Raw genomic sequence first — 144,179 nt, 5'->3', positions numbered from 1 at the left:
AAGCAGCCTAGAAATAGATTAAAATCTCCTCATTTTGATACAGGGCATGTACCTCCAAATAAATCCTACAGGTAACATCATATTTGATGGTAAAGCATTGGATGCTTTCTCTCAAAGATGGGGACAAAAATGTTCTGCATCACTTCTATTCAGCATTGTACTAGAAGTCCTAAACTGTGCAATAAGGCAAGAAAAGAAATCAGTGACAAAAGGTTAGAAAGAATGAAGCAAACTGCCATCATTAACAGATGCTGCTGCTGCTGCTAAGTCGCTTCAGTCATGTCCGACTCTGTGCAACCCCATAGACGGCAGCCCACCAGGATCTCCCATCCCTGGGATTCTCCAGGCAAGAACACTGGAGTAGGGTGCCATTGCCTTCTCCACATTAACAGATGACATCATTATAAATGAAGAAAACGTTATGGAAGACATGAAAGAAAAAAAAAAACAGAACAAGTAAGTGGATCTAGCAAGATCTCAAGGTGAATGATCAATATATAAAAGTTAATTGCAATTCTAGAAAACAGAAACAATTAAAAGTGAAAGTTATATGATATTACATTTTAAATAAGTTTTTAACATCTAACATCAAACAGTATATCCAGTGAAAGATGCACAACACCTCCACACTAAGAGCTACAAAATAATGCTGAGAGATATTTTTTAAAACCCGAATAGATGGAAAGATATATAATGTTCACGGGTTAACTCATGGAAAGCTCAATATTTTTAAGATGCACATTATCCCAAATTGATACATAAATTTAATACAATCCATATCAAAATTCAGGAGAAGGCAATGGCAAGCCACTCCAGTACTCTTGCCTAGAAAATCCCACGGATGGAGGAGCCTGGTAGGCTGCAGTCCATGGGGTCGCTAAGGGTCGGACACGACTGAGCGACTTCACTTTCACTTTTCACTTTCACACATTGGAGAAGGAAATGGCAACCCACTCCAGTGTTCTTGCCTGGAGAATCTCAGGGACAGGGGACCCTGGTGGGCTTCTGTCTATGGGGTCACATAGAGTCGGACACGACTGAAGTGACACAGCAGCAGCAGCAGCATATCAAAATTCCAGTAGAATTTTTTTAAGAAATTGAAAAATTTTGTTGATGTTTAGTAGAAACCAATGCAATACTGTAAAGCAATTATTCTTCAATTAAAAATAAATAAAAAGAAAAACTGATGCTAAAATGTAAATTGAAATTGAAAAGATCTAGAATTACCAAGAAATAATGAAAAAAGACCAAAGCTGCAAATACTACACTATCTGATTTCAAGACTTATGATAAAGCTGCAATGATCAAGAGTGTGATGTGATAATAGTGTAAGAATAAAGCTACAGATCAGTGAAACAGAATAGACAGCACAGTCGTCTGATTTTTCAATAGATTCACCAAGTTAATGAAATGGGAAAAGTCTTTTTAACAAATGGTGCCAGAATATCTGGATATCTTTATTTTTAGAAAAGAGTCTCAATTTTTATCTCACACTCAGATAGTAAAGAATCTGCCTGCAATGCAGAAGACCCAGGTTCAAGCCCTGGGTTGGGAAGATCCCCTGGAGAAGGGAATGGCTAACCACTCCAGTATTCTCACCTGGAAAACCCCATAGGCAGAGGAACCTGGCAAGCTACAATCCATGAGGTCGCAAAGAGTCCTACATGACTGTTTCACACACAAAAATTAACTCAGGGACTTCCCTGGTGGCGCAGGGGTTAAGAATCCAGCTGCCAGTGCAGGGGACACGGGTTCAGTCCCTGACTGGGGAAGATTCCACATCATGGAACAACTAAGCCTGTTTACCACAACTGTTGAGCCCACACTGTGGAGCCTGCAAGTCGCCACCACTGAGCCCAGTGCTGCAAATACTGAAGCCTGTGCCTAGAGCCCAACAAGAGAAGCCACCACAATGAGAAACCTGCTCACCACAGTGAAGAGTAGCCCCCGCTCGCCACAACTAGAGAAAGTCCGCACACAGCCATGAAGACCCAGCACAGCCAAAAGTTAATTCAAAAGGCATCATCAGTCAGTTCAGTCGCTCAGTTGTGTCCAACTCTTTGCGACCCCATGAATCACAGCACGCCAGGCCTCCCTGTCCATCACCAACTCCCAGAGTTCACTCAAACTCATGTCCCTCGAGTCGGTGATGCCGTCCAGCCATCTCATCCTCTGTCGTCCCCTTCTCCTCCTGTTCCCAATCCCTCCCAGCATCAGGGTCTTTTCCAGTGAGTCAACTCTTCCCATGAGGTGGCCAAAGTATTGAAGTTTCAGCCTCAGCATCAGTCCTTCCAAAAGGCATCACAGACCTAAACATAAAAGCAAGAACCATAAAATTTCTGGAAGATAAAATTTATTCGCAACTTTATAGGGTAGGCAAAGATATTTTAAGCAAGATACAAAAAGCTAACCACAGAAGAAGAAAAGATTATGTATTGGACTTCATCAAAATTTAAAATTTCTGCTCATGAAAACACCAGTAGAATAAAGACAGAGATCAGGAGAAAGATATTTGCAATGCATATATCTGACAAAAAGCTTGTAGCCAAAATATGAAAAGAGCTCTTACAAGTCAATAACTTAAAAAAAAAAAAAGCTAATAAAAGGTAAAAAACTGTAACAGACTCTTTACCAAGATATAGGAATGGGAAAACACAAACACACAAGAAGATGCTCAACATTGTTGATCGTCAGAGAAGTGCAAATTAAAACCATAATGAGATACTGCTAAATAAACATTCAGTTCAGTTCAGTTCAGTCACTCAGTCGTGTCCGACTCTTTGCGACCCCATGAATCACAGCACGCCAGGCCTCCCTGTCCAACACCAACTCCCGGAGTTCACTCAAACTCATGTTCATCGAGCCAGTGATGCCATCCAGCCATCTCATTCTCTGTCGTCCCCGTCTCCTCCTGCCCCCAATCCCTCCCAGCATCAGAGTCTTTTCCAGTGAGTCAGCTCATCGCATGAGGTGGCCAAAGTATTGGAGTTTCAATTTTAGCATCAGTCCTTCCAATGAACACCCAGGACTGATCTCCTTTTAAATGGACTGGTTGGATCTCCTTGCAGTCCAAGGGACTCTCAAGAGTCTTCTCCAGCACCACACTTCAAAAGCATCAATTCTTCGGCGATCAGTTTTCTTCACAGTCCAACTCTCACATCCATACTGACCACGGGAAAAACCATAACCTTGACTAGATGGACCCTGGTAGGCAAAGTAATGTCTCTGCTTTTTAATATGCTATCTAGGTTGGTCATAACTTTCCTTCCAAGGAGTAAGCGTCATTAGAATAACTAAAATGAAAGGGACTAATAATACCAAATACTGGCAAGCATATAGAACCCTTTAACTCTCATTCCATTGATAGGGGAATAAAATGAACAACCACTTTGGAGGACTCTTCAGTGGTTTCCTATAAAGTTACACTGACTCTCTGACATAGAAAGTTCACTTCTAGATATTTACCCAAAAAGAAATCAAAATACATTCACACAATAGAAGACTAATTGGCAATAAAAATGAACCACTGATAGAGAAAATGCATACAGTGTGATTCCATGTGCTTAAAGTTCCAAGATAGGCAAAACTAAGCAGCTGATGGGGTCACAGAGGCAGGAGCGATGGAAGGCAGTGTGCAATGACAAGTGTTCTCTATCTTGCTTGGGGGTGACAATTTCATGGATACATACAATTCTAAAAACTCATCAAACTCAATTAAAAGGTGTTCATTTTATTGTGTGTTAATTACATCTTAATTTACACAAGAAAGAAAAAAATAACATAGGAAAACCACATTTTTTTGTTTCATTCCAAAAGATGATAGTAATTTCCTGCCCACCTAAATCCCTGATATGGAACCCACTTTCTCTCATTCCTGCTCCCAAAGCTAACTAAACCAAGAATTGTCACCCAACCAAGGTCAGACATGCCTGGAACAGCCTGATTGCATACACTCTTAGATTATTTGTAATTATTTAATTTCTGTCTCTCTCATGAGATTGTGCAACATTTCCTGGAACATAACAGACCTTCAGTTAATACATGTCAAAGAGAAGATGGATAAATGGATGGATGATAGAACATACTCAACGATTATCTGGTCCAAGCCTTTCCATGAGTACAGAAAGGAGAGAGATCTAGGGAAACTGAGCAATTTTATCAAGGTCACATAGCCAATGGCAGAGCTCATACTGGGACATGACAGAGGAGACGTGTTCTCTGCTGCTGCTCCATATTGTGGTGTTTACATGTGATGCCTGGAAACATGGCCACCATCTTGTAGGTATGAAGAAAGAAAAACCAATATGCTGAGAAAGAAAGAAGGCAAAGATATGGGGGGAAGCTCTGGTTTTTGCTGATATCACAGAGCTACTGAACCTGGAGCTTCTCTTCTTTAGGATTTCTTATTGCATTAGATAATAAGTATATCTTTCTATTATTTAAGTCAGATGAATGTGAGCGATCACTTACTTGCAGGCAAAATACCCAAAATTTACACAACAGCATGAGCAAACACAAGACATTCAAGAAATTGACAAGGCAATGTGACTGGAGTACAGAGAGCAGAGAGGGTGGGAAGACACTGCTGGGCATGAAGACGAGGCCACATCACCCATCCCAAGTGCCTGGGGAGGCAGTGAAGGAACACTGGTGTTCCATTGTGGACAGCCAGGAAGAAGAAAACTTTGACCATGGAATGAAATTTTGCATGTAGACTGATACGTTGAAGACTCTATTCTTGGTACAAGTTCAACCCTCTCTGGCTATGGCCAGGGTACGGACAGCAATTGGTGCTTAACCATCTAACCAGTCAGGAAATTCACTAACAGTATAAGCTCTACCTCCCAGACCTCCCTTTCCCTCATGCAGTGATGCCAAGAGGCAAGCCAGGTGAGGGTTTATGGGTTACATGCAGGTCCCAACTACACAAGCCAGAGAAAACACACAGAGCTGCCAAGATCCAGAAGGTCAGAAGCTTACAAACTCAGATTCTCCTCTAATACCCCAATAATTCTTACCTATATATGATCATAGGATCTCAGGCAGTGTCTTTTGCATAGATGCCTTCCAAATTCCATTTCAGATCCTTCTTCTCTTCTAAATGAAAAGATACCAAACAAAACATCTCTCCCTTTGCCTCATGCCTAGACTTCCTAGTATCTTGCTGTCCAAGACGGGTTCTTTTTTGCTGAATCAATCAATATATATATATATACTTATTTCAAAAGACATTCTATTTCTACTAATAAAACACACCATATAAAATATTCCCCATTCCTTGAATGCCTATATAAAATATAACCACATGAGTATAGATTTTTATACACAGAATCTCAAAGCAGATACATCTCCCACACAGATCACTTAACTTTTTCTCACTTATCTAAATACATTCAGCTGCATTCTGGGTCAGAACTATCCCCCTCCAAGACAATATTCAAATTGTTCCACAGAATTATTGCTATATGTGCCAGGGGGTTTATAAGAAGGAAGTCAGGCATGTAATTGTGAACAAGACACATCTCTAAGACAAAAGGGAGCAGACAAATAATTAGCTAACACAAGCGTCATCACAAGAGACTTTGTCAGAAGACCAAAAAAAGGAATGTTTGGAAGACCAAAAAAAGGAATGTTTTTTATCAGCCTAGGATGGTGTGAGACTATTGTTGAACTTCAGGCATAGGAAGAGGTCAAAGTCATTTCAAGGTCTTTCCAGTTTTTGGAGTATATTGTACATTACCAGGAAGAAAGCACTGTGGAAGCTATATGTCTGACACTAGAATTCCATTTACCAAAACACCACAGGGAAGTATATTGTTGGTTAAAATGGTGAGGGGACCAAGAAAACATACCTAAAAATGATCTAGGATGCATCATGTAAATAAAATTTTGCCTTATCTGAAAGTCATGCTCAGCAAACATGACAGAAACAGAAAAGGGCAATGTTGGATACAACTTTGAATAATAAACATCATTATTCACTGAGTGCCTGCTCTGGACCACAATGCTTTGATTCCTTACTACAGACCTGAAGTGAAGAAGGTTATTAATGTTCCCTCAGTTTGCAGATGAGGAGGTTAAGGTCAGAGTGGTTAAGTTACTTGCCCAAAACCACTGATCTAGTATGTCTGAACCCAAGTCTGCATGCGTGCCTGCTAAGTCACTTCAGTCATGTCCAACTGTTTGCAACCATATGGACTGTAGCTCACCAGGCACCCTTGTCTATGGGCTTCTTCAGGCAGGAATACTGGAGTGGGTTGACATGTCCTCCTCCAAGGGATCTTCCTGACCCACAGATTGAACATGCATCTCTTATGTCTCCTGCATTGGCATGCAGGTTCTTTACCATACCACTAGCACCACCTGGAAAGCCCCAACCCAAGTCTACCTGACTCCAAACTAGTCTACCACTAGTCCATGCCACCTTAAAGATTTTGAAGTTAGGAGACATTTTTCTGATGACTCCCAAAGAACTTTGGTCTATGGATCACTGCAAGAGGTAAGGTCGAAGGTCCTATGGACCCTGTGCTTCATCCTCTGACAAATAACACTGTAAAACTGAACCCTCTCCCTGTAGCCATTCAGGTATGACCCAAATCAAATCCCATATAATTATACAGTGGAGTGGCAAACAGATTCAAGGGGTTAAATCTGATAGAGTACCTGAAAAAACATGGATGGAGGTTCATTACATTGTACAGGAAGCTGTGATCAAAACAATCCCCAGAAAAAAGCAACACATAAAAGCAAAATGGTTCTCTGAGGAGGCCTTACAAATAGCTGAGAAAAGAAGAGAAGTGAAAGGCAAAGTAGAAAAGGAAAAATACATCCATCTGAATGCAGAATTCCAAAGAACAGCAAGGAGAGATAAGAAAGACTTCTTAAGTGAACAATGCAAAGAAATAGAGGAAAACAATAGAAGGGAAAGACTAGAGATCTCTTCAAGAAAATTAGAGATGCCAAGGGAACATTTAAAGCAAGAACGGACACAATAAAGAACAGAAATGGTAGAAGCAGAAGATATTAAGAAGAGGTGGCAACAATACACAGAAGAACTGTATAAAAAATGTGTTAATGACCCAGATACCCATGATGGTGTGATCACTCACCTAGAGCCAGACATCCTGGAGTGTGAAGTCAAGTGGGCCTTAAGAAGCATTACTATGAACAAAGCCAGCTGAACTATTTCAAATCCTAAAAGATGATGCTGTGAAAGTGCTGCACTCAATATACCAGCAAATTTGGAAAACTCAGCAGTGGCCACAGGACTGGAAAAGGTTAGTTTTCATTCCAATCCCAAAGCCAAAGACTGTTCAAACTACCAGACTCATTTCACATGACAGCAAGGCAATGGTCAAAATTCTCCAAGCTAGGCTTCAACGGTACATAAGCTGAGAACTTCCAGATGTACAAACTGAATTTAGAAAAGGCAGAGGAACCAAAGATCAAATTGCCAAAATCCATTGGTTCACAGAAAAAGCCAGAGAATTCCAGAAAAACATCTGAGTGACTGAACAGCAACAACCCGCAGTCACAGCTCACATGACCAAAAGTCTTCCTTAACTCAACAGACAGGGATTCTAGTGGAGTTCTGCCACTGACTGGCCCCTCACATCTAAGTTTCCTCACCTATTAAATAGAATAGCATCTTCTTTGACCCTGCCTCACGGGCCCAGTGAGAGTTAAGGAATTAAGAGTGAACAGGCTCTAGACAGGGAAGAAAATCTTATTCCTTGTGAAGGAATTTTCACTTTGCATGGAGATCCAGAATGGAAGAGCAGAAGGAGTCCTAAGACTGAAGTCAGATGACCAGAAAAATAGCTCTTGATTCAGCCATTACTACCCATGGGTTCTTGGACAAGTCACTGCCCTATTTTGACTCTCAATGTCCTCATTCAGAAGATGATGTCATCATCACAGTAGATCAAGAATTCTTCAAATATGGCCTACTGCCCAGAAGTAGACCACATGCATTCTCCTAAGGGGTCTCAAACTTGAGCAAGAAATAAAGGTGCTTTCACTAATTTCATGAGTAGATAGCCCATTTCAAAGAGTTCTTTTTATGCACAGCTAATTGTTACTTACCAGTAACCTACTAAGTAGGTTACTGTAATGTGTTACCAATTAAAATTAACGTGTTTCTAGTCTACTCGGACTTAAATATTTGGCAACATTCAACACTCCTACTGTGTATGAACATGTGCAGATGGTTGGAGGGCCCACAGTTTTCAGGAAGAATACACTGATATCAACATCATTAGCACTATCTTTAGTTAATCGTGGCTTTCAATTACTGTTATGACTGCTTATAAATTAATGTTAATTAAGCTCCATAATTACCAGTTTAGATTATCATGGGTCATTTGATTAACCTTCCCACACATGGTGATGCACACTTGGATCCACAGTGTTTGAGGCTTAGGATTTTCAGTAGTTGGACTTGAAGGCACATAAGAATTGGATGGCTGGTCAAACCAAATATTTGTCGAGCATCTATTATGTAACAAATTCTATTCTAGGCACTAGAATCCTTCTGTGAATGACACAAAGTCCTACCTTCTAAAACTGTATGTGCCATGGGAGGTTTCTAAATAATAAACAAAACAAGTATGTAAGGCAATGCCAGGGATCAAGCAAGTATGATGAAAAAGACAGGAGGACTTCCCTGGTGGTCCAGTGTGAAGACTTCGCCTTCCAATGCAGGGGGTGGAAGTTCAATCTCCGATCAGGAAGCTAAACTTCCACATGCCTCACGGTCAAAATACCAAAACATAAAACAGAAGCAATATTGTAATAAATTCAGTGATGTGGACCATCTAAAAATGGTCCACATCAAAAACAAAAAAAGACAGGGTAATGTGGTAAACAGGGAACAAAAGGCTACCTCAGCCAAGACCAAGGGTCTTCAAAGTCCTCTCTAAGGGAACAACATGTAAGTTAAAAAGTGAATAAGGAGAAGCAGGCTCACAAGATCTAAGCGAACTGCAGTCAACTCCAACAGAACAGCAAGTAAAAAAGCTCTGAGGCAGGAACGAGCCTGCAGTATATCATGGTTTGGATTGTCATTCAACAAATGGGTTCCTCTCCTCCTCCCACTGTGGACAGAATACACTACCCTGCCCCCTGATGTTGAGATTGGCCATATGACTTGGCTTTGGCCAATGGAGTATAAGCAAAGGTGACACAAGCAAAAGCTTAGAGTGGGCTTGTGTGATAGGCCTGCCTCCTTGGGCTTCTGCCTTGCCCCCAAGAAGAGCATGTCCTGTGTTGTTGCTGGTCCTTCATCCAGGGCTCCATAATGATCACACATGGAGCAGAACTGAGATCAAACTACTGTGAAGACCCAAACCCAGCTGGATTTTCAGCTTGGAGCTGAATCTCCTAGCCAAAACTCAGACTGAATCAGCTGCTTCACTCAACTTGGAGTCCTAAAAAGTGAAAATAAATGTTTATCATTTTATGCTGAGTTTGGGAGCAGTTTATTACACAGCAATAGCTGACTGATGCAGCATGTTTGCTGCTACTGCTGCTAAGTTGCTTCAGTTGTGTCCAACTCTGTGTGACCCCACAGACAGCAGCCCACCAGGCTCCCCCGTCTCTGGGATTCTCCAGGCAAGAACACTGGAGTGGGTTGCCATTTCCTTCTCCAATGTGTGAAAGTGAAAAGTGAAAGTAAAGTCGCTCAGTCCTGTCTGACTCGTAGCGACCCCATGGACTGCAGCCCACCAGGCTCCTCTGTCCATGGGATTTTCCAGGCAAGAGTACTGGAGTGGGGTGCCATTGCCTTCTCCCATGCAGCATGTTTAGACAGAGAGAAAATCAGTCTGACTACAGGGAGCAAAGAAGTCACCTTCCATATTCATGTACCAATATGGATGAGATAGGAAGGAGCCTGATAAGGTAGAGCTTTACAAGAAAAGCTTTTAGCTTTGGATTTTAAGTGTATTCGTAAGTTATTTGGGAGTTTTAAGCGTAAGAGTAATAGTAATCTGCTGTTTTATGTAGGACGGACTGCAGAGGTACAAAAGTGGAAAATGGATTACCAGTTAGATAGCTATCACGATATTCCAAGCAAGAAATGATGGTAGAGTAGGGATGTGGCTATGAAAATGCTGAGAAGTAACCTAAGTCAAGATACAATATGGACATACAAGAGATGGTAATCCTCTTGGAAAATGAAGTCCTTCATACTGCAAAGTCCACCACATTAGAGGAAGCACCAGCGTTTTAGGTCAAAGCCCCAGCAAATAATAAAAGCACTCCTTTGCTGACTCTTTGTCATCCAGCCTCTTGCTTCTCAAAGCATGTTTCATGGAGCAGCAGCAGCAGCAGCATCTCTGAGGAACTGTTAGAAATGCAGAGTCTCAAGTCTTACCCCAATCTACTGAATTAAAACTCAGATGTTAGCAAGATCCCCGCAAGTTTCATATGCACGGTAAATTTGGAAAAGCATGACTCCGGCATATACGTCCCCTGGGAACTTGTAGGAAGGGGTGACTGACAGAGCAGAGATGATGTACTCCCCGATTTCCTGGCCAAATACCCAATCCAATCTCCATGAGCACTAAATAGGAGAATTCTAGGAGTCAAGAGACCTTTGTACAAGACTTGGAATGTTCCTTGGCTGACATAACCTTGGTGGGTTTGGGGCAGCTTAGCTGTATACTCTCTGAAGCACACACTACCCACAGAAATCATTCTCTTAGAAACCCCAATCTCTGGAAACTTCTTAGGGATATTAACAGAGACGAAGAGAAAGACCCTGAAAACCTTGGTGGCCTGACAAGGAGGAAACCACGTTGCTTCTGCCACTTTTATCCTAATCAGTTCAGTTCAGTTCAGTCGCTCAGTCGTGTCCGACTCTTTGTGACCCCATGAATCACAGCACGCCAGACCTCCCTGTCCATCACCAGCTCCCAGAGTTCACTCAAACTCACGTCCATCAAGTCAGTGATGCCATCCAGCCATCTCATTCTCTGTCGTCCCCTTCTCCTCCCACCCCCAATCCCTCCCAGCATCAGAGTCTTTTCCAGTGAGTCAACTGGTCGCATGAGGTGGCCAAAGTATTGGAGTTTCAGCTTTAGCATCAGTCCTTCCAATGAACACCCAGGACTGATCTCCTTTAGAATGGACTGGTTGGATCTCCTTGCAGTCCATAGGGTATATTAGATAAATCCTGACTATGTTCGTGGACCTCAGAGACCTGGGTGCAGGGTCATCAGTTCAATCACAAAGAGAAGGTGACATTATCTGTGAACAAGAAGAATGGAACAGAGCCCTTCTGCCAGGAAATACAATGGGACACATTCTTGAGTTGTGACAGGAAAAAAAGCCTACCAGTGGCAGCACAAGGCCAGGTTCCAGCAGGGAAAAGTAAAAGGTCTCTACCCAAAATGCTGGCACTGAGAACCAGATGTGAATCGAAGCAGAAGGGAAAGCACCATCAGGGGCATGAAGGCTTCAGGGATATGTGCACACAGAGAACATCAGAAACCCAGCAAGCATGAGAAGGGCTTAAAAATGGATTTTGATCTTGAAGTCAAAATGAAAGTGAAAGAAAGTGAACGTTGCTCAGTCGTGTTCAACTCTTTGCAACAGTCTATATAGTCCATGGAATTCTCCAGCCCAGAATACTGGAGTGGGTAGCCTTTCCCTTCTTCAGGGGATCGTCCCAACCCAGGGATCAAACCCAGGTCTTCCTCACTGCAAGGGGATTCTTTACCAGCTGAGCCACCAGGGAATGGGTACTGGAATGGGTAGCCTATCCCTTCTCAAGCGGATCTTCCCGACCCAGGGATTGAACCAGGGTCTCCTGCATTACAGGCGGATTCTTTACCAACTGAGCTATCAGGGAATCAGAAATGAGAAGAGTGGAAAAAAGAAAGGAAAAGAAAGTAAAATCTCAGGACCAGTCAGAAATATTAGGCCTAACGTGGCAAAGAAGGAACTGAAGAAGCAGGTCGAAGCTATTTCAAACAAGTTAAAAACACGCAGAAAGAGGGAAGGAAACACCAGAGGGAAATCAAAAAGAAAACACCAGGGGAAAAAAAAAAACCAGATTCAAGTTCCTTTTCTCAGGCAAAGAGGTGCTAGAAAAGATCGTTTCTGACATCCCTACCCCAGAAAAGTGACTTAAACCTGCAGAAGTCAAATGCTGTGGGAAAGCAAAGTAGGTTGATGCTGAGACCCGGGGCACCAGCAGCAGCAGGAATCTGAGAATGGGTTCTCCATCAGGAACAAGGAAGGAAGGCGTTCTAAATCTAAGGAATTCCATGGCCAAGGTCAGCCACGGAAGTGGCTGTGCCCTGAAAGACATCACAAAACTAATATAGCTTCAGGACCCTGCTATTCTAGAAAATGACAGAAAGGAGAGGAGTAGCCATGCTACTTCCAGACTGAGTGACCTTGGACGAGTTACCTAACTTCTGAAGAATGGAGGGTAATAATAGTGTGGATTCTCTAGGGTGATTGCAACGATTGAATGGATTAGAAAAGTATCTGGCGTATTCAGCACCCAGTAAGTGCTAGTTCTTCTTCCCTCACTGCACATAAATCCCATGAAGACAGGGATTATTGTCTGTGGAGAGCTGTAACCTTAGGCACCTAGAACAGGATATGGCAAATAGTACTTGCTCAATAAATATTTGTTAGCTGAGTGAATATTTCTCTCTGAATCTTTGCCCGAGTATACAGGTGAAGTATATTAGGCAATATTTTTTTATTCTTTTCCATTATGATTTATCATGGGATATTAAATACAGTTCCCTGTGTTATATAGTAGAACCTGATGTTTATCCATTCTGCCTATAATAGTTTGCATCTGTTCATCTGAAATTCTCCATCTCTCTCCCACCTCACCTCTCCCTCGGCAACCACAAATCTGTTCTCTTTGTGAGTGTGTTTCATAGGTAAGTTCATTTGTGTCACATTTTAGATTTCACCTGGAAGTGATATCATATACTTGTCTTTCTTTTCACTTAGTGTGATAATCTCCAGGTCCACCAGTGTTGCTGCAGATGGAATTATTTCACTCTTTTGAACAGCTGAGTAATATTCCCTGGTATATATGTGCCTCATCTTCATCACCCATGCATCTGTCCATGGACACTTAGGTTATTTCCATGTCTTGGCTATTGTGAATAGTGCTGCTGTGAACATAGGGGTGCGTGTGTCTTTTTGAATTATAGCTTTGTCCAGATACATGCCCAGGAGTGGAATTTCCAGAATCACATGGCACAGAGTTAGTGTGTATCTTGTTGTATACCTTTGAGTGGATCTTTTAAAAACTTCCCTTCCAGACCACTTGAGTTTTCCGGACCATCCCCCAATGGCCTTTCCAATTCCACCCCCACTATACATCAGTCACTCCCCTGGGGAGCCCTGCAGACAGTGAGGGGAGGTCACATCCTCTCTCTGTGCCCTGGGAATAGCTGGGAAAGATGTCCATGAACAGGTCTGTCAGTTACCCAGCTGAATCCCACCCAAATCGCACTGCACATCAGCCGAGCAAGGAGTCCCCTGTCACTCTCACAGCTCAGGGTGTCTGAGAAGACACTGTCAGGAGGATGACAGAAAGCAGAGAGGGCTTTCACTCTGCTGCAACTTCCACTCTCGCTACCTCAACAGAAAATGTAAATACTGGCAGACAAGAGCTGGGTTCTTACAGCACAAATCTAAGAGGCAGCATTCATTGATGGGGAGCCTCTGACTCCCAAATAAACAACCTGAAGACTGCGGTAAGTGTCCTGCCCATCCCCAAATACAGCCTGGAGGACAGAGTGGTATTGCCACTGCATGAGGGCACTCTTGCCTGAGGGCTGCCCTCTGTAGGTACCACTGGGCAATGTCAGCAGACCCTGGAAGGTGCTGCCAAGCCCCCACCATCTTCTTGGTGCTTTCTCCGGACCCCTGTGAGCGCCCACCCTACCTCTTCATAGGCAATGCACCCTCTAGAATATTCCACAATGACAGCAGTGCCGTCCAATACAGGAGCCAGTGCAGTATGACTCCTGAGCCCTTGAAACGTGATTACTGCCACAGAAGAGCTGCATTTTCAGTTTTTATTTAATTTTCAATAATTCACATTGAAATAGCCATGGTGGTTTATGGCAACTGTATTGAACAGCATGGCTCTCTGGTGATAAAAGGGCCCTCTTGCACCTCTGCCCTCAATCCTCACACCTCAATGAGCTGATGCTCCAATTAAAACCAGACTTTCAAGGAATACACTGATTTAAGCAAGCCTGGCTCCACTTCCTGGGGTTAAAGACCAGGGCACCACCACCTCCAAGGAATAAAGAAAGGCACGCCATCCCTGGCATGTCCACGGCTCTGACCTAGTCTACAGAGCTCCTCCCCACACATCACCTCCCCAGGAACTCACAAACCCCTGGGAAACGGGTACTATTTCCCCCACTTCACAAATCAGGGACATGGTCCAAGTTCATGTAGTTAGTCCTGGCCAAGTTGGGACTTGAATCCAGGTCCAAATCTGGAGCCCTCCTCTGAATTTTACCAGAGAAGAATGAAGGGAAAAAGAAACAGCCTCTTTAAAAAAACATCACATTTTCTTAAAAGAGTACAAGCTGCAAAGTGACCCAGATTTTGATTTCACGGCAGCTCAAACCATTCTCTCCCAGGACCTTATGTCTGAGCTGAAATGCTCCTGATTAAACCCATCAGTGATTCCCCATCATCTTCACCCCTTGGGCCTAGCAAACCCAGGCCCCCTGACAGCACCTCAGTGCCTTTCTTTCCCATTCATCCATTCAGACTGTTTGCACTGAGCATTTCCGTGCACCAGCGCTCTGCCAGGCACCAGCATTCCAGCCCAGATGTCTTCTGCCTGCTCCTCAACCTGCCCCCACCCACCAAGGCTCAGAGCATCCTCTCTTGGGATGCTTTCCCAGAAAACACACACACATGGACACACACGTGCACTCGTGGACACACCCCTCCAACCCACAGTAGAAACATTTGCTGTGATCTTACAATCCTTTATATGACATTTTATCTGCTTTTAGTTTGTATAAACACCTCCTTCTGCCACTCAACTGAATATTACTAGGATGCAGTAGCTGAACACTGCAATTTAGCCAACTCATGAAGCTTATACCTAGTGGGGAAGAACAACATCAAATTCACATATAAATACAAAAACAATTCCTGAGGGTTTCAATTCAGAGTGCCGCATGGTGCCTACGTAATAGTAGATCTTAGTAAATATCTGAGATTTTGCCCACTCTGAATTTTTACAAATAGAATACTGAGCATTCCACAGAAATAACGCCAATGATAATGTGAAGTATTGCTGATGTTTATTGTATATGACGGACCAACTGCTTGCTAATTTCTCTGCAGAAAGTATGCTTCTTAATCTTTACAATCTTTAAGTTCCTTAACCTTTACAATATGGGGTGGATACTACCACTGTCCCCCTATTTCATGTGGAGAAATTGAGGCACAGAGAAGTTAAAGAATTTGTTGTGTCATATACCTTTGGACCATTATCGTGGATTTGCAGGTTGCCAGCAACAATTTATCTCAACTAATGGTCGTAATTATTGCTTTTGATAAGTCAATTGCCCCACCTCAGCCAATGGGAGCCTTTTCAGTTTGCCTCTTGGCCACTTTTTGCACTAACCCAGACGCATCTGAAATTAGATAACCCAGAGCCATCTTGATGTTCCCCTGTCCCAAATTTCATAATTAGCTACATCCAGGGGGCTCTGCTCCCTTTCAGCGTTAAGAAACAAAACAGCAAGCTGGAGGACGGAGACTGAAACCAAATGCTCAGACTCAAGAGCCCAGGGAAATAATAAACATGAGAGTAAGAAAACAAAAATTAACAGGAGCGAGAACGCCATGCACGACTAAGGGAGCAGAAGAAGCCTGAAAATGATTGATTTCTGCTTTATAAATTTTAGATTATTTCCCTTGTTACAGTGAAAAAGTACTTTGCAACTTAAAAGATAAAAACAGTAAATAATGCCACATTGTAAACAACGGTCAACAGAGCACAGGCCTGAGAAACCCTATGGACCAAGTAGATTTCTGTTCTCTCTGGATGGGGAGAAAAGCCAAGATGGTTCTAGAACTTCTAGAGACCATCCCAAACCACAGTGAAAGGGGCTCAGCTTCAACTCTGGGCTGAGTGCCCAGCTTCCTTCCTGACTGAGGGCATCTTGGAATCCTTGTCTGCGCCATCCCTGTGTGTTAGTAAGCAGTCCTCCTCAGCCAGTGGGCAGCTGGGGCTCCAGGGGCAACATCAGGGTGCCCTGTGGGAGAAGCTCTGATCTCCTCCTGGCCCTCTCACCTGCTAACCATGAGGGCAGAGAGAGTGCATGAGGAGAACATTCTATCACATCACATCACCCATTTTATTTTCATCTATTTCACACTTATTTATCAAGCTTCAAACCTCCACCACCTCCCCGAGCCCTCAGCGGATGACCTCACTTCTTACTTCACTGAGCAACTAGAGAAAATGACCTCATCTTTACACCTTTAAGTCTGCCAGCCTCATGGCCCTGTATGCATTATCCTCTGTTTTCAAAGTCTGTGACTCCCTGTATCCCCTGCCTTCCCTCCGATTGCCAAGGATCTGCTCGCCTGCTCCTAAGATCAGCTCCTGACTCACGTCTGGAATTACAACCCCTCTCCCCTGTTCAAGGGCCTCCCTCTTAATATTAGCCATCCCCCTCTCCTGTATCATCCTTTTTTATTTACTGAAGTATAGTTACTGGCAACCCACTCCAGTGTTCTTGCCTGGAGAATCTCAGGGACGGGGAAGCCTGGTGGGCTTCCGTCTATGGGGTCACACAGAGTCGGACACGACTGAAGTGACTTAGCAGCAGCAGCAGCAGCAGTTACTTATGTTGGAGAAGGAAATGGCAACCCACTCCAGTATTCTTGCCTGGAGAATCCCAGGGACAGAGGAGCCTGGTGGGCTGCCATCTAAGGGGTCGCACAGCGTCGGACACGACTGAAGCAACTTAGCAGCAGCAGCAGTTACTTATGGGCTTCCCTGGTAGCTCAGACTGTAAAGAATCCACCTGCAATGCAGGAGACCTGGGTTCTGTCCCTGGTTGAGAGGATCCCCTGGAGGAGGGCATGGCAACCCACTCCAGTATTCTTGCCCTGGATAATCCCCATGGACAAAGGAGCCTGGCAGGCTACAGTTCATGGGGTCACAAAGAGTTGGACACAACTGAGTGACTAAGCACAGCATAGTTACATATAATATTGAGATAGTTTCAGGTATACAGCATAATGATTCAGTTGGGGGGGTGCAGCTTATATTGCATTACAGATTATTACAAGATATTGAGTATAATTCACTGTGCTATACAGTATATCCTTGCTGCTTACCTATTTTATAAAGAGTATTGTATCTGTTAATCTCATTCTCCTAATTTATCCCTCTCCCTTCCCCTTCTCCTTTACTAACCATAAGTTTACTTTCTATGTCTGTGAGTCTGCTTCCATTTTATATATAGATTCATTTGTATAATATTTTAGATTCCACATATAAGTGATATATAGTATGTTTCTTTGTCTCCCTTATTTCATTAAGCATAATATTCTCTTGGTCTATTCATGTTGCTGCAAATGGCAATATCTCGTTCCATTTTATGACTGAGTAAATCCTGGGTGTTCATTGGAAGGACTGATGCTAAAGCTGAAACTCCAATACTTTGGCCACCTCATGCGACGAGTTGACTCACTGGAAAAGACTCTGATGCTGGGAAGGGTTGGGGACGGGAGGAGAAGGGGACGACCGAGAATGAGATGGCTGGACGGCATCACTGACTCTGTGGACATGAGTTTGAGTGAACTCCGGGAGTTGGTGACGGACAGGGAGGCCTGGCGTGCTGTGATTCATGGGGTCACGGAGAGTTGGACACGACTGAGCAACTGAACTGAACTGAGTGTTCCATTGTATAAATACATCACATCTTCCCCATTCATCTGCTGTTGGACATTTAGGCTCCTTCCACGTCTTGGCTATTGTAAATAGTGCTGCTGTGAACACTGGGGTGCATGTACCTTTTTTAATTAGTTTTTTCCAGATATATACCTAGAAGTGGATTTGCTGGATCATATAGTAGCCAGCAGATTTGGAAAACTCAGCAGTGGCCACAGGACTGGAAGAGGTCAGTCTTCATTCCAATCCCAAAGAAAGGCAATGCCAAAGAATGCTCAAACTACCGCACAATTGCACTCATCTCACACGCTAGTAAAGTCATGCTCAAAATTCTCCAAGCCAGGCTTCAGCAGTATATAAACCGTGAACTCCCAGATGTTCAAGCAGGTTTTAGAAAAGGCAGAGGCACCAGAGATCAAATTGCCAACATCCGCTGGATCATGGAGAAAGCAAGAGAGTTTCAGAAAAACATCTATTTCTGCTTTATTGACTATGCCAAAGCCTTTGACTGTGTGGATCACAATAAACTGTGGAACATTCTGAAAGAGATGGGAATCCCAGACCACCTGACCTGCCTCTTGAGAAACCTGTATGCAGGTCAGGAAGCAACAGTTAGAACTGGACATGGAACAACAGACTGGTTCCAAATAGGAAAAGGTGTACGTCAAGGTTGTATATTGTCACCTTGCTTATTTAACTTATATGCAGAGTACATCATGAGGAACGCTGGGCTGGAAGAAGCACAAGCTGGAATCAAGATTGCCGGGAGAAATATCAATAACCTCAGATATGCAGATGACACTACCCTTATGGCAGAAAGTGAAGAGGAACTCAAAAGCCTCTTGATGAAAGTGAAAGAGGAGAGTGAAAAGGTTGGCTTGAAGCTCAACATTCAGAAAACAAAGATCATGGCATCTAGTCCCATCACTTCATGGGAAATAGATGGAAAAACAGTGGAAACAGTGTCAGACTTTGTTTTTGGGGGCTCCAAAATCACTGCAGATGCTGATTGCAGCCATGAAATTAAAAGACGCTTGCTCCTTGGAAGGAAAGTTATGACCAACCTTGATAGTATATCAAAAAGCAGAGACATTACTTTGCCAACCAAGGTCCGTCTAGTCAAGGCAATGGTTTTTCCCGTGGTCATGTATGGATGTGAGAGTTGGACTGTGAAGAAGGCTGACCGCCGAAGAATCGATGCTTTTGAACTGTGGTGCTGGAGAAGACTCTTGAGAGTCCCTTATACTGCAAGGAGATCCAACCAGTCCATTCTGGAGGAGATCAATCCTGGATGTTCATTGGAGGGACTGATGCTAAAGCTGAAACTGCAATACTTTGGCCACCTCATGCGACGAGTTGACTCACTGGAAAAGGCTCTGATGCTGGGAAAGGTTGGGGGCGGGAGGAGAAGGGGACGACGGAGAATGAGATGGCTGGATGGCATCACTGACTCTGTGGACATGAGTTTGAGTGAACTCCGGGAGTTGGTGATGGACAGGGAGGCCTGGCGTGCTGTGATTCATGGGGTCGCGGAGAGTCGGACACGACTGAGCGACTGAACTGACTGACTGACTGACTGATAGTAGCTCTATTTTTAGCTTTTTTAAGGAAACTCCATTCTGTTTTCCATAGTGGCTGCACCAACATACATTCTCAGCAAGAGTATATGAGGGTTCCTTTTTCTTCAAACCCTCTCCAGCATTTGCAGACTTTTTGATGAAGGCCATACTGACCAATGTGAGGAGATACCTCACTGTCGTTCTGACTTGCATTTTTCCAAAAGCTGGCGATGTCGAGTATCTTTTCATGTGCTTGTTGGCTTAAGTCTTCTTTTGAGAAATGTCTGTCTACGTCTCCTTTCCATTATTTATCGGGTTCTTTCCTCAATATATTCGTGTAGTTTGGATATTAATCCCTTGTCACTCACATCATTGGAATATTTTTCTCCCATTCCATAGGCTGTCTTTTCATTTTGTTTATGGTTCCTTGGCTCTGCAAAAGTTTATAAGCTTGATTAGGTCCTATTTGTCTGTTTTTGTTTGATGTCTTTTGCCTTAAGAGATTTATGGTAAGAAAATATTGCTATGATTTATAATATGTCATAGAATGCTTCACCTATGTTCTCTTCTAGGAATCTTATGGTGTCAGGTCTTGTATTTAGGTCTTTAAGTCATTTTGAGTTTATTTTTACATAGGTGTGGGGGGATGTTCTAATCTCATGATTTACATGTGGCTGTCCAGCTTTCTCAAGCCTTTTTCCATTGTATAGTCTGGCCTCCTTCATTATAGACTAACTTATCATGGGTATATGGGCTTATTTCTGGGCTCTATATCCTTCCCACTGATCTATATGTCTGTTTTTGTGCCCATCCCACACTGTTTTGATTACTGAAACTTGTAGCATAGGCAAAAATATGAAGGGTTATATCTCCAGCTTTGTTCTTTTTCCTCAGGTTGCCCTGGCAATTCTGGGTGTTATGTGGTTCCACATAAATTTTAGATTATTTGTTTTGAAAAGTGAATGTGTTAGTAGCTCAGTCGTGTCCAGCTGTTTGTGACAGTCCCCATGGACTGTAGCCCACCAGGCTCCTCTGTCCACGGAATTCTCCAGGCAAGAATACTGGAGTGGATTGCCATCTCCTTCTCCAGAAGATCTTCTAAACTCAGGGATAGAAATCGGGTCTCCTGCATTGCAGGCAGATTCTTTACCATCTGAGCCACCCAGGGAAGCCCTTATTTGTTCTAGTTCTATGAAAAATGTCATGGATATTTTTATATGGATTGCATTAAATCTGTAGATTGCTTTGGGTGGTATAGCCATTTTAACAACATTGAATTCTCCGAATTCAAGGGCACAGGAGAGCTTTATGTTGCTTTGAATCATCTTCAGTTCCTCTTATCAATGTTTTATAATTTTCAGCATATAGTTTTTTTCTTTCTGATATTTTAGCATTAATGTTAAGAAACACAACAGATTTCTGTAAATTCATCTTATATCCTGCTATCAAGTTGAATTCATTTAGTAATTCCAATAAGTTTTTGCATAGAGGCTTTAGAGATCTCTATAGAATATCATGTCATCTGCAAATAGTGACAGCTTTACCTCTTTGCTTCTAATTTGGATACATTTTTTTTTTCTTCTCTGATTGCTAAGACTTAATATACTATGTTGAAAATAGGGAGAGCGGAAATCCTTGCCATGTTCCTGAATTTAGTGGGAAGGCTTTCAGATTTTCAACAAGTATGAGGTTTTTTATAAATGGCTTTCATTATTTGAGATATGTTCCCTCTATACCCACTTTGGTGAGAGTTTTTATCATGAATGAATGTTTAGTTTTGTCAAATGCTTTTTCTACATATTTTGAGATGATCATGTGGTTTTTTACTTTCCTTTTGTAATATGGTGTACCTCACTGATTTGCTTATGTTGAACCATCCTTGTGAACGGTGAATTCCCCAATGAAGCTGTCTAGTCTCAGATTCTTGTTTGCAGGGAGCTTTACTACAGATTCTATTTCATTTCTAGTGATAAGTCAGTTCCAATTACCTGTTTCTTCTTGACTCAGTCTTAGCAGGCTGTGTGTTTCTAGAAACTTGTCCATTTCACCTGGGTTATCCAATTTATTGGTGTGTAACTGTTCACAGGATTTCCTTCTGATTTTTGCATTTCTGTGGTATTGGTTGTCATTTCTCCTCTTTCATCTCTTATTTTGTTTGAGTTCTCTCTCTTTTCTTCTTGGTAAGCCTGGCTAGAGGTTTGTAGATTTTATCTCCTGCATTAATAGTTGTCTCCACTACATTATTCCCACTCACTTTCAAATATGTTAAATCTGCTGTCTCAAAGGTCTTCCATGGTAGCTCAGACATTTGGGAAGATCCCCTGGAGAAGGGAATGGCTACCCACTCCAGTATTCTTGCCTGGAGAATTCCAAGGACAGTGGAGCCTGGCAGGTTACAGTCCATTGGGTCGCAAAGAGCCAGAAACAACTGGGCAACTAACACTTTCACTTTTTTCCTTTCCTGTCTTAACACAAAACATAACAGAAACCTCCCTAGACCCCAAGCCACTTTCCAGCAGCTGCTCCTTTTCACTGTTCCTCTTTATAACAAAACCTCTGAAAACTCACCTACACTTGCTGACTCTGCTTCTTTGCCTTCATTTTACTCTTAAACTTAACATCCTTTTTTAAAAAGTTTTGCTACAGCCACTCTCCATTGAAATTGCTATATTCAAGGCTAGGAAAAGATGCTCATCTTGCCAAACCAACTGGATCATTTGGGGTCCTCATCTCCTTCAATCTTTGGCAGCATCTGACCCAATCTTCCACCATCTTCTTCATAAACATTTGGCATGTATTACAAAGTCTGCTGAGTCTTCCTCTTAAATTCCAGGTTGATTCTTTTCATTTCCCTTTGCTGGCTTCTTCTCCTCCAGATTTTACACATTGAGGGACCCATGGATCAATCTTTGGACTTCCTCTCTGTCTACACTCACCCCTCAACACTCAGTTTGAGTTTGTACCAGAATTATCTGGAGGGCTTTATAAAACTCACATCACTGGACTCCACACCCAAAATTTCTGATTCAGTCAGTCTAGGGAGGAGCTTGAAAATCTGGATTTCTAACAAGTCACCACGTGCTATAACCACTGCTGTTCGTCCATGGACGACACTCTGAAAGCCACTGCCCCACATGATTTTATCATTCCTTTGGCCTCAGATGCCACATTCATGCTGATGGCTCTCAGAAATGCTCCCAGAGATATGCCTCCAGCCCCCTTCTCCCCTCACTCTTGACTTGTAGGATCCAATGTGTCACTTCTCCTTGTGGACAGCAGATAGGCTCCCCAAACACAACATGACCTAATATGACTGGATGACAGCAGCACCCCCACTAGTCTTCCCAGCAGCAATAAGGAGGAGGCAGCCTTGACTCCACTAGATCCCTCCAGCCTCATGTTCAATTTATCACAGATTCATAAGTCCTGTTGTCTCTACCTGCAAAGTATAACCCAAACCTGAACGCTTCTGATTACCTCTTGCATGGTGCAATCAAAGCAATCATCTTCCCCAGACCCCTGCATATCGCCTCCTGTCTGATCTCTCTATACAGCCTTGACCCTGTGCATTTTATCCTCCACGGAGCAGCCAGTCATATTTCAAAAATGTAAATCATGCATCATCACCCCACTCAAAATTCTCCTACTGTTTGTTCTTTACCCATGGAAAATAAAGTCCAAGTCTAAATCTTCAAGGCAAAATATTGAGCTGGCTAAAGGTTCATTCGGGTTTTTCTTTTTGGCCAGTCCAACATGATCTGGCCTTTGCTTACCTCCCTGATCATAACTCCTACTATTCCCATTCTCACCCTCTTCACCTGAGTCACCCTGGCCTTCTGGATTTTCCTCAAAGGCATCAAGCTTGGAGCCTCTGTGCCTGCAGTTCCATCCGCTTCACATGCTTCCCCCCTAGGTTATGATATGGCTTCTTCTATTCCTTCAGGCAGGTCTTGACTCTAATATCATCTCCTTCTTGAGGCTTTTTCTAAGCACCTGTACTCTGTTATTGTCCTTTATCCCAATAGTACTTATCACTAACTGAGCCTTGCTGTGTATTTATCTACTGATTGACACCATTAGAATGCAAAGTCCATGAGGGTAAAGACTGTCCCCTTCCTCGCTATATTCTCAGCACCTAGAATCATAACTAGCAAATAGAAGACACTAAAAACTGTGCTGGATAAATAAATAAATGGTCCTCATCTCTGTTCAAAATTACCTTGTAATTTCTTTGTTAGTGAACTTATTATCCGATCCTACACAAGCTCCATGAGGGCAGGGAATTTGCTTTATTCACTGCTGTAGCTCTAGCAGCTGGACAGCAATAGGCGTGTGGCAGACATTCAACAAATATTTACAGGAGAATCTACACCCCTCCCTAGTAGAGTCTCCCCTTAGCCTGGGCTCCTTTATCTCTTCTCATCTTCTATTCTCCCTTCCTCCAAGTCTACTTCCCATCTCCACCTGTTCCTGCCCTTTCTGGCCTTTTTTCCCAACCTAGTTCTTTCTAGGTGTGGTTCAGCTTGAGTTCAGAGCACACTCTCAATTTGCAGTCATCCTGGAGAAATTCCCAAGGCACATGTAGGTTAATATCTACTTCTCGTGAACCTCAATCTAATGAACCTCAATCAACGCCAATTTACGGTCACTCCCAGGAGGCAAATCCATGAAGCTAAGTACCTATGGAGAGCACTAAGCTGCAGTTGGCAGTCCCAGGGGCAGTCGAAACAGTACAATGTCCTTCTTTCAGAGCAGCAGGCATAGATCAAAGCTAATGGAAAGACGAGGAAACAGAAATGGCAAGGAGAAAGAGGAAAGAGGAGCTAACATCACTTGGATACACAGTTGTTTTTTGTTTTCACATGATTTCATCTAATGATGGCCTGGCGAGCTACAGTCCATGGGGTTGCAGACAGTCAGATATGAATCAGCAACTGAGCATGACACATTCCTCTCCTTACAGAGGAACTGAGACCTGGAAAGTTTTAGGAACTTCTTGATGTTTGTCCAGGGAGTAAGTAACAAAACTAGGACTTAAATCTAGTAGAATATAAGTTTGGCAAGGGTAGGGGCTAGTCTTCATATTCCGCACTGTGTTCCTAGCACTGGCATTTCAGTTAAAGTCTTATTGAAAAAACGAATGAATGAACCCCGGTTTAAACAATAACAAAGCCCGTACTTTCCCTACTGTAACTTCCTAAGCCTGGCATTCAGAGATTTTCACAGCCAAGCCCTAACCTCCCTTTCTAGACTTCTCCCCCATGTACTCTCACTTGAACTGATTATTCAAGCCAAATTCTCTTCTCACTGTCCCTTGATGAGGGCCCTCTCGGTCCCTACGCTCATACCATTCCTCCTGAACGATCTGCCTCTCCCCTTGTCAGCCTCACCCATCCCTACTCATTCTCCCACTCCTATTGCAAGTCCTTCCAAGTCCTGCCAGCCCAGAATCATCTCTCAGTCTCAGCCCTGCAACAGCACCCACCACCTGGGAGCCATTCAGGAACAGCAGTGATGTCCCATATAGCTCATCATCTTTTCACACATATGTGTATTGCCTCCCTAACCAGAAACCAGACTCTTCTGGAGCTGGCCCAGACAGCAAAACTATAGGAGTATCTCAAGCTTTTAATGCAGAATAGAAGTCATAGCAAAGGAGGCAACTAAGGCCTACCAGCCTGTGGGCTCCTCCAAGGAGGAGCCATACCTTATCAACACACGCATTCAACCCAGCCTGAGCAGAGAGCCCCAGACATGCCTGACTGCTCAGAAGCCAGGCTGAGTCCCTCCTGCCCCAAAGGCAGTCCCAGTGTGGTTGAGAAATCAGCCTTAGAAACAGATCATTGAAACATAAGGTTACAAGTGCTGAGAGGAAGGTCTAAGAAGTCAACCCCTCTAAGCTGCACTATTATTTTAGTAAAAGCTTTAGGGATAAGCAAAGGTAAGCAATATCACCTTCAGTGACTACATGTGTACACTGACTGTAAGATATATTAACACCATGTTAAAGGCAAAAGGTGACTCTCAAAGCAGAGAAAATGTGGCCATACTGACCACAAAAAGCTGATGAGGACTGAAGGTAGAACTTAACACAGGAGGAACCCAAGTATCCTTTTCTGCACACTCCATAGGAACCAAGAAGGAACAGGCAGGAGGAAAGAGGGAACTGTAGGTAGGTCTCAGGTGGAAGGAAGGGAGCCCGATGTACATGAGATCACCTAACCTGTCCCCCATCACATTCTTCCTCCACCAGTGACAGGGGAGGGACTTGAAAATGATGGCTGCTGAGAAAGAGATGCAAAAAGGCAGTGCAAAAACTGAACAAACCCGTTGGGAAACCAAGGCAAATCCTCGCAAGGATGGCTCCCAGTGGAGATTCACTGTGAGATTCTTCTCTGGAAAAGGAGCTTTGGAGAACACATCAGTGAGTCTCAAATGAGAGAAGCGCCTTAGTTAAAAAGAGTCTGCTAGGGCAGCCAGGGATAAAACCTAAGTGTGCGCACACACACATGCACAACTTACCACACATACACACACACACCTACTCCCATTACAAACACTAACGTCTGCCATTGATTCAACACTTACTAATGCTGAGCACGTACTTCGCATTTTTCTTGCATGGTTTTTATTTTGATCCTGACAGTAATTCTGTGAAGTGGTTATTATTCTTATTTGACAGGCAGGAAAACTGACACACACACAGATAAATTAATTAACCCACCCCGCTTATAAACAGTGGGTCTGGAATTCAAACCCAGGTCTTCATCACCACTTACACACAGTCCCAGGCCAACGTCACACTCCTGAAGCCACAGGCATGCATTCATACATATAACTTCACACATACCATAGCTCTTATGCACACCCTCATGGTGACCTCACTTCTGACCTAGTTCAGGTGCAGTTCTGTAGTTCTGGAAGCTTCTTTCAACTATGAATTACAGAAGTTCCAGCTTTCTCTTCCTCGTTTATCCAGCTACAACCAGTAGTTGGTTAAACTGAACAGAATGATTTCCCAGTGTGGTCTCAATTCACTCAGCAGAACCTAACCAGGTCACTTCTGAAGGCTTGCAGCTTGCCCAGGTGTGAAAGTTCTCACAAAGCAAGGAGGTACAGACCTCCTTGGGAATCTGCAGAACTGCATATCTCAAGGTGAAGGGCAAAGTTAAAGGTTGTGGGTGTGAAATCCCACTGCTGGGGCTCCAGCCTGCAGATACCAGAGAACCCAGGCCTGGACACACCAGCGAACTCACCTCTGGTCTTCAGATGTCAGGAGATTATAGTGGATTTAGAAACACAGAGAAAAATGGTGATCATAGGAAGCCTTCAAAGATGACGTATCTTCCCCTGATTTTAAACAAAACTATTCAAGACTGGGGCTTCCCTGGTAATCCAGTGGTTAAGAATCCGCCTGTCAATGAGGGGGACATGGGTTTGACCCCTGGTCTGGGAAGATCCCACATGCCACAGAGCAACTAAGCCCATGCACCATAACTACTGAAGCCCACACTCTAGAGCCTGTGTTCCAGAAAAGCCAGCACAATACGAAGCCCGAGTACTGCAATGAGAGTAGCTCCCACTTGCCACAACTAGAGAAAGCCTGCCTGCAGCAACAAAGACTCAGTGCAGATAAAATAAATAACTTTAAAAAAAAAAACACCCTTTAACATGGAAATTTACAATACAATGTGTAAAACAGATAGCCAATGGGAATTTGCTGTATGACTCGGGGAACTCAAACAGGGACTCTGTGACAGGTTGAAGGGTGGGACGGGGAGGGAGGTTTGGGAAGAGGGGACCTGGGTATACCTATGGCTGATTCTTGTTGATGTACGATGGAAAACCACAAAATTCTGTAAAGCAACTATCCTTCAATTCAATAATTTAAAAAATAAATCTTACCAAAAAAAAAAAACTAAGCTAGAGCCAACTCTGATTGCTCAGGAGACTTAACCGCTCCTTCAAACACCCACTCAGAAGTCAGGGAGTCCCTCCTTGAATATAAAGTACATTCCTCCTGCAGCCAGGCACTGGCCCTGGCCTCTGTGGGTACAGAGACAGCTGACCGCCACTACCCTCACCATGCACCTTCAGGAACCCGATGGAAGGCGTGCTGCCCTTGGACCGCTGCTCCGCAGGCTGAATGATCCAAAGTCTCAGGGCTTTGCCACAAGGTGTGTACTTTCTGTTCAAAGCAGCAATCACACTCCATTCCCCAGGCACAAATGAGAACTGCTTGCTTCGCTTTCTTACTAATGCTGTGGGAGGGAATACACTGTGGCCAAGTGGGTCAAGCAGAAGGTCTGAGGTCAAAGAGGTTTGGGTCCAGGTACTGATTCGGCCCCATAACCTTTCTGGGCCTTGGTTTTTGCACCTGAAAAATTAGGGTTGCTATGAAAATGAATCCAATAGAGTGAATTCTATTTGTAAGGACTGCACACATCTTTGGGAATATGATGGGAACAACAGACCATTTCCCCAAAAAAATATATAGACACATATGGTTTATGTGCAATTTCAGGGGGTCCACAGACTCCCTAAAGCTTATTCAGGGACTCCAAGTTGAGATCACTGAGATATGACAGGTACCTCCTAATGAACACGATAATAAGGCAGTACTATTAATAATATTTTATTTGCTTTATCTTCCAACTACACTCTCACTTGCTGAAGGATAGGAATCAGGCAAGGACCTGCCTATAATTCACAGTTCTTACATGGAGCCTTGCAGTTAGCAAGCCACTAGGCCCTTCAGTGAGTTGGTCCTATGGGGAGGCTATGCCTAAGGTCCTGTGAGATTCAGAGAAGTCGGTATCCTCCTTGGAAATCCATTTTCTGATGTTTGAGAGCTGCTGCCAGCACAGCGTAGCTCAAGCCAGAGATGGAACAGCTGCTTTCCTTTTCCCTTGGCCCGGACAACCTCAGTCATTCCATCTACCAAGCATCTGGAGTGCACTCAAGTTCCTCCCTGCTGGCTTACCTTCCCCACCAGCACAACATCCACATACATACAGCCCAAATGTGAGGGTATATAGATGCTTCATGGTGGGAATTTGGACCTATGAGATTTGGGAGTCAACAGATAAATTCTTCTACCTTCCCCCTTTAACGCATGGACTATTAGAAGAGGTGGTGGCAATATGTGACCTCTATGAACACACCCAGAGAGATGGAGCAATCAGCTTGCCAGGAACCTATGGCCTGCTTGGTGATGCTGTCTTATATTTGCTCTTCTTTCTCCTCTGCTTCAACTTCTTAGACTCAGGGCCCTCAGTAAAGCATTAGTGCAGAAAGCAACGGTTTCATATGTACTGTGTGCCCACTGTACACCTGGCACTGTGTATCACCCCAGCTAACAATCATGAGCATTTATTGAGCATTTAGTACCAACCAGACACTGGTTTAAATGTTTCAAACCACCAAGTCCTTCTAGCAAACCCATGAAAGACATACTGTTATTATCTCCATTTTACAGATAAAGAAATTAAGGTATATATAAGTCAAGTATCTTGTCCAAGGTTACATAGGCACCACATAGTGGAAATGAAACACTCAAAACATTCCTGGACCACAGTGCTATTTCCTTTTTCAAATGAGAAAGAGAGACTCAGAGAGGTCAAGTCACTTGACAAAAGCCACAGTTACTAAATGGCAGAACAGCAACTTGAAATTCTAGAGTGTACAGCCTACTACACCACCTCCAAGGATGCTTTCAGCTCTGAGATGTTAACCTGTTAAGTCTCCGATGAAAGACATATTCTTCTGGAGCTAACTCTCATTCCCAAAGCCGAAGTCCTCTTTACTCAGTGCTCTAGTTTTCCCACTTGCTTAGTCCCAAGGTGTCAAACTCCATCCACTATCTCTCTGAACATTCCTAAAACCACTCAACCTGTGATTCTAGACTATTAACACGCTTACAAATATTTCCTGCCCATCGCTGGAAGGAAACTGGGCTCCCATCTCTCTTCATTTAAAGCTTGGCAATACAACTTGCTTTGGCTAATGATGCCCGAGCAGAAATGACACCTGTCACTTCAGACCAGTAACATTAAGAGCCAGCGGATGCTTCACCTCCTTTTCCCTTTGCTATACCAATGGCCAGGCTACAACCAGAGATTGCACTAGATCTCAGAGAGCAAAAATCAGGAAGCAGAGAGGGAACCAATTCATGACTGACACATAGCATGAGCTAGAAATAAACTCTTGATCTTGCAAATGAGTAAGATTTGAAAGTTGTTAACTGCAATAACACCTACCCTTCTTGTCAATACATGAAATGAGGTGTTGCTGTAACAACACAACAATAAGAAATCAACTAAAAGTATGTGGCACTGGCTTCTGGCAGTAGGCAGAAAGAATCTGTACTATTGGAGGCTGGGAAAATGTTTATTCCTATTGCACAGTGATAAATATTTGGTAAAGCTATCATCTGAAAAATATTGGAAGAGAAAAATGTACCTGGTGAGCTTGAAAAACAGAAAGTTAGTATATGTTTCGATTACTATTGGCAGCATTTGACAAGGACTTTATGCAAAAGCAGTGTGTTATGCATTGAACTGAGTTCTTCAAAATTCATATGTTGAAGTCTTAACACTCAGTATGTGGTGTCACTCAAAATGTGACCATATTTGGAAACAGTGTCTTTACTAAGGTAACAAGTTAATATGAGGTCTTCAGGGTGGGCCCAAATCCAATGACTAGTGCCCTTATAAAAGGGGGAAATTTACAACCCAGCAATCCCACTGCGGGGCATACACCCTGAGGAAACCAGAATTGAAAGAGACACATGTACCGCAATGTTCACTGCAGCACTGTTTACAACAGCTAGGACATGGAAGCAACCTAGAGCTCCATCAGTAGATGAATGGGTAAGGAAGTTGTGGTACATATACACACTGGAATATTATTCAGCCATAAAAAGGAAGGCATTTGAGTCAGTTCTAATGAGGTGGATGAACCTGGAGCCTATTATACAGAGTGAAATAAGACAGAAAGAGAAAGACAAATACTGTATACTAACTCATATATATGGAATTTAGAAAGATGGTACCAATAATCCTACAAGCAGGGTAGCAAAGGAGACACAGATGTAAAGAACAGACTTTTGGACTCAGTGGGAGAAGGCGAGGGTGGAATGATTTGAGACAATAGAATTGAAACATGTACATTACCATAGGTAAAATAGATGACCAGTGCAAGTTTGATGCATGAAGCAGGGCACTCAAAGCGGGTGCCTAGGGACAACCCAGAGGGATGGGGTAGGGAGGGAGGTGGAGTTCAGGATGGTGGGGACATGTGTATACCTGTGGCCAATTCATGCTGATGTATGGCAAAAAACCATCACAATATTGTAAAGTAATTATTCTCCAATTAAAATAAATTAATTTTTTAAAAATGAATAAAATTTTTAAAAGGGGTAAATGAATCGCCAGTCCAGGTTCAATGATGATACAGGTTGCTCAGGGCTGGTGTACTGGGATGACCCAGAGGGATGGGATGGGGAGGGAGGCGGGAGGGGGGTTCAAGATGGGGAACACATGTACACCCGGGGTGGATTCATGTCAATGTATGGCAAAACCAATAAAATAATGTAAAGTAATTAGCCTCCAATTAAAATAAGTAAATTAAAAACAAAAAAAGGGGGGGACGGTAATTTAGACACAGAAATGTAGATAGAGCAGAAATAATGTGATGAGAAGAAACAGAGCAAAGACAACCATCTACAAGCCAAAAAGAGAGACTTAGAACAGATCACTCCCTCACTATCTTCAGGAGGAACACAGCCTGCCAACAACTTGATTTTGAACTTGCAACCTCCAGAATCCTGAGACATTACATTTCTGTTGTTGAAGCCACTCAGTCTGTGGTACTTTGTTACAGCAACACTGACTAACTAATACAGAATGATAGAGAAAAGAAAAGGCCACCTTGTAGATGAAAATGAAAGAGAACAGAGTCTAGAAATTCCAGGACTTGTATCATTGAAAGAGACAATTTTTACTCATCTCTAGAGAATAAAAAAGGTGAAACTGATAAATACTTTGAGCAGCCAATCAAAACTCAGCCTTGAGGCAAGGATCACAGCAAGAATTTGGACATTCACCCCTTGATAAACCATCCAAGCAAATTAAAGCAGTTCCAGTGAATCCCTTCAGCTGGACAAAATGGCTAAGGGTTTGGCTCTTTCCCCATGAAAACCGGGTAAGTTCAAGGTTAAGAAGATTACTTTTGAATGTGGCTCTTTGTACATAAAACTGACTGGAATTAAATGAATAAGAAAAGTAACTAAGTTTTATTCTTCTTTCATAGTTGAAGAGCCATACTATCTTTAAATGAGACCATGACCATTTAGGAAACAAAACAACAGGTGGGTCCCCAGCCTTCTATGGGAAGAAAGTGGAATGAGGGAATCTTTTGGCTGCCAAATAGGATAACGGAAGAAGAGTCTCCCAAGATAGTGAAACCAAGAGTCATGGAACCTACTGTTTTCCACTGTGGCTGCACCAATTTACATTCCAACCAACAGGGTAAGAGGGTTCCTTTTTCTTCACACCCCCTTCAGCATTTACTCTTCATAGATTTCTTGATGATGGCCATTCTGACTGGTATGAGGTAATGTCTCATTGTAGTTTTGCTTTGCATTTCTTTAATAATTAGTGATGTTGAGCATCTTCTTGGCCACCTAAATGTCTTCTTTGGAGAAATGTCTGTTTAGTTCCTCCGTCCATGTTTCTATTGGGTTGTTTGTTTAGCTAGTGGGAACCTGCTGTATAACACAGGGAGCTCGGCTCAGTGCTCTGTGATGACCTAGAGACGTGAGAGGGAGGTCCAAGAGGGAAGGGATATATGTACACATACAGATGATTCACTGTGTTATACAGCAGAAACTAACACAACATTGTAAAGCAATTATACTCCAATTTAAAAAAAGAGAGAGCCATGGAAAACAGCAGACAGGATCCACTTCCGGGAGCCACAGAACGTGCCCAATCCCTAAGGCAAGACATGTCTCCCACTAATCCCAAAACTGCTATAATAGTGTATCTATCATTCCCCCGGCCCCAACCCTGAAAAAGTATTGATTTAAGTTATTCCAGCCCTATTCTAACATTACATATTGGGCATATGTGAAGCAGAAATTTTAGTGTATGGTATCTGAAGCAAGATAGGACAAATAAATCACTGATGTGAAGTCTACCAGAGAATCCTGGGGTTTGAGAGGACCATCATGACTGGATGGACTTTCTGTATGATCTCCCAAGAGGGAGGCAGGGGAAGGGTGTGCTCTGTGAGTTGAAAGGAGATTGACCCACATATTTGTCATGAGAAGGAAAGATTATAATAAACTATATTGTCATTCACAAATATTTGCTGCCTTTCCCTTCGCTTTGTCATGGAACTTGCTTTGAGCAGAAATGACACACTTCTCGGAAAAGCTTTAAAGGTTAGCTTCATGCTTTGCCATGTTCTTTTTTCCCTCTGTCACAACAACCAGCAATGTTCTACATAAAGAATGCTCTGTCAGCTTGTTCCAGAAGCCCCAGATGTCCCACAAAAGGTCAGAGAGAGAAACCAGCCCTCGTTATGAGACACAGTAAGATCCAGCCTAGATTGAGTAACACAATCATAAATGTCCTCCTGCTTAAAAAGTCCAAGCCAACATTCTTTCCACCTCATGAACAGTTGGCTCCTCACTCCTCTCATTTCTTGGGGACTAAGTTCTAAGCTATTGAGTTCTAAAATCTGGAAACCTGGGCAAGCAAGAGATGACAAAAACATTGGGCAAAGAAACCTAGTTTGAAGACTAATAATACATTTGTTAAAGAAATGGGAGTCCAAGGACTTCCCTGGTAGTCCAGTAGCTGAGACTCTGCACTCCCAACTCCTGAGTAGGGAACTAAATCCCACATGCCACAGCTAAGACCCGGCCCAGACCAAAAAGGAGAGAGAGAGATGGAGTTCAGAGATAATCTTCTAGATATGTTTGCAGGTTTGACACCACAACACAACAAATAAGACCAGGTAATTGATTCCATGGACCACCATGTTTCAGGAAGTCTTTTATTCTTGGGGAAGGAAGATCAGGTCACAAAAGAGTATCAAGAAGAAGACTTTAGAATATGCATGAAGCAACAACCCCCCCAAAAAAAAAGTAACTGTAAACAGGACTCTCTCCAGCTATTTACCAAGAAGGGCAGTTATTTTCCCCTGGACCAAAGATTCTTAACCCGAACAGTCAATTAGAGTCACTCCTAGAGCTTTTACAAGATGACCAAAGTCTAACATCAAAAAAAACATGGTCTATTAGAGAAGGGTTCCAAATAGGAAAAGGAGTATGTTAAGGCTGTATATTGGCACCATGCTTATTTAACTTATATGCAGAGTACATCATGAGAAACGCTGGGCTGGATGAAGCACAAGCTGGAATCAAGATTGCCGGGAGAAATATCAGTAACCTCAGATATGCAGATGACACCACCCTTATGGCAGAAAGCAAAAAAGAACTAAAGAACCTCTTGGTGAAAGTGAAAGAGTTGGCTTAAAGCTCAACATTCAGAAAACAAAGATCATGGCAACCAGTCCAATCACTTCATGCAAATAGATGGAGAAACAGTGGAAACAGTGGGAGACTTTATTTGGGGGGGTCCAAATTCACTGCAGATGGTGACTGTCCCCATGAAATTAAAAGACATTTACTTCTTGAAAGAAAAGTTATGACCAAACTAGATAGCATATTAAAAAGCAGAGACATTACTTTGCCAACAAAGGTCTGTCTAGTCAAAGGTATGGTTTTTCCAGTAGTCATGTATGCATGTGAGAGTTGGACTATAAAGAAAGCTGAGCACCAAAGAATTGATGCTTTTGAACTGTAGTATTGGAGAAGACTCTTGACAGTCCCTTGGACTGCAAGAGGATCCAACCAGTCCATCCTAAAGGAAATCAATTCTGAATATTCATTGAAAGGACTGATGTTGAAGCTGAAACTCCAATACTTTGGCCACCTGTTGCAAAGAGCTGACTCATTTGAAAAGACCCTGATTCTGGGAAAGATTGAAGGCAGAAGGAGAAGGGGACGACAGAGGATGAGATGGTTGGATGGCATCACCGACTCCATGAACATGAGTTTGAGTAAACTCTGGAAGTTGGTGATGGACAGGGAGGCCTAGCATGCTGCAGTCCATGGGGTCACAAAGAGTCAGACATGACTGAGTGACTGAACTGAACTAGAAAAGGTTCTTGCCTTGAGAACCCCATGAACAATATAAAAAGGCAAAAAGATATGACACCGAAGATGAGCCCCACCATCTAGTAGGTTAGTAGGTTTGCAATATGCTATAGGAAGGGCAGAGAAATTACTACAGAAAGAATGAAGAGGCTGGGCCAAAGTAGAAAAAATTCTCAGCTGTGAATGTGTCTGGTGGTGAAAGTAAAGTTTGATGTCATAAAGAACAATATTGCATAGGAACTTGAAACATTAGGTCCATGCTGCTGCTGCTGCTGCTAAGTCACTTCAGTCGTGTCCGACTCTGTGTGACCCCATAGACAGAAGCCCACCAGGCTCCCCCTTCCCTGGGATTCTCCAGGCAAGAACACTGGAGTGGGTTGCCATTTCCTTCTCCATGAATCAAGGTAAATTAGATGTGTTCAAGCAGAAGATGCCTAGAGTGAACATCGACATTTTAGGAATCAGTGAACTAAAATGGACCAGAAAAGGTGAATTTAATTCAGATGACCATTATATCTACTACTTGGGCAAGAATCCCTTCAGTTTAGTTCAGTTCAGTTGCTCAGTCATGTCCGACTCTTTGCGACCCCATGAATCACAGCACGCCAGGCCTCCCTGTCCATCACCAACTCCCGGAGTTCACTCAAACTCATGTCCATTGAGTCAGTGATGTCATCCAGCCATCTCATTCTCTGTCATCCTCTTCTCCTCCTGCCCCCAATCCCTCCCAGCATCAGAGTCTTTTCCAGTGAGTCAACTCTTTGCATGAGATGGCCAAAGTACTGGAGTTTCAGCTTTAGCATCAGTCCTTCCAATGAACACCCAGGACTGATCTCCTTTAGAATGGACTGGTTAGATCTCCTTGCAGCCCAAGGGACTCTCAAGAGACTTCTCCAACTCCAGAATAGTTCAAAATGCAGTACCTGGATGCAATCTCAAAAATGACAGAATGACTTCAGTTCATTTCCAAGGCAAACCATTCAATATCACAGTAATTAATCCGAGTCTATGCCCCAACCAGTAATGCTGAAGAAGCTGAAGTTGAATGGTTCTATGAAGACCTACAAAACCTTCTAGAATTAACACCCAAAAAAGCTGTCCTTTCCATCAAAGAGGACTGGAATGCAAAAGTAGGAAATCAAGAAATACCTGGAGTGACAGGCAAGTTTGGCCTTGGAGTACAAAATGAAGCAGGGCAAAGGCTAACAGCGTTTTGCCAAGAGAACGCACTGGTCATAGCAGACACCCTATTCCAACAACACAAGAGACAACTCTACACATAGACATCATCAGATGGTCAACAGTGAAATCAGATTGATTATATTCTTTGCAGCCGAAAATGGAGAAGCTCTATGCTGCTGCTGCTGCTGCTAAGTCACTTCAGTTGTGTCCAACTCTGGGAGACCCCATAGATGGCAGCCCACCAGACTCTGCCATCCCTGGGATTCTCCAGGCAAGAACACTGGAGTGGGTTGCCATTGCCTTCTCTGGGAGAAGCTCTATACAGTCAGCAAAAATAAGACCAGGAGCTGACTGTGGCTCAGATCATGAACTCCTTATTATAAAATTCAGGCTTTAATGGAAGAAAGTAGGGAAAACCACGAGACATTCATGTATGACCTAAATCAAATCCCTGATGATTATACAGTAGAAGTGAGAAATAGATTCAAGGGATTAGATCTGATAGACAGAGTGTCTAAGGAACTATGGACGGAGGTTCACAACATTGTACAGGAGGCAGCGACCCAAACCATCCCCATGGAAAAGAAATGCAACAAGGAAAATGCTTGTCTGAGGAGGCCTTACAAATAACTGAGAAAAGAAGAAAAGAGAAAGGTAAAGGAGAAAAGGAAAGATATACCCAACTGAATGCAGAGTTTCAGAGAATAGCAAGGAAAGATAAGAAAGCCTTCATCAGTGAACAATGCAAAGAAACAGAATGGGAAAGACTAGAGCTCTCTTCAAGAAAATTGGTGATACCGAGATACCAAGGGGACATTTCATGCAAAGATGGACACATTAAAGGACAGAAACAGCAAGAATCTAAAAAAAGTAGATGTTAAGAAGAGGTGGCAAGACTACACAGAAGAACTTTACAAAAAAGATCTTAATGACCCAATTACCATGATGGTGTGGTCACTCACCTACAGCCAGACATCCTGGAGTGTAAAGTCAAGTGGGCCTTAAGAAGTGTTACCACAAACAAGTGGGTGTGATGTAATTCCACTTGAGTTATTTCAAATCCTAAAAGATGATGCTGTGAAAGTGCTGCACTCAATGTCAGCAAATTCGGAAAACTCAGCAGTGGCCACAGGACTGGAAAAGGTCAGTTTTCATTCCAACCCCAAAGGAAGGCAATGCCAAAGAATGTTCAACCTATCGCACAATTGTACTCATTTCACATGCTAGCAAGATAATGCTCAAAATCCTTCAAGCTAGACTTCAACAACATGTTAACAGAAAACTTCCAGATGTACAAGCTGGATTTAGAAAAGGCAGGGGAAACAGAGATCAAATTGCCAACATCCACTGGATTACAGCAAAAGCAAGAGAATTCCAGAAAAACATCTACTTCTGCTTCATTGACCACGCTAAAGCCTTTGTGTGGATCATAACAAACTGTAGAAAACTCTTAAAGAGATGGGAATACCAGACCATCTTACCTGTCTCCTGAGAAAGCTGTATGGAGGACAAGAAGTAGCAGTTAGAACCAGACATGGAACAGCGAACTGGCTCAAAATTAGGAAAGGAGTTTGTCAAGGTTGTATAGTGTCACCCTGTTTATTTAACTTATATGTAGAGTACATCATGCAAAATGCTGGAATGGATGAATCACAAGCTGAAATCAAGATTGCTGGGAGAAATATCAACAACCTCAGATATGCTACTCTGATCACAGAAAGTGTAAAGAAACTAAAAAGTCTCTTGATGAGGGTGAAAGCTGGCTTAAAACTCAACATTCAGAAAACTAAGATCATGGCATCTGGTCCCATCACTTTATGGCAGATAGATGGAAAAAAGTGGAAACAGTGACAGATTTTTCTTGGACTCCAAAATCACTGCAGATGGTGACTGCAGCCACAAAATTAAGACACTTACCCCTTGGAAGAAAATCTATGACAAGCAGAGACATCACTTTGTCAACAAAGGTCCATATGGTCAAAGCTATGGTTTTTCCAATAGTCATGTATGGATGTGACACTTGGACCATAAAGATGGCTGAGCACCAAAGAACTGATGCTCTCAAATTGTGGTGCTGGCGAAGACTCTTGAGAGACCCATGGACAGCAAGATCAAACCAATCAATCCTAAAGGAAATCAACCCTGAATATTAACTGGAAAGACTGATGCTGAAGCTAAAGCTTCAATACTTCGGCCACCTGATGCAAAGAGCAAGTTCACTGGGAAAGATTGAGGGCAGGAGGAGAAGGAGACGACAGAAGATGAGATGTTGGATGGCATCACTGTCTCAGTGGACATGAGTTTGAGCGAACTCCAGGAGATGGTGAAGGACAGGGAAGCCTGGCGTGCTGCAGTCCATGGGGTTGCAAGATGTCAGACATGCCTTAGCAACTGAACCACAAGAACAAAGTCTAATGTAGGCCTCACGTTCAATGAAATAAATCATAATCTCTTAAAGGTAGGTCCTCATCATCTGAATTTTTTTAAAGTTCCCCAAGCAATTCTAATATGAAATCCAGGCTGGGAACACTGCACCAGACAGGAAGTTCCTTGTCAGCAGGGGTCACAACTACCTTTTTCAAAGCTCTATCTCCAGCACCTAGTACTATGCCTGGCACTTTGCTGATGCTCAGTAAAAAATGAAAGAACTTTATTAAATAAAACAAAAGAACACTGAGTAGGTGAACAGGCCCTGTGATTCCATGTTGGTTTCTCCATAAATGTTATCCATACCGTTCCATCTTTTCAAATTTTGAAACTTTTTCTCTAGAACTGCTCGGTCCAATACAGTAACCAGTAGCCACATGTGGCTACTTAAATTTAAATTTTAAATGCTTACCTCTGGGGCAGATTATGTCAATGTATGGCAAAACCAATACAATACTGTAAAGTAATTCACCTCTAATTAAAATTAAATATATATATATATAATTTTAAAAATTAAATAAAAATAAAATTGAAGTATACCTAAAAAAATAAAATAAATATTGCAGAAGCAAAAAAAAGTAAATGAAATTTTAAATCTCTCAGTTACACTAGCCACAATCCAAATGATATGAGTAGCCACATGTGGCTTGTGGCTATCCTATTGGACAGCATCAATACAGAGCATCTGCCTCACTACAGAAAGTTCTATTGGACAGTGATGTCTGGAACAACCAATCCATCTTTAAGAGACGCAAGTGACCTTGGTGGTTTAATCCAACACTTTCCCTTTATAGATAGTAATGAAATTTAATGGTAATGAACATAAGGACATAAACACAGATCCAAAAATCCAACTACATAAGCTCAACAAGGGAAAAGTCAAAGCTTAGCTGTAGAAAGTGAAACAACAAACAAACCTCTGTGGGGTCTTGGTCCATAATAATTTACGATGAATTAATTCTGTAATGGGGCTGCAGCCATAGAAACTTGATATAAACTTGAATATAAATTTGAACCAGAAGGGGATGCTCTGCTGTGTCCTGGCCAGACCAGATTGAAAGCACCAAGTTTAATTCAAGACATCAAACATCATTAGGAGCACAGACAACTAGACAGGTAGTTGAATGAGAGAAAATGATGGGGAATTCAAAATGATGCCCATCAAGAACTGCTGAAGTAACCAGAAATGTTAACCCCAGAGAAAGGAAGGGAGGGAGACCTTGAAAGCTGTCTGCAAATATCCAGGAGGCTATCTCCTGAGAAAGGGATTCAGACTTTTTCTCTGCGGTCATAGTGCTTCGTTAAATCATTTCTTTAAAGTTAACCTTAAAAATGTATTCCAATATACGTTAGTGCAAACAGATACTGTTTGATTCCACTTATATGAAACACCTCAGTTCAGTTCAGTTCAGTTCAGTCGCTCAGTCGTGTCCGACTCTCCGCGACCCCATGAATCACAGCACGCCAGGCCTCCCTGTCCATCACCAACTCCCGGAGTTCACTCAAACTCATGTCCACAGAGTCGGTGATGCCATCCAGCCATCTCATTCTCCGTCGTCCCCTTCTCCTCCCGCCCCCAACCTTTCCCAGCATCAGAGTCTTTTCCAGTGAGTCAACTCGTCGCATGAGGTGGCCAAAGTATTGCAGTTTCAGCTTTAGCATCAGTCCCTCCAATGAACATCCAGGACTGATCTCCTCCAGAATGGACTGGTTGGATCTCCTTGCAGTACAAGGGACTCTCAAGAGTCTTCTCCAACACCACAGTTCAAAAGCATCGATTCTTCGGCGGTCAGCCTTCTTCACAGTCCAACTCTCACATCCATACATGACCACGGGAAAAACCATTGCCTTGACTAGACGGACCTTGGTTGGCAAAGTAATGTCTCTGCTTTTTAATATACTATCAAGGTAATAGTCAAATTCAGAGAGTCACAAAGTACATCAGCAGATGCCAGGGTTGGTACAGGGAGTGGTAGGGGGAATGGGGAGTGAGTATTTGATGGGGACAAAGTTTCAGTTTAGGAAGGTGAAAAATTCAGGAGACAGATAATGATGATTAGAGTTGTAAAACAATACGGATGTACTTAGTGGCACTGAAATGTACAGTTAAAAATGGTTAAAATAGTATGTTTTATATTATGCGACTTTTACCACAATTAGAAAACATTTTTAAAAATCATTTCTTTATTCATCACCTGAACAACTCTTCCTTAAGTACCAACTCTAAGTGCCAAGTAGTATGCTAGATGATTGATTTAGGATGGAAAACAAAAGAAGAGGAGTCACGGAATTACCTTATGATCTACTGGAGGACAAAAACATATACAGGAAACTATATATATACATACATACTTTCAACTTATGAGATCATGCTGAAAGACTAAACACCAGGAAGTGGTGACTGATAAAATGGGGGACCCTCAAAGCTAAGATGGTCAGGGAAGGCCTCCTTGAGGAAGGGACATTTAACCATAAGAGCCAGGAAAAAAAAAAAGTGCGGCTATAAGGAGGTCTTCCAGGCAGAAGCCAAGCAGGAATGACAGCACCGGTCAGGAAATATCTTGGGGTAGTCAAGGAACCAAGAGGTAGCCAATGTCACTACTGTGATTTAGATAGGATCAATGGAAGGGCGTTGTATTAAACTAAACCTGTCTTCCTTTAAATTATTTCTAACAGAGTACTCCAAAAATAATACAAGTTGCCTCACAATGTAATGCTATTTCCATCACTAGGCAACCAACCACAGGACTGAACTAATGGATTATTGGGTAATCATGGATTCCCTTAATGAATCTTCTCTACAGTGAGATATGTATTTCAAGAATTTAAGAACCACGGGCAAGGAAGCCTGCACAAAGACGTACCACGAAGTATTATCTGTCAGAAATCTGAGTCAAGCCAAGTTTCCATCAACAGGCAAATTAATGAATACACTATGGGGTTATGTACAAGTTCGAACTAATGAACTAGATCTATATGTCCTCAAGAGAATAATGGTGAGTAACGTAAGTTTCGGAAAGATCCATGCTGTGCGATGCCATTTAGATAATGTCTTAAACCACACAAAGCAACAACTACTAATATCTACAAATGTTTACTATATGCCCAATAATATCCTAAAACATTACATGAGTCAAGTCAATCCACAGGACAATAAAGCATCTATAGATGCTTTATTATCCCCATATTACACGTGGGCAAAATGAGGCACAGAGAAGTTAAAGAACTTCCCCCAAGGTGACACAGCTAGTAAGAGTCAGATCTGGCCACTTTCCTGGTGGTCTTGGCTAAGACCCCATACTCCCAATGCAGGGGCACCGGGTTCAATCCCTGGTCAGGGAACTAGATTCCACATGCCGCAACTAAATGTTTAGAGGCTACAACTAAAGATTCCACATGCCACAATGAAGATTGGAGATCTTGTGCAGCACAGCCAAATAATTTCTTTTTTTAAATCAGATCTGGGATTTAAGTCTAGGCCATCTGGCTCCAAAGACTGTACATTTAGCCCCTACACATATGCCCTCTGTGTTATATATTTTGTAGACTGACACATACAAAGGCATAAATGTGGTAATATACAAGTGTGCACTCACAGACACACACTGATACATATGCAAATGGACATATTCATCAACCATGTTAGTGATGGCCTTTAGGAAGTTGAGAAGAGGAAGGGAACAGGGAGCGGAATACAGGAACTTCAACTTAGTCTGTAATGTTTGTAACATTCTAAGCAACATGGCAAAATATTAACATTTGCTGATTCTAGGAAACAGCTCGGAGATGGGCTTCCGTCTATGGGGTTGCACAGAGTCGGACACAACTGAAGTGACTTAGCAGCAGTAGTAGCAGCAGGAAACAGCTACCATATTCTTGCTTTGTGCTTAACCATAGTTTTCTTTTCTTTCACAAAATAATTCCTTTTTAAACTAATATTCTACGACTTTAAAGACCTGAGGCCCAGAGGAGTTAAGGGATAGACCCAGGAGTCAACAGTGAAAGAGTCAAGCTAGACCCTGGGTCTCCAGGCTCAAGGTCCCATGCGTGCTCCGCGACCACATGTAGACAGATGGTGTGTGTGCCTTTATTTTCTCACAGGCTGTAAGCATGAGGGCTGAGCCAGATTAGTGTACCAGAACATCTTGGCTCACTTCATACACTGGCTTCACCCATGAAAAATTGTATTTAAATAAAATATTTGCATATTGAATCATATTTTCTCCACTGATTTACATCCTAATTTTGGAGATCTGTTCCCACAGAAAAGAATTTGGACCCAATACGTTAAAATAAACCCCAAGTAAGAATCACAGCATTCATCAAAGGGCACAGCAATCAAGGCACAGCTAATTCCCCCAAAATGCTTTCTCTAGAAAGCCCTGGCCAAAAGGCCACAGAGTAAAGTGTAGCTTCATGGTTAATTCTAATATTCTTGCATGTTCTCTTCAGGCAGCCAAACAGATTACCAGGTAGTCATCTCCAGATATTCCGTAGAACCTTCCAAGTGAAGGAATTATTAAAAACTCTATTAAATGAAATTCATTAATTTACAAAATAACCATCTGTCCTGGGTGATTTAAAATAACTGCTGAAAGATATGTTGGCAAATTATTCTTCTGTGTCTCTTCTAAGAAGCAAGATCTCAATCATATTGCATTTATTTTGTCTTTCCCACCATCATGAGGTAGGGAAAAACAGCCACATGTCTGGGGCTAAGATACAAACTCTGCACGTGTAGACTACTGAATTCAAATCCTATGTCACTACAGCTAATGTCAGTTACTGGAACTCTCTAGGTCTGTTTCCTCATCTCTATAATGGTCATGAAAACAGTACATATATAGGAATGTCAGTGGAAGGACTAAAAGGCAAATAAATTTTAGGAACTGAGGTAATCCTTCCTTTAAAAAATTCAGGTCAGACAATACTCGTCCATCCTTATTAAGAATTAAGTAAGTAGATAACTGCAAATACATACTCCTTGAGAGAAAATGAAATAGAAATACTTTCCTGACTATAAATACATGAATTGTTTAAAGTTATCTAAACTTACTTTCTACTTATTTGCTTATTATCTGTTTATCCTCAAGAGTCAGACTTTTTCTGATTTGCTCACTGCTGTATTCCTCGTGTTTGAAAGAATGCCTAATACACAGTTCCTGCTGTTGCTGCTGCTTCTGTTTAGTTGTTAAGTCACGTCTGACTCTTGCAACCCTGTGGACTGTAGCTCACTAGGATCCTCTGTCCATGGGATTTCCCAGGCAAGAATACTGGAGTGGGTCGCCATTTGTTTCTCCAAGGGATCTTCCCAACCCAAGGAACAAACCTGTGTCTCCTGCTTAGCAGGCAGGTTCTTTACCACTGAGACACCAGGGAAGCCCATCTAATACCTAGCAGATACCCGCTAAATATTTAACTAACTTAAAAAGTATATTTCCTGAATAAATACTCAATAGTAATACTAACATTTCCATTTCTTTTTTTGGCTTACAATAAATTGGTTTTATCTAAATTAACCTTTTAAAATATCTTGTATCGTAGACACTACCATCATTCCTCAAAATGTCCAAAAAAAAAGCAAATTCCAAAAGGTAACTGGCCCAAGATCAACTTGTTATCACAGAATTGGCTTTTATACTTAATAGTTTCTAAAAGATTTCTTATCTTTTTGCATTCTCTGCTATCTCTCTCCATCTCCTTCCTTAAGGTACAATTTAATACGAAAAGGAACGTGAGTGAGAAAATAGATTTTAGTGCAGATGTTAGAAATATGTAGATTTAGGAAATAAATACAGAATTTATTTGCTCTATGATATCCATTAAATCACAGAGCCATTGAATGATTTTCCAGAATATGCCAGTGCAGGTGTTAATTTGCCCCAGAGAGGAATTTGAAAACCCACCCCACTCCCACAGCTTACTAGAGGGGTTTTTGTTTGGTTTTTATTTTTATTTTTTTGCAAGAGCAAAAATACCTGTATTTGGGAGATGCTAGTATGTGGATTGAATCACTCCACTAACTGATGAAATGCAAAGTTATACTAAATCATTCCACTCAAAGTGAAGTTCACTTGCAAATGTTCCCAGAGGTAATTAGCAACTAGGCGCATCCAATCAACAGAAAAAACAATTTAGTGGGTGCAGGAAATTTAGAAGATCAGCATTAAACCAGCCCTTTGGGTAACTTCATTACTCAAATTTTCTAAGTATTAGGAGCTATGGCTCAAACTTCAAGCACATCTTATAAAAATAATTACACACAGGTAGTGCTTCTACGAAAATCCCATGGGTGGAGGAGCCTGGTAGGCTGCAGTCCATGGGGTCGCTACGAGTCGGACACGACTGGGCAACTTCACTTTCCCTTTTCACTTTCATGCATTGGAGAAGGAAATGGCAACCCACTCCAGTGTTTTTGTCTGGAGAATCCCAGGGACGGGGGAGCCTGGTAGGCTGTCATCTATGGGGTTGCACAGAGTTGGACACAACTGAAGCGACACAGCAGCAGCAGCAGCAGTGCTTCTACGAAACTGAAAACACATAGCTACTTCCTAACCATCTTTTGAGGTCTGGCTCAGGTACCACGTCCCCCAGGGAGCCTTCCCCAAGTGAGGCAGTAAGAGAAAATTTCTCTCTTCAACACACTTTATCCACACCCCACTGCAAGCCTGTTCTCTTCTCCTCTGCATTAGAGTGTCTGATGACATGCTGTGTTTGCCTTCTAGAGAGCACGCTCATTGCAGCCAGGATCAGCTTATTCCTCTCTGTCTTCCTCAACATCTAGCTCAAAGCACAGACTGCAAACAGGTCCTAAAAGCCTCAGTCTTTTCCTCAGAGTATCTCTTATCAGCCTTTGTTCTTTTTTGTCACATAAAATAAGATACCACTTTTTCTTTAGAAATTCTTCTAAAAGTAGAACTCCTACAAGGCAGCACTTTCCTGACAGCAAAAAAAAAAAAAACTAACACATTAAAGAATCTGCACTCATGCACATTCTAATTCACTTTTTTTTTTATTCTAATTCACTTTTATAAATGAAACACCAATACACAGACACATCCCCCAACTACTCAACACTAAGATGCTGTCAGTCAGGGAGAAGTACAATCTCAAACTCAACCAAAGCTTCTCTCAGTCCTACTCAAAGCAAAGCAAAGGTATTCTAGAATGATTTTTGAAGCTCGGATGCTGGTTTTCAGGATGTTTTTCAGCCTAGAGAAGATCAGTGACAGTCTTACATATAGCCATTCATTCTCCCTGCCCCTAGCCCCAATCCTTATCTATTAAAATATGATTTGTTTCCGGTAAAAAGACGATAAAAATCTTATTCAAGTCTTTGCATTCCACAAGGACAGCAGTGACAAAAATAACCTTAAAAAGCTGAGTAGTTACAAAACAAATCCTATGAGGCTTTGGAGCTGGTATGGATAGGAGTGCTTCCAGTTACCGAAACTTTCTACTTAAATTTATCAACATTATTATTAAGAGGCTAGCATTGACATGAAGGTTTTCATTCCCTCAATACACATCAATTCAGAGTTGGACTTAGGATAGTGAAATAGAAGAAATAAAAATGAAGGAAAGAAGAATGAATTTTTTTTTTTTACTTTATATATTTCTCTTTTCTCTTTTTTTATTTTATTGAAGTATGATTGATTTACAACATTATTTTGGTTTCTGGTATACAGTAGAGTGACCCAGTTACACATATATATATTCTTTTTCACATTCTTTTCCACGGTTTATTACAGGATATTGAATATTGTTCCCTATGCTATATAGTAGCACCTGATTGTTTATCCATTCTATATATAAGAGCTTGTGTTTTTCACTTCCGCAAGACAACCTGTCTCAGTCGGTGGGGAAACCCACTTCCTGGGAAGAGGATTGGCTGGCAGAGGGGAACAGAACAAACTGCAGTCCCAGAACAACCAGGGTGGTGCCCCCAGCTCCAGCCGCCATGTTTCCACGCCTCTGTGGCTCTGGCTTAATTCCCACTTGGGCAGCATCAGCTACACTTTATATTCTTCAAAGTACTTTCTCATATATTATTATTTAATTTATATAATCAATCCCATTTTCAGATGAGGAAACTGAAGCTAGAAGATATTAAAAGACATATCCACTGATCCCCCTAAGTACTGACTCTAGGTACATCCATTTACGAATGATAATACTTCCTTTATGCGTCAGTGAGGTAAAATAAATTTATACATAGAAAGTGCTGAGACCTAATCTATCCCCTACACAATCCTCTGCTTTACTCACTATCCCAATTTACCCCTGCAGGTTAAAATTTGACATTCATAGCACACAAGACGGATAATACACGTAAGATAAGAAGACCAAAGTTATACCCTATTGCTTACAAATGCATGCACTAACATTTAACCAGAGCTTGCCATGGACCAAGTACAGTTCTAATGCTCTATGTGTATTAATATATTTCATCCTACTCTTAGTGACCCCATGGACTGAAACCTACCAGGCTCCACCATCCATGGGATTTTCCAGGCAAGAGTACTGGAGTGGGGTGCCATTGCCTTCTCTAATAATCATACATAGTAAGTACTATTATTACCCCAGTTTATCGCTGAGCAAATGGGGATACTTTGAAGTAGAGAGCTTAAGTAATTTGTTACTTACTATTACTTATTAAACTTGAAAGAAGGACTTCTTGATTTGATCATATTAACTGAACTATGGTGAAATACTAAAATCCCTGAGCCTCTCTAGACCTGCACTGTCCAATACAGTAACCCCAAGCCAATATGGCAATGGAGCACCTGAAATATGACTAGTGTGGCATAGAAAATGAATTTTTAACTTTATGAAATTTGAATTAGTTTGAATTTGCATTTTAAATGAATATTCAATGAAACAGCAGACACTGGACATCAGGCAATGAAGGACAGTGCCCCTTGAGAGATGAAAAACAAAAGAGACGAATCCTACAATTACACAGGCTTACTGCTCTGAGTCTCCAAGCTGCGTCACAGGGAGAAGAAATGCAGGCAAAGCCCAGGAGTCTCCCTGCATTGAGATGAAGAAGGTGGGAGTGTGGGGAGACCAAGGCACCTAGATTTCACAGGACAGCATATGCGAGAGACAAACAGCAGAGAGAAAAATAAAGAACTCTCTCAACAGACTACTGATCAATGCATGCATGTGAGAAAACCACCCAAGGACAGAGCAAAATACCCAAGAGGAAACAGTGCCCAGCATACACATAAGGCGGAGAACAGTACCTACTCTCACCGCTAGAACTGGAAAACCCCGTGATTCATGGGGCACCCAGAAGGCCTTACCTCAGTGATGGAAAATAATTCATTCTAAACTATTCACTAGCACTGCTCTGAGTCATCTAATAGATCTTAAAAGTAGGATCCATAACCTTCAAAATTCTTGAAGGACTACACTGTACACCCAAAACTTACATAATATTGTACATCAACTCTCTCTCAGTCAAAATAAAAAATGGATCCAAAAGAATAAAACCATTTTTTAATAACTGTGTCCTAGAGCAAAACTCAAGAATATTTATAAAAATGCAAAAAGATTTATCAAGTACTAAACAAGGCAAAATTCACAATGTCTGGCATTAATCAAAAATTACCTAGGATACAAGGAAGCAGTAGTGAAGAGAAAAATTAATCAGAACCATCCCAGGACTGATGATAACTGCATTCCATCTATTCAAAGAGTTGGATAAAGAATGGAAATTTTTTTAAAGAGTCAAACTGAACTTATGGAGATGAAACTACAACACATGACATTAAAAAAACAAACAACAGAATGATACTAAGAGCAGCCGATACAGAAGAACGGTTCTTTAAGGCAGAGTAATAGGAGCTGCCACGAATGATACACAGAGAGGAGAGAGGAGGAAGTTTCAAAATGAACAGAATATCAGTGAGCTACGGAGCAGCTTTAAGCAGCCCAACATACACATAATTGGAGTCCGGAAAGTAAAGAGAAAGAAACACGAAACATATTTGAAGATATGAAACTCATTTTTTTCCTAAATGTGATGAGTGTCAACAGGTCCCACACACAAGAAACACGAAGCAAATCAGACCAATGTACATCATTATCAAATTGCTTAAATTTAGGGATAAGAGAAAGTCGTAAAAGCAAGGAACATACCTACAGAGGAATAAAGATAGGATGACGACAGATTTCTCACTGGAAACAGTACAAGTGAGACGACAGTGGATCAACATCTTTAAAGGACAGAAAGAAAGAAAACTGCCAGCCCAAGATTCCACACCCAGAAAAAAAGAGTTTTAAAAAATTAAGACTTCTTCAGACATACAAAACCTGAAAGAATTCATTATCTGCACTATAAGAAATGTTGAACAAAGTCCTTTAGGCAGGATAAAAATGAAACCAGATTGAAATAAGAATCCATGCAAGAGACTGAAGAACACAGAAAATAGTAACTAAATATGTGAGTTAATATGTGATTGATTTTCTTATCTAAATATGTTCAAAAGAGAATTGACTAATAAAAATAATAACAATGTAGTATAGACTTTATAACATAAGGTAAAATGTAGAACAACAATAATACACTGTCAGGGGAGGGAAGTATACTATCAAAATATTCTTATTATACACATTAAATTGTATCACCTGAAGGTACACTGTCATCATTTAAAGATGTATACTATAAACCCTAAGACAACACTAAAATAATGAAACAAAGAGTAAACCAAGAAAAGAGATTTAAAAAGCAATCATTAAAAATTTTCAATTAATCTAAAAGAAGCCAGAAAGAGGAGGGGGGAAGAAATAAAGAATAGACAGGGAGAAAACAAATAACAAAAACATAGATTCAAGTATGACCATATCAATAATCAGACTTCACTTGTAGCTCAGTTGGTAAAGAATCTGCCTGCAATGCAGCAGACCCAGGTTCAATCCCTAGGTCAGGAAGATCCCCTGGAGAAGGAAATGGCAACCCCCTCCAGTATTCTTGCCTGGACAATCTCATGGACAGAGGAGCCTGGCAGGCTACAGTCCATTGGATCGCAAGAGTCAGACACGACTTGGCAACTAAACCACATGTCAATAATCACATTAATATAAATGGCTTAACTAACCTTGATGAACAGAGATTGACATACTGGTTTTAAAAAAAAAAAAGACCCTTCTATACATACTGGATATAAGAAAAGCACTTTACATGTTATTACAAGTCTTGAAATAACTGATAGGTGAAAGAATTTAGATCCTCCCAAAATGAGTAGACACTGTACAATTCTATTCAAATAAAATTTCTAGAAAATGCAAACTACTGTATATTGACAGAAAACAGATTAGTAGTTACCTGAGGGTAGAGGCTGAAATACAGAAAGGAGGGATTATTTTAAAAAGAGGAAACTTTGAGGGGTGATAGCTATGTTCATTATCTTGATTGTGTTGACAGTTTCACTGTGTTTTCTCATATCAAAATTAACAAACTGTACAGTTTGAATATGCACAGTTTATTATAACCCAATTACATCTTAACAAAGCTGTTAAATTTTTGAATGACACTTAAAATTATGTATGGAATAACTTGGCAAATCTACTGTATACTGTAAGTATAAATTATAGATGAGATTTTTTACTTTGAAAAAATGTAAAATATCTCATTAACAATTTTTTGTATTGACCATACATTGAAATGATAATATTTTTCATATGTTGGGTTAAATAATTGTATAGCTAAAATCAATTCCACTTGACTTTTACATATTTCATATGGCTACTACAAAAACTGAAATCACAGATATGACTCACTTATATTTCTGTTGGACAATGATGCACTCGAAGGAAGGACTTATCTGTAGTATTCTGGAAATATCCTATTGCTCATATTTCTGTCCAACAGTGAGTAGTCATCCTATGGTAGACAAAATTATATCCCTACCCTTAAAAGATCTCTACATCTTAATCCCAAAAGCCTATAAATACATTACTTTACACAGCATAAGCCTTTGCAAATGTGACAGAGTTATGAATCTTAAAATGAAGAAATTATCCTAGATTATCCAGGTGGGCCCAATATAGGGACAAAGGACCCACAAGGGTCCTTTTAAGAGGGAAAAAAAAAAAGGAGCAGAAGAGTCAGTACAAGAGAAGAAAACGTGACAGAAACAGAAAAAAAGAAATGTGAAATAGAGGCAGGGGTTGAAGTGATGCACCCACAAGTTAAGGAACATAGCAGCTGCTGGAAGCTGGAAAAACAACAAACTGATAGCCTAGAGTGGCTATACAGGGAACACAGCTCAGCCAACACATTGATTTTAGCCCTTTAAAGTCTGTTTTTCACTTCTGATTTCCAGTGTTGAAGGTGTAGCGTGGTTTCTCTTTACTGCATACAGAAAAAAGCAAGAGGAAAAAGAGAGATTAAGTGAAGAGTTGTTTAGCAAAAAGGAACCAGGACTGATCATATAGAAAATTCCCAGCCTATCCAGATTGAACAGACAATGAAATTAGGAAATTCACTGTCAGGAAAGTCTGCTCTGGAAGGATGTGGCTGAACCACTTTTTGCTAGTACTTCTGAAAGATCAAAACGGTCCGAATATTCAATCAACCAGAGGGCGCTTTGAAGAGATCAGAATTGTAATTCAGGGATCCCCTCAGCCATTCCAGTAGAAGTCAGAAATATAACAGAGATGGAATTGCTTGAAAAGATCTGTAAAGTAGGCTTTTGTCTCATGGACAGGAAACCCTTCAAGTTTTTGAGAATGTTATACCAGAGAAACACTGCCACCTAGGACTGAAGGGAACAGAAAGAAGATGAAATGAAATAAGGCTGATGGACTCCCCAAATTCTATAGGCAAGAAATAGGTTGATAAAACTATACAACTATAGGGACTTCTTTGGTGGTCCAGTGGCTAAGACTCCACGCTCCCAATGCTGGGGGCCCAGGTTCAAACCCTGGTCAGAGAACCAGATCTTCCATGCCAGAACTAAGACCAAGTACAGCCAAATATTTTAAAGTAAATTTTAAAAAAACTATCAAACTACAAACATGTGCTACTTTTCATGACAAAGAATGATTCATAGAAACAAGCCATAAACTTAGAAGGCAGAGCCAAGGACCACAGAGGATGACCCTCAGGCCCTAACACCCAGTAGGGTTTGTCCTGCTGGATTTCAAATTTTCTTGGGACCAGTGACCCCTTTTTTCTTTCCTCTCTTCCCTTTTGGACAGGAACTTCTGTAAATGGAATCCTATGCCTGCCACACTATCATATTTTTGAAGCAGATTACTTTTTTCTAGTTTCACAGATCCACAGATAAAGAAATATTTTGCTCTAAAACAGCAAATACTCAGAGTCCCACTCATATCTGATTTAGATTATTTAGACAGTGAGACCAGAAATTTTTCAACTGATGAGTGGATGAGATTTTAGACTTTGAGCTGATGTTATAATGGATTAAGACCTTGGGAGATACTGGGATGGGGTTAATTGATTCATCATGTGCAGTAGACATGAATTTGGAGGGGCCAGTGGGCAGACGTTGTGGTAACCAGAATAATAGTTTCCTAAAAATGTCAATGTCCTGATTGCCAAAATATATGAAATGTTACCTTACATGCCAAATGGACTTTACAGATTACAGATCCTGAGATGGAGAGATTACCCTGGATTATCCAAGTAATGCAATCACAAGGGCCCTTATTAGTGAAGTCCTCCTCAGTCAAACTCCCATGACAGTTATTCTTCCCACCAAAGAAGCTGAAAATCTCTCCCTGTTGTTGGAGCATGGCAGACATCCCAGAAGCAGAGAACACACAAATTAGAGAGCAGAGATCTAGCCTAGGGAATAAATAAGTGAGTAATGACTGGACTCATAAAGCAGGCAGCAAGGCTTTCAAAGAACACATTGGACAGAGGAAATTTTAATGAAGTTCAAAGTGTTTCCTTGTCACCTACTATGTACCATGCACAATACTTGGCTGAAGGGATGTAGGGGTATTTAGATAGAAAGACTATTGCTTTCATGAAGTGTAGATATGAGCCAGGCTTCCATAACAACTCTGTTGACAAAGTGTCAGCAGCACCTCTCAAATCAAGAGTGGGATGGTCTCTCAATAGTAAGTGAACAGATCCTGCACAATGCAGAGAAAACTAACCCAGTCCGTCTGCTCCTAAGCATGCCCAATCTATTTGCTTCACTGATTCCTAAGAGTGAGTGGAAATGAACATATCTGTAGCTTTGTTATATATTATACAGGATCTGTAGATGTGCTGCATATTATTAACAAGACTAAAGTTCTCTGCACAGGATATATATATCACCCTATAATGTTGGTTCAGTCATTCTAAAATAATCCTTTTGTTATCTTCACAAAAGGCTTGGTTCAAAGAAGCCTGCCAGGCATTTTTGTATAGGACTATCCAGGCTGTCTGACTGCTTTATCTGATCAGATCACTCCCCTGCTTCAACTCATCAAAGGCCCCCACTGATGGGAAAGTAAAGCAGAAAACTAACAAGGGCACGGGTAATATTTGCAATAGTTAACAAGTACGTGGCCTCCCACCTATCAGAATGGATACTGGCCATAAAGCATCAGCACACCAAGCCCATGGACATCAGCTAAATGTCAGTTCTGCCTATAGGGCCCAGCGTGACCTAGTCCCCACCTACCTCTCCAGCCGCTCACCACCTTTTAGCCATGCTAAATGTCTTTCTGTTGGTTTTTGCCTTGAGACGTTCATACACACCATTACTGCCCAGGTTCTGAGCCTCCACCTCTTCCTACACCAGGCTTTCTATTCATTTTCCACACTCCTGCTGACACATCACTTTTTCAGCGTAGCCTTTCCCTGACCACTACCATCTTCCCACACCCATTAAATCAGAGCTTCCTGTATACTCTTATTTGGCAACCTATACATCTCCCTCAAGATAAGTATAGCCATTGGAAGTCAATAATTACTTGTGTAATGACTGTTTCCCTCACTCTATTTATTTACTCTTATTAATAATCCTACCATTAGCATGGTGCCTGGTACACAGTAGGGGTTCCATAATAACAGTTAGTATTTCCCGGGGATTTACTAAGTCATCAGGCACTGTTTGAACCACTCTAATGGATTCGTCCCTCAATCACTGTAACAGTCCCATGATGCAGGTACTATTATTTCAGATGAGGACATAGGCAGAGTCAGGCTATGGAACTGTCCAATGCCACAAAGTCAGTAAATGATAGGGTTGGAATCTGATCCTAAGCAGTCAGGCTCCAGAGCCCAGGCTTTTAAGAAGCGCACTATACTGCCCTGATGAATGCTTGTTGAACAATTTAACAAATTGTAGTAAGATTTATAGAGGGCAAAACGTAACATCTGTACCCCTAAGACACTGCAGCCATAAAATATCCTCTGTGTGCATGGCCCACTGATTAATGAGAGATGCAGATAGGAGAATAGGAATAGATGCATTAATAGATATAGGTAGACCTATGGATAACAGTAGAAAAAATATCCTGTGGAAAAAAATATGACTGGTCAGTGGCTTTCAAGGACTTTACAAATTCATTCCACTCCAGATCCCCCACCAAAATCCCCTGGGATATATATCGCTGCCAAGCCAAATATTCCTTCACCATGACCACTCCTGCCCCACTTCGACCCTCAGAACAGTCCTCAAATATCTAAGCACCCTCAGCATCTCTGAACATTCCTCATGGCGATAACATAGGAGAAGTAGCAGAGATGATCGTCCAACAAATACACTCCAGAGGAACACGCCCCAGGCAGATCCCAAGTTCCTCCCCAAGTCCTGCCCCCATGCAAAGGAGAGAGATGCCTTTACCTTGAAATAAAAATGCTTTGCTGGTGTTGTGCAGTCCAGACACCTGCGTGACCCCAAGGGTGGTATTCACAAGGTCGAGCTCAGTGATGATATCCAACTGAAGGTCCGGATCTATCCCAAAGCCCACCACTGAAAAAGAACAGAGAGCCATCTTGTTTGAAAATGCAGACTTGCTTGAAACTACATAGAACTGAAGTGACAGAGGACAGGAGTGGCAGGGACTACAAAGAAGCCAGTGATGAGTGCTTGGAGGTGCTCTTTTCCTAGATGGAAAAGGAAGGCAACTCTTTGCTCCATCATCCCACTGATACTGTGGTTTCTCCGTCCCTTTCCCATCCCCACTACAGATTGATAATCCCTTATGCAAAACCCTCAGGGCCAAATATATTTCAGAACTCAGAATGGATCATCGGATGGGAAGCTAATTTGGCCCATATGCTCATTTTATGTAACACCTTCAACAAAGTCTACATCAGCACCCCATAACCAAACATAGTATTTCTAAAGCAAAAGGTATGGTATTTCCTTCTAATTGGTACAAGTAAAGACTATACACAGCCTCATATCAGTTTAAGTCAAGTTTTGCCACCAAAGGAGTTCAGCTCAGCGTAGGTTTTACTGTCAAGTGAGTTATACTTTGGGTTTCTGAGCTTTTTTCAATTTAGGGACAATGGGTACAGGACTGTGGCCCTGATCTACCTGTTCAGACTGATGCAGTAGTAACATATGACACCACAGTCAGCAGGAAACACCTCTGCAGAGCACTGCTAATCAGGCACCCACGTGTGTGATAAAGAGCAAGGAAATGGGAGGGATGCTGTCCCTGCTGGACATGGGTGGCCGAGGGACTGGCCAGGAAAGGGAATCCCCAGAACGATGGATGTACATTTCAAGGGGATCACTGAAAAGTTAGACTCCCTACCAACTTTTGTTGGAGAATTACAGGACACAGAGGAACAGGGCCCAGAGCTTCCATCATCTGGTCTGATAAAGGCAAATCCTTGAATCTGCCTCCCATCTACACAGTGTTCTGTAGAATGATTCACTCATGACTGCAAAGTGGCTTCCAAATATATATATTAATAAGGCTAGCAATCACTCCAAGGGATTCTGTTTAAGCCATTCCTAAATGCTGTGTCTGTCTACACTTAGCATCTCAATAGTGCAATTCTGATTGCACAGTTGGAGACGGTTTAATCAGCAACAGCTGTCAACGATTGTCTGGTGGTAACGTACGTAGTCACTGAAGCAAGATTTGGAGAGCTTGCACCCAATTTGTCCCAGAGAGACCGACTGCATTTCATTCAGGACATCACGCCCTGTGACAACCTCATCTGTCCTCCCACCCTCACCCCTTTCCCCATAGACCTGCAGAAGGAAATCTACACGCTCCTCACTCTTTTCCTGTTAGGAGACAAACACTGCTGCAGCAATCTCAGCTTCCATCGATGGAAGTTGGCTAGAGAAGGGTCTTGGGAGCCAAGCCTGTCATCCCCAAGGTGGACAAAGGGTTAAGTGAGAAGCGCAATGCACAGAGCCACCTTCTCAGTTTTTGTCAGGCTTCCCCTCGTCCTCTAAACGGAAGGTTTAAGTCTTCCCCTTCCAAATGCAACCAAAGGCGAGACCAGTTTAGCAAAGACAACCCATTTATACAGTTGTTCATTCACCCGTGTGTTCATTCAGCAGTTTTTCAACAAGTGTGACCGAGTGCTTTCCTTGTAACAAACACACTGCACTGCCAGGCACTGGAGCTGGCCTCACCGAGCACACATTCCTAAGGCAGCAGGTGAAGGGAGGGTGGGTAAGCAAATAGGTAAGTAAGATAATTTGAGATGGCAATGTGCTTTTGTTTGTGCTTAGTCGTGTCTGACTCTTTGTGACTCTGTGGACCGTAGCCCGCCAGGCTCCTCTGTCCAAGGGGATTCTCCAGGCAAGAATACTGGAGTGGGTTGCCATGCCCTCCTCAAAGGGATCTTCCCAACCTCGGAATTGAACCCAGGTCTCCCACATTGCAGGCGGATTCTTTACCGTCTGAGCCACCAGGGAAGCCCGAGATGGCATTAAATGCCACAAAGAAAATAAAAGCTATGAGAAAATAAGAGTTATGAAATAGAAAGCAGCTTGCATGGAGGCTTTAAAAAGGCTGGTGGAGGAAGGTTCCTCTGAGCAGAAACTTTAATGACTATACGGGCTGGCGATCATTCCAGAAGGGAAGATCTGGGGTCGGGGGGAAGCTTTCTATTTATTGAGAGAATAGCAAATGCAAACCAGAAACAAACTTGGCATGTTCAGGAAACACACAAAAGGCTGCTGTGGCCAGAGCAGGGTGGGCCAGGGGGACAGCGGTAGAAAGCAGGGCCCCTGAGTAGGAACTGCCTTGTGAATTCCAACAAGGAGAGAGAATATTCTAACTGCAATGGGGCATCATTAGAGATGAGGCTTCCCTGGTGATTCAGTGGTAAAGAATCCAATGCAGGAGGTGCAGGATTGATCCCTGGGTCAGGAAGATCCCCTGGACATGGAAATGGCAACTCACTCTAGTATTCTTGCCTGGGAAATCCCACGGACAGATGAGCCTGGTGGGCTACAGTCCATGGGATCACAAAAAGACTCCAACGTGACTTGGCAACTAAACAACAACAATCATTAGAGGGTTTTCAGGTCTGTGTTAAGGGGGAAAGAGTGGGATGTGCTCTGATTTACATCAGTCCATCCTACCTGTCTGACACAGACTCAATTCACAAAGACTGATGACTGACGAACACCTACTATTCTATGCAAAGAAGCACCAAGCCAATGGGCATCTATCAGCCAACGTCACAGCACTGGGTGCCTCTCACTGAGACTGGTGATGCTTTTCTCCAAGCAAACAGATATCAGCAACTCAATGATCATCTTGGAAAAGAAGAAAAGCAATTAATATTTCAGTTTAACCTATACTGCTCTATTATACCTATATGGCAGAGATTAAGAGTGATCTCAGAGGACCTCCATGCTGGTCTGGCTCTGGCCAGGAAGTTGGAAGGCAGTTTGGGGAATGTGCCTTTAGTTGGACACAAGATGAAGGAAGCATTCCTGTAGTCTCAGCGCCTTGCACAAGGCCTTGTGTATGTCACACCCTGAATTTAGGACCCACAGAATTAACCAAAAAGTGGATGCATGATCACGGCTTTGGGTACAGTGACCTCAGACAATATGCATATCTGGGGAATACCAAGAGAGGACTGGATGGAATTCAAGCCAAAGAAAGTGAAAGTTGCCCAGTTGTGTCCAACTCTTTGCAACCCCATGGACTATGCAGTCCAGGGAATTCTCCAGGCCAGAATACTGGAGTGGGTAGCCTTTCCCTTCTCCAGGGGATCTTCCCAACCCAGGGATTGAACCCAGGTCTCCCGCATTGCAGGCAGATTCTTTATCAGCTGAGTTACCAGGGAAGCCTAAGAATGCTGGAGAAGGTAGTCTTTCCCTTCTCCAGTGGATCTTCCCAGCCCAGGAATCAAACTGGGGTCTCCTGCATTGCAGGTGGATTCTTTACCAACTGAGCTATCAGGGAATCCCAATTCAAGCCAAGGAAATTTTTTAAAAGGTATATGGTCGACTGAATTATTGACTTCCAATCTTTACCCCTCCCATATCCACACTTTTTGCTATATGGCTGTGCAGATCCTTACAGTAGAGTGGGAATAAACTTCCCCATCCCTTGACTTTGAGCCTGGTCAAGTAACTTGTTTGATTCATTAGGATGTAGTTACAAGAAAGAATAAAATCTGACTATATGTTGGATCTGTTTCTTTTACTTTAACCTTTGCTTCCCGATGCTTTTTTTCAATAAAAAAATACTGTCTGTACATAATGGCTTGCCTCAGGGAGGCCTGTCCCTCTACCTGAATGCTAAACCAGAGTGCTTTTGTTCAAGGAAACATCATGACCCTGTCCACCCTCTGGTTGCAAGTGTGAATGGCTGCAAGAAAAAGGAAATTGACACATCCCCTTCCCAAGGCTGGTCATTCCAGGAGATATTTGCAAGATTAATGACCTTTTTACTTTACTTCCTCACCTCCTCTACTCTGTGTTCCGTGGAGCCCTGAACCAAGGTCACAGGATAAAAATCTCTGGAACTGATCATGCCCCATAGCAACTATTGGCATGAGCCTCTGGATCTAAACCAGCCAGTTCCCTGACTCCATATTAGGTAAAATAACCACCCTATTACCCACCCTATAGCATACTAACCAATCACCTAATGCCATCATTCCAGTAGGAATTTTCTGTTTTGAGGCTATAAAAACTAGCTCAGTTCCGTTCAGTTCAGTCGCTCAGTCATGTCCGACTCTTTTCAACTCCATGAATCACAGTACGCCAGGCCTCCCTGTCCATCACCAACTCCCGGAGTGAACTCAAACTCACGTCCATCGAGTCAGTGATGCCATCCAGCCATCTCATTCTCTGTCATCCCCATCTCCTCCTGCCCCCAATCCCTCCCAGTATCAGAGTCTTTTCCAGGGAGTCAACTCTTGGCATGAGGTGGCCAAAGTATTACAGTTTCAGCTTTAGCATCAGTCTTTCCAATGAACACCCAGGACCGATCTCCTTTAGAATGGACTGGTTGGATCTCCTTGCAGTCCAAGGGATTCTCAAGAGTCTTCTCCAATACCACAGTTCAAAACCATCAATTCTTCAGCGATCAGCTTTCTTTATAGTCCAACTCTCACATCCATATATGACTACTGGAAAAACCAGAGCCTTGACTAGATGGACCTTGGTTGGCAAAGTAATGTCTCTGCTTTTTAATATGCTATCTAGGTTGGTCATAATTTTCCTTCCAAGGAATAAGCATCTTTTAATTTCATGGCTGCAATCAGCATCCGCAGTGATTTTGGAGCCCAAAAAAATAAAGTCTGACACTGTTTTCACTGTTTTTCCATCTATTTCCCATGAAGTGATGGGACCAGATGCCATGATCTTAGTTTTCTGAATGCTGAGCTTTAAGCCAACTTTTTCATTCTCCTCTTTCACTTTCATCAAGAGACTTTTTAGTTCCTCTTCACTTTCTGCCATAAGGGTGGTGTCATCTGCATATCTGAGGTTATTGATATTTCTCCTGGCAATCTTGATTCCAGCTTGTGCTTCTTCCAGGCATGCATTCCTCATGATGTACTCTGCATGTAAATTAAATAAGCAGGGTGACAATATACAGCCTTGATGTACTCCTTTTCCTATTTGGAACCAGTCTGTTGTTCCATGTCCGGTTCTAACTGTTGCTTCCTGACCTGCATACAGGTTTCTCAAGAGGCAGGTCATGTGGTCTGGTATTCCCATCTCTTTCAGAATTTTCCACAGTTTATTGTGATCCATACAGTCAAAGGCTTTGGCATAGTCAATGAAGCAGAAATAGATGTTTTTATGGAACTCTCTTGCTTTCTCCATGATCCAGTGGATGTTGGCAATTTGATCTCTGGTACCTCTGCCTTTTCTAAACAGCTTGAACATCTGGAAGTTCACGGTTCACGTATTGCTGAAGCCTAGCTTGGAGAATTTTGAGCATGACTTTACTAGTGTGTGAGATGAGTGCAATTGTGTGGTAGTTTGAGCATTCTTTGGCATTCCCTTTCTTTGGGATTTTGATGAAGTCTGACCTTTTCCAGTCCTGTGGCCACTGCTGAGTTTTCCAAATTTGCTGGCATATTGAGTGCAGCACTTTCACAGCATCATCTTTCAGGATTTGAAATAGTTCAACTGCAATTCCATCACCTCCACTAGCTTTGTTCGTAGTGATGCTTTCTAAGGCCTACTTGACTTCACATTCCAAGATGTCTGGCTCTAGGTCAGTGATCACACCCTCGTGATTATCTTGGTCGTGAAGATCTTTTTTGTACAGTTCTTCTGTGTATTCTTGTCACCTCTTCTTAATATCTTCTGCTTCTGTTAGGTCCATACCATTTCTGTCATTGATCGAGCCCATCTTTGCATGAAATGTTCCCTTGGTATCTCTAATTTTCTTGAAGAGATCTCTAGTCTTTCCTATTCTGTTTTTTTCCTTTATTTCTTTGCATTGATCCCTGAGGAAGTCTTTCTTAAAAACTGGCTACTAGCCCACAAAAGCAGACGGCTGTCCCTTGAGCTGGCCCTCTATTCTAATGGCATCTCCCACTCTAATAGATTTTATTCTCCTCTCATTCTCTCATGTCTGGAAATTCTTTTCCAACCTGTACAATGACTACAACATGTTCTATAAAAGAAACTGGCATCCATACCCTGATAAGATGGTTGTTTTGAGACATTAGTTGGCCATCTTCTTGGTCTGCCAGCTTTCCAAGAAAAGTCATTATGCTTGCCTCAACACCTTATCTCCTGATTTATTGGCCTGTCATGCAGTGAGCAGTGAGCTTGGACTCAGTAACAATATTAGCAACATGATACAAGCAAAGGCTTGAATAAGCCTGTGTGGTGGAACCTGTTCTCTTGTACCTTTACATCATGATGAGAAGAACATGGCCAATTGGGCCACTAGTCCAGGGAGAATCAGACACATGGGACTGACACCTTACTTGGGTTTGGAATGATGCCCAGCCAATAATCAAACAAAGCAACAGATGCATGAACCAAAATAAACGCTATGTTGAGTTTCTGGTGGTTTATTAGGCAATATTATTGTGAAAATAAGTGACCAATGAAGGCCAAACTTGCAGCCCTGAAACTGGACGAGCCTAAAAGGCATCCAGGTTCTGTAGAACTGGCAGAACACCCCAATGATGCCCTTGGATCCCCATCTCCATGTGAGAACATAGCACTCTCAATCTGGAACACTCAACTAAGGACCACTTTCAGTCCTGGTCTCTTCCCCCTAATAACTTTGCGCCCTTGAGGGGAAAAAAATTGTGTCAATTCTCAGAGCTTCATCTCAGCCATAAAATGGGGATGATAATACCAGCCTCCTGGGCTTTCCTGGTGGCTCAGCTGGTAAAGAATCTGCCTGCAATGTGGGAGACCTGGGTTCAATCCCTGGGTTTGGAAGATCTCCTGGAGAAGGGAACAGCTAGCCACTCCAGTATTCTGGCCTGGAGAATTCCATGGACTGTATGGGTCATGGGTCACAAAGAGTCAAACACAACTGAGTGACTTCCACTTCACTTTCAATACCTGCCTTCCAGCCTCATGAGGTTTCAGTGGTAACTGTATGAACACTCCTACCACATATTTGGTGCCCAGCTGGGGCCTGCTGCATCTGTCTTTCATAGGACCATTCCATCTCCCTGGTCCGCAACTTCGCTGGACTTATACAAAAGGTACAGATGGCTCCCATTTTCCCAACCCCTCCACACGTTCAGATGACATAGAAGAGATTCTCACTCTGGCTGCACTTTGTGAAACCCATATATTGAATCTATAGGGTTGGTCAAAAAGTATGTTCAGGTTTTTCTGCATCATCGTTTGGAAAAACAAGAACAAACTTTTTGGCCAACCCAATATACTGACCTCTTCCCCTAGAGCCCATAAATGAAGGGGCTTCCCTGGTTTCAAGATAACTGTATTGCTCTTATTATAAAAACATCCCACAAAAACAGAACAATAGAAATCAATTAGCCTTCCAGATACAATACTCTTTTCTCTAAGCGGTTCCCTTCGAGATGAAAATACCTCACGCCAACAGCAGGATGAGTAAAACTGCTTTGCCCATTGCCTAAGGAATCAGAAAATCTATTAATAAGGCAGCATTTGCATGGCTTCACCTGAACCTTATATAGTATGAGAGTGTTGGCTCCATAAAGATATTTTTTTATTTTAATGTTTCTGCTTCTCGTCCAAGCATGGAGCTCCTGCCCTTTCCAGGGAAATTCTATTATAAGTTTTTTACTTTGGTCATAACTGCTCTACAAATGGCTGAAGCTGGGTATTGGAATTAAGTAGGATAAAAAGAGCCTCTGGGGGAAAAAAAAATATTTTTTTTAAACCTGGAAGGCAGCATGTCAATCTCGCAGAGGCACTTGAGGTCTGGCTCTGAGATTCAGAATCTCCACCCTAATCTCCCAGGACACCTGCTGCTTCTGCTGCTGCTGGCCACTCATTAGCCCAACCCAGGGAGTATTCAGATCCAAAACCCACTCAATCCACCTCCAGGGTCCCGGACCTAAGCTCCCAAGCAAATCCTCCTGGATCTGGTTCACTTCAAACCTAATCCAGCTCACCGTCCATGAAGGCAGCTGTTTTCCCCAGCTCCATGCAGGACAAACCTCACTGGAGAGATGCTCCAAGATCTCATTTACCAGCAGGACTTCACAATCATTTGATCGGATTTGGGCCTCTGGACTTCTACAAAGTTTCTTAATACCGCAGAAGCATCCTCTGTGCCTGTTCCAAGTCAGCCAATATTTCACTTGATTACTGGAGGCCAGGGGCTTCTGTTCATAGCTCTATTATTCAACTCAGTTAGTAACAGCCTGGGAGGTACTTTAAAAAGCACTCCTTCCCAGCAGGTGGCAGCACAAAGCATTCACTCAGCCCCAGGAGCTCCCTCTACCCACTGCCCTGGTGATCACAACAAACTGGAAAGCCATGGGGCAGTAATCATTGAGTTCAGTATTATTCGCACTTCCAGGTCATTGGAGAAAACTCATGGACGTGATGTGTTATTACTGCTGTTACCGTGGCCTTCCGTGTGTGTGTATGCATGCTCAGTCACTCAGGTGTGTCCAACTCTTTGTGGCCCTGTGGACTGTAACCCACCAGACTCCTCTGTCCATGAGATTCTCCAGGCAAGAATACTGGGATAAGTTGCTATTACCTCCTCCAGAGGCAGATTCTCTACCACCAAGACACCTGGAAAGCATCGTAGCCTGCTAAATTTCCATTATTAGTGATGTACCTCGAAATCTCAGAATTTTTCACCCAGAAGTAACCAGAACAACACCTATCTTAACTCCACTTTACTCTTTAAAACAAGTGTTCTGAACAATTAGTAATTTAAGCAGCTTCCTGTGACACCTATCATTAGATCTTTTCATATGTAACTGCTACTGCACTGCAGTGGTGCTTTAATTAAAATGTGCCTGATACCATCTATTCATTTCCATTAAAAGCAGTGATATCTGAGCAGCTCACTCAGTGAACCATGTGTTTATTTCATCTTGGACTGTTAACAGCCCAGACAACAATTGTCCCACTTGACAAATAAACTTTCCAAGTGGCTGTTTGGATCCTGATAAACTAATTAAGAGCCAGCCTTAGCTACCTCAGAGGATGGATGTGTGATGCAGGGATGATGGTTCCCAGGTAAAATCAAAGGGACAACTGCTGATCATATCCCCCAAGTTGCAAGAAATTGTAAGTAAAAGAATTGAGATATAATTCCCCCATGTCTCTCTGATTCTTCTGATAATTTTTGTAGTTGAGATGTGTAGCCTGGAACTCTTTGAACGAGTACCAAGCGGCACAGAAAACCCAAACTCCCTAAGCAACGGCACAACCAATGGACAGATCCTTGCACTCTTCCTTGCCTTTGGACAAGCTGTGCCCTTTGTCTGGAATGCTTTCCCCACTCCGTCCACCTGGAAAACTCCCTAAAAATCCTTCAAGACACAACTTTCAAATGTCACCTTCTGATTAAAGCCTTCCCTGACCACCCACCACCCCTCCCCAGAATTCATTTCTACAATTTCTCCTCTATATCCTTAATACAGACTTCTATATTCCCATCTCTCTTCCCTCTACCCCACCAAGCTGCACAATAAAAATGCTTTTCAGTCTCTATCTAGATTCTCAGCTAAGCCCTAAGTTCCTGGAAGTCAAAGACCAAGTCGGTTCTTCTTTGCATAGGCAATCCTAGCACCCAGCAAGGCGCTCAACTCTTCAGCTGAATGAACGAATAAATACAGAAATGAAACTTCCCTACAACCGAATTTTTACAAGATTTAAAGGGGCTCAATGTGGGGAAGAGGAAAAGATTTTGTTCTTAAACTCCACAAGCAACGCGCCCTGGACCCACAATCCACTTCTGGGGAAGGTACTTTTGGCAGACTTTTCAAAGGAGTAACGAGAACAAAGGACGCAGGCATACTCCGTAGCGACGTGCTCTTGAGAAAATTAAATGAGGGATATCCCACACCCACCTAGTTTCGCTCTCTTTGGATCCTCTGTAAGATGCTCGCCAGCACCAGATTCTCCACTAGCAGGGCGAGCTCTTCACTGTCCCTACTGCTCTGATCTTCCCGGGAGCATGCTCTTGGCTTTAAAAGACTAACCCATCTAGATGGACCGGAACTCAAGAAGCGCTTATTCTAGGCTGGACCGAGTCATGGCATCTTGGGAGGCTGGGGAGCTCTCGGGTGGAGACTGAAAACGAATGGGCATTCTTTTTATCCCTGGAGAAGTCTACACCCGCCGCTCTTTCATTAAGCAAAGGAAAAGCTGCCACCTGCTCGGTCCCGGGGAAGATGGAAAGGGCCAGCAGGAAGCTGCTGGACGCCCAACTCTTGAATCCTCAGGCGGGCTGCCCAAGAGGGACGCCTGGGGAGCGAGCGGAGGGAACTTTTGAGCCCACCCAGGCCGGGCACCCTTCCCAGCTCTCTACCGATAAACTTGCTGCCTAGCGTGGGCAGGAGACTATGCCTCTAGAGAGGAGAAATGAGAGTGATAAAAGAGGAAAAAAGCAGTGGGGATGACTACATATCAACTCTGGGGTGCGAAGTCTGCCGCACGTTAGGAGGGTGGCTAGCGTAGGAATAAAAACTCGCGACGCCCCAAACCGCAGTGGAGAGTCCTATTTTTGCCAATTTCCTCTTCCAATCCACCGCCACCTTCCCCAGTCTACTACTAGTCCCCCGGAGAAGGCGGCTGAGAGTGGGTCTCCAAACCCCCAGGGGACATGCAGGCTGAGGGCTGAGAGAAGGAGGTGCTCTTAACGTCCTCAAAACTGCTTCCCTGGAGGCAGAACGAAGTGGGGACTTCAGAAAATGACGCCCGTTTTCCTGACCTCCCCTCCACGACCCCAACATGCAGCTACAGTCTGCAAGAACTGGTTTGGCGCTTGAGAGCATCTCCCAGGGATTGCCCCCACAGCTCCAATTCCCTCGAATTTGCCCTGCCCTCTGCGGGAGAAAGGGAGTGGCAAGAAAAACTACTTCAGGAGTTCCCCGGGGGAGAGGCAGGAAGGGACGAGCAAAGGGACCGCGGAATCCCGCAGCTCTCACCCCGCGCCGCGCCAGCCGGCCGGCCGGAAGCGCCCCCTCTGCTGGTGCGCCTCCCTGCAGCCGCCCCTGCCCCGGCCAGCAGGGCGCAGGGACCGCGGTCTCCCCCGCACCTGTCAAGTTCACGGGGCTGGGCTTCCCGGGCCCGCCTGCTTTGTGGGTTTCGACCCGGAAGCCGGTCGCTAGCAGCTGGAGGGTGCGCCTGAACGGCCGCGCCCCTCACCCCTGTGCCCGCCAGGCCGCGTCCTCCGGGCAGGGGGCTACTCCTCGGGGGCATCTTCCACCGGCCTGGAAGTCCCACTTCTCACCCTTCCACCTGGAAAAGGGCAGAGAGATTCGAGGGACCCATCCACGCCCTTCCCCGGATCGGCGCGGAGCTCCGCTCCAGGTCCTCCGAGGTGGGCGCTGGGCACAGCGGCTGGGCTCGCCCGTTTCCCCGCATCCCAGCCGTGCTTACCTGTCCTGGCGGCGCACACACAGAAGCACACAACTAAAATCACATCCCTCGGCATCGCTCCCAAGGGTCCCGGCCAAACCGGGCGCGCGGAAGCCAGGAGGAAACAAACACGCCTGGATGCCGAGACGCGCCGGGCTCCGAGCCGCCAAACTTGCTGGCGGGCGGCGAGGGAGGCGGCTCTGCTGCGCCGGGTGCCGCGCTCTGGGATCGCGCCCGGGAAGGCGGCCCGGCCGCCCCGCCCCCAGCCCGCCCCCACCGCGGGCGGCGGCACCCGGCAGGACCCCGGCCCCCGCTGCGGTGGCGCTCGCCTCGGCCCCGGGGCGCGAACGCGGGGCTTGGCCACTCCGGCAGGTTGCGCCAGGCGCTGGCAACGGCTCCTCCTCCGCGGCGAGGACCCGGGCGATCGGGGCAGCAGCCGCTATCGCTCGGAGCACTGGAGCCGGAGTCCCGGGACCCAGGGGCTAAAAGGGAGGAGCTGGAGGCGCACCTCCCCGAGCTTCACGCTCTCCAGCCCAGACGAGCCGGCGGAGCCGCTGCTGCTGTCTCTGCACCGCGGTGGGGGCTGCCGAAGTTGCCACAGTTCATCTTGGTCCAAACGAAGAACCCCGAGTCCTTGCGGGTGGATTTCCCCCCGCCCCGCGTCCCCGCCACCGAGGGAACCCCGACCCAGACGGAGTCAACCAGCTCGCTCAGCTCCTCCCTGGAGGACAGTTACTCCGGATTTGCTTAGGTGACTGGTTGGGGAGGGGCGAGGAGGGGGATGATGGCTGAGTTCCGTCTCACCACCTGTACCTCCAGTTTCCTCTCTCCGCTGGGTCCCTCTGATTGGGAACCCGCTTTGAGGGTTGAGGGAGAGGACGCTAAGGCCGGGGGGTGGGGGGCAGAAAAAGTGTCCCTGAGCCCGAGCGAAGCACGGTGGGGATTTGGGGAGTTTTATTTGCAAGCCTTCCCGTTCTGCAGGGCAGATGCTGCCACTTAGGGGAAATTCCTAACCATTTTTTTCCCCCTTGAGTGAGTTTGTCGATGGTTTTGTCAAAAACCCTACTACTCTCCTTTCACAGTCGCGGTTTGGCCTCTCCCGCAGTTATTCTGGAACCCTCTCCAATACCATTCCTGGAGAGAATGGCTGGACCTTGTTTTAGGAGTGTGGGCAAGAAGACCAATCCTCTTGCTTCTATGTGACCCCCTTCCAGAACCCAGCTTTCCCTAGAAATATCTCCTAGGTTTATGGCACCTCCCTTCAGGAACGTTGTTTATAACTAGGTTGCAGAGTCGTGAAATCAGACATGACAGAACCTTTGATTTACACCAAAGGAGCCCCACATGATTTAAAATTCCTTGGCTTGCTCACACTGATTACCCTCTCTCTGAGTCCAGCCCAGCCCTCTGATATGATAGGGATCCCAGAGAAGGGAAACGTCTCTGAACAAAGCCCTCCCTCATTTTCCAGGAAACATTTCCAACGTTCAAGAAGAATCCTCTTCACTAATCCCCTTCTTACTTCCTCTATTCTAACCCCTTCATCACCGTGACCCCAGGAGCCCCCACTGAAGGTCACCAAAGTAGCAACATAGTTTATTAAGAGAGAAGGTTTTTATCTACACACTCTGCCCTATTTTTCTGGATATTCCTGTATGCAAGCCACTGTCCCACTTGGCCCTTTACACTGTGGTCCCTTAGCAGATAAAAAAGGAAATGAACAAGCAGATAAATTCCAGGGCCTAACACCTGAGGCAGTAGAAGGGAAGCAAACAAAGAAGTGTATTGCCATGCCCGAAGTTGAGCTGAAAGATTAAGAGGTAAACTGATGTCAAGGCTGAACAGATTCTCCATCTCTTCTGGGATTCAGCTCCAACCCAGAGGGGATCTGTCTGCATTGACTGTTTTCACTACAGAGGCAAGACTTTCTCCTTCTACCTGGAACATACTACATTTAAAGCTAAAATTAAAATCACACTCTAGTGGTAAAGAACCTGCCTGCCAATGCAGGAGATGTAAGAGACACAGGTTTTCTCCCTAGGTTGGGAAGATCCCCTGGAGAAGTAAATGGCTACCCACTCCAGTATTCTTGCCTGGAGAATCCCCAAGGACAGAGGAGCCTGGCAGGTTACAATCCACAGGGTTACAAAGAGTCAATACTACTTAGCATGCACTTAATCAGAAGCAACTTAGCATGCACACAGAACATGTTACATTTAAGCTAACTTTAAAATCATACCTCTTGCAGAAAATAGGACTCCTCAAGTTGAGCTTGGCCTTGTGAATGAGGATTCCCCTAAACCACATTGTGTTGTGAGACCCAAGCCCCCTCACTCCTTTGCAGATTTTAAATACACCTCAGTAGGAGCAGCCTCTGTGGCTCTGAGCTGTTGTTTCAAAGGCGTCTTACTGATCTCAAAAATCCTAGAAGTCACAGTGACCCCAACCAAGGGAAAAGGTGGTCTGAGTCAGACCTTTAGAGCTCTCTCTCTCTGAAAGTCTCTATATAATTAGCTGGTCCTGTGGGATGGAGCTTTCAGTGTGTTCCATTAAAAAATAAAGCAAGGCATATGTTCTGTCAAAGCTTTGCAGCATCACATCCATTAGCAGAACTAGTGTTAATCTTAACAAGGTCATAAATCTTCCTAGATAACTGAGTACCTCAATCTCATCCTATAAATGCACTTCTGAAGTGGGGATTTGGAGTGTGTAGGCTAAGGTAACCTTTATAGAGCACGCCTAGCAAATTTCTATGGTGGCGATGAAGGGACCACATGGCTTTGTGTTGGGATATTGCAATGGGACCATGCTCAGTGGAAGCAGTGATGAGGCTTAGTTTACCCAATACCACACCCCAAGCCAACCCTCCCCTTCCGATTGGCCTCATTCTATGATCTGTCCAAGAACAAGAGGCTTCCTTTGACTATCCCTCTGCCTCTTCTTCCTGACCTCTAAATATTGGGGAGCCTCAGGGGCCCCAGTCTTCTTGTCTTCGAGGCACAATTACTACCATGTGTTCTCATCCAGCCTCATGGCTTTAACTACTATCTATACATGGATGATTCTCACCTGTGTATTTCCAGTCCTCACCTCTCCTTCAAACTCCGGGCACACATACTCAACAACTCATCAGGTGCCTTAAATGCAATATGGCCACGTCATCAAAACTGAGAACATTTGTGATTCAAAGGACATCATGGGAGGTGAAAAGATAACCTACAGAACGGGAAACAAATCTGCAAGTCCTATATCTTATTTGGGCTTCCCAGGTGGCACAGCGGTAAAGAATCCACCAGCCAATGCAGGAGATACAGGAGACATGGGTTCGATCCCTGGGTCAGGAAGATCCCCTGGAGTAGGAAATGGCAACCCACTCCAGTATTCTTGCCTGGGAAATCCCATGGACAGGGGAGCCTGGCAGGTTACAGTCCATGGAGTGGCAAACAGTCGGACATGACTGAGCACACATGCGCAAGATACCTGATTTAAACTACTCGCACTTACTAAAAATTATTACACTCAATAGTAAAGACAGATGACCCAATTTTAACATGTGCAAAGGATCTGAATAGACATTTCTCCAAAGAAGAAAAGCAAGCAGCCAGTAAACACATGAAAAGATGCTCAGCGTCATTAGCCATCTGGGAAATACAGATCAAAACCACAATGAGATATCACTTCACACCCACGAGGAGGGCTAAAACCGAAAAGCCAGATAGTAAATGTTGACAAGGAAGCGGAGAAATTAGAACCTTTATATACTGGTTGGTGAGAATGTAAAGTGGTTCTTCAAACAGTTAAACATAAAGTTACCATATGATTCAGCAATTCTACCCCTGGGTACAGACAGAAGAACTGAAAACATGGCCACACTCTAAGCTGTACACAGATGTTCGCAGCAACATCACTCACAATAGCCAAAAAGTGGAAACAGCCCAAATGCCCATCAGCTGATGAAGGGACAAGTAAAAGGCAATATATTTATATAATGGAATATTATTCAGCATAAAGAGAAATGAAGTACTAATACATGCTGCAACAGGGATAAATCTTGAAAATACTATGCTAAGTGAAAAGAGTCAGTCCCAAAGAACCACATGTCATATTATTCCTTTTATGTAAAATGTCCACATCTATAGAGGCAGAAAGTAGATTAGCAGTTGCTTAAGGCAGGGGGCGACGAGTTGACTCACTGGAAAAGACTCTGATGCTGGGAGCGATTGGGGGTAGGAGGAGAAGGGGACGACAGAGAATGAGATGGCTGGATGGCATCACCGACTCGATGGACATGAGTTTGAGTGAACTCCGGGAGTTGGTGATGGACAGGGAGGCCTGGCATGCTGTGGTTCATGGGGTCGCTAAGAGTCAGACACGACTGAGCGACTGAACTGAACTGAACTGAAGGCAGGGGGAAGGGGAAGGAAAGATTAGCAGGTGCCACCTAAGGAATGCAGGACTTATTTGGGGGGTAATGAAAATGCCCTAAAATTGATTGTGATGATGCTGAAAAACTCTCACAAATATTCACAGTATATTAAAAGCCATTGACTTGTACACTTTGGGTGAAGTGTATAGTATGTGAATTGTATCTCAATAAAGCTGTTTTTAAGGACTTTCCTAGTGGTTAAGTGATTGAGAATCTGCCTTCCAATGCAGGGGACTAACAGCTCACATGCTGCAGGGCAACTAAACCCGAGCGCCATAACTAAGACCCAACAAACCCAAATAAATAAATATTTTTAAAACCTATTTTTTAAAACTTCTTTAATGATCATTAAAAAATTGCAATGTGTTCCAAGTGAGGACTTTTAATTCCCCCCTCACTCCCAGACTGTGTTCCCTGGTGGCTCAGATGGTAAAGAATCCGCCTGCAATGCAGGAGACTGGGGTTTGATCCCTGGGTTGGGAAGATCCCCTGGGGAAGGCAGTGGCAATCCACTCCAGTATTTTTGCCTGGAGAATTTCATGGATGGAAGAGCCTGGCAGACTACAGTCCATGGGGTCACAAAGAATCAGACATGACTGAGCAACACACACACACACAGACACACACACACCCTCTCAAACTCCCTGCCTGCTGCCTTCTAAGGAGATGGCACCAAACTTCATCAGGCATTCCAACCAAATAACTCGGGGTCATCCTTGACTTCCCTTCTCTTGCATTCATGCTAAGTCGCTTCATTTGTGTCTCTTTGCAACCCCATGGACTGTATCTTGCCAGGCTCCTCTGTCCATGGGATTCTCCAGGCAAGAATACTGGAGTGGGTTGCCCTGCCTTCCTCCAGGGGATCTTCCTGATCCAGAGATTTAACCCCCTTCTCGTACACCCTGCATTTGCAGGCGGGTTCTTTACCTCTAGGACCACCTGGGACACCCCTGCTTTCCCTTAGACATAAAGAAAAATCCCAAATCAACCACATCTCACTACCCCTCACTCCTGCCTCCATCCAATCCATGACTTCCCCTTTCCTTGGCTACTGCCCTCGACTTCCAATCGTTCTCTCTACCTCCACTCTTGCCCCTTATAATTCAGCCATCCCTTAGCAGGTGTAGTCGGCTTTTTAAGACATGAATCAGATCACATTCCCTTGCTCAAAAGTTCTCTTGCCCTTTTCTATCGCATTTTGAAGAAATCCAAACATCTCACAAGGCCTCTGCCCAGCTTCCAGGCTCTCTCCCCCTCATCTCCTTGCTCAGCCCAGAATCTTGCTATTCCTTAAACATTCCAAGTTCACACCCTCCTTCCTCATGGTCTCTGCACTCGCTGCCCCCTCTGCCTGGAACATTCTTTCCATAAATCTTAGTTTGGTTCACTTTTCACATGACTTTCGCCTCTGCTCAAATGTCAACTCCTTGGGGAGACCTTGCCTATAGAAGCTTCTCACGTCATGCCCATGGATCTCTGTCTCCTAACCCTACTTTATTTTTTTATAGTGCTTATTACTATCTGAAATATTGATTGATTTGTTGACATTTATTCTGTCCCCCCCCACAGAGAATGCCACAAGAGTAGAATTTTTGTCTTTCTTGTTCACCACTGTATCTCTCCATCTAGAACAGACCTGGCATATTTTAGGAGCTCAATAAACGTTTGTTGGATGAATCAATGGATGTTGTCCCAGGAAGCAGCACAGAGAACTGACACTTGCCATTGGCCATCACCAAGGCAACAGACTGCCTTGTCCCACTGTTCCCCAGAGCTGCTCCACGGCTGACTCTGTGTAGGGCAGTGAATTTCACAGGGGAAGAAAGAAGAAGACTCCTTCTGAGCGTCCAAGGCTGAGAAATTCTCCATCTCATTTAGTGCCCTCCAGTCCCGTACCCCAGGCCACTCTCCTGTGTCCAAACAGCCTTCCAACTACCTTCACATTTAGGGACGCATGACACATTTCCTTGTAAAACTGAAGAGAATGGAGGATAGCTATGGATTGGTTTGTGTCCCCCACTCCCACGAAAAAACACATGCCAAAGTCCTAACTCCCAGTGCTTTCGAATGTGACCTTTTTTGGAAATTGAGTCTTTGCTGGGAAGATGAGGTCATTAGTGGGTCCTCATGCATTGTGACTGGTGGCCTTAAGAGGAGGAAAGTGCCACGTGAAGATAGAGACATAACAAATGTAAGCATGTGACAGGCAGACACTGAAGTGCTCTAAGTCATAGAATCCCTGGGGCCACCAGGAGCCAGAAGCAGCAGAGACGGATCCTCCCCTGGAGGCTCCAGAGAGAGCCTGGCCTTGCCAACACCTTGGCTTCAGATTCTAACCTCCAGAACCGTGAGAGACTAAATATCTGTTGTTTTTAAGCCTTCCAGTTTACAGCGCTTTGTTAACAGTCCTAGGAAACTAACACAAGTGCCGATCATCTGGCAGAGTCCAGAGAAGTGCGAAAACTTCCAAGTGCCTTTCACCAACCCAGTAAGCGCCAGACTCTCTTGAACTATGCACGCCTGAACCTGGGTGGGTATTTTCATTTCCTGAAATGCACATGCAATTGTTAAGAGGGGATGAATGTATATATCCGTGCATGGGCCTCTGTTTCTATATGAATATAAGAATTCTACACACACACAAAATATGCATTCTCTACTCCAGTCACTACAATCAATTTCAATGACATCCAGATAAGAGAGACCCGTGTCTTGTGAAGTTAACTACTGTCCTTCTGTCTTGCAGCTTCAAACACTTTTTAGGACAAAGTGAGGTGTCAATCTGAACAGAGAAAAATCTATACGTAGACATCATAGACAAAATTGTTCCATAATTTTTTTGGATGGAACCCTCCTAATCCGTAACATCAATGATCTTACATGAGTTTTGAGTTTCTGATGATAAGAACCAAGGTGTTCACATATCCAGGTTGAGTGTTACATAAGCACATGTTGGCCATTCCTATAGACCAGGGGAAAGCAGAAACCCATTCTCAAATGGGTCCTAGAAGCAGGGCTTACCTCAACCCTAACCAGAATGATAATGGCTCATTTTTCAAGTATGACGAGGTATGGGTTACCGCACTAAGTGCTTTCTGTGGATTAATTCCTCAAAGCGACCCAGTCAAGTATGTGGGATTATTATACTTAGTTTACAGATATGGAAACTGAGCAATTTGTCAAACGAGTGCCCGAGTCAAGTTTCAAACCCAGGCCGCTGGACTGCAGAATCTGTATACTTAACTGTTAAGCTGGGTTTCCCTGGTGGCTCAGTGGTAAAGAATCTGCCTGCCAAGCAGGAGAAACGGGTTTGATCCCTGGATTGAGAAGATCCCCTGGAGAAGGAAATGGCAACCCACTCCAGTTCTTACCTGGGAAATCCTGGGGACAAAGACGCCTAGAGGGCTACAGTCCATGAGGTCACAAAAGAATCAGACACAGCTGAGCGCCTGGGCAGCAACAACAACGGCTCAGCCACACCACTCTTCCCTGGATAAAGCCTGTGGACTCAGTCTCCTTGTTGGGGTCTTGTGGGAAACCAGTATATAACAGCCCTATTTCCTTCATGAGTGCTGACCAACTGAGAAATAAATGAGTTAGCAAGAGGCCAAGCATCATCTTTATGAACATGACAGTGTTGGGAGAGCATAGCCTCCCATGAAAGCCAAAATGGACTGGCCATCTTCCCGGCCTCCAGCCTGGATCCCGGCGCAGCCATCTGCTCCCACCGATCGGGGTGGAGAAAGTGAAAGAGGACTCACTGAGAAATGAGGAACAATGGCTGTCTGCCTCGTCTATGAAAAGTGGAGCAAGCAGGGAGTACAGGAAAGGTCAGGGCGTATCAGAGGAAAATCCCTCACATGGAAACCAAAAGGGTTGGGGGAAAATGACCCCCCTCATACTCTCTCAAGCTTTCCTCATAAAGGCTCCTTCAATTGTCCTGTGGCCCTGGGCTGCACAGTGTGCTCACCCAGCCTTGTTTTCCAGGCCCGAAAGTGATCCTGGTAGAAGAGCCCTGTGCTCAACACTGCTAGCATCGCTCCGCAGAAGGACGAGGAGGAAGGTGTCCTTTTGCACTTACGCTGAGTTAGGGAGGATGGAGCATCCTTGAGCAGGTCTGGTGACCCAAAGCCATTACCATCTCCTGGAGGAAATTCAGGCCATGGGATGGCATAATGGGACAGGTATTTTTGAACAGGGATAGCCTGCTCTAGTTACTTTAGGCAACAACCTTTCACATGAGTTCTTGAGACTGGCTCTCCTCATCTACATAAAACAAAAATGCTCATTTCCCATGCTTTTAGACTACTTTCCAGAGTCACAGGCCTCGAAAGTTCTCCTCAGCAACCAAGTATCATTAAATTCTGCCACATCTCCCAGTGGTTCCCTGGGTCTCCTTCCAGTCATCCTAGTTCATGTATAAGTAAGGATTCTGTCTGCCTTCATGTAACAGGAAAAACTCCCAGGTGATAACTTATATAAGATTTAAGACTTTCTCAGGTTAAAAAATACACATTCTAGAGTTGAGTGAGGTTTAATTTAGTGGCTTTATGAAGTCCACGGGGAGCCAGGCTCTTCTCAGACTTCTGTTTCATCATTCCTAGAACACTGTTTTTGTCCTCACGGTTAAACATGGCTGCTGGTACTCCAGCCATTTATTCCACATTCCAGAAAGCAAACATAAAAGAGAATGAAGAGAAGGAGTCTAGGAGCCCCCTGTGTCACTTCCACTTAAAGTTGGGTGGAATCTAGTCACATGGTCACTCCCTGTGTTTCTTCTAGCTATTATGGCATAAACAACCACAGAATTTCAGTAGCACCCAACACTAAGCATGTCGTCTCACACATCCACAGGCTGGTGAGGATTCAGCTCATCCAGCCTGGCTCAGGCATGTCTGCTTCAAGCTACAGTGGCTGGGTTGGTCCCACTTCTCGCAGCAGGTCTGTGTGTCAGCTGGACTCTGTCCCACATGTCTTTCATTTTCCTTGAACCATCAGGCTAGCAGGACCTGTTCTTCTCATGGCAGGAAGAGGTTCAAATGAAGACATGGAAATAGGTCAGGTCTTCTAAAGTCTGGATTCAAAACTGACACACTATCACTTCTGCTTACATGCTAATAAAGTCAAGGATGAGTACAATCTGCTCCCAATGAAGACATAGCTGAGGTGTGATTTGGGACTGAGTAAAAAAGTGGAATCAATAGTCAGTCTATCTTATCTACCATTCCTGAAAACTAGGGAATGTCATGTTTTGGTCAGGTGACAAATCTAGCTAAAGTCAGAAATGTTCTTCTTTAAGAACAGGAAATCAGAGAAATTCAGTCTCCACACTCCCTTCAGTTCAATTCAGTTCAGTCGCTCAGTCGTGTCCGACTCTCTGCGACCCCATGAATCACAGCACGCCAGGCCTCCCTGTCCATCACCAACTCCCAGAGTTCACTCAAACTCATGTCCACAGAGTCGGTGATGCCATCCAGCCATCTCATTCTCTGTCATCCCTTTCTCCTCCCGCCCCCAACCTTTCCTAGCATCAGAGTCTTTTCCAATGAGTCAACTCGTCACATGAGGTGGCCAAAGTATTGCAGTTTCAGCTTTAGCATCAGTCCTTCCAATGAACACCCAGGATCGATCTCCTTTAGAATGGACTGGTTGGATCTCCTTGCAGTCCAAGGGACTCTCAAGAGTCTTCTCCAACACCACAGTTCAAAAGCATCAATTCTTCAGCGATCAGCTTTCTTCACAGTCCAACTCTCACATCCATACATGACCACGGGAAAAACCATAGCCTTGACCAGACGGACCTTGGTTGGCAAAGTAATGTCTCTGCTTTTTAATATACTATCAAGGTTGGTCATAACTTTCCTTCCAAGGAGCAAGCGTCTTTTAATTTCAGGGCTGCAATCAGCATCTGCAGTGATTTTGGAGCCCAAAAAATAAAGTTTGACACTGTTTCCACTGTTTTTCCATCAATTTCCCATGAAGTGATGGGACCAGATGCCATGATCTTTGTTTTCTGAATGTTGAGCTTCAAGCCAACCTTTTCACTCTCCTCTTTCACTTTCATCAAGAGGCTTTTTAGTTCCTCTTCACTTTCTGCCATAAGGGTAGTGTCATCTCACTGTACCAAACTTTGCAAAATATCAATACCAGTCTAATACAAGTTTCTCATACTTTTTACCCTCACCCCAAAGCACAGGGTGTGTAGAAGCACTCATGAGAATGCAGGAAAAGGGAGCCAGCGCATTGAGACTGCCGCGAACCTACACTTGGCAGTGCTCTCCATTTTGGAGCAGAGACTTCTTTCGGTATGGCTTATCTCAAAACCCACAGTCAAGAAGGATCAAAGTCATACAACCTTGGAAGGTCGTGTCCAGGGTTCTCTTGTGCACCTCTCCCCAACACCAGCGTGGAATCGACATGGCAAAGAGTCTGGAGGCAAGTGTTGTAAATGAGCATCTCTCATAAATAGCCACAGAGTCCCTTAGCCTTCTCTTCCTGAGAGGAGACAGCAGAGGAACCAAGTAATGGAAAAGGAATATCCAGGCCGCCCTGGGAACTCCGAGTCCCAACTCAAGGCCCCACCTGTCCCAGCCCTTCTTCCGGACTCAGACTTTGCCAGGATCCAGAAACTAACATGGCAGTATCTGGCAGGGCAAGCGTCTCCAGGACCATGCTCCAGCCTCCATCCCTACTGACTGGTGTCATCTCCATGCTGACTGCTCAAATTTTTAAATATAAACCCTGAGGGCGCCAGTCACAGGAGTCAGAAAGGAGAGTGCCTGCTGCTGTTAGGTGCATTCCTAGGTTTACGACCTAGTGTTTCGGCGCTCCTTCTAACATTTTGAAAAGTCTGGTTTCTTGCACAATCAAACCAGTGTTCTTGCCCCATCTCTCTCCTCCCTTCCATCCATCCTTGACACGGCAACCAGGCCAATATTCCGAATGCACAGCTCTGATTCTAACAGCCAACATCCAGCAGCTATCTTAGCTGTTAAATTCTCACATACAAATTGTAGCTGAACGTGCATCGTAATTATATGACATGGATAGAACTGTTCCAACTGCACCAGAAATTGAGAAAACGAGACTGTGGTAACAAGACGTAGAGCTGGCCCTCGAACCCAGGACAGCGCTTTGTCTCTGGCGTCATGGCTGCCTTTGCCAGGAAATCGCTCTCCATGACCAAGAACCTTCCTTGGTAGCTTCTGAGCTCTTCATGTTGCCATCGAAATCACCTGACTGTCAAGTCCTAACGCCTTTTTCAGCCTTAGTTCTCACTTCCCACAAGCACATCTGACACTTTCCAGCTTCTCCCCCCATTTTTCTTGACATGATCTGTCTTATCCCCGTACCATCACTCACTTGGTTTTGTCTACCTCCAAAGCTCATCCTGACAAAGCAAAGCAGGACCCTCTGCTTCCTGTCCCACCGCGTCCTCTACCTGCCTTTTGCCTATGGAGAAACTTTAGCTAAAGAGTAAGTTTCATAGAGAGAAATGAGAAGACGCAGAAACAAAGGCAAACAGTCAAAGGAGACCAAATAATAATAGCTTAATCATTAAGCAAAGTCAAGGACCTTTAGTTCCTTCTCAAGGGCTGTAGATAATATTCTGAGCTATCTCCTGTGAGCTGGCTTATAGATACTGAAACCCCTACCAGGTGGAAAAGTTAACTACACAATAACCAAACTATAGCCATGAAATAATAAGAATTGGTCTCAAGGATATGGGAGCAAATTGACCCTGGAACTGAAGATGAACTATACAATCAAGAGGATGCTGGTCAGACCACTAATGACCAATTTCAAGATGACTGTCAAGAGTGACTGTGCTATTTCTGCACGCAGTCCCCTTCCTCAGCCTATAAAAGCTCTAGCCCATGGACTGTCAGTGGAGAGGAGTCAGCCTTTGGACAGGTATCCACCCCACAACCAGTTGCCAGCATCCAGAATAAAGCAAACTTTCCTTTCCTTCAACCTGGCCTCTCTATTGGCATTTGAGTGGCAAGCAGCCAGACCCCACTTTTGGTTACACTGATATTTTTCTCATGGTCAAAACTCTCCCCATGTCCCTGTTTCCTGAAATCCTGCCTAACCCGCTCAGACAAAAGGGATTTCTTCCTCCGCATCCCCTCAGTGTGTTCTTGTCTATACCCTGTGGTACTTCCCACTGCATATTACAGCAGCGTGTATATATCACACTGAGTAACCTGGAGGCACAACCCAACTCTTAACTCGTGTTCTTCTTGCACGTAACACTGAGCTCTGCTTCCTGTAGGGAACCAATACTCAGTATTTGCTCACTTGATTAAAAATGCATTCATTGAGTATCTACTATGTGTCACAAACTATTAGGTACTGGAAAGATATTAATGTCTTAACATTATTAAGACATTGAGTAGAGTGTAAAAACAAATACATGAGTGAATGGATCAATAGACGATCAAAGTGTGATTCTGTTTCAATGGAATCCATACTTATTTCAAATATTATTTTCTCCTCATCCTAAAGCATCTGGAGAAGCTTTCTGGAAAGAGGAACAGGGCCAGGTTAAATCACCTACAATATGAAAATTCTCATAGAATTACAGATTGCACTAAAGGCAAGAAAAGAGTGACCCAAACCACACACAGTCTCAGTTTAATGCAGTAGGATATGTAAATCCAATTTTTGTCAAGTTGAGCTATTTTAAAGGCACTGGATGTGTTTTCTATTGTAAGACTCCTATGGAGAATCTGTTTGAGACAGTGACTACCCACCCTACATGTGTCACCTTGAAAACCCAGTTCCCACAAAATGGACTATCAGAGAAGAATCTGTGCATCAGAGATGCTGGAATAAATGACCTTGGACCTCCACACAACCATGAGATTCTGAATCTCTAGTTCCAGGAGACACATCTGGGGAGACTAAGGAAGGAGATAGGAACAAAAGCAGAGAACAATCAAAGTAGCAGGAGTGAGATCAGGGGGAAAACAGCCACAAAGTCAGGGGGGAATAGTTGCCAAACAGATGAAAACAAGATGAAAGACTGGATGCAGGAAGCAAGGGGAGGTAGGGGAGCTCTGAGTGAACACCATTAGCTCATTTCGAATAGATCTTTGTACCCTTGTTAACAGCCCAGAGCAGATCAACCTGCTACAGATATGTGAGCGTTAAGCCTCCCATATTTCATTGTCATCCCCACTTAGGGAAAGACTATTTAAAGAGTTATATACACACTGCCATATATAAAACAGATAACCAACAAGGGCCCATTATATAGCACAGGGAACTATACTCAATTATTTTGTAATAAACTATAATGGAAAATGCTTGTTAAGCCTGTGAAGGTGGCCGGGCTCACCAGGCCTGGACAATAACTTTGAGGAGCCACAGGGCAGGAAAGGCAGGGGCCAGAGCTCTGCCAGTGGCAGGCCAGGTGGGCAGGAGATTGATCCCAGGGCAGCCAGCAGCAGCAGTGAAAATTCTTAAAGAGATGGCAATACCAGACCACCTTACCTGTTTCCTGAGAAACCTATATGCAGGATGAGAAGCAACAATTAGAACTGAACATAGAACAACGGACTGGTTCAAAATTGGGAAAAGAGTACAACAAGGCTGCTTATTATCACTCTGCTTATTTAACTTATAAGTAGAGTACATCATGTGAAATGCCAGGCTGGATGACTCACAAGCTGGAATCAAGATTGCTGGGAGAAATATCACTAACCTCAGATATGCAAATGATACCACTCTATTGGTAGAAAGCAAAGAGGAATAAAGAGCCTCTTGATGAGGATGAAAGAGGAGAATGAAAAAGCTGGATTAAAACTCAACATTCAAAAACCAAAATCATGGCATCCAGCCCCATCACTTCACGGCAAATAGACATGGGAAAAGTGGAAACAGTGACACATTTTATTTTCTTGGACTCCAAAATCACTGCAGACAGTGACTGCAGCCATGAAATTAAAGGACACTTGCTCTGTGGAAGAAAAGCTATGACAAACCTAGATGGCACATTAAAAAGTAGAGACATCACTTTGCCAACAAAGGTCTGTTTAGTCAATGCTATGCTTTTTCCAGTAGTCATATACTGATGTGAGAGTTGGACAATCAAGAAGGCTGAATGTCAAAGAATTGATTCTTTCAAATTGTGATGCTGGAGAAGACTGTTGAGAGTCCATTGGACAGGAAGGAGATCAAACCAGTCAATCCTAAAGGAAATCAACCCTGAATATTCATTGGAAGGGCTGATGCTGAAGCTCCAATACTCTGGCCACCTGATGTGAAGAGCCAACTCATTGGAAAAGTCCCTGATGCTGGGAGAAAATGAGGGCAAAAGGAGAAGGGGGTGACAGAGGATGAGACGGTTGGATGACATCACTGACTCAGTGGACGTGAGCTTAAGCAAACTCAGAGAGATGGTGAAGGACTGGGGAAGCCTGGTGTGCTGCAGTTCATGGGGTTACAGAGAGTCAGACACGATTTAATGACTGAACGACAAAAATAACGGAAAATAATCTGAGAAAGAATATATACACACACCCACACTCACCCCTGAATCATTTTGCTATAAACATGAAACGAACACAGTATTGTAAATCAACTATACTCCAATAAAAAATAGGGACTTTCCTGGTGGCCCAGTGGTTAAGAATCTGCTTTGCAATGCAGGAGATGCAGGTTTGACCCTTGGTTGGGGAACTAAGATCCCACATGCCTCAGGCCAACTAAGCCTGCATACCACAACTAGAGACGCGCACACACTGCAAGCAGAGAGGCTGACTGCCACCATGCACATCCAGTGCAGTCAGAACTTAACAAATAAATAACACAGGGGCAATGGAGCCTTCCCAAGTGAACGTTCATGGTGTCTAAGCTCTACTTTGAAACACTCCACAGAAATAAAGTTTCAATTCAGAGTGGGGAGAGGGATACATTAAAAAAAAAAAAATGGGACATGAGTCAGTTAATGGTTGAAACTGAGTGATGGGGACACGAGAGACAGTATTCTACACTCACCGCTTTTATAGAGGCTTGAGAATTTCCCCCCCGCCGCAAAATTAAAACACAGCTAAGCAAAGGGATCTCAGGAAGGAAACCAAGGATGATGAGCCAGTGCCAAATTCTGATGCCACGGAGAGTTCTGCTCTCAAGATGAGGTCTTCATTGAGTTTGTTATTTGCTGCTCAGTCTGAATGCTCAAGTACAGGGTTATAGACAAGCCTGAGTGGCTGTGTGGCAGTCTCATTACCACAGGATGGACCCCGAAGCTCTTGGCTTGCAGTTTGCAACATCAGCTTCCGAGAGCATATCTTTCCCCACTAAGAGTGGTGTGGCTTAGCGCCACAGCCAGCCCGAAATGGCAGCTGAAGTTGGAGGTAGAGCGTGTTTGGATTCATTGGAGGAAGACAGGGTCAAGCTTTTGGGTTAATAGGATCCGACAGGAATGCACAGCTGCCAGTCTCCACACAAGACCCCAGAGCTCAGGGCTCCTCTTTGCCCAGGGAAGGGTGGGGAACATGGGGGCTCCACACACTTAAAAGGAGACGAATGACATGTATTGATTTGCTTGTGTGCTGGTTTAATATATGTAGTCTTTTTACTTAGCTCTGTGTTCCATGAGCTCCGGGACTGTTTTATTTTTTATTCAGCATAGCCTGGGGTCTAACTCAGTGGAGGAGCGACATAAATGTTTGCAGAATTGAAATAAAGTTGAATTGAAAACTGACAAAGTGGTCATTAAAATATACCCAAGGATTTAAGTTGCCCAGTCCTTCTGCTCAGATGCACTCAGATCCTCCATCCCTCCCTCCCTCTCCTTCCCCAGGAGGGGTGATTAATAATTCAGCAAACAATAGTGTATTCTGATGGCTCCGAATATAACAATTTAATTGATATTTGTTTCTGCAGCAGTGCAATATCTCATTTTCCCAGGAGGGCAGTTTTCCATTTCTGTTCCAGGTTTCTCCCAACAAAACAGATCAATCCTGGGAATACCTGAAGGCCATTTGTTACGAAAGAAAGAATGTGACTAGCGGATTTGAAAAAGACACAATTCTGTAGCAATCGGGTTTTGAAACATTGACATTTATTTAGGGGGTTTTCAACTCATACATTATTAGGATAAATTCTAATTTATATCAGTATATAATAGGCAAATATATAATACCATAAATTGCATTTGTACACATAAATACAAAATTTGAGGTAGGGCCTCAAGAATAATGACTTCTTAAGTGAATAATGCACAGTATATAATATGTACTCTATAAGATATATATATATGATGCATCATTTATAATGTAATATATTTTTTTCATGTACAGTTAATGAAAAAATATAAGGACCTGATTAGGGAACATATCTTTATTCATAGGCGACAGGACCACATAAGATGCCTGCATTAAGGACAATAGCCAAGTACGCAGTTAAAGAATAAACCTATCCCATGATAGGTCCATATAAAGTGCAAAACAAAGACCAAAAAAAATGAGACACAAAACAGTTCCTAGTCAGTTACTAAGTATCATCCTAACAATAAAATACACCTATAAGGCAAATGGTTACCTGAAGATGTATTTAATCTATGGCAGGTAAATCAAGCCACTGCTCCCTCTTCAGGGGTGATAAATACCCAATCTGAGAACACTTTCTCTTTGGCTGCGGGCTGCTCAGAGGTGACCAAAGCAGAGACCACAATTCAAAATCACTTGGCCTTTCTGTACAGTTGAAGCAAAATCCAGGAAAAGATAGCTTTACTTTTGCAAGTCCTCAGACCACTTTGCAGAGAAATCAGCATTAAGATCTGATCATCCAAACCTTTGCTCCCAGCCTGGAGGTTTCCTACACAAAACCCAGGAGGAAACAGAGGTGACACTCATTTGTTGGCCATGGCCTGTTTTCTCTGCCAGAGAACCTACCACCCAGCCTGCAGAAGTGTGTCACAGACCCAAATCCAGGTAGCAGCAGCAGCAGGATCTTGCCATCACACTTACATGAAGCAATAGTTACTGTGCAAGTCTCTGGTGAAAAGAATGATGACCAATGGCCAAGGGAACAAAGAGAAAAGAAAAAAATCTTAGTTTTAGGCATGGGAAAACCATGCTGACAGGTCAAGTTTATCAGAAGCACTGAGGCACAGAGAGATAACAGAATTAGAACTTAAAGGAAAACTCAACTCCAGTGCAACATTAGCAAAGACAACCCAAGTCTTATCCATTTCCGGGTCATTGTGTTCAACGTCCTTTTAAAGTGCCGCTCGCTGAAATACAAGTTGACTCCATTTCTGACCTATTAAAGACACATTGGAAATTTCAAAGACATTGAGGTCATCGAGATTTTGCATTGACCACAGGTTTCATGCAATAAATAATATGAGAGAAAGAGAAAAAAGACCAGACTGGACACATTTGTACATAACAAACACACAGTCTTAAAGAGATTAAAAGTTACTAATACACAAGACAAATAAATGCATAAGAAGCCACAACACCAATTGTTAAGACATACACATATTTTTCTCCTTTAAGGATATCACAGGGTTACTGTTTTTAACATATGGCTTTTTTTTTTTTCTCAGAATGGGTTTCTGGCATTTGTTGGTGTTAGGAAACAATTTCACAAGTAGAAAACACCCCACCATTCTTTCTGTACAGTGAACCAATCCAAGCCTTTCCTCAGCAACTCGGTTTTTGCCTCCGTTTAAGGGGAACTCTCAAGTGGCACTTTATGACAATGCTGTTCATTTCATCTTTACTTGTTCATTTTTTTCCTTCCACTTGACTGTGCATTTCAATAGCATGGAAACATCCATCTGGTCATATGCATCTCAGCTCTTAGCGTCCCAACGAAGTCTAGGGGAGGTACAGCATGAGCAGACTGGCCATGAGTGGAGACAACTCAGATACCGAACACTACTCTGGCAAGGAAAGCCTCGAAAGTTAAACACGACTGTAGAAAGAGACAAAACTAAACTCACAAGGTAACCATTCCCAGATAGGCTTAGAACCTTCCACCTTTAAGGACACTGTACATAAAACTTAGACACTGTAGGAAAAAAAGTTTTAAAAACACAGACAGACAGACACACAAAAACCCAGTTGCTCAGGGAACAGTCCCTGGGTCTTAACTGGACAAATTGTAATGAACACAAATGTCACTGCCCCCAAGTACAAAACACACTAATTAATGAGGCTGTCCCCATTCTCACAATGAATCAAACTTGCAGTGTGTACAAAACAAATCTGGTAGCATCCATGAGTTTACCTCACCCCCTTTTTAATCACAACAGCAATAATTAACAGAAACTAGGTTGGCATCCAGCACCCGACTCAAACTTTAGCCAAGAGGCAAGACAGGAAAGCCAGAAACCACGCATCCTGATGCAAACCCATCGTTCCCATGGGAGGATGCTAATTGATTTCAGTGATTTTCTTCAATGTTCAAATTGGAAAGGCTGCAAATCCTTTCCAAACCAAAGCTAGTCCTCCCTTCCTCTCCCACCCCATCAGATAAAAAGGGGAGAGGCTAATTTTTAGTACCACCGTGCAGGATCTGCTAGAGCCCTCAGGACTTCTTTCCAATATGGCTTTCTCGGGGAAACCAATGTTAATGCTGGACAGGCCTCTATGGGAAACACTGGGACGGGAAGTTCACGGCTCAGTTTCCTAAAGCTAACTCTAGGGGAAGTTTAGGGTTTAGTCTCTGTGATGGATTCCAGTAAGTTCTAGCACTGGGAGGTAAGTAAGCAGGAAAAGGGAACAGGAGGAGGAAGAACAAACATGCCTTGAAAACAAAAGAGAAGAAAAATCTAAAGTTCGAAACCCATCTGCATTTCCTTTTTTTGAAAGTTTCCACAGACTACTCTTCAAAACCTGAAGTTGACATGGCAAATGACAATGATATCTGCCCCAGAAAAGAAAGAGCTCAGTAAGATGAGCTGAGTTATTATTTTTTCTTTAACAAGTGAAGTTATTTTTTAAAAAGTATTACTTTAAGGTCTGTTGTTGGGTCTCGAAAAGGATGAAAAGTCACATCAATATACAAGATTTGAACTGAAAACTTCGCCTGAGACCCTGTAATATGAAGACAAACAAATAAGAAAATGATTGCAATGTTCTCCCCTAAGGAAAAAATTTTAAGTTTAGATATCATTACTATAAGGGAAAAAAAAGACTATACTACACTATACTCATCTCTACAATGATTCATAAGATATTTATAAGGACAGAAAACACCATTACAAGTACACACTACGTGAACACATCACATTTTAAAAATTTCATATATGCATGTTTAGGATACAAGAAGATAATAGAGGTTACAGCTTCGCCAATCTCTGTAGACATATGATCCGGTCTCATTAGAGTGTGATTGTGAGTATTGTGAATCGGGAACTCTTCAGATGGTATCAGCTAAGTGTAGTCTTAAAAGCAATAGCTCTAATTGGCTCACTTGCTACTTACCTAACCTGCATCTATCAGAAACTTCTGTACCTACAGTGACCTAAAGTGCAGTATTATGTTGCTTTCTCTTCAACTTTCTACTTCTTTGATTCAATGGCTACAATTGGCATTGACTGTCAGTGAAAAGGTGAAGAGTAAAAACTGAGTCATGATCTGTCTTTCGAGAGTTTGTGTCTGATATATATAACACATAGACAGAACCAGGGTGAGTCTGTTTCCCAGAGGTTGAGAGACAAGGTAACTACAGCTCATAGAGAGACATTTGGCAGAGAAGACGTATGGGATGGTGACACGGAACCACGGTGCTAGACGTATGGAGAAACTAGCAGGGCACTCTGGTATGAATGGATGAGATCGGGCACAAATAATATGACGCAGAGGTAGAGGAAAGGACCCAAAGAATTCACAACTATGGTCATTAAAAAAAAACCAACTGAGGGAATAGAGCCGACTCTTCATTGAGGTTCTCAGCTTGCAGAGAGAAAGCATGTGAGTCCTTGGCGTACTTGAGAGTGTTGGTCCAAACGATGGAAACGGAGCCCAGTCATGAATGGAAATGGGAACTTCATCACCTTGGGGGTGTCTGAATCCACCAGCCTCATCTTACTTGAAAACATTTTCTTACCACTGCCAACCCTCCAAAGGTACCCTGTCCTGAAATTTGTGTGCCTGAATGAAACCAGGACATGGCTCAAATGAGTCCAAACCAACCATCTGGTTATCCTGCATCAGCCTGACCGGCCCCACCAGTGACAATCACAGAGGACGCTTCTCTACAGACCAACTCACGAATATCTACATGTGACTTCACTGGGAGGCGCTCCCCTCGTTGATTCGAGCCTGTGAGGTAAACCCCACCGGAAACTGACGGCGTGGACACAGGCAAACCAAGCTCCGTCCAGCTCTTGGCTGCAGCATGCAACACTATGTCCTACTTTTCTAAGTCATCACCCTCATGCGCGGGTATGAACCGAGATGTGGGGAGAAGGAAGAAGAAAAATGGGAAAACAGCTGGGGAAAGCAGCAGGGAAAGGCAGAGAGGAGAAAGAGAACCGAGTCTGGGCCATCCCATGCCATCAGACTAGCACTGGATGCCTAGTTCCAGATCCTTCACTGGCAGTTTGAGTCCCAGCGAAGAGGTCCCCAAGGGGTCGATCATGTTCTTGTAACGCTCTCCACGGTGCTGAGCTAAGAAGGGACCCCAGTCCGGCTGCGGCGAGCACACCAACTTCAGCCTCTGCAAAGAAGCCAGAGACACACAGGGTCACAGAAGCAAAGCACCCTTTTCCCCCAGACACCACTCACCCATCCGCAAACTGCATGCGACCACATTTGCCAGAACACCTGGAACCAAGAGGTCCTCAACCAGCAGAAGCAGTTAGGAAGACCAGCCCCATTAGTTAACGAGGCCAGGAATGCGTTCCAGAGGAAACTTAGTTTAGTTCACCTGAAATTATTTACATCACCCTGCAAGCAATACTCGGAGAAGGCAATGGCAAGCCACTCCAGTACTCTCGCCTAGAAAATCCCATGGATGGAGGAGCCTGGTAGGCTGCAGTCCGTGGGGTCGCTAAGGGTCAGACACGACTGAGCGACTTCACTTTTCACACATTGGAGAAGGAAATGGCAACCCACTCTAGTGTTCTTGCCTGGAGAATCCCAGGGACGGGGGAGCCTGGTGGGCTTCCGTCTATGGGGTCACACAGAGTCGGACACGACTGAAGTGACTTAGCAGCAGCAGCAAGCAATACCTCAGTTGCTCAGGGTTTGCTTTGCACAAGATTAATAGAAGATAAAGGGACCAGATTCTAATTGTACATTTCCTCCCTCCAAATGGAGAGGATCCACAAGCTGCTCTCGCTACCCCCAAACACAGTCTGCAAAGGACATGTACTCAATTACTTTGTTCTAGTCTCAGCAGTGAGTTGTTACATCAAAATAATTGGATTTTGTTTAGCATATTTCCCAAAAGTATACAAATGGCCAGGAAAAAAAAAAAAAACACTCAACCCCAAAGATACACTGCCAAGAGTGAGCAAAGATTTTAGTTATCTGTTGACAAAAATATACGCTTCTGACTTGGTTCAAAAGTGTGGGTTCTTGCAGGCGAGCTAAAAACAATGGGAATGTCGCTAATCCTTCAACTGAATGTTTCAGGGAAAACATAATTTGACCGGAGCATTTTCTAGAATAAGGAAAAAGAAGGCAGATTTCTGACTACATCAGAGGGAACAATGGTGTGTTCATTACCGATTAAAAAGAAGCTGCTTCCTATCGCTGTTAGTTTAATCTCCCCATAATCATCAGTTTGCAAACTCTGAGTCCCAAATTAACCTTAATAAATTGATATTGCCGACTTATCAGTTTAGAGGACTTCAGCCTAAGACAAGAGCAGCAGAGGCTAACGCAGCTTCTGTTCAGAAGGAAAGAGGTTACTAGGTCAGGGAGTGGGTGTCCACCTGAGGCTAGAGCAAGACATCCTTGGCGGGGAGGGGACTGTGTCAATGCACCTTAAAAAGACAACAGGCAGAATTTCCTGAGGATGGAACCTGGACCACTGCTTCAGTAAGAAGACTCCTGCATCTCCCTCTGCCAACGCGGCCTCCATCTTTAGTCCAAGAAAAACAAAGGCTACCTCCTCATCGCGTGCACATTCACGAAGCCCACTCACTCACGTGCCTCTTCCCATCTGCTGTTCCCCTCCCGAGCCCGCGTGAGATGCTCCAGAGTGCTCGTCCTCAATCTGGCTGACCGAGAGCAAGCCCCACGCAGCTGTCCTTCACTACCCGCCTCTGCACACGTGCTTCGTCACCGCGTTCTCATCAGTGCCTCCCAGGCTTGAATACCCATCAGAATCACCTGGGGGCTTGTTAAACTATGGCCAACAGAGTCCCACATCCCCAAGATTCTGGTTCAGCGGAGCAGAGTTGGAGCCTGATTATTTGCATTTCCAGGAAGTTCCCAGGCTTCCCTGGTAGCTCAGATGGTAAAGAATCTGCCTGCAACATAGGTAGACCTGAGTTCAATCCCTGGGATGGGAAGATCCGCTGAATGAAGGGAATGGCAACCCACTCCAGTAATCTTGCATGGAGAATTCCATGGACAGAGGAGCCTACATACAGTCCATGGGGTCGCAAAGAGTCAGACATAACTGAGGGACTAACACTTTTACTTTCATGATGCTTTTTTTGATGCTGCAGGTCCCTGGGCCAGGCCCTGAGAAGCGCTGATCTGGTCCAAAACAGCAGCCCGCTGGACCTTCAAGACAAGGCAGCACTGACACTTCCTAGCACGTCTGAGCACTTGATTTCTCATGAATAACAAAAGCTCGACCACACTTCACCAGTGGCTCAGCGAGGGGCTGTCCCTTTACCATCCTGTCTGGAGTGAGGTGGGGAGATTTTTGTATGAGGAGTGGGAAATGGGTTCAGCAAGGACTAAGATAGGCATCACCTCATACCAGCCATGCCCTGGACCTTTCATTACATTCTACGGGGATGTTACATTCTACATGACACGTTAATCAGCTTGGATCCCTCAGCTACGCCTAGTGATTTTAAATGTAGCTGGTAATAGGTGTTTGGAGGGGGAGGTGCCTCCGACAGAGAGAAACATCAGGAAAGGGGTGATCTGCTGTGTGGTTAACAACCAAACGCTGGGACTTAAACTCTGGGTGAGGGGAGAGGAGGAGGGGGAGCCCGTGGAGAGAGAAGACACCTGATCACTTATTTTTTGGAGCCGTCACTGCTCCGAGGAAGAACACAGTAACAGCTTGGCCTGCCGATTGGCTGAGCCCCTCCATTAGAGGAATAACACATAATAAAAACAGGTTTGATAGAAACGATAGCAACTGTAACCACTTAATCACCCAGTCTCCCACTAGAATAAGTTTAACAAATCTTTTGTTGTTTTTTTTTTTAAAGCACAGAGCTCTCAGAGCTTCTCCCCTGGGAGGGAACGGCAGGCGTACGAGCTGATACAATTACCTCAATAAATCTGCCAGGAGCCAGATGCATTTTTATCACAAACATAATCGGGATCCAGATAACGGAGCAGGCAAGCATGAGCCATCCGAGCACCATGGACCAGTTAGGGTAGCGGTAAGAGCCATAGGTCATGGGCTCCCACTGGTAGAAGCTGAAGCAAAGGATAAACTGGGAAGAAATGAGAAACATGAGTGTTAGGAGGGGGTGTGATGCCCCCAACAGCCACGTGTCAGACCCCTGCTGTGAGCTAACTGCTTTCATAGCTTTTAGCTCATTTTCCCCCCATGATGATCCTGTAAAGGAAGTATTATTACTACCTTTTCCAAATGAAAGAACTGGATTCCAGAGACGAACTGACACACACTGAGGTGCTGAGGCTGTACTTGCCATCGCATAAAAATTCAGCAATGCATGTGGGTGTCCATATACTCAGAGGAGCTGAGAGAACGAATTTAAAGGATGTACACCACGGTGACTGAGGGGTGGAGGCGGGAGAGGGGATGGTGGGTGTTTTTAAGGGGCTGTCTCTGCTTTCTATAACTGATAATCAAGCCTGAGTAATAGGCAGGAAATCCACTAGGTTAATGTGAAAGCGAATTGAATCTACTCTGCTTTCACCTTGAATGGGGAAAAGACCATCTCTAGGAGCTGCCTCTAAAGCTGGCTAAGTGGTCCCTGAGCAGTGGCTGAGCAGGAAGTTTGGTTCTATAATCAGCGGTGGGACAGAGAGAGAGGTGGCCCCACCCCCTCAAGTGACACAAGGTGGACGGGCCTTGCCACCAAATGGCGAGCTGGGGACAGGCTAATCTCAGCTCTGTCGCTAACTGGCTGAGGGACCCGTATGTCTCAGACTTCTCTGCTATAAAGCAGACCCATTTTACACCGGGTGGACAACACAGGGCTTTTCTGGAAACAACAGTCTGCTATTTACTCAGCGGATCCTCTCCCTTTTTGTTGCTTTTTTCAAAAAAATGTTTGTTTATTTGGCTGAGTGTTTATTTGGCTCCTAGCTGTGTCTCATGAGATCTTTAGCTGCAGCAAGTGAACTCTGAGTTGCAGCATGTGGGATCTAGTTCCCGGACCAGGGGTCAAACCCGGGCCCCCTTCATTGGGAGCATGGAGTCTTAGCCACTGGACCACCAGGGAAGCACCGCCCCTGTCCCTTTTAAGAGAGGTCATGATTCATTTTCAGCCCTTGATGCCCCGTTACTATGCACTAGGGCAGACAACAGTGGTAAGAAACCTCTGAAAACTTGCTTAGTGCAGCTGCAAAGGAACAAAGGAACAGATATGTTGGGAAAACGAGGCACCAGAAAAGACAGAAGAGGGGTCCTAATGGCTGTGTTGGGGGAGGGAGCACTGCCCTCAGGAAATGGAGTTCTCCCCTGTGTTCAACCCACCTACTGCAGCCTCCTCCTCCTAGAACAATGTACCCGCCTACTTCCTGCCTCCTCCTCCTCACCTCTCTGTTCTATCTTAAGCAGTAAAAGAATTGCCTGAAAATGATTGGAGGGAGTTATGTCAGGAAAGATAACACATGGAAGTGTTCTGGAAAAGTGGGAAGCATTATACAAATGGAAGGCATCTTTATGATTGCTGCAAAGCCCCTTCCTGCCAGGGCAAGTGATTATTCCAATGCAACAGTAATTCAATATATGGATTCAAAGCAGCAAGAGCCTGAAGACAATGGTTGAAAATACTGCTCCTATAAGAGATATATCTACTCCAGAGCTCCTTTAGAACATTTGCCCCTAGAGTTACAAGCTTTATTAACCAGTGTACTGGAAATAGGGCTTAATGTAATTATGGTAAGTTGCTCCATTTCATTTACTATATAAATAGCAATACATCTGCTTATGTGTGCATAAGTCAGTAACATGATCTGCCTATGTATACAATAATTGCATGCATAATATTTATAGCTCTATAAATTCATGAAGGCACATATAAAAATGATCAATTTTATTTCAGGGGTTTTGAAGTCATTGGAGCCCATAATCTCAGCTCAGTCTAGTCTCCTACAAGATTACCGTGTTACAGAAGGGCAAATGGCCAAAAAGGAAGGGTTAGACTTGGTCCTCTGATACCATTTCCTGTTACACAGATATCATATCAAATTTATCTGTGTTAACTTCTTCTTGCCATCAATTTCACCCTGCCAAGTCAGCTTTGATAAAACCCTGCTCTCAGATGAACCTGGCCATGAGAAAGGATAACTTAGGCATGGGGCCAGGTCCACCTGACATTCAGCTGATGGCAACAGAAGGTGATGCTGATGACGGAGCTGACCACTTCTTGTCTCTAGCTCCTAAATACAGGAAGATTTGGCAGAAGATGTTTCCTGGGGCCTTGCCACAGGTTTCTGTGGAGAGCTTTATCATGGAAACTGAGTAAAGCATAGTACAGCTGAGGCACTTCCTCAAAAACACAGCCAGTCCCTATTAGCCCTTTACTCTGAGACTCTGCTCCTAAAGAAAACTGGGGTGCTTTTAATCCAGAATTGGCCAAACTCCACTTGGAGATGAAAGCAACTAGGCTTTTAGAAACATACTAGAAGTGTGTTAGACACGTATTATCTTGAAGCTTAGATAACCTTGGATTTGATTCTTATTCTATCCCCCTGCAAGCTCTGTGGCCTCAGGCAAGCTCCTCAGCCTCTCCAAGCCTCAGCACAGGCATCTGTAAAGTGAGGAATCACCCAGCAAGCTGGGTGGTCGGGAGCTTAAAAGACTGTTCCTAAAGAGGCTGCCTGATGCTAGAGCCCCACAAGTCATCATGTTGATTATCACTATGTGATACATTTCTGCAGAATACAGTAAGATTCTTTGAAGCTTAATCTGTTCTAAGACAGGAGGCAAAGGTCGAAAGAATCTGGGACGGATTCTAACTTTGATTTCACCCAGGAATAAAACGTGTAGTAGTAGTAACAGTGGAGAAGGAAATGGCAACCCACTCCAGTGTTCTTGCCTGGAGAATCCCAGGGACGGCGGAGCCTGGTTGGCTGCCATCTATGGGGTCGCAGAGAGTCGGACACGACTGAAGCGACTTAGCAGCAGCAGCAGTAGTAACAGGAGTACCTGGTGAAGCTCAGCAGAGATAGGGAAAACAGCAGAGGCAGACAGGGGCAAGGGCAGGGGTGTCTCCTGTTTTCCTCTTGGTAGATGGCTCAACCCATCAGTCCTGAATTCAAGAAACTGCAAAATCTATCTTAATTCTTTTCAACTCTCATGTCCCCAGTCTGGTGGGACTTTTCAGACAAATTGCAGCCTCTGATAGGTGACATCAGATACAGATACAGACGTGCACACAGATGTGGCTTCTGTATAACGTCTCCTGTCAATGCCATAGTGAAAGTTTTTCCTGTCTAAACTTCTTTTTCTGAAAGAAATTGAGATGTTTTGATTAAAACTCACTTTGTGATGGTTTGGGGGGTGTTTTTTGCTTTTGTTTTAAGGAAAATATCTGGTGGTTTTTTTTTTTTTTACTATTTTACTGTCATGTTCCTTTAAAGAAGCTGTTAGGATGCAGCGAAACAAGGGTCTTAATCTGGTTTCTATTGCCACCTGCTGGGCTCATCCGGAACTACAGCCAGCTTCCTGCGGCCTTTGACCACAAGCCAGGGAGGAAGAAAGACAAGGTCTCTCGTCAATTACTGTGCTTGGAGAATGGATGGAGGCAAAGCCAGAAGCTAAGGCACAATAAAGGAGCAGGTGACAGGATGTGCATGTGGGTCCCTATGCAGATTTCCTGTACAGGGAGGGCTCTGATCTTTAAAAAGATGAATGTCAGATGATCTTAAAATGTCATCATCACACTTGAGGATGATAAGATAGTCCTCAAAACCAATAAAAGGAACAATAAAAGTCTAACTTCTGCTATACATATTAGTTGTATAGTGGCTGTGTTGAACAGTGTTTAAGCGTTCTAGATTTAATTAGGATTACAATTAATAGTTCTGCAATCCTAAGCAAGTCGCATAAGCTCTGGGTATCAGCTTCCTCCTCTGTAAAATGGAGATTATTATAATACTAACCCCACAGAACTCCTGTCGGGGAGAGATGAGATGGTACATAAAAAGCACTGTGCACAAAGGGTGGACCGTGATTAGCATGTGGGAACTGCGATCACACGAGGCAAACAGATACAATGGGCAGTGTTCCCTAGGGATGCTCCAAACCAAGCATGAATCCTAGCTCCGCCCTCCACCCCTCCATCAGCCTTGCGCCTTTGGGCAAGGTGCTTCACCTGCTTGAGTTTCAGTTTCCTCAGCTGAAAGACAGGAATAATATCCATCCTACCAGCTCCCCAGGCTCATCTGTATGTAGGCACACGTCTTGTTCAACATAAAGCATCGCATATGCATGCAAGGTGCTGCTGGCATGATAAAGCATGCAGTCCTTACAGTTAAAATGGTTGGAGTCACAAAGGCCCAGCAGACTTTCCAGAAAATGTTTGGCTGGAATCCAATCATCATTTCGATGTCTTCACAGAACCTTTGCAAGCCTGCAAAGAGACAAACGGAGATAGAGCATGAGGCGTGGTGGCAGGGGGGAGATGGGGTGGGGACAGCAGGAGCGCCCCTCACTTGCGTGTCATTTGGCCGGGATGGCCCCCTCTTGCTGTCAACATGACCCTACTATGTAGGAAACCATCAGACAGGTGACTCACTGCTGGGAAGATGAAGGCAAACGGAATGTTTAAATACATAGCAAACACTCTGCAGTGAAGTTCAACGTGAGATGCCATCCTACGGTGCCAGCTAGAAAGCTCCATCCCAGCCTAACCCGGGCACCACCATGCTGCCACAGTCTGACACAGTCACCTGTGTGGCTGTTTTCGCAGGTGGGCTCATGGGTTCAGCAACCAGCTCTGGCAAACCCAATTATAATCACGATCAATAAGCACAGTGTATTATGACAGCCTTGGGATTTCAAGGGAGACTCACTGTATGTTGCTTTTTATCCCCACCCTCCCAAGGATGGGCTTCCCTGGTGGCTCAGCTGGTAAAGAATCCGCCCACAATGCAGGAGTCCTGGGTTCGATCCCTGGGTTGGGAAGATCCCCTGGAGAAGGGAATGGCTACCCACTCCAGTATTCTGGCCTGGAAAATTCCATGGACTGTATAGTCCATGGGGTCACAAAGAGTCAGACACAACTGAGGGACTTTCACTCACTCCCAAGGATACTCTTCCATGAGTCAATTTATCTCTGCTTCATGGAAGATGATAAGTGCAGGCAAGAACCAATGTGACTTCCACATGGCTATCACCCACTTTGTTGAAACTCAAAGGATTGTGGTCTTCTTGGTCGCTGATCAATGTAACTATGTAAATTAAAAAGCAGACGAGAGTTTTTCTCAGGGCCCCAAACAACCAGCATTCACTCTTTGAAAAGAAAAGCCACAGAGAATTGTTGAGGAGGAAGCAGTTTCTTGTATTGTTTCCTGAGCTCACCAGAAGCGAGGCTTTCTCAGAACCGGGGGGTTGCCATGCTGAAGAGACGTGAAAGGGCCCTGAGTTTGAGCCCCTTCATAGTCAGCAGTTCTGACTGGTAGCCCCAAATAATGGGCCACCGCAGTCAAGACCTGAACACTTGAAGCAGCTATCTGACCATCTTCGGGTGTGTGTGTCTCGTTTCATGTCATCAAACTCCTTCAATGACTGGCCTCTGGACACTAGACCCTCTGGACATAAGTGAGGGTTAGAACCAAAAAAGAGATGAAAGTTAAAGATGAGGACCTCAGATGAACCTATTTGCAGGGCAGCAATAGAGACGCAGACGTAGAGAATAGACTTGCGGACACAGCGGGGTGGGATGAATGGAGAAAGTAGCAGGAAACACACACAGCACCATGTGTAAAATAGTGGGAATACACGGTGTGACCCAGGGAGCTCAGCCTGGAGCTCTGTGACAGTCTGGGGGGAGGGCGGGGCCATATGTATCCCTATGGCTGATTTACGTTGCTGTAAGGCAGAAACCACACAGCACTGTATAGCAATCGTCCTCCAATTAAAAATAATTTTAAAAAATGAGGATCTCAGAAACCCACGTGAAATCCTGAAAGTGGGACTCAGTTCTTCAAAACAGAAAAGACTCTAAAATCTTCTGTTTTCAGTATCAATCCTGTTACCAGGCCCTTCCTCTCCAGTAAACCATTCTCCAGGGAGGTGGTTGTATGCAGCTTGCCTAGGGAAACTGATGTGACGGGTTCAAGGCTAGACTGAGGAAGACACAGAGACAGCCTCCTACGGGAGGCAGGGGTGGGAGGAGAAGCGCTCAGCTTCCCCAGAGGGGACGGAGAGCTGGGTCCAGACTGCGGGAGGGGGTGGATGTTGGGTGCCCAGTTTCAGCAGGAGGCAGTTCGATGCCCAGGAGCACCCCTGGAACTGAGCAAGATGACTTGGGTTCCAGAGTTAGCACAAGCCCTGGAAAGTCAGCTTCCTCCCTTCCTGTGAGGGCTTTGAACACCTGCTCCAACAGGCTCCAGGTCCCGTGATGGCTCAGCCTGATCTGCCAGCATGGCCTGGCAGATGCTGCCCAAGGGCACCAGTAGGAGCTGCCAGGCAAGCTTCCCACCTCTTGCTCATCCCTGAGTCAGGCTCTCTAATCCCTCCATCCCCTACCCGCTCTGGCCCCCACCCAGCACAGCCCGCTCACACCCTGACCCATGCCCAAGCCCCCACCAGAGTCCCTTACTGCGTCAGTGGCTACGCCTTTGTTCCTATGGCTTTGCCTTTGTTCCTATGGCTTCCTCTGCCTGCTCTATCCTTCCCACTTGACCAAGTCCCTCATCAAGGCTAACACTAGATAGAGGAATCGATCTTGGAGCCAGGAGCTTGTGCATAGAGCTCTGCCTGCTGCATGACCTTGAACCTGCAGGGGTAAGAGAGCTGCAAAGTGATCAGAGCAACAGCTTCTCCCTGAGCTAGCAGAAAAACAACAGAAAATAAAAACAGCGGTGAACTCATAGCTACTGTTTACACTCAGACACACAGACCTGGTGCCCAGAAAGGGGCCTACCACAAGCTCCATATAACCAACCAATCCTGAACTGTTAGTCAAGGACCTGCCTCAACCAACCAATCACTCTCGCCGGTGCAACTTTGTGGCCTTTGTCTTCACGAACCACACCCTTGCCTTTGGTCTGAGTATGGTCTTCCAGGGACTGCTCTCCCCGCTGTGTGGCCGGGGCCAGCCTCCTGGCCTGTGAGCCAAGCACCTGTCCAGGGCCTGGTGCTGAGAAGGGTGCCACCCCTGGATTAATGATCTCCTGTCACCATCTTGAACAATTTTTAACATGGGGTTCCAGATTTTCATTTTGCCCTCGGTCTCACAAATTAGGTCTCCAGCCCTGTGTGTACCTCCAATTATTCTCTTACAGTTAATGTGATGTTATGGCTGCATCCCTTGGAGCCAAAATCCTATGTGTGGGATTAGATTTTCCCTGTTTTGGTTAGCAATAAGCTCAATACTAAGCCTTGGTCCTTGCTTTCGTTTATGTCCCTTTATTTCTAAAATGCCATCTTCTGGAGACCTTTTCTGGTTAGTCTGGCCCTCCTTTATCTCTGGGAAGCCTCAGGGCTCCCAGCCAGGTAAGAGTCATTACCTGCTGGAACTAACATCCCTCACAAGGACGGGGAGAAAGACAGAGTGTGCGTGGGATGTAAAACAAGTCGCTGACCAACGTGGAAGAAAACAGATCAAGACAACTGAGCACACTGTTATTTGTGGGAAACGCACAGAGTAGAGCCAAGCAGATTACCCGGCACAAGGGCTCTGAGGCAGCAGATTAATGCCATGGTTTCCCCAGCAAGAAAGTCCCTGTATTGGCTCTCAGGAAAGTACAAATCACTTTTACAAAGCGACTCTATTAGGTACAAGTCTGTTAAAGAGATTGTTCCTACACCAAACTTGGGGAGTTCCACTTTTCTAGCTACCACAAATCTGGATATTGGCCTTTGAAAAGCATTGCCTTGACAGCCTGAATCAGCTCTTTTGATCTAAAGACAAAACTTGAAAATTGTACCCAACGTATTTTAAATGATTGAATGGCAACCTCTAGCATCTAGACTCTAGAGATCATTAGAACCAAGAAGAAAACACAAATCTCTGCAATTTGTCTACTTCTTTTTCAGATTCAGCAGCCAGGATGGAAGAAGATCAAATCAGTCAGGTTCATTTCCTTTCTTCATGGGTTCATGTTCAACTTCCTTACACTAGCCTGCATTTGTTTGGGGGCTCATCATCTCAATAAAGAATCCACTGTCAACTGGAGCATACATTATATATTTGTGCAAGCTTTTCCTTTCATCTCTAACAATGATGCTAGCTTCAAATATTTCTTCTAAGATTCCCTTCTTAGAATTCCCTCCAGGTCCAAATCAGAGGGTCACACCCACATCTGACAATACAGGAGTCAACTTCAACCTGAGCTTAGCACAGAGTCCATCTAGTCCTGAGAGCTGGCCAGCACCAGGCTTCTAGAGTCTAGGTAATTGCCTGCGTGGTCCCCCTAGGAAGATTAGCAGAGCCCAGGGAAAAAAGCACTTGGGATTTGCTTTTTCCTTCGGAACCAAAAAATCTACTGCCAGATTTATATGAGGGCTGGGAGAGAGATATTTAAGTCCCAAAAACAGAAATGTTAAAAGGTTTCTGTTTTAATGGATGCTTGTAAACCACACTGAACAACCCTGTTTTATTGGAAAGAATCGTGCAAATGTGCCTTTTGTGGGAAATAGCGGGGAGGCTACAGACAGCGGAGGAGGTCAATGAGATGGCTACCTACACTTGGGCCGGTGCGGCAATGAAGTGCCTTCCTGACTTTGCCAAGAGACCATCTGGCGACTTCAGCTTATGTGTGGACCCACAAGGGCTCGAGTTTCCAAAAGAGAGCCCCAGAGGCCTCTCCACAGTAACGTCTTTGGTATCTGGGCAAAAAGTTAGGATTCACTGTGGCAGACTGGCCGGGTTTCAACCACTCTCTGCTCAGGTAGGAAGCTCTTTGAAGCCTTAGCCTAAATGCGAGTCTTCAATCACAGCGTCACTGCAGGCTTGAGGCTGTCTCATCAGCCCAAAGTGCTGGCAGTGTGGCCTCTGATGCCATCAGGACAGCTGGCATGCCTGCCCGCTTCTCTGGCCAGAAACTAAACTCTCTCTGCAGTGGGGATGTAAACTCCAGCTGAGATCAATTCTTCTTCTGCCAATGCCCAACAAAGATTGCAGTGTTTTCCTATTTCTGGGGCACCTAGTTTTTACTTGAGAGGTTTCCTTTTTATACCTTGACTGCCCATCACCCTCCATTTTAATGTATTTTTCAGTAAAGCAAGAAGCTGCTGAAGCCCTGATGGGCAAGAGCTAACCATTATATTAAAGGCAAAAGGCTCTTAAGCACATCCCTGCATTCAAGTGATACCCTGCCTTTCCTTTCACCATCTCTTTTTGGTTTTGAAATATAGATGGGTCTTCTGACTTGGCATTTTTCACCTTCCTGGTATTTACTATAGAGGCCTTATCTATATTAGGCTTGTCCCTGTGAGGCACAAGGATGTCAGCACAGCCTTGAACCCCAAAGGACTAGCTTGTGCTGACCGGTGGTACACGGGAGGGACTCAAGAGGTCACCCGGCGAGACTCAACCCCACCCCCAGCCAAGCACAAACACCTCCAGGAAGGGCAAAGGTGGTATCTGCTGATTTTTCCTATTCTTCTTGAGAATGGCCCCACTGATTATAGGATGCTCGTTGCTATGGTGATGATAGGAAGGGTTAATTTATAAGGGAATTGGAAGTTTCTTCCTGGGAAAATCTGGGGTGGAGCTCTTGCATCACAGGCTCCATGATGCTAATTAAAGTCTCCTAAGGTCTATGATGGGGCTTTTCCTGGTGGTTCAGATGATAAAGAATCTGCCTGTAACTCAGGAGACCCGGGTTCAGTCCTGGGTCAGGAAGATCCCCTAGAGAAGGAAATGGCAATCCACTCCAGTATTCTTACCTGAAAAATTCCATGGAGAGAGGAGCCTGGCGGGCTACAGTCTATGAAGTCGGACACAACTGAGCAACTAACACACACACACACACACACACACACACACACACAAGGATCTGTGAGGTTCTCTTTTCTCACTATAGTATCAGGAGACCACCAATGAAGCTACTCTTCACCTGAAGCTACGTGGAGACTACAGCTACCAAGACCCTGAAATACTTTCACAGGAACAAAGCAGTCTCCTTCTCCCTAGTCTGGCCACCATCCACAGGCATTAAACGTTCACTTGTCAAGGGCATGTCCCAGTCCTAGCAGTTTCTGATAACAAAGTTTCACCATCGGTCATCTTTTAGATCCAAGTGAGTGAGGCAAGTTTGGAAATAAAGGTGCAGCTGTGTTCCCTAAAGAGCTGCAATGAAGTCTTTGCCTTGTCTTCTGAAATATGAGAAACCTGCCAGCCATGGATGTTTCCGCTGATGCCTCCCTCCAGTCCCAGTGCGAGGGACTCAGTTTGGCCTCCGCGTCCGTCTCAGCAGTCCCCTTACCATACACATAGGAGATCCCCACGAGCTCAAAGATGGCAATGATGACGAGGGCATAGGAGGCAGCGTACGTGTCCACAAGCTGAAACATGTAAATTCCCCCCTGGCAGGGAAGAGAGACAAGCAACGTCAGTGGGCCTGGATCCAGGCTGTGTCCCACTTCCAGCAGCCAGTCCTTCCAGCCTGAGCAGGGTCACGTGACAACAGGAGTCAAAGGATTCCCCCCTCCCCTGGAGAGGAGCAACTTAACTCTGGTCAAGTAGGTAAGCCAGAGGCCTTGCTGTGTTAGAAAGCAGTCCCTTGAGAGACTCCCAAGCTCATCAACAGCACAAGCCCAGAAAAGTGATTTAACATCTTACTCTTAAAAGGCAGAGGTCAGACATTCGAAGACATAAATGTAAAAATAGCCAGACTACATCGTTTTTGCTTTAAGCAACAGACGGCCATTTCTACCCATATACCTGCATGAGACTGATCTCATAAGACCTTCAGGTGTCAATGGGCAGTCCTCACACATTTGTCAATGGGCAGTCTTCATACATCCCCCTGCATCTTTACCTCACTCTTAGATGAGGTTTAGAGACCATCTCCTTTCAATCCCTCATTTTACAGATGAAGAAACCAAGGCCCAACGTGGTGACTTGCTCAAGGTCAGAGAGACAGCAAAAGCAATATACATATACAACAGGTGAGCAAATACTCATCTTGCCAGACACTCAGGACCAGAAGAAACTCCAGTGACTGTAGATATTGTATATTATAAGTAATCAAGTGGAAATGTCTCTGGTCAGTAAAGTCGGATTTCCATGTATTTCATTTTCTTAAAGTAGGACACACCTGTCTCGTTGGCTCAAGAAGGCTACGTCTCAATTATGAAGATGCTAGAAGTATCACTGGTAGCCAAGGTGACATATTTCCCTCTGCGGTCAGAATCTCTAATGGACTGGTGCCATCTACTTGGAAATGGCAGTGGTTTGGCTGTTATTGTAAGGTCTGGGAGTTAAGAGGAAAACGACAGAAAAGCCATCAGCCCCACCCCCAACCTGCCCCCATCCTAGGTCTGTGCCCAGCAGGCATCTTACCTGAGTGATCATTGGGAAGCCCATGATGAAGAAACAAACACAGCAGCCCAGAGTAAAGACCGGTTTGTGAGTGCGCAGGTACTTGGGGAACTCGTCCGAGATGGAGGTCACTATGGTCTCGATGGTGGCAAACTGGAATGATGGCAGAGAAGGGATGCCTGAGACAATGCCCAACCCCAAAGGCTCAAAAGAGTCCTTTGTGTTTCCCACCAGGCCAAGCGGTATTTGTATGGGGATTGGTCTTTGGGGTTGCTTTCCCTTGATAAATCTAAAGGATCTTGCTGGGGTCCAACCCGCAAGGTCAGCAAGGGGAATCGAAGCAGGATGTGAACCTTAGAGCTGTGTGTCCAGCCCCCAGAGATTGCACTCACATCCATCCACAGGACACTTTAAGATTCACTTTGCATTCATGAGATGTAAATTCCTCTCCTCCCATTTACACCATATTTGATCTTCCACTTAAGGAAAAAAATCCCTTCTTGCACCCAACTACTAAACTCTGAGCACCTGTCAGCTTGATTTGTAGTAGTCTCAGCCCCAGAGCAATTTCCCTGAAATTGAGTTCACATCATTCTCCCTTATGCGGCCCACAGAACTTGCTTTGGCCAAAGGACACCAAAGCAGGAAGGACATAGGTAAAACTTGCATGCAGAGAGAGAGGGAGAGAGAACTGCTCCTTTGCAGCATCACCTGAGTCGCCCACAAAGGCAAGGTTATCCTGAGCTTTGGCCAGGCACCTCACCGTTCCGACACGTCACTTCAGGAAACACTGAGATAATGCTAAGCCCAAACGCTGCCAGGGGCTGGATTCTAGAGCCCCAGGAGAGGGGTCTTCAGAAGGAAAACTGGAGTGGAAGTCAAAAGGGGACACTCACCATAGTGTCAAGCCCAAGAGTGAGAAGCATCAGGAAAAAGATGATGGCCCAGAAGGGAGAGAGGGGCAGCCTGGTTAAGGCCTCTGGGTAAACCACGAATGCAATACCTGGCCCTGCAAAGAACAAGACAGATGGCTGCACGCAGGCCCAGCCCCAAGACCCTGCTTCCTGGAAGCCCACAGGATCCTTCCTCCATGGCGGTCCTGAGTCGCTTACAACAGAAGCGGCTCCTTCTGTGTCCTCCAGTTTCACTCCTCTTCATCCATTTCCCCAATTAGACCTCAAACTAATTGAAGGGAAGGACCGGAGGACTTAGGTCCACATCTCAGGTAACTCATCGGAGAGGCTCAAAGACAGTGGCAAAGCAGAGACTCAGGGCCAAGCCAACACTATGGCCAGGCTGTGTCCCGTGCAAAGAAACACAAAAACCTCCACGTCTATATTAATGGGTCGAGGAAGGATGTAATATTACCCTCTAGAACAGTGGAGATTTTGCTCCCCAGAGCATATATGGCAATGTCTAGAAACATTTTTTATTCTCATGACCAGGATTTTTGATTCTCATAACCAGGATGTCTTGGAGGATGATTACTGGGGTCTAGTGTGTAGCGGTCACATGCTGCTAAATATCCTTCAATGCACAGCCCCCACAGCAAAGATTTATCCAACCCAAACATCAAGGGTGCTGAGATTCAGAAACCCTGCTATTTAAACATTCCCAGAACAACATCATTTCCCCGCTTTGCTACCCGTCTTTTTAGTCACTCCTCCAAGCAAAGCCATTTACACAAAACATTATGAATCAGTCTAATGCTTTTAGTATCTTGCCCTACAAAGGCTTGATAAACATGGGGCTATATCAGTCCACAGGTAATCAGGTGGGGATGAGGGAAACACAAGAGTTAAGAGAGCTTGGGCTCTAATGGCTAGACCGTTCAGAGTCCAAATTCAGACTCCATGACTTGCTAACTGTGCAACCCTAGAGAAGTGAGTTTATTTCTATAAGCCTCAATCTTGCCTATCTGTAAAATGGGGATAACAATAGTTCTTCATAATAGGACAGACATTTCGAACAAAGGAGGAAAAGCACTGAGACCAGTGCCTCAGACATCATCAGCACTCTCAGAATATTAGCTCTTCTCGGCAGTAGACAAGGAACTTGGAAAGTAGCAGCTCTGATCTGGGTTTTCCCAAGAACATCGTGTGTGGTCTTGACAGAGGATGTCTGAGCTGTGTTTTTCTCTGCTAACATAAAACCCTGCCAGCCGTCCTACCTGCCTCATGGCCTCACTGGGAAGACGGTTAAAGACCCGGCAGTTGTGAATTTCCCTGTAAGTAGAAACCTACATGATAATGGGCAGAGACCAGGAAATGTTGGGGTAATCCACAGCCAGGGCACGTCTGGAAGCCAGAAATCGCAGCACCTGGAGTTTTTATAACTCAATCATAACAGCCCTTTTTTCAAACTGGAATTTATCAGGTTGTTAGCTCCTAAAGTTGCCTAGGGCTTTGGGTGTTTAAAATATAAAGCCTGGAATGCCTAATACCCTCACCTGATGCGTTTATTGAACAGACGGTAGAAACAGCCTCTGAAGACTCCCTGAGTGAACCATAAAAGAAAACTCAGTATTAAACTACAGTTCAAAATTGGTCTCAAATGCAGCACAGCGAGGAAGCCAGTTCAGTGCCCTGAACACCAAGGAGGCCAGTTCAATTTAGGCTCATAAAGTGGACAAGAAGGTCTTGAAATGGCCCCTGCCAGAGGACCTCGTCTGATTGCTTTAACAGGATTCTGGCCATTTGGACATTACCGCTTTTTCAGGGTGGAGAAGGATTTCCAAATATCTGGCCTGTTTCTATTTCGGTGGCCTCCCTACAGTATACAGGGTAAAGGCATCATGTTCGGAAAACTCCGTTTATCCAAGATGGCTAGCGAATGGATTTTTTAAATATATGTTTATAATATTTTACAGAGTCCGGGAAGAGGGACTGCCTGAGCCACAGCGGAGTTTTCCCTGGGTGAGGCCGGTGTGTCTGACAGAGGCTGAGTCCTACCACTTTCAGCAAAGCCCACCAGCTGGAGAGCAGGCTCCACTGCCCTGGGGACTAGGAGACTCACTCTGCCTCTTACTAGCTGCAGGACTTTAGATAAGACCTGGGTAAGACTCCAGACACATCTCAGTCTCCTTATCCATACAATGGGGATAATAATACTGCCTACCCTCAGGGATAGGGCTTCCCTTGTGACTCAGCTGGTAAAGAATCCACCTGCAATGCGGGACACCCGGGTTTGATCCCTGTGTTGGGAAGATCCCCTGGAGAAGGAAAAAGCGACACACTGCAGTATTCTGGCCTGGAGAATTCCATGGACTGTATGGTCCATGGGGTCGCAAACAGTCGGATGCAACTGAGCGACTTTCACTTCACTCACCCTCAGGGAATCTCTGTGTACTGATACTAGTGAAGGGCTCAGAATAATGCCTGGCTGTGGACAGAACTCAGTAAGCACAGACAATTATTGCTCTTCCTGTGAGAGGGGCCCAAAGGGGCTCGGCAGGCCAGCTTCTCGGGCAGGGCCCCCAGAGACCTACAGTGAGTGACAGCCTCCTTGGTCCTAGAGAACCGCTGAAGACAGGACCAGGGGCTCTAGAGCCAGCACGGCCTGCAGTCCACGGGGAGGGTTTGCTCTGCTGGTTACCTACTACATATGGATGCGTTCTCAGAGCAGGCAGCGCTGAACCCTGTGCCTTTGGAAGCACTGGCTTTCAGGTGACAGACAGATGGTGGGACGGTCCCTTCATCTCGATCAGCAGGGTCTCTGTACTACGAGAGGGCGAGGGAGCCAGGGCGGCACTTCCTAGTGGCCTGGTTACCTGGGAGTTACCACATAGGCCCTGGAAATCTACATGCACTCTGTGTTCCCCTGCTGTGTCTAATCCAGTCCTGTTGCAGGTGGGTGAGCATCTTGGTAGGGCTCTGGGTAGGATTCTGACAGGAGTCAGCACTCCCCAGGTACCCGTGAAGATGGCTAGGAGGTGCCTCTAACAGGCTGACTCCCCAGGAAGCTGCTTTTCTGAAGTCGATGCCTGAGAAGACCATGCCCCCTTCCCTGTGCCCATCGTAAGAGCAAAAGACGGCCTGGTCTCATACCAATCCCAACCTCAGTCTGATACAGCCAAGATTTGAGGTAGTGACTTTGAGCCTCTCTTAAAAGGGAGCTCTAAATAAAATGCACTGTTAGGTCATTAAAGAGAACCAGTTCTGGACTGAATATCAAAGCACAGTTATCTATGCCGGATCCGCACAAATGAACTGAATGTTCCCCTGCCAATGTCACCTAGCAAGGAGGGAAGGCATGGGGCTGGCACCTAATGCAGGCCTGACCCCAAACCTCTGTCCTGTCTTCTGCAGGGCCTCCATTATACCAGGGGAAGTCAATCAAGCCTGCAAATCACATACAAGAAGGTATGCAAATTCAAATGAGCAGGGTTAGCTGCCCATGGGTCTGGGAGAAGACTTCAAGGGCCCCTGCCTCTCCCTAGTGGGGGAAGAGACCCACTTCTCTGTGCTGGGGACAATGAGAAACTACCAAATACAGCTGTCCCTTGAGCAACACAGGTTTGAACTGCAAGGCTCCATTCATACGTGGATTTTTCTCAGTAGTAAATACAAGACAGTCCACAGTTGGGTGAATCCATGGATGCAAAGGACTCTCAGATTCAGAGGCACTGTATCTACAAAGGGCTGACTAATAAATCATAACTTGGATTTTTGACTGCTCGGAGGTTCAGCAGCCCTAACCCCCCGTATCTGAGGTCTGCATTGTTCAAGGGTCCACCATATGAATACAACATGTTAGAATCCAAGAGAAGAGCTCCTCTCCCTGTTAGAATCAGAGGAAATGAAAAATATCTAGAAAGGGCAAATTCTGGAGGGAAACCCGGACCATTTGTTTGATGCTTTGTACGTAAAGGAAAAACAAAATGCGATTTGGGTTTCAGCAACTTGTGCTCCCACATCCCTTTCCTGGGTTAGGAAAGCGCTTGGAAGAATAAATGAACATGGCCATGTCTCAGGAATCTCTGACCACTCAGCCACTGGTTCAACTGGTTCACCGGTTCACAGCTCAGTAATGTCTCAAGAATAATGAAACACCTCAGACCCGCCAGAAAGTGGGGTAGGACCCAGCTGCTCCAGGTACCCTGCTGGCAGGAAATAAAGACAGCCGGGTGTCACAGGCACCCTGAAGACAAAGCCTCCGCTTCTCTCCCCACCCACCCCCACCCCCGCCACCTCCCTCCTCCCCAGGAGTTTTAAACTCTTCAACCAGGGAAGGGCATTGGCTCAGCTCTGGGACCTCTAATTTAGTGCACTGCTGCAGAACCAAAACCCCTGGGGGGTCAACACTTTCTCCAGGGAGAGTAACTACCCCCCACCCCCCAGGATCAAGCTGGTTCTTTAACTCCTGGGGGCCCGCAGTGTGCCATCAGCTCCACTGAAGCGGTGACTACCGATCCGCAGGGAGACACAGCCCTCCAAGGGGGTGACATTGCTAAGGCTTAGTTGTCTCTCGTGCTGCCATCTGAGCCATTATCTGAGGTCTGCAGTGAGCTCCTTGAAGAAAGACAACTGCAGAGAAGCCACAAGACAGGCCCACAGTCTGGGTGGTCTAGGGCCCATAGACAGTCCCATCCCCTCCACCCCGGCCACGCCCCAGCCATGGTCCTGACCCCGAGGCATCTCCTAAAAGCCTGATTAGAGAGTGACCCTAATGACAGATGATGCCACAATGAAATCCCTTCGTCACTGAAACCCGCTCAACACCCAAATTCTGCATAGAATAAGGCTGGGTGGAAATAAAAAGTTCAGTAAAAGTATTACATACTCTCTACAAAATACTGTGCTAGAAATATGGATTAAATGAGATTTAAAAATGACAGCCCTCTGTACACTCCAAAGAGACCACACAAGTGTTAGCCATTAACAGATGGATCACCTGGACAGAGGGTAAACATTTATCCCACATCCCTCCCTCCACCACCGTCCAACCTTTCCACCCACTGGGGAAAACACTGCAGGTCTACATTGCTAACTAAGCAGAAGGCCCTGAGAGCATGTCAGACCTTACAACCTGTGCTTCGTCAGCAGAAGGCTGCTCTTATTAATAAGCATTAGCTCAGTGCCTGCAGAGCCCTGGGCAAGGGATGCCACTCTGCGGCAGGCTGTGGCCACCTCAGCTGCAGGAGCACTGGTTGGCTTAGAGAATCCTCTGCATATGCCTAACAGGTAGAGACCTTACATAGGTTGGAGCTTAGCTAAAACAGGAAAGGGACCAGGGACTTTCCTGGTGGCCCAGAGGTTAAGAATCAGCCTGGAAATGCAGGGGACATGGGTTCAATCCCTGGTTGGGGAACTAAGACCCCACACGCCATGGGTCAATTAAGTCTGCATGATACAATGAAGACCCTGCATACCACAATTGAGACCCAACACAGACAAATAAATAAATATTTTTTAAAAAAGAGAGAGAGGAGAGGGAAGCAGGAACGGGCTTTTATAGCCACCCCTCTGGGTAAGGATAGGCCAGCTCTAACTCTGTAGGCGCTTCAGTTGTTCCGGGCCACTCCACAAAGGGGGACCGAGGCTGCCCCTTCTCCAGCCCGCCCCAGAAGGACCGCTTCCTAGCACAGCAGCACAAGTCAGAAGCTCAGGATGTGAACGTGGAACCTGGCCCACAACAGCAGGGCGACGACCGCACAGTACCTTGGTCGGCCACATTCTCGATGTTCACCTTGCGTTCGTTGGCCATGAAGCCGATGACTGAGAAGATGACGAAGCCGGCGAAGATGCTCGTGGCGCTGTTGGTGCAGGTGACAATTAGCGTGTCCCTGGGGGAAAGGGACAGGTCTGTCATCAGCTGTGCTTTGTACGGAGGAAGGGACAGGGGAGGGACACACGAATGTGTAGGTGGGCACCTGTGCCTACGCCCATTCCTAATAGGTGCTCACTGTAGGCTGGTCTTGTTCTCTCTAATTCACAAGGAAACAGCCTGACCACAGGCTCCCTTGGGCTAAGTGTGTAAACATCAGAACAAAGCTCTGCTACAGATGCAGGTCTCCCCTGCTGGCAGTAGCAGAGTAAGTCTGTCCATCAGAGCAGAAATGGAAGGGATGGGAGCCTTTTGCAGAATCTGGGACAGGAACCACGTATGAGAGAAGGCAGCGGGACCACCCAATGCCACCAAACCTTAGAACAGCCTGGGGTTCCTGCACGCAGGCTTAGATGGGCAAGCCTGGAGGGGAGATGAGAGGCCAGCAGCTCGGAGGCAGCGCCCTCTGCTGGCCCTGCAGCTGCAGTTCCCAGGCTGCCCTGTCCATCCTAGACCCAAAAGAAGGGGCACAGCTAGATGGAGCTGCTGCTGCTGCTGCTAAGTCGCTTCAGTCGTGTCCAACTCTGTGCGACCCCATAGACAGCAGCCCATCAGGCTCCCCGGTCTCTGGGATTCTCCAGGCAAGAACACTGGAGTGGGTTGCCATTTCCTTCTCCAATGCATGAAAGCACAAAGTGAAAGTGAAGTCACTCAGTCGTGTCTGACTCTTAGTGACCCCATGCAATGCAGTGCACCAGGCTCCTCCGTCCATGGGATTTTCCGGGCAAGAGGACTGGAGTGGGGTGCCATTGAGCCGTGGGGCCAAATTCCAGTCCTGGTTCTCTCCATGTTAGAGTCTTTCCACCCCTATTTTAAATGGCGGCAATGACCCCACCTCGCTCACAGCTTGTGAGGACAGAACCAGGTGAGGCCTGGGCAGCACAAAGCCTGGCAGGGAGCAAGGGCTCAGGACACCATCTGCCTCATCCAGCCCTTTGGTTTCAGTTCAGTCGCTCAGTCGTGTCCGACTCTTTGCAACCCCATGGGCTGCAGCACGCCAGGCCTCCCTGTCCATCACCAACTCCCGGAGCTCACTCAAACTCATGTCCATTGAGTAGGTGATGCCATCCAACCATCTCACCCTCTGTGGTCCCCTTCTCCTCCCGCCTTCAATCTTTCCCAGCATCGGGGTCTTTTACCGATGGGGAAACCGAGGCCCAGGAGAAGGTAATGGGCTCACTGACGCTAAGTTCCAGTTTGAACGCAGTCTTCCTGCCCTTCGGCCACACCACACAGTCTCATTTCTAACACAACACAGAGCCACGCTTCCCCCTTCAAGGGTGCTCAGGTTGATTCTTGTGGGTCGTAAGTCAGTAAGCACCTTTGATCAAAGAAGCTCAAACTCCTTAGTCTGGCATACCAGCTGTTACGGGCTGAACTGCAGACCCCCAAAATGCGTATGTGGAAGTCACTACCCCCAGTTCCCCAGAATGTGACTGTATTTGAAAACAGGGTCTTTAAACAGGTAGTTAGGTTAAGAGGAAGTCATGAGAGTGGGCGCTGATCCAACATGACTGAGGCCCCAATAAGCAGAGGAGATAAGGGTGCACAGTGCGCAGAGACCAGAAGGAGACTCAGGGAGATGACGGCCGGCCACAAGCCAAGCAGGGAGGCCTCAGGAGACGTCATCTTATAGACGGCTTGATCTTGGACTTATGGCCTCCAGATGGTGGGGAAGTTAATTTCTATTGTTGAGGTCACTCACTCTGTGCTTTACAACAGCCCCCCACAGACTAACACAAAGGCTCCCTCCTCAGCCGATTCTCAGGCCCCAATTCCTCCCCGCCCCCATGAGCCCACCCCTGCGGCAGTGCCATCAGCCTGCCTCCCCCATACCTCCGTCACCCCCGGCCCCACTCATCCCCACCTGCAGATATGCCCTCCTCCCTGCACCTGTTGAAATCTGGCCCACAGAGATGGCACTTGTGTGAGGCCATCCCAGCCAACCCAGGCTACAGCTTACATGTAATCTCCTCCTCTTGGTTCATGAAAGAGCTCGTGCATGATTAAAAATAACAATGACGGCTACTGCTGTTTACTAAGCTCCTACTGTGTGTGAAATATTGCCATGAGAATTTTGTATACATTCTCTCTTACCCTCAACAAAATATTATAATCTGCCTTTTACAGATTAGAAAATGGAGATTCACAGAAATGAAGTTTCTTACCCATGTCTTGGAGTCTTAATAAATGGTGAAGTCATAATGTAAATGCAAGTGTGTCCGACTCCAAGCTTCTTTCCTTTTTTTAATCAGCCCTTCAAGAGAACAAACCTTATCTTCTTACTGCTTGTCACAGACAGATTTAACTTTCAGATGTCACCTCCTCCAGGGGCTGTACAGACACTCTCATGTCTTCAGGGTTCAGAGCCCCCTAATATCACCCTATCCAAGTGTCACCTTGCACCAGCACCACCTGAGGATCCTGTCTGGAAATGTAGATTCCCAATGCCCAACACCTCCTGATATCTGTTTCTTAAACCTGGGAGGGGACTCAAAGTTTGCATAACTTTGGGTTTAACTGACAAATAAAATTGTAATATATTTTAACATATTTAAAGCATGTAATGTGAGGATTTGATAAACATAGGCATGAAATGGGGCTCCCACTATCGAGTTAATTAACACAGCTACCACCATGGTAGTTCTTCGACTGTACCACACTGCCTTTCTCATAGGTCTCACCAGAAAAATGAGTGACCGTATAACCATACTTCATCAACAACTACCATATAGCTGTCTCCGTGGACTAGACAGCTCACAAATGACTATCCCAGGACACGGCCAGTGGGACAGCACCTCCAGAGAAACTCAGTTCTATCCCAACGGTCAGAATCAGGGTGCAAGTTGGGGTCCAGGCCAGGCCACCAGCATCCAGCAGCTCAGCCTTAGCAGGGGGTTTCCTCCAGTCCAGAGACAACTGTCTGGTCCTATCTCAGGTGAAATATGAGGATGTGGACTCAGGCATGTGATAACTCAGCCGAAGGTTCCGTTCCCCAGGCCCTAGTCCCACTCACCAGCCACCTCTGGGGCTTGAAGTGCCTCCACGTACCTGTAGCAGTTGTTGTGGAATTTGTTGTAAGAGGAGAGAGTGATCAGGCCTCCCCATGCAGCAGATAAAGAGAAGAAAATCTGAGTGGCAGCGTCTTTCCACACCTGGGAGGCAAAAGAAGGGAAGATTCAAGGTCTGAAGGCGGCTGGCCTGGGGGAGGGGAGGCTCCCAATGCCACACGGTCTGAGTCTTGGGAGGCAGGGAGGCAATCAGGATAGGATGACTTTGGCACCAACATAAATGGGAAACATACGCAGTCATTTGCACTGGAAACCAAAGAGGCAGTGACTGACCTAACTCCATTCTAATCAAAGGAGAGGAACTCAGTAAGCAAGGTATACATTTCATGCTGGCAAGCCCTACCATATACAACTATGCAGAAGGGGAAAGCCCTTTCTTCAGCGAGAAAACATCTCAAAATAAACTGTGCAAAAGCAAAAAATATTCATGGATCCAAAAGCAAACCTTTTTACAGCTGACATTCTCACAGATTAAAATTTACTAAAAATGTGAAATTCTGTAGCCCACCACATCAAAGTAAAGCATGCTCCATTGCCACCACACGATGGATTTTACAGTGCTACCTCCTTGAACCTGCTTGACAGCACCTCTTGGTCACCTTGGCAATTTAATTGTCCTCATAAAACTCCAGAAGGCAACTCAAGAGTTTGAGCATGAGATTTATAGGACTTGATAATGACTTCCTATCATTTTTATAAATTAAATCTGGCTTTTAAGCTGTGCTTAACATATGCAAGGTATGTGCTGGCAGTCTGTGCCTGCCCCAACCTCTATTCTCTCACGCTCCCTGGTAACAAAGCTGTGGTTTTATTTAAAGGTAGCCATACATCCAGCCAAATGACCATCTCCCAGAATCAAGGGTAGGCACCCCTGAGAGAAGGTCATCTGACTTAGTTTCTGGCCAAAGATGAGAAAAATCAAGTGTTATATGGAACTTCCGGGCTTTCTCTCTTTTAGAGAGAGAAGGAAGGTGTTCTCTCCCTTCCCTCACTATTTTGTGCTACTTGGAATGCTGATGTGATGGCTGGAGCTCTGGCAGCCAAAAGGCAGCTATTCACTGAGGATGGTAGGGCAGAAAGCAGCCTGGGACACTACGGAGCCACCCAACCAGTGTCTGACTATCTACTACTAGACTGCTGTAGTACCTTCAAGTAAAATAAATTTTGTTTAAGCTGCCATTATCTTTTTCTTTGTGTGCAAACTCAATTCTAGCTATGTTTTCTTAAAATCTTCTAGACAAGCAGAATTTTCTTTAAGGAGAGAAAATGCATTTCTTATTAAACAGTCATCCCTTCACATGGAGTTCTAGGGGATTTTACAGTAAGATATGCCTGTACTGAATATGCCAACAGAAAGTATAAATGTGTGCTGGCTCTTATAAATCTGTCTGAATCCTTTAAATTATAACTGCTTGCAGTTTGTCTAAGTGCTAATATTTTCCAGCAATACCCATTTCCAACACACTATAATTAGCAACAGATAAGGGGCATGAGGCAACCCAAAGCTATCAAGGGAATTTCGTTCTTCCTTCAACCTCCACGGCAACCCCAGATGTAGGACAACTGTTCCAGGAATCTGACACCCCCTGCTGCTCACTTCTCATTAAAAACTTCCTGGGTAGGTAACATTTCATTATCATCAGGAGCTTGTAAAGGCTAACAGTGAGCTTCCCCCCGGGAGAGGAGGTCTGACCCAACCCCATGTGCTGTTCCCCTCATAGACACTTGATGAATGAAATTGGAGGCCCACCGTGGCATCTGTGAGTTTCTCCCACTTTGGTGTGATGAAGTACCAGATCCCAGCGCCGGCTCCAGGCAGGGTGACTCCTCGGATGAGAAGGATCACGAGCACAACGTACGGGAAGGTGGCCGTGAAGTACACCACCTGCAAAGACCACCACGGCGGGGCAGGAGTGAGCAGACGCGCACAGTGTGACCGCAGGAGCGTCAGAGAGGCAGAGTGTGATCTCCATCTGGACACAAGTGCCTCATGCGCTATTTTCCCCCAAACTCTTCCAGGATGGGGGACGCAATAAAGACACTGCGACCAAAGGTGAGTCAGTGAGAGCTAGAAATAAATTCTCGAGGGGGACATCCAAGGCTGTGAGGGTGATTCAGAAGTGGCTAACTCCCTGAGAGCCAACTGAGGAAGAGGGTTATATGCCCTCTTCCTCCTGAACACCTAGCTCACCCTCAGCTTGAGGCCCCAAGTTCCACCATTAGAGATTAATTTCTTTAGCTCAAGTTTTCCATCCTTATTTATGCACACCCACTCACTGAGGCAGCCCAGTGACATGAAAGAAACATGATCTTAGAATTTGGTCTATTTAGGTTCAAATGAAATTGCCCTCCTGGCACTGAGTAGCTATGAGACTTTAGACAAGCTATTCAGTTCTCTGAATCTAATTTCTGCATCTGTAAATGGGATAATAGCACCTTTCTTAAAAAAAAATAATTGTGAGGATTAAATGGGCCTCTAGCATAGCACTTGATTAGTGAAAGATGGTCATTAAATGCAGTTAAGTTCAACAAGCATTTATCACGGGCCTACTATGAACTGGGAGTTGTGCCAGGTCCCAGATGCATAAAGATGAAGGAACTCAACCCAGGAGACCCAGAGTGAACGTCTGAATAATAGCTAAGCAGTTCCAAACAGGACACTGTGAAGTCCAAGGGAGGGCACTGAGCCCCACCCGGGAGTTCTGAGAAGATGTATGGAGATGACACACAGGCTGGACGTTAGAGGCCAAGTGCAGCGTGAAGGAGATGAAGCCCAGCGGGAAGATGAGAGAAGAAAGGAGAGAAGGCAGGGTGAGGGCCAGGCCCTAAACTCACTGGGAGCACAGCACACAGCCGGGGCTAGGAGCCAAGGGGTGCTGGACGCATGGACCAGCTCGGGGAAGCCCGGAGTCCCAGCCAAAGGAGGCTCCTGGGCTCGGAACAAAGGGAAGAAGCAGAGCAAAGAAGCATTTGGGAAATAATACCAACAGAATTTGGGGGCTGTGGTTGAACAGGGATGAGGAGGAAGCACCTTCCTTCTGTCGGTCAAACCTCAGAGTGGAGGATGGGCTTGGGACCAGGACCCAGTAGATGAGAGCAGAGTGGGCTGAGAGAGCTCTGACTCTGCGCTCCCTGAGTGCACATCCCAGCTGCACCACTTACAAGCTGGGCCGCCTGGTGAAGTGACTTAACCTCCCTGAGCCTGAGTGCCACACGGGCAAAGTGGTGATAACCACTGCGTATTCCTCACGGGGCTTTAGAAGAGCAGGGTGGGACAATCCAGACAACGCAGAACAGGCCTGGGGGCCCGGGAAACAGAAGTGCCACTTCCATCTTGCTTACGACTCACCAGTCCTGAATTTAACGACCCCGGCAACCCTCAGCTCATGAGCCGGTTACATCCCAAAGTGCATCAGACGACACTTGGAAGGATGAGGGTCAGCGCCCATCCCTGACCACCCAAGCCTCCCTCATCCATGACTGGGAGGAGGCACAGGCTGAGCACTGTGGGCTCAGAGCCCCTCTGTGCCCACCCACAGTCTCCCTTCCTGGGCACCCCAGCCTGCCCACCGCCTCATGCACTGGCTGCACAGACCCCAGGGCCTGGCAGGAGGCTCCAGCCTGGCAGCCACTGGGATTTCAGGGGACGAGACCTGACCCACGGACTTAGGAAGGATGGCTTGGGAGACAGTTTGAGATGAAGATAAAACTCTCAAGGTTACTTAGTTCTTCAACAAATACACACATATGTGTACATCTGGACACATATTTTTGAGCGTCTAATACGTTGCAGGCACACGCTGGGGAGGTCGGCTGGGAAGATGGCTGTATTAAAAGTGGACAGGGAAGACCTCTCTGAGAAGTTGCCCAGGACTTGAAGGAAGTGAGAGTAAGCCAACTGGATATCCAGGAGAACATTCCAGACAGAGGGAACCGCAGGAGTAAAGACCCTAAGAAGAGAGTGTGCTGACCTTCTAGGAGCAGCCAGGCGGCCCGTGTGGCAGGAGTACGGTGGGAGACGCGGGCAGGGGGAGGGGAGGCGGGCAGGGGGAGGGGAGGCGGGCAGGGACAGGTCATACCTTGTAGAGCCCGGAGGCGCGAGGGTGAAGATGGGGAGGATTGGGGCAGAGGAGTAACACAGTCTAATATTTTAAGTGTCACCCGGGGGCTACGTTGAGTTTTTACTGCAGGGGGAGCAGTTAGGAGGTCACGGCTGCAATCCAGGCAGACGAAAGCAGTGGTTCCACCCAGGGCATTTCAGAGGAGCCAGGACAAATGGTCAGAAACCAGATATGCTGTGCAGCAGAGCAACAGGACGTCCTGACCAATTTCACGTGGAGTGAGAGAGACAGGCAGGGAGGAGTTCAGAGTGACCCCAAAGGTTCTGGCCTTAGCAGCTGATGGGCAGAGGTGCCATCAGCTGAACGGGACAGGCTGCGGGTCAAGAAAAGAAGAGGAGGTATTTCTTCCTCTAAACCCAATTCGATCCCTGGGTTGGGAAGATCCCCTGGAGAAGGGAAAGGCTACCCACTCCAGTAGTCTGGCCTGGAGAATTCCATGGACTGTATAGTCCATGGGGTCTCAAAGAGTCAGACACGACTAAGCCACTTTCACTTTCTAAACCCAATTACTCATCAAGGCCAAAGTCTTCCTGTCTGTAGACCAGGTGTGGGCTGGTCTCCTTGTCTCCACACAGCTTCCACCACCCACCAGGGGCCTCTTCCCTGCCCCCATGACAGCGGTCCCTCCTCCGTCCTTGCCCTGAAGCACTGGCATTACCAGGGACTGGGAAGGGTGGCCTGCTCCCCCCTATCCCCCCAAACTTGCTTCTCTCCTTCCCCTTCCACACAGAGGGAAACCCAAAGGCATCTGATGTCTCAGGAGAAAATCACTCCTGCAGGACGAGCCGGGCTGTCCTCCCACCTGTCAGATGGGGCTGAGGGGAGGAACGCTACAGGGGCCAGCAGGGCCCTGAGCAGTCTGACCTCCCCACCCCACCAAGACGACAGGGGCAGGGTGACATTTAAAGAGTATCCTTCTCACCTCCTTATCACGCGGGGCTGGTGGGAGGGTGGGAGGGGGCGAGGGCAATGATGCAAACAGCGGGGTCCGGCAGGAAGAAGACCCCAAGACTAGCACCAGTCTAACCGCCTGAGACACTGCTCCCATTTGACTCCTGGGGTTCGGACACAACCGTTTCTGGAGCTCCTGCCACAGATCAGCTCTTTGCAGTCCCATTTTACAGAGGAGAAAACTGAGGCTTGGGTTCAGGCTCTCTCAAAGGGTTAAATATCTCACTCAAGGTCTTCCAGCTGGAGCCAAGATCCAGACTTGACATTTTCTAACTCTATTTCCTTCCTTTTAATGCCAGGCCTTGAGCCACCTGATCAGAAATGTGAGAGGCATGGACTCGGGTGAGGCAAGGGAACACCCAGGTGTGCAATTTAAGGAAGCACTCATTCTCACGGGCCCACCCTGCACGTGCGGGAACCTGAGCGTGAATACTGCCTTAAATTTCACACCCTAGGCACTTGTCCACCTCACCAGGTCTGGCCCTGGTGTGTGGAATGATGCACTCAGGTTGTTGATGGGGACTGCCTGTGAACTGAAAGGGTGCACAGTTTCACGTCTAACTTGGGGATGCCTCCAGTGTGAGTCAGGTATTCATGGAGGTTTTATCACAGCTAGTTTTCCTGTGTCGTGGGGACTTCAGAACTCACCTGTTTCAGAATGGACTGTCAGAGGCATTAAACTTGAACAGTAATGAATTATACTTGGTGGGAGTGACAATGATGGGTTGATCTGAGCCTGCTGGCCTGACACCTGGCAGCACTGTCCTCATAATGCGAGCCCTGAACAGGTGGTAAGGCCACCTCCCTCCCAAGGCTGTGCCAGCTAATTAAGCAAGCTTTGTGTCCTTGCCATAACTCTCCAGCAGAGCAGCCCCGGAGGCCAGATGGGCTGCATTTGACCTTCGGGCTGCCTGCTGGTCGCACCAAACTCTGGAATTCTAGCTGCTCAAAGGGAGACTGAGGTCTCATAGAAGGCAACTGGCCACTCTTATCTCCTAGGAACCTGAACAAGAGGACCTGAGCTTATCTTGCTTCAAGAGAAGAAGGACATCTCTGTTGCTTAGAAATGATAGTTTTGGTGGAACTTCAATCACAAAGAAGCCTGTTATAATGAGGAGCTGCAGCCGTGCTTACAAACAAAGCTTCATGATTAATGTCTGCACACCCTAGGGCAAGAAAACAAATTAGGACACATTATTTCTAGCGGTATTCCTCATTTTAAAAAATTAATTATTGATCCCTAGTTGGAAATCTTTCTCAATGAAGCAGAAAGGTAAGCTAGCAGACCTAAAAGAAAAGCTTACTTGCTGAGAGCTACTAAAAAATCCTCATTTCAGAGAGAGTCCATGATATCTGGCACCAAGGATTAATGTCTACATCATGCCAAGAACTAATTTTGACACCATCCCCCTAAAAATCAGACTGATTAACAAAGAGTGGTCTAAGAGAAAATGTACTTTAACCCTTGAATTTGCAGATGTGGAAGAAGGGACAAAGTGCCTCCTGGGACTTGCCCAGCTGGTAATGAGAGCTGACGAAGGCAAAACAGGGCAGGAGTGCAAGGGTCCTGATTCATAGTGTGGGGACTTTTATCCCCCAGTGCAAATGATGAGTCCAGAATTCTGCACTTCCATATTCCTAACAGACTTTCCTCAGGAGAGGATGCCATGTAGGGGAAAGAGTCTAGGCTTTAAAGGAAAACACCTGGGCTCAAACCCCAGGGCTGCCTCTTAACAGCTGTATGACCTCAGGCAATTTACTTTGATGGGCTTCAGCTGCTTACCTTGCAGGAGGTTGGGCAGATTGAATGCACTAATACAAGTGAAGTACACTGCCTGGCACACAGAGTGCTCGACAAAGTTCCCTTTCTTTTCCCGTTTTCCCACCAGAGCTGCTGCTTTCAAGATGTCAGGATGGCACAGTACTCACTCAATCAATCAATACCACAAAAATGAAAACAGCTAATGTTAATTAAGAACTGACTATATGCCATGTATGCAACTCTCACCTAATCTTAGAACAGGTCATGAGGTATGTACCATTATTCCCATTTTACAGATGAGGAAACTGAGGTTCCAATGGTTAAACAGCTCGTCCACAGTTACGCAACTAGAAAGTGATAAAGATGGGATTTGAACTCAGGCTGGTCTGAATCTGCAGCCAGCAGGCCATCCTTCCTCATGTCACCAAGAAGGCTGCTGTTATCCTCGTCACCATTACCTCTTCTCCCACCTGTCATACCTTTTAGCCTATCCTGCTGGACACCTGTCTAGCCTCTGATTATGGTTGAAGTTGTCTTCTCTCCATTTCGAGCTATAAGTGATGATCCTGCCAGTTGGATTTTGGCTGAGCAAAGATGTGGTCACTCTCGTAAAGCATCCTCCTGTCTGGCCCTTTATTCCCACTTGAAGCTCAGGTCCAAGTCACAGAAGGTGAGGAGACCCGGAAACCCTCGGGACTCACGGGATGTTACTGTCAATGTCATGTTAACATTTTCCCCATTTTCTTGTTGCCCTAGAAAAACAATTGCTCTAGTTTCATAATACTCATTCAGAGTCAGTGGGGTCCTCAGGGGTCACATGATCCCAGCTCTCATTTTACAGAGAGGGAAACTGAGGTCAGAGAGGAAAGGTGCCTGCATCTCAGCCAGCAAGTGTTCTGACAGAATCATATTAGAGCCAGCAAGTCTTAGACATCACCCAGTCCAACTGCCTTTGCTTTGGAAATGAGAAAACCATTAGCTCCTGAAATAGCTAAGATAAAGAAAATCTGCTTTCCACTTATTGGCAAAAAGACAAATCAAAGCTAAGGGCAAACGTGAAGCCCAGACAGGTTTCATGGCCCAAGTGGAGATGTCCCTACACAGAAAACACCGTGGGAAGGGCTGGGGGACTAGAACCCTGGCCAGCTCTCTCCCTACCAGATGTCATTTAAGGGCACCACCTGGCTCAGGTGATCCTGACCAAGCTGCCAGAATCCACCATTTGGGCCCATGTGGAAGCAGATTACACAGAGGGCACCAGAGGCCCTCACGATCTGTCCACGTGTCTGGGGAGAAGACAGACTGCTCTGTGTCACTGATGGGTGTCGGGGGGCGGGGCCTGGTGGGGGCTGGGAAGCATGCCCAGCAGATGAAAGCTGGCACAGACCCTCAGCCCTGTGAGGCCTGATCCTTCCACACTGGTTGCTTCTCATTGTGACCACACTAAGCCCTGACCCAGACAACTGGACCACATCAAACTCCACAAGCTATGGACTCAGAGTCCACCATCACATTCTATCCCTTAGGCCTTTGAGACAGTTTGGGTTTCACTCTGAAACATGCAAATGACTCTTAAGATAATTAAATATTATTGGTTGTCATCAGAGCGATTGGTTAACCATTTAATGGTTTTTTTGTTTGTTTGTTTGTTTTTGTCTAAAGCAGCAGGAAGATGAGAGGAAACATTGGGACCCTACTACAAGGTCCAGTGTGTCCTGAGGTCACCCACATGCCCTGAGTGTTGTGCCCTGGAACTGAGCTTGGGGTAGGGGTTTCACCACCTCCAAAGGGCCAGCCAAGTGACTACCTAGCAAGAGGGGCCAAGCATGTGCTCGACAAAAAAATATCCCGCTGGCAGGACCATCACCCTTTACTGCTGGGGGCACGCAGGGTGGGAGAGTGTTAGGCTCTGGACAGGAGAAACAGCATGAAAGGCAGAAGGAATCCACTTTGCAACTGTGATCTTACTCCAGCTCCTTGGGAGAAGCAGTGATCGAGCTGGCAGCCAGACCAAGATGCAAAAAGCCAGAGCAGCAATTCTAGAGTTTCGGGGGAGTGACTGAAGCACATTGGGGATTCCCACCTACTGAATGGAAGGCCCAACAGGAAAGGAAGGAAACCCATCGCTGAGCCCCCGCCATCCCCTAGGAGCCCTGAGAACATGTCTCATTTAAATGAACCCTTAAAACCTCCTGGGCAAAGGCGCTATTATCCCATTTTACAGACAGGAGTGAAGTCACTTGCCCAAGGCCCCACAGCTACTCAGGGCCAGAAGGAGAATGGCACGCACGAACCTGACTCTCTTCCCAGTGCCCTTCGGCTGCTCCATTCCACACAACTGGCCCTGGGTGTCCCAGAGCCACCTCTCAGGTAAATAAAGACTCTTACTTTTCCTGAAGTCTTGATTCCTTTTGCCAAGGAGGCATACACAATCACCCAAGCCAGGAAGAGGCAGAAGGCTAGTGGCCACCTGATCTCACCAGGATACTCAATCCCTGCAGAAATCTTCAGCACAAAGTACCTGCGAGTTGAAAAAGAGAAGTGATGGGGGCGGGGTGGGGAGGGAGGGGGTCAGGGAAGGGAAGTAGGAGGTGGGGGAGGTGGCGGTCTGCAGGCTTTCTTTTCCTGCAGAGCCAGGGAGCCCAGAACAAAATCCCAGCATCCCCCAGCCTCCCCACAAGGGGCTGAATCAGATCAGGTTGTGAGGGGTCTGCTGATCAGGGCTCCCGCCCACAGCTGTCTGCAGTAAGACCAACTGAATTTACTCTGCTTTTAATTAATCACGGCCCTAAATGACTTACTATATAGCACAAGGTACTCAGTATTTTATAATAACCCATAAGGGAAAAGAATCTGAAAAAGAATATATATCTGTGTGTGTGTGTGTGTGTGTAACTGAATCACTGTGAGTACACCTGATTTTAACATGAGGTGGTAATACAACTATACTTTGACTTGAAAAAATTAATTATGGCCCTGGGCAGGCTTTGAGCAAGACTACAGCAGCTCTACCATCACTGGCAGCTGCTCTGGAGCAGTGTAACAAATCCAACAGCCTCTAGGGGGGAGGGGTCCTGGTGCAACCACCCTCCCCCAACAGGCATTACAGAGGTTTATTTTTTATATAAGAACACACCACTAACAGAAACCCAGGATGACTTTGTGTGTTCTTTTGTATTGTTCTACTCTTATGAGAACGTATTCCAATAGATTTTTTATAACTTAAAAAAAAACAGTACCGAAAGAATAAACAATGCTGATGTGCATTTTAGTTCAGGTTATGACGGGCCTGTCCTGGAGGTTGCCTGAAATGGAAACGCAGAGCTAGCTGGGCCTTATTCAAGGAACATATTCAAAGAAAGACGACCAGTGGCATACGGAAGGGAGCTGGCACTCATCTGTAGTGGCTGCTGGCACCTGAAGCAGTCCCAGCCTGTCTGGAGACCCCCGAATCCCTCACCAGAGGGCAAACAGGCACCCTCACTCCTGGGAATAGGAGGCTGCATCAGGGACCATGAGTCATCATGACAGACAAGACGATCCCCTCGACTCTGCACCAATCATGTCCCAGAGTCTGTGTGTGTAGTTGCGGGTCTTTCTGTGACCTGAACCAAGGGCCAGCCATCATCCAGACTCTGCAGCAGGAGTTCCCAACCTCCAGAATCTAACATCCAATGATCTGAGGTGGAACTGACATACCAACAATAGAAATGAAGTGCACAACAAGCTTTATGTCCTTGACTCATCCTGAAAGTCTGTACAAAAACTGTCTCCCACAAAACTGGTCTCTGGTTCCAAAAAGGTGGGGGACCGCTGCTCTAGAGGGCTGCAGACATGACAGCCGAGTGTCCTGACCTGCTGAGGGAAGCTGAGGGGCCAGCACCCCTCCTGGTCTAGCTGGGGCCCCCTGGGCTCAAGGGTAGAATAGAAGTCACCAAGCGTGGGACCAGCCTTGGCTCCCAAACCTCAGGGGCCATATTTCCCAAGCACTGAAAAGGTCCCCTGGCCCCCAGGTCCCCACCCCGCAATGGGTAGGCTGTCTAATCAATGATTCCACAGCCCCTTGGCCTTCTCAACCACTCCATGGTTTAAAAAGGGATGTCGGACGGGCCCAGAGAAGCTCCTGATAACAGTCCCTCTGGGAAACTAAGATGGTCCCAGAGGATTTGCCAAGCCACCAAAAGCAGATTTACAAATCACTCAACCATACACACCACTTTCCAGGTGGCACTAGTGGTAAAGAACCCACCTGCCAATGCAGGAGACATAAATAACATGGGTTCGATTCCTGGGTCAGGAAGATCCCCTGGAGGAGATCTACAATACACCTGACCACGTGGATTATGTGATCAGATTTCAGCCAACCACAGGGTCAGGCTCCTTTCTCAATGCTCAGGGTGAATCGAGGCCCACCCTCGCTGATCGAGGTTATCTTTAGAGGGGAATTTTTTCCTCATTCAGCCTAACTGCCCCTTCTGTTCTACAGGGAATACTCATGTACCCTTGGAGTCCATACAGGAGAGGAAACTTGGCATAGGAATTCATGGTACTTGGGAAACCAGTGGGGTTATAATGGCCACTTCTTATTATCTAAGTAGAGGCCACAAACAAGGGGCCCACTGACCTATGCATCTTATCTGACATCAGTGTTCCACTTTAATTGATTTGCTAACATTTAAAATTAGAGAGAGACATAAGAATTCATACTTTATTTCCAGCGTCTCTTGTAAAATGGAAGCCCTGGTGCACTGGCCCAGTGGGCAGGGAGGGTGCAGAGAGAGGCAGCCCATCCCTCAAGTCCACAGGTTGGATATTCACTAATTTTCTGGGTTTCTCTTGGAAAGTGTTTTGAAAAAATCTTACTTGAAATACTCTTCACTCCCACTGACGAATGTCTTATTGGCCTGGCTGGTGAAGTTAACCATCGTCAAGTTGGGATAGGCGGTCATGCAGAAAGTCGAGTTCTTGATCTGTATTTTGGGATGGTCATTGATCACACAGGAATCTGTTCAGGAGAGGACAGAATGAAAACACGGTGAAATCTGTTCAGAAAATAGACACTTGTCTTTCCAGCAACTTAAACACAAAAGCTAAAAATATTTCCTAAATATTGGACAGTCACTTTGGGAAGTTATTAACTGAGCAAAGCTAGACGCAGATGAACCCCAAAATTGTGTGTTACTCATCCCGGAGCCCCTGGTACCCGCTTCAACTGTGCCTGGTCCTGGTAACAACAGCGCTTCTTTCTGGAGCGCTGTCTACATGCTAAGCACTTTACAGGCATTCTCTACCCTGAGGTTCACAGCAGCCTATGCTGTGGGTACCACTGCCTCCATCTTTAAGATGAGGAAAAAGACTCCAAGAGGTTATTAGGTGATTCTACCAAAATCACACAGCTAACGAGAAAGAGAAGCAGGATTCAAACCCAGATCCTTATGATTCCACAAAGAATAAACGGCTTGTGGAAATGAATTTTAATCAGACATCAGCAAAGCTGAAGGGCTACTGCCACAGAAGACTCACTAATAAGCTCACCTTGAACCCACTGCCTGGCATGACAGCTGACACACAGAGGTCCCCTAAACACGTGTGCCACATGCTTTCTGCACACTAACACGAGCTCATGAGTCTGCAACAGGGCTTCTCAAGTGGGGACAAATTTGTCCACCAGGGGGCACTTGGCAATGTCTGAGGACATAGTTGTCCCTGTTCTGGGAACAGGGTGCTCCTCTAGTGGGTAGAGTCCAGGGATGCTGCTAAACATCGGACAATGCACAGGACAACCCTCACGACGGAGAATTATCCAGCCCCACATGTCAACAGTGTAGAGGTGAGAATGCCTGACCTAGGCTGGGGTGGGGTCAGGGAACCAACCAGATGAGTCAGTGTGTCAGGCACCTTGCTGGAAGCTTTGCCAATTATTATCTCATAAAAGCCTCCGAAAACCTGGGAGGTACCTATTATTATCCTCATTTTAAATAGGAAGAAACTGCAGTCTTTCTGATCATGTTACAATGTCTCTATGATCCCTTGATTGATATTTTAGTCCACCAGGATTAATGCCAAAGGATATTTACTGTATAAAGATGTGAAAGTAACACTGGCAACAATAACTAACACTTACACAGCTCTCAACCATGTACTATTTTAAATGTCTTATGTGTCCTAAATGTCTTAACTAATCTGACTCACATCTGCAAAGAAAGAAACTGGGCACAGAGAAATGGAGTTGCTTGCCAAGGTCACATAGCAGAATCAGGAGGCAAACAGTTACTCTCTCTTTGGAGGCCATGCTCTGAACCACTCTACTGGGAAGCAGAGAGCAGGGAACATAAACACCTTTGAAGAGTCAGGCTGGTGACACAAATGAGAAAGATATAAAATGGAGGGTAAAAAGGTATGTTAAACAGAGAGGACGACAGAGGCTGAGAGGGTTGGACGGCATCACCGACTCAATGGACATGAGTTTGAGTGAACTCCGGGAGTTGGTGATGGACAGGGAGGCCTGGCGTGCTGCAGTCCACGGGGTCACAAAGAGTCGGACACGACTGAGCGACTGAACTGAGCTGAAACAGAGAATATGATCTTCCCTCTGTATCTGCAGGTTTAATGTCCTCGGATTCAACCAAATGCAGATTGAAGTTTCAATGGAGGTTGGTGGGATACTGTTTTCATTGTCCTACAGCATCTTATATACTGCACTGGAACACCTGCAGACTTTGGTATCCGAAAGGGCTCTGGAACCAATCCCATGAATATTGAGAGATGATTGGCACCAGACAATCCTGCCATGCTTTTCCAGGTGTTCTGATAAAAGATGCAGAAAACCTGGATATTTACATGAAGTCTCTCCATTTTAAAATATTGGAAATAAGGCCAAATTATCTTTAAACACTGTGGACCAAACAAACAAAATACACATGCAGCCTAGATCTGGTGCATGGACTCAGAATGTATGTCCTCCGTGGAACAGCACAGTGGGTAAAACTGTGAGTTCAGGAATTCCACTAGCTCTGAGAGCTTGGACAAGTTCCTTTATCTGTCCAAGCCTCCGTTTTTCTGATCATAAAGGGTCTAGTTTGAAGGCTCTTCCAAGAACCAAATTAAGTGAGACAGATCATGAATGAAACCATCTCACGCAACACCTAGCACAGAGCTGGACCCGGTAAAATTTAGCCAGAATGCAAATGGCATTGTTACACCTTTTCATGGGGTGAGCATCTCTGATCCTCAACATCATCTCTCAATTCCACTTGCCAGCCATAAAGCATCTAATGCCTCCCACACAACCTCTCCAGAATATCTGAGAAAGCTGGATAAAATTGAAAGCTGTAATAATAAGAACCTCTTACCTCTGATTGATTCTTTAGACCACAGGTTTTCTAAACAGCAGTACTACTGACACTTGGGATCAGAAAATTCTCTTTGGTGGGGAGGCTGTCCTGAATATTGCAAGGTATTAGCAACATCTCTGACCTCCACCCACTAGATGTCAGGAACATTTATCTTCCCCCTGCCCCACTTGTGACAACCAAAAATGTCTGTGAACATTGCAAAATATCTCCCCCCAAATCTCCGGGGTTTCAGAAGCACCACTTTGAGAGTTCTCAAAACACCTTCTTACTCAGTATTATCTTCTTTAATCAAATAACAGTTTCGGGGGGATTCTGAGCTCAAAACTATCAACTATTTACTGAGGAAGCCTTTGTTTCCCCCAGCCGGGACCAGAATGAAGGCAATTAAAGCAGCTCCCATGTCCCTTTTCCTGGAAAAGACTCTGATGCTGAGAGTGATTGGGGGTGGGAGGAGACGGGGACGACAGAGAATGAGATGGCTGGATGGCATCACCGACTCGATGGACATGAGTTTGAGTAAACTCCGGGAGTTGGTGATGGACAGGGAGGCCTGGCGTGCTGTGATTCATGGGGTCGCAAAGAGTCGGACACGACTGAGCGACTGAACTGAACTGAACTGAAGCACAGAAGCTATTTCTCGCTCTCCTGTCAAAGTCCAGCCCTCTGTGATTGGAAGAGATCGCTAATGCACGGGCACACTCCAAATCCCTTGCTTCTAAATCTGCTACAGAGGAACACGTGGGCAGCTTCCCTGGAGAGCGTCTCTAGCCGTGTCTGGATTACCACTCACCACCGCAGTGCAAGGTCACAGCGTCCCTGCGGCACTGAGGCCTCCTGCAATATCCCTTCTCACCACTGGGCGGCAGGAGCGCGCTTCCCAGCGCACTGCGCCTTCAGGTCCGCCAGCAAAGGAACGACGGGCCCTGCCGTCAGCGAGCTCTGCGGCCCAGCAACCCTGAACAAAGAACCGCGATAAGGATCGCGCTGAACTGGAAGCCATTGGAAGGATTCTCTTTACTCGGGCAATTATGAATAAATGAGAGCACACGAAAGACAAGGTAGAAAAGGAACCGTTGAATTAAAGTTCTCTTGCAAATTAAGCCATTCTAGAAATAGAAATGGTATTTATGCAATTCCCATTTTAGGTGACCCAGCTAGCTCCTAATTTCAAAAACCAGTCACTGGTCTCATTCAGCAGGGCATGGATTAGCCCTTCAACATCACAGATACCCAGAGGGTTGAATGTCCTTAGGAAAACAGCCTCTCTCACAATCTACACCTTAGAAATGTGTGGCAAGCTCTGCCAGTGTACTAAACCAGGGCAGGTACCAGGGTCCTGGCATCTGAGTGATGGGGGGTGGTCCCAGGCAGTGTGTCCCTAGCAGAGCTCAGGGGCCATAGGATAAAGCCCTCCCTGCTGTAAGTGAAGGTCATAATGTCCAGGGAATCTATCCTGCTCTCCTGGGACTAGCTGCCCTCTATCACAGGATAGGATGGTTATGGGGTTATAAGGGGGTGGATGAGCTTGGAAGGTCATTTGTGGAACACTGCACTAGGGGAGGGAGTTTTCCACTTCCTAAACAATGACAGCGAAGCCTGGCATGCTGCTGCCCATGGGGTCGCAAAGAGACAGATACGACCTAGTGACTAAACAACAAAAACAAGCTTCTCTCAGAATGACCATTTGGGAGGCAGCCTGGGACATCATTGTCTGGACTCCCTTTATTTTATTTTTTTTGGTGACACTGTGCAGCATGTAGGATCTTAGTTCCCTGACCAGGGATCAAACCTGCGCCCCCTGCATTAGGAACATGGAGCCTTAGCCAGTGGATCAGCACAGAAGTCCTTGAACTCCCATCTTGTCCAGCAGAGAAATGGGGCTAAGAAGTTGACTATGTCTCTGCAAGTCATCCCCTTTTCTAAGTCACTTTAGGACCCCACAGGGTCAATACTTATGAAAAGGATAGCCTGTCCCTGGTCATGGAAAATGGTCAAGTTCACAAAACCCAGCAAAGAACAGATAGAGGGGTTCCATTGAGAGAGGGGAAATTGAGACCTCCACTTTAAACAAACAAAAAATTTTAAGCTACCCACTAGGAATGAGATAAGATCTTCTGAGCCTGTCCACATGCTTCCAGGGAATAGAATGAAAAATGTTCATTTCTCTCTCTGCTCAGAGCTTGCATCATTTTTATGGTTTGTACCATAAGGTGCTTTGCTATATAATGTCTTCACTCTGCCTTTCATGTTCCCTGGGATATTATGAGCCAGAAAAAAAAATTCCAGAAAAGCAGCAATGCCTGCACCCACATGCCTGGCGGTCATTGTGTTCAGGTTGCTGTAAAAATACACACACACACTATATAAACGTGTATGTATACATCTCCAACCATAAAATAAATACATGTCCCTGACAGAAAATCTAGGTAAAAAGAAAAAAAAAGAATGGCTCCAAATCTAAATATGTTGTGTGTCACTTTCCTATATGTTTTCTAGCCAGCACATTATTGTTAGTAAAAACAAGATTATACTATAAATCTGTATCCTGCTTTTACATTTAACATGATGTGCTGATTATTTCCCTATGTTTTATGAATATTCATTTTTAAAGACTATGAAGTATTTTTTAGTCTTTAAAAATGCACTGTAATTTATTTGAACCATGGAATTATTGAATTTTTGTTAGTTTCCTGTGTTTTCCTAGACTACAAATGTGACTACGATGAACAATCTTGAATAGTCCTTACCTGTGTCTTTGATTTTCCTTTAACAGTAGATCCCCAGAAGTGGTATTACTAAGTCAAAACTACTGTTCAAATGAGCTTTCTTTTAAACCTCATAGAATCTCAGCTACAAACACCTGGACAGATGCCACTCTGCTGAGGCTGACAAAATAAAGCCTTCAGAAGCCCTGGATGAGCAGAGAATCAGGGGTCATTGAGACCCAAATCCTGGTGCTGGCTCTACCTGGAGACATGTGACTGGATACTTCCACCCTCTGAGGCTTAGAGTCCACTTTGTCACCTGCAAAATAGTGACCGTGTCATCTGCCTCTTGGGACTCACAGGGCTCTTATTAGGAATAGCAGAGACATCATTTATGAAGCTGCTGGGTAGGCTAAGGAGTGGTTAGGACCATGGCTTTGGGAGGCAGGCATACTTGGAATCAAATCCTAGGTCTGCCACAGAGCTAGCTTTATGAACTTGAGCTCTAGATTTTTCACCTATAAACTGGAAATAACAATTAAACCCATATGTTGGCTTGTTGTCCATCCTAACATTGGTAACATGAGTTATTAAAGAGTTTAACATGGTGGTTGATGTGTAGTAAGTGATGCTTGCTATTGCTGTTAAGGCTTACTGTGTTAAATAAATACTAGTGGATATTGTTAGCAGAGGGAGCAGTGTTTCTGAACTACCATACCTCCCAAGGGACAGCCGAAAGACACCAATCACCATGACCCAAGAAGGCCCTGACGGAAGGCTGGATCAAGGCAACAGCCCTCCCCGAGCGGGCGCTCCTTCAGAAAGTGACTTCTGTCCCAGACACAATCCTGGATGGACAGTCCGGGCACTGGGATAACTTGAGGCTTTTCTCCACTCCAGACCCCCCATCCTGAACAAATGCACTTTGCCCAAACGGCAACCAGTTTCAGGAATCGATTCCAGCAGCAGATTGTCAATGGTGAATCTGCAAACAGCTAGCTTACTGAGTGGGGTTCTCTCAGTGGCTTTGCAAAGGTGGCTCTGAGCTGGTAGGGGGCACAGGGCAAGAAGGTGGGCACTCCATTCCAAATGTGGTTAAGGACAGACTAATTAAGAGCTGTGGGCAAGTGCCAGCCTGGTGGTTCCTACTCCTGGGTGCACCTGGGGAACTGTAAAAATACAGTTTTACAGAGTACTAGGCTTCGTCCCCGGAGAAGGCAATGGCACCCCACTCCAGTACTCTTGCCTGGAAAATCCCATGGAAGGAGGAGCCTGGTAGGCTGCAGTCCATGGGGTCACTAAGAGTCGGACGTGACTGAGCAACTTCACTTTTATGCATTGGAGAAGGAAATGGCAACCCACTCCAGTGTTCTTGCTTGGAGAATCCCAGGGACGGGGGAGCCTGGTGGGCTACTGTCTATGGGGTCACCCAGAGTCAGACAATACTGAAGCAACTTAGCAGCAGCAACAGCAGGCTTCATCCCCAGAGAGTCCAATTTACTTGGTCTGGGCTCGACTCTAAGTGATGTCTTGATTTGCTAGCTCCCAGGTGATTCCCGTGTGCAACAGCTTGGGCTGAGAACCACTGCTCCTAAATTTAGAGTTCACCCACATGGAGATTGTAAAGATGAAGGCACTGAAGCCCAGAGAGTCTAGAGAGGCACTAGCTGTTGTTCAGTCGCTAAGCAGTGTTGGTCTCTTTGGGACCCCGGGACTGCATCATGCCAGGCTTCCCTGTACTTCACTCTCTCTCTGAGTGAATGCCCCCACTCCAGGGAGCCCCATGAACCCACATTCTGAGCTGGTCAGGTGCGCTGGGTTTGAATTTGGTGAGCACATGTGTCCAGTGTCAGTTCTCCTACAATCTCATCCAAAGGGCCGCCAGGTGGAGGCTGGATGTGTTGTGTGCGTCCACGCACAGGTGTGTAAAAGCACTCTAGTGTGAGTTCCCGCCTTTAGGAACGTGCATCTCGTGGGGGGGGGGCGGGGGGGGTGGTGGTGTGAGGGATGGGTCTCCTTTCTCTCTTACACACTCAAAGAGTGTAACTTCCTTGTTCTGCAGCGTGCAGGCTGTCCAGGCAAAAGAGCTGGGTTGGGGGACCGACGCTGAGAGACACAGGATTCTGACTGCTCAAAGGGAATAACAGACGTGTTGGGGAAAGAAGAAACTGCGTGCTAACTGGTGTTCATGAAAATGATCAGCACCTTCAAAGGCATCTGATACTAGCCCCTTCTATCTGTGTGCTTTCCAACAGGATCACATCCTCCACTTCTTGTCTCCTTACAGCAATCCCGTGAGGTAAGTAGATGAAGAATGTTGTAAGCATTTCTATTTTTCAAATGAGGAAACCTGAGACCCAGACAGAAGTTACCTGACGCAAACACACATACCAGCAGGGGCAAAACGCCTCACACACCAGAAGCCTTGCCAGCCACTCTGCCCTGCCCCTCCTCACTGCCACACTTTTGCCCTTGACCTAACAAACAGTTCTCCCAAGCCCCGAAGTATTTCAGGTCTGACCCAGTGTTCCCCAGGAACACTCCCCGCCGCCCCAGACAGCCTTCCCTCTTCTAGGCCCTTCATTCTGTTCCTTTCTATCAGAGGTCCGGAGGCCAAGCGTCTGTTCTCATGTGTTTACCTCGTGCTCTGGGCAGCATTTTGTGAAGTGTGGACTCAGGCTCACGTGCCTCACTCTCCTAGACTCTAGACCTCATTGCTTTACAGACTGTGCCATGCGCACGAGTCACCAGGGGACACCACTCTAGCCAAATCTAGTAAGTCAGACTACTTGGTGGACTTGTAATTCTACATTTTCAGCAGACTCCAGCTATTCATGAGCAAGCAAAAATTGGATTACCCAGCCTAGGCCATGAGTTCCTTAAATATTAGACTTAACTATATTCAAGGTTGGTTTTCATCTCTGTACCCCAGCATCTAGTATCAAGCCTGACAAGCATAACAGGTGCTCAATTCATCCTCCCTGAACGAACAAATGAATGAACCATTCGCCTGGTGCAGGCTTATCCAAACTTACCTAATAAAAGTTTGGTTTTGTCTTTGCATTCTGGCGTGTTCCAAGGGTTGTTGCAGGAGCCCCAGGGCAGTATAGACGCAAAGGAGGCAAACAGGTAGAAAAGTGTGTAGCAAATGATGACGTTGTAGTATATGGCTATCAGGACGGAGATGATCAGCATCGCGATGCCACAGCCTGCGGGAGCAGAAGGTTCAGGGATTCGTTTCCTCCAGATCCCGCGGGATCCTACGGTTGGGCGCAGGGGAGGGGCATGTAGGTGCCGGCTCCCTCTTACAGACGGACACATTAATAGTGGAATAAAAAACTGGAAATAGAACTGCCATACGACCCAGCAATCGCACTCCTGGGCATACACACCAAGGAAACCAGAACTGAAAGAGACACGTGTACTCCAATGTTCATTGCAGCACTGTTTACAATAGCCAGGACATGGAAGCAACCTAGATGTCCATCTGCAGACGAATGGATAAGAAAGCTGTGGTACATATACACGATAGAGTATTACTCAGCAGTTAAAAAGAATGCATTTGAATCAGTTCTAATGAGGTGGATGAAACTGGAGCCTATTATACAGAGTGAAGTCAGCCAGAAAGAAAAATACCAGTACAGTATACTAACGCATATATATGGAATTTAGAAAGATGACAACAATAACCCTGTATACGAGACAGCAAAAGAGACACAGATGTATAGAACAGTCTTTTGGACTCTGTGGGAGAGGGTGAGGGTGGGATGATTTGGGAGAATGGCACTGAAACATGTATGTTGTCATATGTGAAATGAATCACCAGTCCAGGTTCGATGCATGATATGGGATGCTCGGGGCTGGTGCACTGGGATGAACCAGAGGGATGGGATTGGGAGGGAGGTGGGAGGGGGGTTCAAGATGGGGAACACATGTACACCCGGGGCAGACTCATGTCAATGTATGGCAAAACCAATACAATAATGTAAAGTAATTAGCCTCCAATTAAATAAAAGAAAAAATAAAAAAAAAATACTGGAATAGACTCTGTGTCTACCAGGGACATCGAGACATTCTGCCAGGAAGAGTGATGCCAGAGATGATCTCGAGCCATTCTTCAGAGGGCCCCAGTGGTGAAACTGATCAAATAGAGAAGGAAGGAGTGGCTTCTCCCAGTCACAGAGGCAGGTCTCCCTGGGGCCGTTTGGTGCCAGAGTGGGCAGGGAAGGGCTGAGGCGGCTGGGAAGCAGGGAGCACTCACCTTGCAGGGCTGGGATGGCCTTCCACACAGACACCGGCCCCTGGCTGGCAAACTGGCCCAGGGACACCTCTAGGAAGAAGATGGGCAACCCTGCCAGAGCCAGCATCATCAGGTAAGGGATGAGGAAAGCACCTTGGAAAGAGAGAGTGGGAGGCGAGAGCTCAGAGAGGCCCAGGCGGGCAGACTCAATCCTCCCCCTCAGGAGCAAGCTCCCTTGCCTTCTCCAGGAAGCTTTTGATATTCCAAGTCAACCGCAGGCACCCAGGGGCATATAGGAGCCATCCTCTAAACAATGCCAGGGTACCCTGCAACCACACTATTTTTTTCAATTCCCTGTTGGATGGGTTGTTGAGGGTTGCCTGCTGAGTGTGCTTTATTCTCTTCTTTTTCTTAGTCTAGTACTTCAACATCCCCAAATTAAGCCCTTCCTTCCAATGTTCAACAAATCCACACTTCTGATTCACTGCTGGACTCCGATTCAGTGAAATTTCATTGGCATCCCAGCTCTCCAAATCTGCTAAGCTAACTTCCAGGGGCCCTCGACTTGAGTCACCTGTTCACCTTCTATCAACCAGATGGGTGGTGGGGACATCCTTTCCCCCCACCTCAGCCTTCACACAGGTCTCCACTTCCTTCTCCATGTGAGAAGTCCCTTCCGTCCTTCAAGGTCAGCTCAAATGCCTCCTCCTCCAGGAAGTCTCCCTTCTCTACCCTCCCACAGCACCTCTCCTCCCAACACTGGGTACTTGACAATATTTATGTGGGTGTCTTATCTAGACTGTGGGCTTCTGATGATGTTGATCCTTCCTCTCTGTTCTCTAGAACGCCCAGGCCAGGGCTCCGGGAGCTGGCAGGTCTCCAGAGACTCGCTGAGGGTTCCTGGGGGTTCTTCATCCTCAAGGATTCTTTGGGGTTATTTGGTAAGAGCTTGGGGAATAGCCATGATCTTTGAAAAGGTCTGGACCAGGGAGGGGTGTTGCACAGTCAGAACCAATTTGGGGACTCATGACACCAGAGCCCAGAACACTGGGCTCCACAGAAGGCAAGCTGATCGTTCTCTTGTCAGTTCCTCCTGCTGGAAGGGCCTCTCCAGAGGAGGAAGGACAGGGACTGCTGGGGAGGAAACCCGGGGCTCTTGCTTTATCCTCTTCTGAATGGGTTTTCAAGAAAGATGTGGATCATGCAACCCTTCTCTTTTGTTCTCGGGAGGGAGGAAGTGAGCCAGCCCTCCATCCCCTCCCCTCCATCCCCTCGAAGGGGCTGGAGCCGCAGTGCTTGCTGAAGAGGTTGCCTTCCCCCCGGTAGCCGGACTCAGCTCCCCATGCAGCCAGAGTTCTTCTGGGATCGTGTTTTTTCTCAGATCTTTGTATTTCTCAGATCGCAGGTGAGGGAAGCTCAGGCCCTTCTCACTAGTCCAGCAGAGCCTCTGGCTGCAAAGCTGCTGTGCTCCCTGGACTGGAACTCCCTCCCTCACCCACCCTAGCTGTCCGCCCCCTTGTCTGGCACTGGAAGCTTTATCACAGCACCCTGGTCTGGGGACTCCCTGCAGAGAACCAAGCGGAAACACAGCTGGGGCGTCAGTCTGTGTGTGACCAGCATGCGTTCTTCTGTTTCCAGGGCACCCCTCCCTGATCGAAACTGCCCTGCACTCCTTATAAATACTTGTCAACAGTGTCCTAATTTGGGATTAGGGGGAGGGGCGTTAACATATTTTTCCGTTTGCAACATCACGTGGCGCTGCACCTGTCCCTCCTCCCCGTACCTGGAGAGCTCACCCAGAGACCAAAAAACAAAGAAAGAAACAGACAAAACCCAAATCCTTAAGCTGCCTAACCCAATGGGGTGAGGGGTGCATTTCTTTTCTCCTTGGTCCAGTTGAGAAGCTGTGAAAGAGAAACCTAGGTGCAGATTCCTGTTTGTAAAGGGGGCTTGGCTCAGGCCGCCCTGCGGTGACTCAGTGTTGCCAGGGCAAGCAAAGGGGTCCCTGGATGTGCCGGGTCCCTCCTCAGTGGGTACAGGAGAGGCACAACGGATCCTAGAGGCCTGGCAGCTGGTGCATGCGTGACTGGTGCCCACCCCATTTTAGAATCGGTTTTCCTTCCACCCAGTGAGAAAAAATGCAACGGAAACCGTTTTTGCTAAAGTCAAAATAAGCCCTGCTCGCACCCAAGAGGATGCATCTGTGTGAGCAGTTCTACTAGATTCTCAAGAGCACAACCCTCAGCTGCTCTGCGCGCCCACCTCCTGGCTCGCCTGCATCCTGTCCTCTGCACGACCCAAGTGCCCAGTAGGCTCAGATTTCCGGGTTACTATCTTACCATGTACTTCATTCGATGTCCAGGACGGCACAGCTCCTGGCTCTAAAACTATTCACGAGCAAGGAGGGCATCGGGTACCGAAATACTTGTGGGCTAAATTAGGGTTTGAACTCGCCTGCATCAGTGTTCACCTGAATCAGGACCCAGCCTCCCAAGCGGACAATGGGGCCTCGTGAAAACCCTGAGCTCCATCTCCAGATAAAAGCCTCCTGGATCTAGTACCAACCAGGTATGGTAGCTCCTGCTCTCCGGCTTCCCACTGATGCCTGCAGGGGATGGAGCTGGAATGTGAAGGGCCTGCCCTGAGCCTCCACTCTCAGCCCGAGTCCCCAGATTCTGCATCCCCTGCTCTGTGTCCCCCGCCAACCCACAAGTGCCCGCCCCGCCGTGGGGGAAAGAGCGGAAAAGCCATACCTCCCCCGTTCTGGAAGGCCAGGTAGGGAAACCTCCAGACATTGCCCAGCCCCACTGCGTACCCCACCATGGACAGGATGAAGTCCAGTTTGCTGGACCAGTTCCCTCGGGCCTTATTCTCATCCCCTTGCTCGTCCTCCTGGGGGCGGAAAAGCACATTGTCGGATCACAGCCCTAGGTAGGTCGGCAGGCAGGTCCCATTCCACCCCTCCTCCCCTCCCCCCCCAAAGCTGAGGGTCCTTCCCAGCAAGCAGGCCCCCACTTTTCACACAAGGATGCATCGGCAGGCAGGGCCCTGACCCCTCAACCCTGCACGCTTTCAGCAGGCAGGCTCCCAATTCTGATGTGCAGATCCATCTTCAAGAGACTCTTGAACCCCCTCTTTCCCCAAATCCTGCAGTCAAGTCACACCAGCAAGCAGCTTTCCCCAAACCTTGAACCTGTAGGTTGATTGCAAGCAGGTCCCTCCATCCCTAACCCCTGACCAAGAGGTGCTTTGGCAAGCAGGCCACAATATCATGCCTAGGGTCCCCAGCAAGCAGGTTCCTAAACATCCCCTACCTCCCCAAATTCCTCAACACACCCCTTTCTCTCTCTCTCTCTTTTTTTTTGAACTCCATGCTAAGGCCAGAAAGAGAGCTGCAATGCCTGAAGCCAGCCAGAGCCCCTGCATCACTCTCTCCAAAGCCTACTGCCTCTCAGCTCATTAAAGGGGCGCCTTTCCGCTCCAGGGCAAGTGAGATGGGAAGGAGGGAGCTATAGAGGTGAAACAAGAGGGGGACGGGGAAACAGACATGGAAAGAGACAGGACATCAAAACCTTGAGTTCTGGTCTACACTTTATCCGACCCAGCTGGGTAACCCCAGGCAAGCCACTGGCTCTCTCGGAGCTTCTGTGTCCCCATCTGTAAACTGAGGGGTTCAGAATCACAGTCTCCCGAGGCACCCTCCAGCTCCTGCAGTCTATGGGTTTGGGGGACTCACCTCTCCAACCACACACTAAGATGCTCTATTAGGGCAGTCCCTAGTTCTGGAATGTCTTATTGCAAAGCAGAAAGAAAAACCTCAAATAAACTCAGAAAGTGTTCAGGACACCTGGACATGACACAAAGCTTCCAGGGACCTGAGCCCCGGTCCTTCTCAGGCAACTTCTCCCTCCTCCGTTACCCTCCACCTCCTATTCTAGCATTCTGGCCTGTCCACACTGTTCCACAGGCCATGGAGGATAAAGCAGCAGCTGGCGAGACGGGAAGGAGGTCTAGGGGAGAGAGGAGGAGGGGGAAGGTGGGTGGCAGAAAGACGAGAATCAGAAAGATGGGCAGAGCTGAAAATAGGTAAAGGCAGGGCTTGATCTACACTGGCCATCTTTACTATCCCCGCTACACACCTCCCACACACATACCATCTCCAGTGCCCTCCCCCTTCAATTCTTCCAGGGCTAGAAAGGGTGGGAGTTCTGGCTCCTTTTGCCGCAGTGCGGAGGTTAAGCAAGACATGTGAGACAAATTTTCTGCCTCCACCTGGGGTCACACTCTTGGGCACATGTTGTCAGAGGCAGTTAATGCACACAGTCAAACGCTCCAGAGGTGGACCCCAAGAGCAAGGGCGAGTGGGAAAGCCTAAGCTTTCATCCATTTCCAGTTATTTTAACAGCTGAGGTCTGGCTGTGTGGATAAGTGTGTGTGTGTGTGTGTGTGAGTCTACAAACATTAGAGTAACTAAGAAGGGCTACATAAACCCTAGATCTCACACAGGGAGATGTTCTGGTTCAAGAATCCCCCACCCCCCGCACTGGATAAACAGCCTTAGCCCTTGAGCTAAGAGGAGAGGAGGCTGTGGAGAGGCATGCAGTGGGAAAGGAAGAGCTGAAGGATGGAGGGAAGAAATCAAAGAAGGAGGGCAGAGACTGGAGGGAGTGGGAGAAGACAAAAGCCTGGATGGGGGGGCCACCAGCAGCAGCTGCCTCCTCCCCGACTCAGGACTGGGATTTGCTTTATGGGTTTTTCATGCCTCTGGTTGAACCTAAAGGATCAAATGCACAGGTGAATCCTGGTTTGTAGGGCCTGAAGTTTATACAACTGAGAGGAGTACTCTAAGAAAAATGTATACACGAAATTAGGTACAGGTTTTGGAAAATATAGGCTCTGAGGCTTAAACTTCAGTAGCGGCCTCATAAAAACCACTTATCAAATGAGTTCTCACGATTATTGTAACTTGCAGTACAAAGCCCACAGGATTAAACCATCATTCCTCCCTTCCCCCCCGCCCAGGTTTTTCTCTGCATTTTCTTCTCCTTTTAAAATGAAGTTAAAAAAGAAAAAATCCAGCGGTTAGCAAGAGGGGGAGTCCTGTCTGCAGAAAGGGGTTTAAGAATCCAAACGCCTCAACTGCGTGATGAGTCTGCACCCGGATGGCCGCTACCACTGAGGCTGGGAAGGAGCAGATAGTGGCAGCTCCCGAGGTCTCGAGCCCTCTGGCAGGGTTGCGGCAGCCCTCCCGCCCCTGAACTAGCGACCCCCCAGCGCGGTGCGAGTTTCCGAAGCCCCAAAGCTGCCTCCCGCATCCATCACCTGGCACTGCCAACAGGGCTCCCCATCAGCACACGTGCACCCGCTTGGGCCTGGCTTGCCTCTCCCGCGGCTGGGGAGCAGGAGGCGGCGCGGCTCCAGCCCGACCTGCTTACCTGGGTGGCAGCGGTGGCCACGCTGCCCGGGAGCACGGACGTGATTCCATCCGTGCCCAGCACCACGGTGCTCTGGCTCATATTCACCCAGCCTACGGCCGGGGTATTGTTCCGCTCCAGGGTGCCCTTCCCCACACTCACATTCGCATCCCCCTCCGGGCCCCGCAGGGCCGGAATCTTACAAGGCAGCGCGTTGCCGGGCCCGGCTGCCCCTGAAGGAGGGGCGGTCTGCGCTCCGTGCGCCTCGCTCCAGTCCCGCAGAGCCGCCGAGGCCGCCGGCGCCCGCGGGCTACTCAGTTTGCAAGCCCCCGCTCCTCCGGGCCGCTCGGCCTCGCAGGCTCGCGCGTCGGGGGCATGGAAAGTTTGTGCGCCGGTGGAAGCGGACCTGGGCACACGAGGCGGCGGCGCGGCGGTGGCCGCGGGAAGCTCCTGCTCCGGGCTCGTCCTGGGTGCGCACGGGTCATCGTGGTGGCCCGGCGGCACCGCCGCCTCCAGGCTGTTGGCTGGTTGTTTATTCATTTCCTTGGGAGCACTGCAATCCTGCGAAAACAACGTGAAGTTCGAGCAAAACAAGTCACGGCAGCCTTAAAAAAATACCTGTATCCATATATAGAGACGTTCACAACTCAGATCCAGAAGATCCAGGGAACAAATTGGAATCTGAATTTGTTTATTTTCCTTCTCCAAGAAAAACTGTAATCAGTATTTCTCAATCTGTCTCCCGGATAACTAGATGACATAAGGAAGCTAATATTCTCCTCCCTGATAGAAGGTGAACTAAAAAAAGATGCAGAAGTGTTTTTTGGAAGGGGGGAGAAGAGGAGGGTGGAAATAGCCCTACAGCCATGAGCTCCTCGCCTTCTTTGGATTTCACATCACGGCTTTGGGTGCCCACGGTCCCCATCACCATTGTAGAAAGATTCTTTAATTTTCCGCCCCATTTCCTTTGTCATTCAACAATGCACATTTGCTGCCTTTTTTTTTTTTTTTTAATAAGCGATAGACAAGCTGTGGCCACAAAAGCTGATGCCATGGCACCTGCAAGTGTTTGAGGCCAAATCCGTTATGTGAATCCCAGCGATCCAAAAACTACCCATACCTGCCAGGTAGTGAAGGCAAGGATAAGGAAAACAACCAAACAGTAACAACAACCCCGCAAGAACAACAATAAACCAGATTTAAAGCCCAAGACAGTAACCAGGTGTATCTTACACAGCCTACATTCACGTCCAGATTCCTAGATATGCAAAAGAACCTGAGAAGATTTTTGGTCCTCCCCACTCCCCAAGAATAGGTATTCACAAGTTTAACACCCATGCCCCTATACTGCTTAGGAACTGAAACTCAGGACTACTCATTTTCACTTGCTTTCTCCCAGTTGAGAATGAAAATAACTGCCAACAATATATTTTTTTCCATTCACTTTCTCTCTTCATGTTATCTTTCAGGGCTTCATAAATATTAGTACCACCAATTACTATTATACTGCAAGAATAATCATATTACCTTCACCTCAGCCACACCTAACCTTGCACAAATGCACAGGTCAGAACTCTTTAATTTGCACCAAATTAAGTATCTCAGCTCCAGCCAGCATTCTTATCTCAATAGCTCCTAGTACTCGGAGGCTCTCTTCAGCACTGGCACCTGGCTTTTCAGCACCAAGGACAGTTCTCAGATTAGCGGGATTGGGAGACACCTCCAACCTCTTAGCTCCAGAGCCTCAGAAACCTCTTTCCCACCCCCAGGTGATGCTCACAACTACAATGTACCTATGGTTGTCTTCCCTTTGCCTTTCAGAATACATAGAACATTTCACAAAGAAATATCCAAAACGAATCTGCCCTTCCTACCCTCGCAGCTCCCTCTCCTCTTAAAAGAACAAAAGCAAACACTCACCATGTCTGAAACGGGCAACAGATTCAACGAGTAGAGCGTGAGACCAGCTATTGACAAGACTGGGTTTGGCTCCAGCAAGAGAGGCGCTTTCTATATCTCCTTGGGAAAGGCCGGGTTTGCGTCAGTGCAAAGCAAGGTGCCCTTCGTTTGACATTTTCTTGATAATACAAGTTTGATAAATCATTACCCCCTTGGATTCGAGTTTTAAAGGGACATCAGCTGAGAGTACGCTGGCCAGTTGTCACTCAGGCGGGAGGGGGCTGCGTGTTCGGCGTGACTCATGTGGGTCTAATTACTAAACCGAAGCCGGCGGGAGGGGATGACAGAAGTTTTCCTCCTCCTAATTAACGGAAACATGGGAGGGACACGTCCCACTGCACCCAAGCCGAGGCGCAGCCGCCAATGGATCGGATTGGGCTGCCGAGGTGGGCGTAGGGGAAGGAGTTAAATCACTGTCGTGTTTCCTTCTTTTCTCCTCAGCTAGATCCCCTTGCCACCTCTCCAAACCTGCAGGAAGAGGATTCCGCAGTATTACGCTAAAGAGATCGAGGGTCTGCACGAAGCACAACAGCCCTGCAATGGCTGTGCACAGGGGCCCTGCATTTAAAAGGCTGTACTAACCTTGCCTGTACCTGACTTCAGATTCCCACAGCCCAACCTCCCTGTCAACCAGTGTTGGGGGGATCCTTAAAAAATAGGTCTTCGCTTTAAAAACTGAGGTCTAGTGTTTGCATTTGTACCTTATCTCCACGGACACAGTGAAGAGACATTCCTAAGTAAAATTACGATTATTCTCATTGCATGTTTTAAGCTCCTCTGACAATATTATAGAGAAATAAAAAAGAAATTATTCCCAACACTGATCTCGTTGTTAGGTCACTTTCAAAGTCAAAGGAATTCCATTCTTTCTTCCTGTCCCTGTTGATAAAAATCCACCACAGCCAGGGAATGACGCACAAGGCGTATTAGACCCTCCAAATCACCATCCGCGGCAGCTGGGCGGCAGGGCTGGCCCTCCGGCTGCCAGCAGAGGACGTTCTACCGTACTGAGGCTAGGGTGGCCGCGGTGAGAAAAAAGGACGGGCTTTCCTGCTGGTACTAAGCAACGACTGCAGTCATAAGACAGGGAAGACACCTTTACAAAAGGGGTAGTTTGGAGACTGGCAGGGGGATCGTAGCAAAAGCTTCCCCTCTGGCAGAACCGGTTCAGGGAACTCCAGGCCTTGGAAATGGGGAGCTCCGCAAAGCATTCTGTCCCTACCCTGCGGCCCGCAGCCGTGCCCACTGCCTCGGGGTCGGCGGCGTCGCACTCGACTGGGCTGTCCCCACGCGGCGTGAGGACAATGCTGCGGCGCCCGGAGGCGAGGCTGCGGCAGCAGATTGCGGTGGGCGCCCAGGGCATTCCTGCCGGGTCCCTCCCGCCTCCTTCCGAGCCGCACCAGTGCACGCGGATGCCTCAGCTCACTGGCTCTGCCCCTCCAAGAGCAGCCGGCTAGGGACCCACGATCTGCAGGATGAAGGAAGGGGGAGAGGTTCCCTGAAGTGCCACTCCTCCCCAAGTTTCCTGGGGGAGGGGGAGCTTCAGGCCTCTTTCCATTGTAGTTTTGATTGAACATTTATTAAGCTCTCAACATTGAACAATCGTTCAAGGGCTTTCCATGGATGGGCTTTTCCATTTAGCTTTAAAAACAGTTTTTGAGAAACTCCCAGTTAAAAAGCGGGAGACGGAGGCTCGGAAAGTCACCTTCGAATCCTGGAATGTCTTCCCAACCCTCCCACAAGGCCGTCTGGGGGCCCGATAGCGCCTTCCAGGAGGGAAACCCAGCTAGGTGGTGGAGAGAGCAAGAAGGCAAGTGGAGTGGGACTGTGGTGGGCTCTCGCTGCAGGAGGGTGAAAAGAGCAGGTGAGGTCATGAATCCCACAAGGGGAGCTATCCCTGGCTGGATCGTGGAAACACCTTGGACTCCCGGAGCCACGGGGAAATCCAATGGGCTCTGCCAGGCGCTTCTTCCCAAACAGTCCGCAAAGAGTCCAAGCAGGATTCGAGAACTTAGGTAAAGGGCAGGCAAGGCAGCCCCGAATTTCTGCGCCAGGAAGCGCACTCTTAGATCTGGGTAGCCCTCGCCCTCCCGGCCCTGGGCTGACAGTCACGACTTCGAAGTCAGTTTTCGCAATTTGCATTCGAGCCGCCCCCGCCATGTGCCAGGAGCCAGCTCACCTACGCTCCGGGGCGCACAGACGTCCCGGCCAGGGTGGGAGAGAGGAAAGTGCGCAGAGGCGGCGGCGTACTGCTGTCCTGCCGCCCCGAGCCCTGGCTCAGCCCCCCACCCCCGGGTCTGACGTTTCCTCCGCAGGCCCTCCCCGGCCAAGTGCGCACTCGGTTCCCCGCGTGGGACCCGATGTGCGTCAGGCCCTTTGGAGGTGGTTGAAGCGGAGGCTGCAGGGCGTTAGCAGAGGCGCTGTTTTGGCTTCCCACCTCCTCCCCTTCCAGTGGCTAGATCCTGCAGAGGAGGGGCCGCGGGGAGAGGAGTTGGGGGAGTGCGGAGCGGGGAGACCTAGATGGGTCGTTCTGAAGTCGACTCGGATGTGGAGTCGCGGGCATCAGCCTAGCAGCAGGGCAGGAGTGAGAGGGCTGGGGAGAGCGCGGGGCGGGAGGCGGGGGAGCGGGTAGCGCCGAGGAGGGAGCCGCAGTATTAAAATACAAGAAGGCTCCGGTCCTGCCATTGCGGGCCTCCATCCCCCGCCCTCTGCCACCGCCTGTTTGGAGTGATAATCGGGCTCTGAGCACTGCCGCCGAGCAGGCCGCAAATCCGCATCCATCAACGCGCAGCCATTCGGTCGGAATTAGCCAGTCACTATGGCCTTAATTACTTTGTCAAAGATGAAAAATAGTAATTGATTTTGCCCTCGATCGCTTGGCTCCCCCTCCTCCTCTTGCAGTTAAGCAAATAAATAGCTATTTTTTGAAAACTCGTGTCTACCCGGCGGAATGTGGAGGTGGGAAGGGGGCAGAATTTAGTGAAAAAGAGGCTATCCAGTGGCAGCCCCGACACCAGCCCTTGTATCAAGTCGCAGGGGGCAAAATGGGACCCAGGCAGGGGAGGACTAGGAGCTCAGCCTTTCGCTTTCAAGATGCTGCCTTCAACCGTGCTAGAGGAGGAAAGAAAAGGGAGAGGAAACGGCGTTTAACAAGCCCTGGCTCTGGTGTTAGCCTGGCGCTTGCGATGCCAGCTTCCTCGCGTCCGCAGGGCAGCAGGTGACAAACAGCTGCCCGGCCAGTTTGACAGAATGGCGAAGAAACTTGCCTAAGGTCAGAGCGCAGAGCCAGAATTTGAGCCCACGTTAGTGCTGACTCTGGTCCATTGTCTGTATCTATGTTCAGATGATTTTGCTATGAGCCACAAACACCTAAAACTTCTACGGATGACAGGAGCATGGACTCAATGTGGGTTTCGGGTGACAGTGACAAAACAGTAGGAAAGCCATGCAGTGTGTTTGTCCCTCTTATCTGCTACCTACCGCCTGGTTCTACTGGAGTGTTGTTCTGTGTTAAGAATGTGAGCTCTGCCAGACACACTACACCACCTCCTGGCTCTGTGACCTTGGGGAGAAATTCTCAATCTGTAAAATGAGGATAATAAGAATATGTATTAACCTCCCTAAAGGGTTGTTTGTGGATTAAATGAAAGTATGCCTGTGAAGTACCTACACTGAGGTACTGCCTGGTATTCTTTCAATAAGCAATGGTTATTTTCCAGACTTCAAGAATTATCTGCTTGAAGCCCCTTAGATTTAGCAAATAAATCCAGTTCTTTCTCCCTGGTCCAGAAGATTCACTGTTGGTAGACACGCACAGAATAGAAAGCTTAACAAAGGAGATAATCACTGTGCAACACTTTGCCTCCTCAATCAGTGGTGTGGTCATATGATAATCAATTATTTACCTCATTAAAAGACAATTGAGAGCATCCTGGAAAAGTACTCAAACACAGAGCCTGCTCTGCACAGAGTGTGTCCTTTTTAGGTGAAGGTACACTTCAATGTACTTAGCAGAACCTTAGATCTCTGTAATCAGCTTTACTGTCCAGTTCTCCTTTGAACCTTGGGTATCAGGGGGACACCAACTAATCAGGGCATGCCTCCCTCACCACAGCATTTCAGAGGAGTCTGTAAGTAACTCGTCTGTGTGTAAAATGTAGGTCCAAAATAACGAGACTCAGACAGGCAGGACGTTTGTTCCTGAGTCAGCAATAGTGGTCATTTTCAGTTCACTGCAGCAAAACACAGGAGAGTGGGCGCAGGCGCAGAAGCAGGGAAGTTTAAAACAAGATGCAGAGGACGTTCAAGGTCATCTATAGTCCCATATGTCTGCTTTACAGGGAGGAAACAGAGGTCCAGGGAGGAGAAGTGAGTGTTCAAGGTCACTTGCAAATTAAGAAACAAAGTCTAGCATCATCTCTTTTTTTTTTAAAGGATAAAATAAATCCACATTAGATCAATAGTATGTCTAAAGCATGAAATGATTTTGTAGCCTTGAAAAGAATGGTTTAGAGCCATACAGTTGGTTTCGACAGATTCTCATGAGGTATTAAATAAGAATGGCAGATA

General features: G+C 45.8%; 2 protein-coding genes across 2 annotated transcripts in view; both read right to left on the bottom strand.

Moving 5' to 3' along the window:
* NELL1 (neural EGFL like 1) overlaps nucleotides 1-54,292 on the bottom strand; it is a 964,969-nt gene extending 910,677 nt beyond the window's left edge. Inside the window, exon 1 of the mRNA XM_055416043.2 lies at nucleotides 54,142-54,292. Coding sequence (XP_055272018.2) covers nucleotides 54,142-54,292 — 151 coding nt within the window. The remainder of the gene's footprint in view (nucleotides 1-54,141) is intronic.
* A 32,253-nt stretch (nucleotides 54,293-86,545) lies between these two features.
* Nucleotides 86,546-138,206, bottom strand: SLC6A5 (solute carrier family 6 member 5). Its single transcript, XM_055415068.2, has 15 exons — nucleotides 137,673-138,206; nucleotides 134,991-135,129; nucleotides 132,259-132,390; nucleotides 131,033-131,206; nucleotides 122,801-122,942; nucleotides 120,326-120,458; nucleotides 112,854-112,988; nucleotides 111,084-111,187; nucleotides 107,867-107,991; nucleotides 102,104-102,216; nucleotides 101,229-101,360; nucleotides 100,150-100,249; nucleotides 94,024-94,124; nucleotides 89,622-89,789; nucleotides 86,546-86,872 (listed from the first exon to the last, which is right to left on the bottom strand). Exons 1-15 carry the CDS (start codon nucleotides 138,189-138,191, stop codon nucleotides 86,717-86,719), a joined length of 2,373 nt encoding a protein of 790 aa, XP_055271043.2. The 5' UTR covers nucleotides 138,192-138,206; the 3' UTR covers nucleotides 86,546-86,716.
* Between the last annotated feature and the right edge of the window lie 5,973 nt (nucleotides 138,207-144,179).

The sequence above is a fragment of the Moschus berezovskii genome, chromosome 25 (genome assembly GCF_049115385.1).
Source record: "Moschus berezovskii isolate FMDL1 chromosome 25, NW_MosBer_1.0, whole genome shotgun sequence".
In the NCBI taxonomy this organism is placed as follows: domain Eukaryota; kingdom Metazoa; phylum Chordata; class Mammalia; order Artiodactyla; family Moschidae; genus Moschus; species Moschus berezovskii.
Note: the sequence above shows the minus strand (reverse complement) of the source record. Positions and strands in the feature narration are given on the sequence as shown.

Coding starts and splice junctions, on each gene's coding strand:
- SLC6A5 (XM_055415068.2), bottom strand. CDS start 138,191: ATGAATAAACAACCAGCCAACAGCCTGGAGGCGGCGGTGCCGCCGGGC. Junction 111,188..112,853: donor AGAAACTCACAGATGCCACG/GTGGGCCTCCAA, acceptor TTTGCCTCCCAG/GTGTGGAAAGACGCTGCCAC. Junction 101,361..102,103: donor CTCTTGGGCTTGACACTATG/GTGAGTGTCCCC, acceptor CCATCATTCCAG/TTTGCCACCATCGAGACCAT.